Raw genomic sequence first — 129,150 nt, 5'->3', positions numbered from 1 at the left:
TTGCTATAGCCATCTACAGCAATCACATGAGTCACTCCAAACATGACCAGCTTTTCATTTTGGTCCATGTGTAATTTGTGTCCCATATACTCCACATTATATGGGATTGGGTTAAAGTTACGGGTACCCTATGCAAGCAAGAAAATATATTAATAACTTTGGTCAGCATTAGATGAAGTCTAGGTATTATTTGGCACACGTGAATGGCATACACAACCCTAAAATTAAAAAATTTAGGACTACTTAATAACATACTTGACGTCATTCTTCATGGTAAGGGGCATGGGCTGCTCTCAGAGCTCTTCCAATTAGGCATACCCCTGCATGTATCTCAACTGAGGACAGGTAACCTGTCACCATTTTACGGCCATAAGTAGATCAACTCTGTTAAAAAACACACACACGCGCGCACACACACGCACATGCACACGCACACGCACACACACACACACACATTTTCTCCACATGTTATGTTTGGCAAGTTGTCTCCGGATACTGATTTCAGAGCTTCCCCGCTGGACACCCATTTCTCGCAACTTTTCTGAGATCTCATGATATGTCACTCCATTCATAAACATGTCATTAATTAGAGACATGTATGGCTCGAGTGAGGCCATTAGAACATGGACTCCAGCGGTCTACGACTGGACCATATTTTTTTGGACCATAGACTGTACACAGTCAAATGATCTGGACTGTGAGACTTTTGGTGCTCAGACCGGTGTGTTGTTGCTCACCATGGATACCAAGCGACTATACATTGCGCATGCGCAAAGTGAGCAATAACGAGAAAAGGTAAATTAGATTTATTATTTCGTTTTAGTTTCCTTGTTTATTATATTTTCCGTTTTGAGCTGAAAATAGGAAAACAAACACCAGTTTTTCAATGTTTGGTGGATACAGAAAAACAGAAAAACTAAATATTGATTTGTTTTTTCGTTTGCCACATTAAATGGTAGATTCTGATGACACACAGGGTAATGCCATGGTTAAAGGCTGCATTGTGTCAACATAGCCTCCTGTAATGGAATCAGTACCTGAAGTGTGCCAAATGTTTTTGAAATGGAATCTGACTAGAATACCACTAAGTGTCACACCGCGGTGAGGGATGTCTTGTCATGGGTTTTTTGTCTTGTGAATTTCATGTTTTATTTTGAAAAGTAACTCTCCTCTCGTTTCAGGTCACTTGCCCTTCCTCTTGTGTCACCGGTCTGACGTCTCCCCTGATCCCTGATTGTTTCCACCTGTTCCCCATCAACCTCATGTGTCTTATAGTCTGCGTCTCCCTTTGTCCTGTGCCAGAGTGTCGTTTGTCCATGCGCCTCAAGCCCCTCGTCCACAGCCTTGTCCTGTTCCTACGATCACGTTTGTATTTTGATATATCTCTTGTTTCCTCTTTAGAAGAGTGATTTTCTTTTGTAAGTTTTTCCCTGTTTTATTTTATAGATAGTGTATTTTTTCATAGCCTTGTTTTTTCCTCCCTTTTGGAGTGATTTTGCTTTCATACAGTTTTTCTAGCCTAGTCGTATAGTGCAGTTTAAGTTTATAGCCTCTCTTTGTTTTCCTCATTTTGGAGCGTTTTTCGTTGTACATTTCTATAGTTATTCCTCCATAGAGTAGAGAAGATCAGTCTATTATTTTATCCTCCCTTTTGGAGTGAATTTTGTTTCAGTTTTGGTTTGTTTGCCTAGAGTCTAGTCATAGAAGATTTCATAGCCTATTGATTTGTCACCCTGTCTGAAGAGCAAAGAAGACGATCTTTCAAAATAAAAGCTTGTTTGTTCTTTGAATCTCTGCATCTGAGTCCTCCTTTAAGCCCAGGCCTGACACTAAGTGGCCTAAGGTACACTTAGTCCTGTCCTAACCTTACTAAAAACCTTTGTTCAATCTATGATGTATGCACATTAGCGGTCAAGGAGTTGCTGAATTAATTCAGTGACATCCCTGTGCATTGGATCATTGCTGTCATGATATTATCCTGTGTGTAATCCAGAAAAAAATTAGGCGATGACAAAGCATTTCTGGTTTATTACAATTTACAAACGCATGATTATGACGGTCAATGTTGCAGACACTGGAAATACATTCCCTGAAATCTTACCTATCCAGAAAGAACAAGCTCATAAATATCGACCAGATTGTTGTGAAGCTATTCTTGATTTATTTTGGAATTTTTGTCTAGAAGAGCAACTCACTTCAGCAACCTAGGGCTAAAGTGAATTTATTAAATATGAACCTTTTTATTTTCAGGTGTTGGGTCAGGTTTGGTCTTTAAATGTTGCATTACATTTAGTTTATTTTCAAGTAGGGCTTGAATGTTAAGGGCTTTGGGCTAGGCTTTGACTTAATTTTCAGGCCTGTGCAAAATCTTTATTTTTAACAACACTTTGGGTATCTTTGTCAGCTTTTTTGGTTATCATGGAAAGATTTGCATTTTTATTCAGTAATTGAATATGCCTCCACTGTTCATACGGTTCCAGATTGTAATAATGTAATATTTGTAATCCATTGTTATGTTGGGGTCAGAATGGAATCAAACCCTAGGAGCATAAAATGTTGTTAGTCTCGGGTCAACTTGCATAGCTGTTCAAAAACAATCAAATTGATTGATAATAAAGATTTAATGGTTCGTTTTTTATTAGGAAAAAGAAAAAGGAAGGAATACACCCAGGTAAGGTATCCAGCTCCAAAGGTAGGACTCATCAATTCATTCATTATTTTTAAGATGCTCAAAATTGGGTTAATTAACAGGAGTTTATCAATATATATTTACAGAACACTGAGTACAGTTAGTACATGGTATTATTCAGTCTCATCATCCTTTGCTGGGCAGTTTTGTATTTATTTCAATTATGGATTATTTTACTGTATGGCTAGATGCATTAATGCCTTTTTCTAATTAATGTATAATACCAAACAGGACCCCTACAATGTGTGCGACCAACCATTCTGCTCAGTTGCACATGTAACATAACTTAGTTTACTAGATAATCTATTAAATTACTATTTATTATTAAAGATTTCAATTGGCAATAACTGTTATGCACAAATTGAAAAGAAATTAGTCTATAGTGTAAGTTTAGTCTTGAATTGACTAAAACCAACACATGCAATTTAAAAGGAATAATAAAAGTTAAAATATTGGAAACCTATTGTAAGTCAGGTTTTTCTCTGGACTTTTTTGAGACAAAGGTGGCAAAGGCTTGAGAACATAAATGTTTAGCGTGGATATTGCACACAAGAGTATGTATTAAAAATTGCTCACCAGTTAACCCAGTCACTCATTAACTGGCGTATAAAAAGTAATGTCTATTGAGGTTTAATATCCAGTCCTACTGTATTTACTTCTGTAATATAAGATAATCAACCTTTCATTACAAACACACATTTGTTGGCCTAATGAATATGGCAATTCAACGTTTACCTTGATTTGGCAGAAATTCATGAATCATTCCCTCATTACTGCCACACTCAAAAGTGCAGTAAGGCTGTAGATATACTTGCTTTTCAACCACACGCCATCAAGGCCAGAAGTAGTGGCAACCGTCATGGTTTTGGTGACATTCCTGCTCTGGTGTCATCTCAACACTCGATTTTTCATGGTATGGTATTTCATGAGGAGGTGCCAGGCTGTTGTGGCTGTGTATGGTTCTTCCTAGCGCTACTGAGGCTCCTGTTTGTTAAATTAATAAATTGTTGAATTGCCAATATGTCTTGTTTCTTCAGACGTCAATCATCCAATCCACCAAATTAGAGTCAATAGCAGAATAAGCTGTTTGGCAGAGAAGATTTGGCATTTTTCATGGGCGCAACCCACATACTCAGCTCTGCTACTCATCCCACAAATGCATGTTCCTTACAAATGTGGCATCAGTTAAAGGGGAAATAAACAAGCTTTCCAACGGTATAAGATTTATTGCCAAGAAGCATTGTTACAACAAAGAAATAATCTACCAAACACAAATTTCCTTACTTTTTGTGCTATGTAACTTTGGTTTATAACATGGTATATGTTTCAAGAAAGTTTTAAGTTTAAACTAAATTTATAATGGCAATTGTTTCCACAATCTAAACAAGGCAGACCCCACAGACCCCCACAAGAACCAACAGGTCATATGGAAGACAAACAATTACATGGCTCTACACCCTGTAGACACTCCACCATCTAAGGAGGCCCAACTCGCAAGTCTGGTGGGGGATATCAGCATGGAGGTCGAGTGCTGGGGCTTGACTTACCCAAGGAGCCTGGTGAGGTACAAAGTGCACAGCATGCCTTGGCTTGAGACTGTGCTCCTCCAACTCCCCACTCAGACCCCTGCTGGATGAGTCACACAGATTACCTTCATCAGCTGTGTCGGTATGCAGATATGCAGGTGAAGACATTTACTATGAGCGACAACAGCAACTGGCCATGGACATGCCACTGCAACAGGTCTTGCTCCAGAAACGCCTTGTCTAAGGGCACGACCTGATTGAAAATATGATGGCTTTTCATTTTTGGAAGCTCCAACAGAGTATCCTCTACCGGGAGCCACTCCCTCCCCCAGACTGTGGAAGGCGGTGGAGATGGACTTGGTAAACCTGAATCCCCAGAGGCAGGCTTACAATGAAGATGTCAAGTCCTGCCCAAACCTGATCTTGACAGTGAGGCCGTTCAGTGGATTTTTGTAAGAAGAGGCGCAACATCCTGAAATCAAGCAAGTAGAGTGAAGAAATCATGTACTCAAAGACAATCAAACTGTTATTTGAAATAATGAATCTTCACCTTGTGTTCATCCTGTAACAGTGTGTATTTACTGTTTAACTTCTGCAGTGTTATAATTGTGTTCTATTGTAAAGTAGTTTTGATATTGATAGTGTTTGTTAGTATATTGTATTTGTGTGCTATAGTTGAGTATCTTTGATAGTGCTAAGCCAAGGAGGCTTGCATGACTCAGACCCTGAGCACAGTCTGAAGGGACTAGGCCCTAGATGAGAGGCCAGACTAAAGAGTCCCTTAGGGTTGGGCTGCAACTGTAGCCTTCCGATGTTTGTTTTTCTTTGGCTGAAGGTTTGGCTGTTTGTGATTTCCTGTGCTACATTCATTGTGGCAATGGGTTTCATTGATACTATACTGTATACTGTATGATAACTGTAATCATGGGCATTTTTACATTTTCATATTCTAACATAATCGTGGTGACAGGGTCTGGCTGTGAGGGGTTCGCCCCTTTCTAACACCCACCTCTCATTCCCCATTCCCTCTTCTCCTCCCTCCCCACCCTTTGACCCTACTTATCTTATGGGACCCGAGTCTCACCGGGTCGCTGGCAGGGTACCTGCTCCTCCTGCCTCGGTGGACATCTCCTGGGGATTGTTGTCCAACATTCTACATTTTTCAGATGCAGGGCATGGCGATGGGCCATAGATATGCACTGTTTTATGCAGATTTTTATATGAGCGAGTGGGAGAGAGAAATGTCCGCTAAAACGCACATTTTATGTTAGGGTTCCTGACAATATCATCGGAGCACGGCAGCATGGAGGGGAAGTGTTTCTAGAAATTATTAACATACTAAATAACTACCACCTGTCCATCAAAGTCAAACAGCATTTGGACCCGTTTTCTCAGTTTGTCAGTTTTCTAGATCCCGTAGTATTCTTTGATAAGGTTAACTACAACAACAATAGCAAAAGACGTGTACTGCTGATCTGCAGATACCCACGCTCTCCTACATGGTAGTTATTACCCAAAACACACCTTGAAAGGTATGGTCAAATCTCAAATTATCCAATTTTACAGAATTTCATCTCGCAAAACAGACAGAAAAAAGACACAATTTGATCTACATCCTCTTCCACAGCCTCAGACAGAGAGGTCAAAGAGTGACACTCTTCCATCTCTCTCTCCCACCGACTCATCTTACTGTCGTTGTCCTTCCTTTAAAGCTGCGAGCGGTGGCCCCTTGAAAGGTATGGCAGCGTGAATCCAGAATTATTAGTACTTTTAGTGACCACTTACTCCAAACAATATATGCATTTACACAGCCAATTAAAAAATAATTTTCAAAATATCATGGCCAATCATCATCAACAAGGTGGGTACAGAGTCATCTCTGCACTTAGAGAAAATGCACTGCTGAGAGCTCTGCAGATGCTCTGTGGAGAGCCTAAGGGTGAAAAGCTGGTCAGTCATTGGGCTTTTAAATTGAAGTTCCTATTTAACCCACAAAGGGGTGTAGATGCACAAATTATTGATAGATTCACCCTGCAAAGCAAGAACCTATTATATTGTATAGTTTCTCAGTGTTGCAGACTCCTGTATGTGGGGGAAACAACTAAAACTTTATTAACAAAAACTCAACAACAATACATATACAGTATCAGAGGAGGCAGGCTGAACACCCCATTGGTCCAGCATTTTCTGGATCCATCCCATCCAGCGTCTAGCCATCAAGGGTCTGCAGGCCTGTGCAACATGGACAGGGGGCCAACAAGAAGACCGGAGAGGTCGTGGGTGTGGGAGAAAAATCTATGGCCCAGAACATTCTGGCCCCACAGGATAAGATGTCGTACGAACCTTAGTGTAAGGTATGGATGAGGGCATAGTGACATCTGACCTTCGAGTTTATATCTCTCATGGTCTTTGCAAACTTAGCAGTTGGAAGCTGCTGTAGATATGTCTACAAAATGGATCTCTGATAAACCAAGGCTGTCGTTTACGTAAACTCATAGGATGGCCTTCGATCTATCTGCGGTAGTGGATTTACTGTCTTCTATGCATTTTCTTTCTGTTCCTCACTAACAACAAATGGGTGAAAAGTTACTGCAGAACTTCTCACCTCTGATTTAAACAGATAACCATGTATGGGAGGGTTGCTTCCTGAGCTTAGAGGATATAACCTGAAACTAGAGAAGGATTCAGGAGTCTTAACTTGACAATGCACTGTGCATACAGTTGTGCTGTTATTTTGTTCCTCCATGATCATGTTTGTATAAACTACTTCAACGTAAGTCATCGGTGTCTCTTGAGTTTTCTTCAGCTCTCCTGAATGGTAAAGCGAGCTGAAATTCCACAACAGTGGGTTAACAAATTTAAAACATAGGTCCCTTTAGGACTCTCTCTACTGCTTTAATGTCTATTATGGGGTCTGATGACCTATGGGTAAATTCATTTATTATTTATTTGCTGATGTATTTATTTATCTCTTGATTATTTACAGATGTTTCCATTTGAGTGTCATTTCCCTCCTTTTCTTGTGTGTGTATGCCTATATGCATGAACCATGGAAATGTAGATGTCCTTTAACATAAAATAAGAAGGATTTATGTGTGAGCTAATTGAATATTGTGTCTGATGCATGCTACAGCACTTATCTGGGCCACTGGTCCTTAGGGGCTATAGTTGACACCAACTGTTTGCTCCAGACTGTAGGGGTTGCCGTTGGCCCACTCGTGTTTGATTACTGCCTTGCAGGATGTGATTGTACAGCTACACTGATGTCTTCCTTGATTTCAATGTTATCAGATACATTTATCAGTCTGTACACAGTCTTCAGTTGTTGTTCATCATGACACCACAGTCTATTAAATTGCTACACATGTGATCTGTGATTTCTGTTAATGGCTCAACCTCCATTTTACATAAATTCTCACAAATCGGCTTCACATCAGTTTGCTGCTGTTTGTAAATCATCTGAGCGAACCCTCACACCCTACATTAATAAATGGAATACATTAACAGTCAAAGGCTAAGGAGAGAAATACAAGACACTAGTTTTCATTATTGAATTGTCAATTATTCATACTGTCTGGGCTTCACATGTGAATCCTCATATCCCACCTACCACAAGTTTTTTGTGTAGTTAAATACTTTTACAGGCCGATTTAAATTAGTCAAATGTTTATAAAGACAATTATATTTTATGTGCATTAATCTGCTGGACAACAAGTGGGAGGGAGATCGTCAGGACCTGTGCCCATGTTCAGAGTGCCTGTTTTCTGCTGTCCTCCATTGTCACACCTGTCTGGGAGCCCTGGTAGTCCCACCGGACAACCAGAGGGAAGGAGGGAGGCCACAATGAATTTACTGTTTAATCAGACCACAAAAAAGGCGAGAATTACCTAGCTGGTGTGCTATTTTCTAACTGTATGTTCAGTGGAAGTTGGGGGCTTAATGTTTGTGTTTTTCTCACCAGTAAACACACCGACCACATGGGCTGTCCCAGCTGCAGTGTCTCTGGGCTTCTCAGGAAGAGGGGGTCCAAATGATGTGTTTATCAGCAAGAAAAATGCAAATGTATTGTGGGCCACTGCCCTCCCTCCTTCCCCCTATTTGTCCAGTGGGACTACCAGGGCTCCTAGGGGGGTGTGGCACCGAAGGATAGCCAAGAACAGGCACTCGGCGGTGGGTGCAGGTCCCACCGATCTCTGTACCTCTTGTTGTCTGGCTGACTAACGTTACCAGGGCCACAGAAAAATCTTGGGTTGTGCTTGGGTTTTTTCTCATGATTGGTTTGTAAAAACAACCAGATAGAGGCAGAGCTGATGCAGCGGATTATGAGCCAGTTGCCCTGACACCACAGCCAGATAGCGGAGGTGGACTGCCCTGCTGCTACTCCACCATCCAGCCTTTCCTATCTATCTAATGAGCCCAGAGACACTGCAGTTGCAGTGAAGAGGAGCTCCAGAGGATGAGTGACCTCAAGAGGAGCAGCAGAAGACCGGGAGAAGGGCCTAAAAGATCTGTGTGTTTGTGAGCACAGCTCATAAACTGCCATTAACAGAGCAATGTATTAGTCAGACCTACAGTGTGAGTAAATAAAGCCATCATAAATAACTTCCAGGTCTCACAAATCGTCAAAACAAAATTTTCATTCCCTATTTTTGATCTGAGAATAAAATCAAAAGCACCAAAACCAAAGTTATTTGTTGTTTTGTATCACATTAATAAACAAATAATGAAATAATTAATCTTTTTTTCTGATTTTGGATTCTCAATTGAATATCAAATGAATGAATGATATGCAGACCAAGAACCCGTAAAGGAAAAGTAAAAATATCAAAACAAAACTAACTAACTAACTAACTGACTAAATAGATTAAAAAAAATGCAGCAGTGGTTGATTACATGTGGTTTAATAGTATGCTTTTTTAAAAGAATATATTTATTGGTTTTCGATTTGCAAATTATATCAGATTTAACAGCAAGTCCTTGTTGCATGAGACACAGCAAACATTTTTCACCCTGTTCTCCCTCCCAACACCTCATCCCTATCAACTAAATAAACAGAGAGAGAAAAAATTAAAAAATGATAATAAACTGTAAACAGTGTATATACATGTTTGTCCACCACAATGAAGATGAACAGATTTATTTGCCAAGAGAATGGCAAAAGAAACGAAACACAGGACGGAGGGCTCATCCCATCATGGTATCGATTTTGATCCTTCAAGGAGACTGTGGAAAGTTGCCCACTTGAGCCGGTGTTTGGAAAGTGTGAGTCTGATTTATTTTGTAGGACTCACATGTGGCACAGATGTTAATGGCCAGCAGTTGTAGAGGGGAGGGGGCACAGTTGCTGTCTCTATCGACTGCCCAGCCAGATATTATGGCAGTGTACAGAAGTTTGTGTCACCAGCAGTGACATCAGACACATTTATCCTGAACTATTTGATAAAAAACGTCAATTTGAGCAACACAGTGGTTTTGGTGTTTTGATGTCATCGACCATCGTTGTTTGCTACAAATTGCTACAAAGTCTCCATGAATTTAGCAGTAATATAGGCTATGGAAATATTCTGTTACATATTTTCAAAATAAGAGCTGCAAAGGTCTGGGCATCACTGGATATTCATTAGTAATTTAAAAAGGAGGCTTTTTAATACTGAGCAGGTAGAACCACAGCCAATAGGTGGGAATATAAAAGACTGAAAATCAGTTTACCATGAGCAAGGACAATAACAAAAAAATGCTCAAGTTGAAGTGATCAAAACTTAGGATTGTAAACTGATTACAGACTGGGTCATTGTATAATTCATTGTCATTTGATCTTCCCCATATTTCATTTTTTTGTCTATGAACTGGCTTGAAAATGACTGAACAGCGCCATCTATAGGCGGTATGCTACTTTTAAGGTGGACTGGAAAATTCCAATAAGAAGCAGAAATCTGACGCTAACTTCAGCGTCGTCTGTTGTAGTGTGGTGGAAATCTCTGCATGCGTCCTGCCAGTTTCATTAAGTCCTTTATTATATTAGCTTTTGGTCCCAGTGCGGCCCTGGTGATGATCCACTGACTTACAATCACTGCGTGATTCTGGTTATCCAGGTTGTCTTTCACACTGAACTGTTTAATGGGTTAATTTGCTGCACGCTTATCAGGTGCAACGCACAAAGAAGTCAATAACTTCTGGGTCACACAAATCGGACAAACTGAATATCAAAATCAAGTTCGGCCCAGACCAAGGCCCGTTTTTCATTTCCCCTTTTTTTAATCTGAGCATGAAATGGAAGTATGAAAAAACAAACCGTTATTTGTTTTTAGGTATCAGATGAATAAACGAAAAACGAAATAATTTTATAGTTTTTTCATTTTACGATTTTGGTTTCCCAACTGAATATTAAAAGAACGAATAAAACACGGATTAATTCCGTCCAACAGTCCAATTTAGTATTTTGGATGCTCATCTCATTTTTCTTTCTGAAGGAGGACAGTAAAGAACCAAGACACGTGACCCGGAAGAAAAAGTAAAAAATATCAAAATAAAAGCCCGGGTGATAGAATGGCCATTCTCTAGCAATATACAAGCAAATACCAGCGTTACTAATTAACTAAGTAAATAATTATGCAACAGTAGTTGATTACATGTGGTTTAATAGAATGCATTCATTCATGTACAGAGCAAGAGATGAATTCATTTTTTTGGTGCAGTACAATTCGACATATAATTTAACATACGTAATTACTGTGTGTGCAGCTGTTACTGTCAGCACTGATATTTAATTTTATTTCCACCTTTTAGGGTCGCTGCTTGAGTGAACACAGAGTAGGTGAAGCCGATGATTAACCTCTTCACCAGCAGATGGCAGTATGAGTGTGTTGTATGCCTGGCTTGTGTTTTTGTTGACTTTTAGCTCAAATACCAACAATTATCCAGGTTATTGATACAGATGTATATAATAAATTACATTAACATTTTGGCCTCTTTACTTAGTCTTTTTATATCATTCAGAACCACACATACTATAGGCCTACCTATATGGAAGAATGAGTATGTGTTGATCGTGTGTCAATAAATAACAGAGACATTTTGTTTGTTTGTCTTATCGGTCATTATTTAGTGAACCTTGGCTTCAATTACCTCTCAGTCATAGCACCACCTGTGCACCACCTGTCCGATCGACTGTAATACGGAATGGCCATTCTATCACCTGGGCGTTTATTTTGAATTACTATATATTTTTTACTTTTTCTTCCGGGTCACGTGTGTGGTTCCCGTCATGTCTTTAGAAGGATTGAGAAAATAAACACCCAATTGGATTGTTAGACGGACCTCGTCACTTCTGCTTTTTGTTCCAAACATCTTTACCTTATTCAAGGCAAAAAGAATAAGTAATAAAGAAATATTACCAAACGGACCGATGGTTTTGCTCTTCGTTTTTTGATTTGATTTTGATTCCCCCCACGATTATTTCGTTTTCAAATGACTAATGAATGTCCATGTCCATATAACATATATAACCGAATATTTCCATATATTACTGCTAAATTCACGGAGTCTTAGTTTTGCGAAATTTGTAGCGAACAACGATGATCGATGACAGCAAGACACCCAAAACGCTGTGTTGTTCAAATTGACGGTTTTTATCAAATAGTTCAAAGGATAAATGTGTCTGACGTCAGACGTCACTGCTGGTGACACAAACTTCTGTACACTGCCGTAATATCTGCATGGGCAGCAACTGTGCCCCCACCCCCTACAAAATAAATCAGTTATTTCACTCTGGTGCTTTGAATGACTGTGCTGGAAGGTCCTCAACGTTGCCTTTATTCTGAAAATCGGAAGTACTGTTCTTATGCATCCTGATAGGTTAGCTAACGTGCTAACGTGGGCTAGCCTGTTCTGAAGCAGGAGCGGAGCTGCGGGATCAGGCGGGACTGGCCGGGACTCGTTCTGAGGCGTGATTTGGGAAGATAACGCTGCATACCGGAAGCCTGAGGAACGTCTTCCTGGCTGAAAACAAAAACAGTGTTGAGAGAGCTAATAATACAGGACAGCTATAATTAAAGTACAACATGGACCCGACAGCTGCGGAGCGTCCGATAATGACCTGCCGCTGTCGAGTTTAGCTCTCCCCGGCCGCAGCTGAACCTTGACGGCGGCGGCACCTCAGGGCGCCGCAGGAATCTTTGTTCGCGTTTTTTCATGGGACACAACCGGGCATTCCCTCCGCGTTGTCGTTGTTGTAACGCCGTGACAGCACCCTCCTCGGCTGGTATCGATTGGCCACCGAGGTCCCTGCGTCTTATGGACTCCTAACAGTAGTTTTCTGGCTCTTCTGTCGCTCGGGTCTCCTCGGACAGACGCGGCAGTCATGTTTGCGGTGCGGATCGTCACCGCAGACTTCTATCTGGCAAGTCCCATTAAAGACCTGGACGTCTGCTACTCTGAATTCAGGGAGAGCGGCGTGAAGAAAGTACCGGTGGTGCGGATATTTGGAGCAACACCCGCAGGTCAGCCAACTCTTTTTGTTTATTGGTGTTCTTGTTCTAATGGTGGCTGTGCTGTCTCGCAGCGCTCCACGCGCATGTTCCGTGTTTGTGGCGGCTTGTTTGGACACGCGCGCACACCAACACGCACCGTCTGTATTGTCTAGAGGAAATCTAACGGGTCTTGTGTGTAAAATGAGCCAAGGAAGATGATTTGGGGTGTTGACATATTGTACCAACGCGGCGTGCTTTGCACACGGGCTGCCTGCAGCGGTGGGAGTCCTCTTCTGCTCCCCCTCCTCACGACTCCGCTTTGTTTTCGCTCTCCTGCTCCATCAAGGCATGGTGGTGGCGGACACCTCTGGCTCCAGGGCTCGACTTGTGCCTCTACCTGCCACATGTGGTATTCAGGGCCAGCATATATATATATATCTTAGCTGTTGTTTTATGTGTTTATAGCAACCTGTGGAGTGTGGGCAGTCGACAATGTAACACAGTGCGTCCTCTTTGAGCTTTGTTTCATTTTTTTCAGTGTGAAACAAGTAAAAGGACAGTTGCAGATGCAAGACTTTGTTCATCTCCTGAAATTAGGGGACTGCAGTGAGATTGGCGGTCTAGGAAGTGGTATATCAGAAACAGAGATTGAGGCGGATGGGGACAAATTTGTTCTGTAAAAGCATTCAGTTGTCTGTTCTTTGCTCTATAGAAGACAGTACAGTATAAAAGCAAGGAGTCATCATGACTACGATAATATGCATCATGTAAGAATTAGGGAGACAAAAACAGAATCCTATGTGGTGTGAAAATGTACAATGCATATTGCCATTATGAGCCTCGACATACATATAGACAGGCCTATACACTGCCTGCAGATTCCTGATGTAAAAATGATTTACATAGACGTTGTGTGCAAAGGAGGGGCTGAGATTTCGTTTAGATGTGGGTGATGCTGTTTGAATTGAGATTTGGCACTTCCCCTGCCCTGTAATAAATCTATTACAGCCGAGCACTCTGGGTACCTTAATCCCCACGCCGCGAAACAATAGAATCATTTTCCACCCAATGGCACAGCATTATCACCCCAGCCAAATCCTCTTGCAATTGCTGTGCCCTCTCGTCAACCTATTTTGACAGGTGAAAACACCATAGCAGTAGAGTTTAGATGTATATTTTTAGCTGGGTTAATGGGAGTCCAACTTGTCCCCTATGCTGAGGCAGTGCTCCCCCACAGAGTGACCAAGAGCAGCGTCCAACAGGACATACTTGAGTAGGGACTAAGGATATGGAGCAGTGAGATGGAGGACATTGGGCCGGGGTTAGGGTGTCAGGTTTAATTTGGTTCCGTCATAAAGCTGCACGTTCGCATGCGGTTGCACTGATGTGAGAGGGCTGAACACACACTGCAGCAGTGGCAGCCTGGGGAGCTTGTCAGTGAATGTATGCTGAGAAGCAATTCATCAACACTGATTCAAGCACAATAAAACCAGTGCACACAGCATTATTGTTATGCTCTACAGTTTGGAGATAAAGTGTACTATATACTGATATGGGATTAATCTGGACTGTATACTGTCCTGTATTTTGGTTATCACAATTTGGTAGATATTATAAATATATTGGTGCAGTTTTCTGAGCCTTACCCAATGAGTACAATGAAGTCATTTGGAGTCATTTTCAAGCAAGAATACAAAATAGTGCTTTTACTGTGTGAAATTTGACTATTTGATGCCTTTTCTTCTTATGTAGAAGCCCTTAAGCCCCTTGGGCTTTAGGAAATTGTGATGGGCACTGAATGGGATCCAGTGAATATTTGGTGTTTATGCTTGATTGATGAAGGATATGATAAATTGACGCACTTGAAGACACCGTAAAGACTACAGCCAACTGCCAACTAGGTTCTACGCTCTGCATCTGCGTGAGTAGGTTTTCCATACAACCAGGAGGCAGTAGTCTGTATTTGTCATTCAAAAGTGGAAACCAGGAGAGTCAGGACTGCGGTTAAACAAACCGCTGCTATGATAAAACAGCGTTTGCCTATCATTTAAACACCACCGTCACATACATAGCTGCTTCTAATCAAGAATTTGTCTGCTAATTTTGCAAATAGCATTGGTGAAGTGGAAGAGGCGAAAAACACGCTGAAACTGCACAAAATGGTTGAAATCGTGGATACTAGAGCAACAACATGCTCAGTTGGCTGAAAAGCCGGTGACATGGGCCGACTAGTGCCAAACGTGTGGGACACGCTGCAACAACTAGGGCCACAAACACTCACTGACAGCCCCCGTCATCTGGTTTGTCAGGGCACAGGTCTTCTCATGATTGTGGTTATTCTTAACACAGGTCATTGTGACTTTGCAGTTAGCTGGGTGGTTGGCCTTTGAGTTGATCCCAGTGCACTTAGCAACAATAGCTAATCCATTAGGCTATTTTCTATGTTTACTTTAGGTCCGACCTAGAGGATCACCTACACGGAATGCAGTCATTATTAATGGTATTAATTAAACTTTCCCTATTATGACGTGAAAATGTCTGCTGTGAAAAATGTTTGCAAGAAGACAGGGAGGAAACACTGTAATGAACTGATGCAGTTGTGATGATTGTTTGAACAATGCTTCGCTTTCCCTCCATTTTGTGGTAATGTTAAGCGACGTGTCTTGGCACACACTCATGTTTGAACACTGTCAAAATGCCTGCTCCTTTGATCCTGTCTGGCTAACATTCCTGAATATATGGTATTAAACAGATTCAATTGTTTCCTCATTATATGTGGTTTGAATCTGACTGTGCTTTGCTTCAGGTTGCAGTAATGATAAAGTAGTGTGTCTGTACTGTGTGTGTTGTGGTGTGTGCGCTCCATACATTTGCACAGTTTGACTCTCCTCTTGCTCAGGTTGTGGCAAACTGGAGTCACAGTCTGCTCTGCATTTCCAGAAATCAAATGACATCACCATCTGGAACACATTGAAGTGGAGAGGGATCTGTTTCTTTCTGTGGCTCACAAACAAGCCCCGCCTCCCCAAAAGGAGTTTCTTTTTTATGTTTCCTGTTGCCTTCATGGTGATTTTTTTATTGTCCGGCCTGAAGGGAGGAGTTCATGAACAGTTTTGCTTAATGTGTGTCTGCTTTTATCTCATCAGCATGTTTACCCTGGTGTAAGCGGTCAGCGGTTCATCCGCACCATGTGGCTGTGCCTACAGCCCAGGGCCTTGTATTCCCTGTCCTTCCCTGACCTAAGCCCTGCACACTCCCACCAATCAGTTCTGTGTAATTTGATGCCGCGCTTCCCATTTTTTTCCTCCCCTCTTTGTTAGCATTTGGCCAGTCTGACTGTGTTGCGTACATACTGTACATGCACTTATCATGGTCAGTATCACATTATGCTTATAACAATAAAACGACTTCACTGGCTTTCTTGTTGGTTGAATATTTCCCACAGCGAGCCTCTTCTCGCACTGCTAAGACTTGCTGTTGAGCAAACCTTTTGAGGTCTGACATCATTGATCTCCACCCTGGATGCCGACAAGCTGGGCCCAGATGCACTGACAGGCCCTGGGCCCCATGACAGCAGGGGAAAATGTTTTGGTTCCTCGCTTGGATATGTGCACTTGAGTGTTTATTGGGTGTGTGCAAGAGCAGAGAGGGAGGAAGTGCATGACCAATTGACCTGAATGAGGGGGGCCAAGCATGACGCTTGAGAGGAATAAAACCAAGGGCCTGTTCCTCCCCTCTGGCCCCTTCCCCCCAGGTTTTGCTCTCTCCAGGGGAACCCTTAATGCCATCTGAAGGAATTCCTCCTGGATCCATTAATAGGATAATAGGCAGATTCAAAAGGACTCTGGCTCATTAGGCAGAAGGTCATTGTCCCCTTAACTGTTTACTTTCCCCTCTCTCTGTCAATTACTCGGCTTCAATTATCATCCCCTAACTTGCACTCCATTGCTTCTAATTACTTTATAATCCAGTGAGACCCCTGTTTATTCATATGGTGTCACTGGATTTGATTTTCATTTTTTGTAGTCATGATTTACCATTTTGTTTCAGGGAGTGTCTGATTCATTCCAATATGTGTTAGCCTCCATGTGACAACTGTGCGTTTACCAGAGGGATGCACAGCTATGTTGGTTATAGAGGAGCGTCACAAACAGAAGCCCAACACTAATCCCCATTCTGTGATGTCTCTGCCCACAGACTGAGGCCTGTCTTCTTGTTCGGGCTTTTAAGATGTTAAATCAGAGGAGGGGATATTTTACAGGATTTTGGCTTTGGGGACTCTGCATTTATTGAACAAACCAGCCATCGAAGCTCAAAGGACACAGGTTGTTACTTCTTCCAGGAGGTCAGGACTATATGTACAGTGACAGGACCTGATCAGACGAGAATTTATAACAGCCACATTTCAGACTGAAATTTATTTATCGATCTGTCTGGTGGCCCGGGGATTTGGCCAGCGCCCACAATCACAGTATCCTTTGTTTGCTTGTGTAATAGGGATGCCCTGATCTGATACACTGCATCATTCTCAATGGTCTCCTTATAAAGCAGGTTGGGTTACAGTCATGACATTTCTTTGTCAGTGGCACCATAAAGTTTGGTGTTTTTGCGATCAGTTACATTCATTCAGTCATGGAGGGCTGCCAACTCAGCATTTAGTGCCACAGCAATCCCTGGCCTTATTTTACCTTACATAAGGTAATGATCCTGATGAGTTCCATGCAGTGAAGCAAACATATTTTACTTTTGGGAAAAAGGTACCTTTGGTATTGAATCTGTACTCTGTATTGTCAAGTATCTTGAGTCTTAAGTAGTCAATCAAGTAATTTGTTTCATGGAAGATGTGTTTTCATGCATTGTTTTTGTTATTGGGAACTGTCAGTAGCAAGAGGATTAAGGCTTACTGTCACAACAGGAAAGTACTTCTTTTTACAATACATTGTCTAGAAAAGCCCTAATTATAAAGCAGAAATTACACTTTACACGTCCCTGAGCAAGCATTGGTCTACTAGTGTCCATGAGACATACATTTTGTTATCAGAGGCTGTACAGATTGGCTCTGTGCCAATATCTGCCTACCTTCTTGTGTACCACTTGTTGAAACCCTGTGGACTGGTCCCCTACACTATAATATGCTACAGAATACGTCTGCGCATTTGTAGTATGTGACCTCCAAGTAAATACCACAAAGTAGAACTACTATACGTCCTTGGTGTTGGCTGCTGTCTGTGCAGCTTTGTTTTCAGTTGTATGTTTGGGAGTATATTCAGGCCCTTTTTATATGCTGTCTTTACTGGATGTTGTTAATCCGCCTTGGGACCTGCAAAAACACACAAAGTTGGAACGCAACAACATTTAACAGTGTTTTAATGGCTGCAGGTGGTAATTTCTCCTAATGCAGTGGAACTGTACATAATGTTCTTCATATATGAATCACGTATGACTGACAGCTTTAATATTGTCACCCACACTCCGACTTGGCCACCCAGTTTCTGAAATCATGAGTATTATTGGAGTAAATCCTGTATTATTCTCCTCTGTGACTTTGTCAGTTGACTCTAGAGGTGCCCCAGTCGGTTAGCAGCCATCGCATAGTGCTGCACAGCAGTTACTCACACCTGTCCCGTGCTGTTGTGCTTGGATCACTGGAACTGTTTCTGTCATGTCTCTGTTGTAGGGCCCTATCAACATCCAATGCATTTCCAGAGTGCTATCAGGTTTCAGAGAAGCTTGTCCAGACACAGTCCAGGCTGCCACAGTGAAGAGCTTTTTCAAGTAAACAGAGCCCTCCCCTTCCTCCTTTCACACAAGCCTGTGTGAACCATGTGTATAAATGTGGGAGGAGGCCTTGTCTTCCTCTAAATACCTTGATACTGAGGTGGCCTTTGTGGTGGATTACAGTCACAAAGGCTGAAAAGCTTGCAGCTAACCAGCAACATGTAGCAGAAGCCACTATACTGATTCATCCAAAGTCATTCAACCAGGAGATCAATGATCTGAAGATACAAAGGTGCTAAAATGAAACTGACATCTCTATTATTAGAACTCCTCCGGGAATTTACTGTAAATCAAATCTGGTGTGTTTTCAAAGGCTGTCGAACGGCCATTGAATGCAGCACTGCAAACAATCTGCACTAGGACACTGAAACCCAAGGTCTTTTCATTTAACAGCGCCGTCGTCAGATGAAGGCAATATGGCTAAGCTGCAGAAATACAACTTCAAGTTATCCATTTTAGTCCTATAGTTCTTCACAAGCTGTGTTCCCTTCTGAAGCAACTTGCATCAGATTGAACTAACCGGCCACAGCCAGCACTGCCTACCTGCTAGTTGGTGGTGATTTCCTTTTCTTTTGAAGGAGCTGTGAGTGTACAGCAGCTGCCTCGGTGTCCTTGCTGCTGCTGCGGCCCAGTCCATCTGATTGATGGCTATAATAGCTCCCTCCAGCTCTTCAGTGGGTATCTGAAGGCGTCACTGTTGAGGGCACAGGCCAGACACTGCAGCAATCTGCATCCCCAAAGCATTTCCTGTCACCCCGATTCACACCGAGTCAGGTGGGATGGGATGGGACTTTCACATCTGTAGCTGTTGGATGTCTCTCTCCACTACTGGAAACCTGTTCTTTAATGTGCAGACCTGCAGTGTTATTTTGGGGATTTTGTATCAATCCTCCACAGGGAGTTCAAAGCACCTGCAAAGCACCTCCTCTTTTATTTAGTGGCCTGTCCAGAGACACTACAGCAGTGGTTTGTACAGGTGGCATTGTGAAAATGTCCAACTGTCCAGTTACCGTCCTCTGTCCTTAGCTGTCCTTTCAGCAAACAAGTTCCTTAGGGAAGGAAACTAGAGAAACTTGGGGAAGGAAACTGTGCTCACCAAGCTGGCTTAAATGATATGTTATATATTCTGCTGTTTTATATTAGAGTGACACCTCCTAGTAACAGTGAGAGTGGCAATATGTGGGTTTGTTGCTGGATTTCCCTGCTCACTCTTTCTTACAATTAACCAGCAATATTGTCTGTTTGTCTATTTGTCCATTTTTCCATCTGTTCTGTCTGCTTCTTTCCTGTAAGACAAACCGTCAACTTCATTCAAGACATTCTTCAAGTGTTTTTTCAGTCAGTAGTCAAAATATCATTGATCGGAAGTACAGTGCCTGTCCATCCATTTTACCCTCCATTTCCTGTGCTACGGACCATGCAATGTCTGCTTACTGATGTCCACATGTTGGAACAAGCTTGTATATAAATCTAATTTTTAATGTAGTACCTGCCTGTGAGTATCACAAGCCATGAGGGCATTCAGGATGTGCCACAGTGAGCTCCCCCCGTGACAGAGATGGAACCTTGAAGTTGTTGTTTTCTGGTAGCTGCATGCTGGATGGCTTTGCCAATGAGGTACTGTGATTTAGTTCATCTCCATGGATGAGTGGGGGTTACGTGAAGTTTATTGTCTTTTGATACAAATGTATGGAGAAGCCACTGTTGATATGAAGTCTCTGCTAATGTCGGGGGCCTGCTGAGGGCTGCTGTTGACCGGAGGTTTATAAAGTCATCCATCCAGGTTCCTGTAATGTGGTTGTGCGTGGTCTGAGGAGAAAAGGCTGTGTTGGTGTGTGGTGTTGGGTCATTTCAGGTCCTCCGCTCAGTGTCGAGTTCTTCGTCTCTCCTCCTGCACCATTGTCCCTGCAGATAGAAAGAGGAGGGGCCTCACTTTGTCCACTGAGCTGGTGAGAGAGGGACACTTCCCACTCTTGTTCCCCCTGGGCCACTGGCACTGCTGCAGGAGAACTCTGCAGTGTTTCAAGGCAGATTAAGACCTTGTTTAAAGAGAATGGAAGAATTTGGCAGGCGGAAGAAAGCTTGAATCACTGCTGGAGGGGGAGAGTGCTTTGAACCTAACATGCTGTGCCATTCAGCATGGATGTTAATGAGGCCTGGATGTGTGTGTGCAGCTTGGAAGTACACACGTGCTCACACACACAAAAAAGACAAAGTGATTTAAGTTTTCATCTGTAGCAGTGGGTATATCTTAAATAAGGGGGGACTTACACAGTCATGTTAATACAGGAATGCTTCTGCACATGAGCTTTCTGATTAATGTTTTATTGTGCAACAGGATTGCATTCATAGGATTTAAAATAGGACTGCACCATATTGGAAAACTGACATGACAATATTTTTTTTGCAATATATGTTGCAATTTAATTTACAGGAAACTACCACAGACAGTGTGGTATTCATGTACAGATATACTATTAATCATAACTTTCATCATTTGGATACTATAAATGTCTCCTCCTCTGTAGTGAGTTTGCAAAGTCCACATCAACTATGTGCGAGTGGAAGTTTGAACAGTCACATCTTCATGTTAGTTGGCACCGACCAGTGTGAAGCTGCTGTGTCTCTTTTCTGCAGGCCACTGGTAATGTTTCTCTTAATTATGCCATCTTTACATTTTCTTAGCCTGCCTTCCGCTTTACAGCTAGCCAGCTAACGTTGTTTCAAGCTCCTGAGGCTGAACACGCCTATGTTGCAGACACATGTGGTGTGGAGACGGAGAACCTTTTAAACCCTGCATGGGAATGTCAGCGACAGTAAGAAACAGCAGTGACTACAGTAGGGTGCTAGTGAGCAACTCCTACCTTCCGGCAACTCTGAGGTGGTGGGTGTTGATTTTTAGTATCCTTAGGGCTCTGTGCAGACATCTCACTTCACAGATGTCACTGATGCTCTGTAGATGGTACCAGTGATGCTCTTGGCGGTTTTAATAACCTGCTGTAGAGCCTTCCTGTCCTAGTAAGGAACCTATAACTGTTCACCTGCTCCACCTCACCTCCACTGATGTGGACAGCGTTGTGTGCACATGCACGAGCACAAGCACGGGTGAGCAACGTGGCCTTGAAATATAATCAGGGATGGACTGGGAGTGAAATTCGCCCTGAGTCTTTGTTGAGGAGATCAAAGCAGGCATAAAAGGTTTTCAGCTCATCTGGCAGCGTGGCCTCACACTTGATGGGGGAACTCCTGCTTTTGTAGCCTGTGACATTTTTTATCTCCTGCCACATATCTTTACTGCTGTTGGTGTTGTGGTCCCTCTCCAGTCTCTGCAGATGTCTCCTCTTTGCCTCCTTGATGCCAGCTTTCAGTCTTGATCTGGTGGAAATGCCTCCTCCTCACCTGACCGAAAGCTTTTCTAGGAGTGCTCCGCCTTTTTTTTTGCAGCCGTCTCAAACAAGTTGAAAATCTCTCAACTTTTCAGAAAGGCACTGGCTGCTTTGTTTCATGCAAGAGCAATCATAATTTGATGGGTTCGGACTCGTCACCTGTTGCACATGGTAAACCATGGTAATCTAGAAAATGGAGGAGAAGCTTGTTTTGGCAGTGTCTGTCTATCTTAAGCTTTCGCAGATGTAAATTCTTATAACAGAGACAGAAAAGCCCATTGTGGGAGCAGATTGTACACTGAATGTGGCTGATGAGTGTTGTGCTTTTATCACCCTGAGTGAGCCTTAGGTGCACCTCATCCACGTTATTCTCCTGCGACCAGACATTTCCCAGAAGAAGGCTTGGTAGAGGAACAGCTCTTAGTCCAAGTTAGGTCATCTTAACTCTGATGCTGCCTCTCTTTCTTTTATTCCTGGTGCGATCACATCGCGTTTTGTGATGTTTTGTCTCACTGGTCTAGCTGGCCATGCAGCAGATGCCGCTGGTGGAAATCCTCTCGCAGTCCGCTTCATTCAGTCCAAACCCAACACTTCATGTCGATGAGTGCATCTCTAGCGGAAGCAAAGCGTGCTCCAGTAGAAGTGGGTATAGAGAAATATATCAAATATGTAGCGAGGATTAAAGGAGCCACTGGCCGCCGCATCTGCATGCACCACCGTCATCATAGCAACTTATTTAGCCATATCTATCCGTATCTTTGAAATTATATGTGAAAAATAGAGTTGACTTAACAATAAGCATCTTCATACTCTGATACAGTAGGTGGCGAACGACAACACGATTGCAATTTGCAATACATATTCTACAAGGGTTCATAGAGGACAGAAAAAGCTTCTAACACAATAAGTCATATTAGAGCTGGAATATTGAATCGTCTATCTTTGCTCACTACATCTTAGCCTTTCCTTACCTCGTGTGCATAAACGGCAAGCTAGGAACTTCTTATTAAAAGTACAAAAATGTGAAGTCATTAGTTATCTTATTGGTATTGGCCAGGAGAAGCAGGTAAACATTGGTTATTGGTATATAATGGTATTATCTCCAATAATGACCATGACATTCAGCATAATGTTGAGCTGTGTTGGATGGCAGTGATAGTCCTGTGACCCTCGCACATCAGGGGAGCGACTGGACTTCATAATGACCCTGCTGGTAAGAGCTTTCTATAAAGGGTGTACCAGGCTGAGTAACTGTCCGCCAAAGGTACATTTCCTGACTTTGACGTGCTTAGTGCTCCCAAACTCAATTAAGTGTGGACTTCAAAATCAAGTTTCCAAATACAGTGAGGACATGATTGTGGTGTATGTGTATGTTTGTAGTCTCTCCTAACTTCAGATTTTAGAGAATTTGTTGTTTTGTTTTATTTTTATGGTGCTGAACCCATAGTCATGGGTTTTCGCTGGGGAATGTTAATCACATCTCAAATCATAATGCCATACACCAAATATGCTTTGGTCTTCTGTAAGCTCTAGATTTTACTCGATCTCTCTGTTCACATTTAGCTTTGGAGTACATTCCTTTACCTCTGCAAAGCCCACATTTCCTTTTAGAAGGTGCACACCAACACCCATCAGTCCTTCTGCAGCTGTTTTTTAAAATGCGAGACTGCAGTGGGAACCAAAGGGTCTTTTTAATCAATTTTTAATTCCATAGCAGTGTACAGTCAGTTTGAGGGCAGGCTTATTAAAAAGGGGAGGAGGGAGGGATATTCTGGAAACCCAGCTCTAAAAATAGCACAGCAGTGTGTGTGCGTGCGTGTGAGACTGTTTCAATGCAACTGAGCTTGTGTCTGCGGTGAAAGCAGGCTGGTTGTTGTTGCTGCTGCTCATTAGCACACCAACTCTTTAGTGTTTCCCCTTGTCTCAGTGAAATGTTTTTACATTCGAGAGACAGTTACAGCTCTGATGTCTGAACTAAAACCTTTTCTACCTCGAGGAGTGTTGTCTGGACCTGCTCTGTTCCTTCTGCATCCGACTGTAATCTGCTCCTGTCACAGCAATATGTCTGCTGTAGTTTGGTGCTCCTTTGTGTCTTCATGGCTGTCTCTGTGTGAGATTGAGAGTGGAGGGTGGGAGAAGAGAGAGTGAGTGAGCATGGATGTGAGTCTTGCTCGCCCAATGCACCAGCCTAGCTGTCCGTACTTCTTGTGATGTGTGGCGGAGAGTGAGACACGCCGTGAATATCAAAATTTCATTGGAGCTGAGAAAAGGAGGGCAGGCAGAGCTCGGAAATCTCTCCTGTTGTCTGGCGAGAGATTGCCGCCCTGATCAGAGAGCGAGTCCAGGCACACAGTCTCACACACACTGCGTCCTCTTGCACCGTGGCAACCACTCAGCTCCAACCAGTTCCCCTCACGCTTATTATGAAATCTGTAGCCTGTGTCATGTCAGGATTTTTCACCAGATTTGTTCACATATGACTTTTATTTAAGATCTTTCTTTGTGCCAAATCACAAGATGTAATTTCCCGCCCTTCTGTTATTGCCTGTTTGTTGTTTTCCAATCGTCCTCTCTTCTGTCTTTTTCCTCCTCCTCAATGTGCTCCATATTAGATCTGCCAGTTCCATTGATCTGAATCTCCAGTGACTGAGGATCTGCTTAAAATGGAGACACACATTATTCAGTGTTTCCCGCAGAATGATCTTGTACCTGTGGCGAGGGTGTGGGTGGGATTGTGCTTTTACGAACAACGACATGGGTAGGCCTGCATTAAAAAGGTGAGGGCAGACCACTAGTTAATGATTGTCATTCACTTGGATAGAAGAAACAAATTTTACTCAAAAATACTAAAATGGATTGCCAAATATACTTAGCTGGCTGTAAATGTATCTGGGCAGACCACCCAAGTAACACTGTTATCACACTAATTTCTCTAGACTAGAGTTTTACATAATACATTAAGTGTCTTTGTCACTTGCCACATGTCATCTAACTAGCCTTGTACATTCACAATTTATGTATTTAGAGACTCTGGCTAGACAGTCAGTGAGTTTGGTTGAACAAGCTTGCTGGAAATGTGTCATTTGTATTTTTTCTGACAAACATGAGAATGTGGACGTCCCCGAAAACGTATTGTCTCCATCAGTCTCTGAAATGTGACTGTCGTTAATATGTAAAAATGACAGGGAGAGTCACATTCTCCGAACTAGGTCTTGGTGAAAAACAGTGAGCATGAGCAGCATCTGCACGTCAGGTATGAAAGCATCACACCTGTACAGAGACGTACCAGAACCTTTAACTGTGTGTGTGTGTGTGTGTGTGTGTGTGTGTGTGTGTGTGTGTGTGTGTGTGTGTGTGTGTGTGTGTGTGTGTGTGTGTGTGTCAGAATGTCCCTGCATAAATGTGCGTGAGTAGCTGCTGCAGGCACCCCGAGGATTTTCACGCTGCTGGTCACAGTCTATGTCTATGTCTCTGTACTCCCCAACAGGCCGTTGTAAGTCCTTGTAGAAACTGCCTGTTGAAAAACGGACAGCTGACCTCCAGTGGAGGATTATACATGGTGCGATAGCTATGAACAGGCACATAGCACACCTGGACCCTGGTCATGGGGTGGGCTGTCTGTTCTATGCACAGGAGGAATCCCTGGTTCATTTGTTCACCCAGTGTCCCGCTTAGCTGGTCTGCTGGGGCTGGTGGAGTCTTGGGTTTCAGGTTTTGAGGAACATTTTTCTTTAGAGTTGTTTATTTATGGTCCCAAATACCTGGTGAGGAAAAAGCATGTGTGTATTCTGGTGAACTTTGTGTTTGCGGTGGCTAAACTCGCTATCTGGATCTTCAGGAAGAACAAGGTGAAGGGTTCAGGATGCACTGAGGGTGAGGAGGTGATGAAGGGGCTAGTTGCTGCTCGTCTCAAAGTTGAACATGTTTATTATCGCACTGTTGATGATTTGGACTCTTTCTCAGCACTCTGGGCGGTGGAAGGAGTGCTGTGATCTGTTGGGGGGGGGGGGGGGTGCTGCTCTCTTTTTGATTGGTCAAATATTGTTTTGGTTTTATTTTGTTTGTTTGTTTGTTTGTTTTTTGTTCCGGTGATGCACACCTGATTTTGATTTATCTTTGAGAATAACTAAATAAAGTTATTTTTAAAGTCTGTCTCTCTCTCTCTGTCCGTCTGTCTCTCTCTCTCTCTGTCCATCTGTCTCTCTCTCTCTGTCTGTCTGTCTGTGTGTCTCTCTCTCTCTCTCTCTGTCCCCTCTCTCTGTCCCTCTCTCTCTCTCTGTGTCCCTCTCTCTCTGTCTCTCTCTCTCTCTGTCTGTCTCTCTGTGTCCCCCTCTCGCTTTGTCCCTCTCTCTCTCAATTTTTTTTTCAATTCAAAGGGGCTTTATTGGCAGGAAAGTTTTAACAACAATGTTGCCAAAGCATCTGTCCAAACACTCGGACAGAACACAACAAATAACAACATGAACACAAACACAACACCAATCTCTCTCTCTCTCTCTGCTGTTCTCATCATCCCCTCCTTGTCCTCCTGTCTTCCATATCCCTTTATTTTCCTCAAAATGCTCTTCCAGTTTCAAGGTTTTTTAACCTTCTCTCTCTGAATCACATCATGTCCTAGACTTGTCTCCATGCGAGAGCTGCCACATAGCACACAGAGACAGAGTGTTTACAATTGGAGCTGGTCCGGCCTTTGCCCCTCACCCTGTCGACTCTGCCTGCCCCTCCTCCCTGTCCTCCTCAACTCAAAGCTCCACACACCCTTTAAATCCCTTGCTGCCCTCCACACCCACCTCTCCCTCTTATCTGGTAGCCCCACACACTCGCATGCCTGAACATCAACATTAACATGGTGGTGGTCATTAGTGAGGGCAAATAGACAGGGGCTGCAAGTAAATTGGACAGGACCTTTTGTGGGGCTGAAGGTAGTCCAGGGTCTATTCAGTCCAGACTTAAGCCTTCCTGACTACAAGCACTATACTGGCCCCTGAATCCACCAAGAGGCCCCTACCTCGGTGTATTTCTTTCATGTTTCATCATTTCAAAAGGACAAATCACATTAATTAATTTCTCTTCTCATCATGAGAGAAACCTTTCCTCCTCTGGAGGAGTTCATGAGGTGTCAACAGATAAAATTGGCCCCTCTCAGGACCTGTAGTCAGTACTTTGCATTCAACCATCAGCCCTTTCTTGCCTGACATCTATTGGAATACCTAAACCTAGGTACAAAAAAAGAGGTTTTCATGTTTTCCCTTTGCATGTTCATGCAGTTTAATTGAATTAAGCTCTCACTCTGCTTCGTCCTTCCATGTTTCTTCCCCATTATACCTCACTACATCTGCCCCTAGTCTTCTCCCTTGTTGCGGTGTTCTCTCCCTTTGTCACTCCCTCCTCCTCCCCCATGTGACTCGCTGCAGGACTCACTGTGTGTGTGCATCCTCTCCTGGACCTGCCCACAGGCTGTGCTTGGCCTACATGGCCTAAGCTGATGCTCCCTGTATTCATGCGCAGTGCTCAGGCCAAGCAGACCTGCTTTTTGCCCTCCCCCTTTGCTCTTCTCCGAGGAGAAGTTCAGCTGAGGTTTTGTGGGAATAAAGTGTCCTAGTTCACAGGGTTCTTCCTGTAAACTCTCAGCCTGCTAATTACACTCTCACTGCATCGACTGCTCTTTTCAGCTCCCCTATCTCTCCCAGTGCTCTCTCGCTCTTTCTGCAGACCAAACTCTCGCTTTTTCTCTCTTCCTCTTCTCAGTTTGTGTCTTCTCACTCATGCCCTCTCTGTTTCTCCTTTTCTCTCCTTTATTGTCTGTTTCTGTCAACACTCTGGTAGAAGACATTTTTGTCTTTTCATCCAGACCTAGTGCTGGCTGTCTCTTTGCTCCGAGTCCAACTGTTTCCATCCACATGGTGCTCGGGTTGTAAGTGAATAAAAAAAAAATTGGCATAATAAAATGCAGGGCAAGAAAAGATTACATAACCAGAAACCTTTTATCTGACACATTATGGCATTTCATGTCTGCTTCCAATTTAATATGAATTCCCTGTTGTTTTGAGTGATTTTCTCCTCTTTGTTTTTCTGTCAGAACTGATGGATGACTACTGATACATTTTCTTATTAAGAACAACCTTAAAGGAATAGTTCACTCTAGAATGAAATTCAGTCATTATCAACTCACCCTCATGCTGATGATAAGTCCGGTGTAGTTTCTTATTCCTCAAAGTGCAGCTGGAGACCCGCGGGGTACCCTCCAGCAGCAAAAACCCATATAACGGGCGTCATAAAACTACACAAAAGCTGCTCGTCCGCTGCAATCCAAGTGTTCTGAAGTGGCGACATCCAGAGTTCGACGTCATTTAGTACATTTTTCTAGCCTAAACAGTCACTATACTATATTTGCCTGGAGGCACGCTCCCGTGTGCACACGAGTACATCCTGCTGTGAGTTTTTAAAGTTTCAAATCACTAGTGCAAGCAGATCCCTCTTGTGTTTGTGTTGTTGGACGTAAATACCGGTGTGTATCTATTGCGAGTCTCGTTGATCTTGTCTGGCGTGGCTTCCGTAGTGCAAGTGGCTGTGAGGGAGATTCGCATGCACGCGGGAGCGTGCCTCCAGGCAAATATATTGGAAGTGGATATATTGGCAAGAGTGGTGTGAGAAATGCAGCTTTATCTTACCAGTTTGTATATTCACAGTCTTGAGTCTTACACTTTCCCTTTTTGAATAACGAATATAGACTACTGCCACCTGGTGGCTGCTCGTTCTTCACTGCCAGGTCTGTTGCTGCTGACACTAAGGCTAACATTATGTGGTCTCTTAGCCAACAAGGCTAACTATATTTAATGGAAACAACACAACACTAGTTTGATTGATACTTCCTAGAGCACAATTTAAAAAATATATGATGGTGGAAAATAAATGGAAGTGGAGATAACTATTTTTGTAAATAAACATACAGTATATATTTATAAATATAAATACAAATAGGGTAGACAGAATTATAGAAATACCTGTGTAACCCATTACAATTGAACAATATTGTGAAATTTGTTTGAATGCTGAACTCCTCCTTCATTTCCAAGTCATGCTCAACACACAGCATTATCTCTTGGTGTGACACCAATTATGGTTTCAGATAAAGAAGGTTTTAAGGCTGGAGGTTTGAATCTTTCAACAGTCGTTAGTTCATTGCATCTAGTTATAGATACACTAACCTTCCATCCCCCACCAAGCATGAACACTTGTGTTCCTTTCTTTTAATAAATGTCTTTGATTATGCGTATTTTTACAATGTGCATAAAATGGGTGGATAGAAATGTAACCTGTCTCTAAATCTGGGAGGAGAGTCTGATGAATAACAGGAGGAATAGATAGACAAGTGGCTAAATAGGTGATACCCTGAGTGCCTCCTTCTCTTCAACTTAACCAGATATCAGATGCTCGGCTGTGGATGTTGCTCCCATGGAGGACTTGTTTATTAGAATACACAAGTGTTTCCTCAGAGTTTGGTTCACAGCCCACGGGATATCCCTGAATCACAAGGAAACAGTTTGTGTTCGTCTCTTTATCTCTCTCGCAGCCCTCTCCCTCTGTCTCTGCATTGACTAAGAGTGATTCATATCTTGTCTGCCCTTCCTTTGACTCCTGCTCAGGTGACTGGAGACAAAAAGGCTTTAATCTCTTTGACAGGATCAGATTTTTTCACCCCAGGAAAGTTGACTAAGCATGTATGCTCTTTCTCACAACTGACCTGCTTTTACTCATTTTGCTCTAAACCGTACAAGCCTGAGAGTTTCACATCTACAAGCCTGTACTGTTGGCTGCTGATCAGCTTTGCTGGCACAAGACTTTAGTGCCTTGCCCAAGGGCCCCTTGGCAGTCTTTGAGCAGTGGAAAGGCTTTTAGTCTGCAGGTGAATATTAAATTGAAGAATTCAAAGGTTATACTTTATACCTTAACACTCTTTGCATTGTGTCTTTGAGAGAATAGACCCTTTGAAAAAAAGGGAAGGAAGCGGAAACAAAGCCGTAATTTCAAACTAAAAAATCAAAATAAAGTTCTCTTGACATACATTTTTATGAACACGATGAATTCACAGCATAAGGAAATAAATGGAAGGGGACACACTGAAAGATGGGGCATTTCCAATGGTGCTTTTGGTTGTGTGAAGTTAAACCGTGTCAAGCTGACTTGCTTTTCCATCACCAGTTTAAACGCACCTTCGAGACCAAAACAAATTCCTTGTATGTGAAAACCTACTTGGCAATAAAACTCTTTCTGATTCTGATTCTGTAAACATGCTGACATGAGCTGAGCAGTGCCAGGGATGGACCCTCTTTGGAGTGGGGCCAAAGCACAGCCAGCTGCAAGCGGGCTGTGGTGATGTCTTGGGCCCACGACCAACCTGTAACAAGTGTGTTGCGATCACCAGACTCATGTCTGTGCAGGAGACCAGAGAGAAAGATGTTTTTTAAAAGTCCCTGTGGTTTCAGCTCTCAGTACTTTTGTAAATTATAACTAAATCTCTTAGGTTTCTCTCCTGTGTCCCTGCTTTTACTTTCACATATCTGCTGTAGTTTACTGTTTCATCGTGTTCACTCTCAGATGTTTCAGTAGTCGTGTTCAGTTACTGCTGGTGAAAAGCCAACATTTCCTAATTTTACTGCTTCATAATAAAAGTATATCAACTAGAATGGCACTCTGTAGAGCACATAGTGTACCATCTTCAAGGCCAAATCTACATTTAGATCTGCTTCAACTGGATTGTTATTAGGATGAAATTGTACTATTCCCTGAGAAAGTAAAAAACTTTTATCAGCGAATTAGCGTAGCTTTGTTAGTGGTGAGTCTTTGATAACACATCAAGACAAGGGCGTCATTAGTTAAAGACACGCGTCCAGCAGGTAGCCTGTCGAGCCCAGCCAGCACATGAAGAAGGAAAAGCTCAACTGCCCATTGTAAACATCCAGCGCCATTTCCATATAAATGTCCTGGTTCACCTTGACCCTCTCTCTTTACTGTAGTTCTGTGCTATTGTTTTACTGTGTCAGATACATATTAAGTCAGCACTGACATATCATTCTCAGCAGGTACCAAGCTCAGTTGGAGTGTCAATAGTAACTTCCATCCGATGGTAGCATGGACTCTACAGATGGGGCTGGGGTATGTGAACGGTAGCAGAAAAATATGAGCCGATGTTGCAATGAGTAGAGTTTGTCATGTGAGAAGAGGTGCAAACTTTCCTGCTCCTGAGTTCTGGACCTGCAGTCTTGTCTCGCTCTACAGCTTCCATCTGTTGTGATGTGTGATCTACAAGTGCTCTGACATCAGTCCACCTCCTTTGTTAGACAGCACTCTGCTACCCATGCAGGTCATGTCTTGCTCTCTGAACACACACACACTCCACGTTGTGATGAATTGATTGATGCAGTTTGATGCATGGAGAAGGGCTTTTTACTCTGATTTCCATTTGTCTGTCACTGGGTTCTGAGCCTCCCTCCAGTGTGCGAGCTAGACCCAGTGAGGTGGAGAACATCTGACTCACTCACACAGGATGAACAATAGCCTTGGTAACAGTTGATCTGGTGTGGACCAGTTGAGTTTGGACAATGTTCTTGTTGCCTGACACTCTCTGAAGACTCTCACAGATGACACGTTACTTGGTGAGACTGTACATGTTGCTCAAGTGTTTGTAGTTAATCTCTTTTAGATCCACAGTACTTTTCTTACATCTTCTCCAGCGGCACACCACCGTGTCTGTCTGACCAAAGATATTAACGATGACTTAATCTGCAATGTTTAAGCAAAATGTTTTGTTTTGAACTTATTTAAACGCTGTTTTACCTCCTCCACAAAATGGTGGCAGGCTTTAAAGTTTAAGTCGTCATGGTTTGATGTTGACACTGCTATTTTAAGACACTTGCTTTCAAATTCAGCAAAACAGTTTCAGAAATCATAGACGATGTCCATATTTATGAGAGTTTGGTGTCCTGTATTGTTTTTATTTCGGATATTTGGCCTTTATTTAACATTTGAGATGGATAGGAAAGATGGGGAAAGACAGAGAGAGATGACATTTACAAGAGGCCCAAGGCCAGCTCTGTACTCAGCCTCACAGGACATGGCTCAGGTCAGCTGCCAGGATGCCACGTTCACGGCCACATTTGTTCGTATGACTGGTAAAACAGCTGAGAAAAAGATGGATAAAAATTACAGAGAAAAGACAGACATCCACTGAAGAGGTTTCACCTTTACGAAGAGGTTCCAGACACATGAGTGTCCACCATCTTATTACAGCCTCTGTTTACTGTTTGAGAGGAAAAGAGCATATCATAAGTGTAAGTGGAATTCGCAAGTCTTGTCTGTTCTGATGGAACTGTCATGATGCTAAATGTTTTTCACAATCAAGTCTTTGAGTCATTTCCAGGAGAGCAGACATGTTTTTCTGCCATTATTCTGCTGCTTTTTGTGTCGCTCTAATCGCATCCCATGAGTGTCCATCGTGCTTTTGACTCATCCCCCACCCAGTCCAGATTTGTCTAAGCGTACTACATCCATCTGCACTCCGGTCTTGACTGACTGACTGATTGAATGACAGACAGGATTCTCAACAGATACGTCAGGAAATCCAGCCTGCACAATCACATCACAGGTTTGCCAACATCACTCTGCAGCCAACCTTGATTTTGGTGTTCGCATTTATCAAGACTGATATATTCTTGCTTTGTCTGCTTAACAAAATTCTAGCATAAAGTGCCTTCCAAGTCACCATCTGGTCAGCCTCATCCTGTCTGCTCAGACGACTGGCTCTTCTGTGCCGTCTGTCTCCTCGGCCAGGGAGACATTGGGGGGGATAGCTGGCAACAAGGTACATCCATGCCTGTCCTCCAGCAGGCTCAGCTTGAGCGACGGGGACATGTTGGCTACAAAGTGGTCATTAAGGAAAAAATGGGGAGCTGATTCTGCTCCCTGTCATGAAACTGGAACAGATGGACAATGGATTGGTTGCCATTCAGCTGCTTGCTGCCATCATAGGCCGTATCTCATACACAGGTGACTGGATTTGGATGAAACTCAGGGAAATGCTGCACATCACCACCTGGATCTTGCACTGTCAATATTACGCTTACTTGACTAAGGCTGGTTGTGCAGTTCCCAGTCATGTGTTTGGCCAGATGTGGATCGGTTTACTGCTGGTGTCCAGTTTGCATACTGTTCCCTTGTTTATGTCAAGACTGGGGACAAAAGTGTTTGAGAAAATGAATCTTAGCCTTCTGCAAATGTTCAGCTTAGTAAACAGGCCTTAAGCACTGTGCACTGGAGCACTGAAGAAGCCCTCCAGCTTGTGTAGGAATAACCAGGCTGGGACGTCATCTCTCCTCAGCCCCTGGCTCATTGCTCAGGCATCCAGCCAGGACAGGCCTGCATGTGCAGCAGGAGAAGCACCCACCTATTTGTCTAGTTAACTGAGCCCAGTCACAGTCTGACAGGGAGACTCACCCAGTTCATTTCAGGCTTGGACACCCTCCCAGCAGCTCCCCCTACTGCAGTGTGAATTTGGCAGAGGTTTTTTCATAGAGGCTTTGTTTAAGTTTTAGGTAATACCTCTGCATTCATGCACTTCCCTAATATGAGAATGGCCTTGCCAAATGACCAGGAACTGTGATGTGTCAAAGGTTCACCTTGACTGCAATAATCACTATCTACGCAGGTCACTGTGGCTGCCTCTTCTGACAATTTTACAAACTCTGTCTCATCCTCATGGAATTAAAAGCTCCAGAACTACTAAAGTGACTTTGAAGTAAGATTGTTTTAGCAACTGCTATTTCCTAAGAATGAACTTTAAATTGGACCTTTATGCCCAGTTCCTGAACTTTTAGTCCCAGGAATTACTTTTCAAACAAATAAAAAGTTCCTTCAGTCTTTCCACCGCAGTTTAAGACTGGCAGAGGTTAGGCAAATTAGTCCGCTGATGAATATGAATACACTTCTGTTTTTATATGGCATTTTTGTGTTTAATTTCATACTAACAACAGGCTAGTTATCTTTTGGTTCCTTTTAAAAGTAGATACTAAACTCAAAGACTGTTCTGTTCTATGGGTGGAAAACTAGTATTGTCCTCCTCTTCTTCTTTGTTGGTTTTACCAGCGGACTAAAAACCACATCGCCATCCACTGAATCCAAGTATATAACATCATACTATTAACTGATGGGTGTCTTGAGTGAGTGAGAAGGGATGCACAGCACCAAAAATAGAACATCAATATGTGGGGGCCAATGTTGATATTGTGGTGGACCGCCAAAAATAAATTAATGTTTGGGAAACACTGAAGTAAATTGCTGATGCCAGAGCTGATGCATGCTGCGTGATGCACGTGTGTGTGACAAGGCAGGTGGGGCTGGAGGGCAATCAATGATTAGGAAAACTGTTATTCAGATTTTATCTCTCTGAGCAGGTCTCAATTTACCTGGACAGGCCGCCCAAGTAGAGCCTATGTATGGGACACAATAAATGTAACAATGCATGTGTACTGTGCCTTAAGAACAACGGCATCTATGTTGATTTAGTTCAGGACTATTTAGGGCTATGTGGGCACTCACTGTTGGAGAGGAGATCCATAAAGATCCTGGTGTGTTGATACTGAGAGAAAATTGGTATTGAAACAGTTTCAAATATTCAAAATCAATGTGCATCCATATTTCGCTATTTTTGACTATGCTAGTGGAAACACGGCCCTTGAGAATCCTTCATTCACCTTCTCAGCATGTTCCAGAACAGCTGAAATAGTAGTTCATTTTGGCAACACGGCAGCTCTCCAACCACAGCTGGACTTCAACAGCCAGACTCCTCCACAAAGATGGAAGCACACAGTCCATGTGTGATGAGTTTATAAAGCAGAGAGCATAAAGTCCTCTCCTGCTCTCATTCATACACTGACTGCTCATCTGTATATTCATCCCCTCTCTCCTCTCCAGCACTTCATTTACGGAGCAGATTATGGGAGTGAATCCATTAGAAAGAGTGTGATTTATGGGGTTGCCACCCTCCTCTGTTCACTCCTCCTCTTATTGCAGCCATTCTGTTCTCAATTCAATTTTCAATTCAATTCAATTCAAAGCATGAAAGTTTTACAACAATGTTGCCAAAGCATCACAACACAACTTGTACAAACATTCGGACAGAACAAAACAAATAACAACACAAACGCAAACACAACACCAAGATTGATTCTTTGAAGATTGAAGATCTTTCAAGATTGTTCTCCCTCCCTATTTGGGAGCTATAACTATTTGTTCTACTCTTCTCACTGATGTAAAAGCGTATTCTACAAAGCATCTTAATACAAGAGCTGCACTCCAACATTTACTGATATCCATTTGTGAATGACCCCAACATCACTGAGGGACATAACCACACACACCGCCAGCAATTGACTCATTAGAACGGTGGCAGCAAACATGAAGGGTGGTGCCAACACTGCTACCCTGGCAGAGGAGGTATTGATTGGCTGGTCCATTCATGCAGATTAGTTATTTCTGCTCTGAACCGACTATTCATATATTTTCACAGAAACACACAAGCACTTCCAGTTTCATACACAAGCTTAAGGATTTTGCGTGGGTGGCGAGTGTTTGTGTTTGTCTGCGTAGGCATGTGTTTTCTAGACGCCAATATCTGAAAAAGAATTGTTCCTAGAAGAGCATATTGAGTTAAGGAGTGCATTTTCCATAAATGTAGCTGTGGTACAACAGTAGTCACTGGGAGGAGAAATAGTAAATTTAGATACATTCATACTGAGAATAATAGAAAGGAGTCTATAAATACTCAAAAAAAAACCTATAATAAAATCATGCTTTTGGCTCAATAATCGGATTCAAATTTCAAAAAAATATTGAATACTGCTAAGAAGTGTTTTTGTTTTTTTACATTCACTAGCATTAATGCACTGCACGTCCAATCTCTAATTAAAACAAGGTCATATATAGCTAATAAAATCTAACAGACATTATAACTGTCTTATGTTTAATTGGCTTTGTCATCATTTTTCATTTTTTCTCTGAAATTATACTTCTCATGCGTTGATATCTGCCCCTGCCACAGTAGGTTAAGCATGCAGGTCCTACAGTGATTGTCGGCATCCACAGATAAAAAAGTGTTTTCTAAACTGGTGCACAAAGCCAAACTACAATCCACTGTGGTCTCAGTCAGTCAGGCTGCTGTCTGATCACCAGCTGAAATGATTGACCACCGCAACATGATCTCTGGCTGCGTTTCTCCAAAAAATTGAGTTGGCTTCAACTTTTTCACTGCAGCTGGCTGCGTTTTTTTTCAGAACTCCCTGCGGTCAGAACCGCTGCAGCCAGAACACACTGCCCTCAGTAAAATGTATGTAGCCTCAGTGAGTTTCTCTCAATCCTGCCGTTTTTGTGTTTTCTTAGCTTCTTCAGTATAGCTAGCCTCCTCATCTCCTCTCTTCCTCATCTCCTCTCTTCCTCGTCTCCTCTCCTTCTCTCCACCTCTCTTCCTCTCCTCCTCTCCTTCTCTTCTCATCTCCTCTCCTTCTTTCCACCTCTCCTCCTCTCCCCCTCTCCTTCTCTCCTTCTCTCTCTCCCTCTCTCTCCCTCTCCTCTCCCCCTCTCCTTGTCTCCTCTCCTTCTCCAGTACCTCTACCTGTATGTGTGTGTGTGTCTGTGTGTGTCTGAGTGTGTGTGTTGTGTGACTCACTGCTCAGGCTCACCTTGATTAAAGTTCTTGAGGGTGAGTTTTTTCTCCACCATCATCATGGTTGTGAGTAGTGAACACACATTCTGTCACTGTGATGTTCCATCCCCAGGCAGTGGCAGTGCTCAGGCCGTTTTAATTAATACCAACACTGGTTTTATTAACATCTTCCACTCCTCCTCCTATGGAGGCTCTCTGTCTGATTACTGAGCGAGTCTGACGGCTCCCCCAAACGTCCACTCAGTCGTAGAACACACTGTGAGTGACGGACTGTGCTCTACTCAGTACAGGTAAGGATACAGTTTGAGCATGATGATAATTGGCACCACCAAATGCCACATTCTGAACAGGATTACTGCTCAGGATCTCAGAAAGACTGCTTTTACTGCCAGCTTTCAGGTGTGTGTGTCTGTGTGTATCTGCGTGCGTGCGTGCATATGTGTGCCCTTCCTGTCCAGCAGCACTAGGGTTCAGGAGGCAGGCAGGTCTCTGGGCATGGCGTGTGTGTGTGTGTGTGTGTGTGTGTGTGTGTGTGTGTGTGTGTGTGTGTGTGTGTGTGTGTGTGTGTGTGTGTGTGTGTGTGTGTGTGTGTGTGTGTGTGTGTGTGTGTGTCTGTGTGTGTGTGTGTGTGTGTGTGTGTGTGTGTGTGTGTCTGTGTGTCTGTGTGTGTCTGTGTGTGTCTGTGTGTCTCTGTGTGTGTGTGTGTGTCTGAACAGCAGAGTGTTCCTGGAAAATAATTTTTGTGCTTGGCGAACCTGCATTTAAAATAAAGGTCTAATCTTCACCCCTCTGTGCTCCTGCGGCCACTCGTGTATCCTGAGCTCGGAGGAGTAAAGCTCATAACAGGGACGAGGATTTGCTGCCTGAACAAAATCAACAAGTTCTGTAAATTGGCTCTGTATTTTTGCATATCTTCACAGCTCCTGAGCAGAGAGCAACCTTTGTGTCCTTCAGCAGCATCACACACAGATTTTGACATTTGACTGTTCTCCCCTAAAAAGCAGCACTCTCTAATACCCCTCACCCACCTGGCACAAAATGCCTACTACGGGTACAATTCGCTTTCACTCCTGCCTCAGATGACTCTGCAGGAGTCACAGGTGTTTATTGGAAACACAACACAAAGGTGGACATGCTAATTTTCACCACTTTTCCAGCCCGGTGCTATGATGTGCCTTGTTTACCTGTGTTAAAGTAACCTGTTTACACGCACACATTTTGGTGTAAAAATGGTATAACTTGAAGTCTTCAACTATGGCTGGTTATCAGGCAGGCTGGCTGACAGCAGACAGACTTCACTGCCAAGGAAAGTTAGCAGCATGACTCATAACTGCTGACTGTCTGCTCTGATCCTAGGAAACATGCCTTGTCAGAGCAGTGTCACCTCTGTGACTTCACCCACACAGGTGTTTGCACCAATGCTGATTAGACTCCAGTTTATGCTACAAACCGTATCTTTTATTATGCTTACTATGTAGTAGTGTTATGTGTGGATGGTGATATCATTCTACTAAGAATGGTTGCTTCTCCTATTGATATGTGTAGATTGCCTCTAGTAATAGTAGCATGGCTAACTGTTGGCTGACTTACTGACTCAGCCGGGGTGACCCTGCTGTGCAGATCACCAGCCCCTCCCTGTCATTCACAAATCCTCAAACAGGACAGAAGCACACTCACCTGTCACCTCAGTGAAAACAAGCTCCCCAGACAAAGCATTAGTTGATTAATCTATAGTCAGGTGACAGGAAATTAAAATCAACAATCAATTTGTCAAAATGCTAAAGATTATCCGGTTGTAGCTTCTTCAATCTGAGGATCTGCTCTTCCAACTAAACAACTGATGAATCGAACAAATAACTCACACGAGTTCAGTGATAAATCTGCAGGATGTTGCAGGGTGTGAGGTGGCTTTACCAGACCGCTGTGTCTGAAATGTGATCTGGTCAAGTGTATGCAATGTTCATTCACTATGAACCCTCAGAAAAATACATGCACCTGATTGGCTGGTGCTTTGGGTTTCTGTGTGATTCATTGTACTTTCTGGTGCACTAAAGAGATAATCTAATGTATGTTTGGAGGAATTTACTCAACATACCATCATGCAGATCATATTGTCAGTTTCAGAAAGCTCTTGGCTAATTGGCCAGTCTTTGGTTTGACTACATGACAGTGATGAGCCATCCGACTGCAGCAGCAGATGTTCTCTGCACTGCCTCTTCAATCACACCCAAACATGTACACCCTCTGTCTTTATCACTCTCATACTGTCTGCCTTGTATTCCTTTGTCTTTTCACCCCTCCTTCTTTTCTTTCTCATACACACACACACACACACACACACACACACACACACACTCATTATCATTTTCCCTCACTTTAGTTGACTCTCTTGCTTTCTTAAATTCACACTTTCTCCCTCCTTCTCTCTGTCTGTGGCCTGACCAGCTGGGTGGAAAGAATCACTTGTTTATCTCTCCTGCTGCCTTTCAGGGGCTTTTGCTTTGCTGTTGCCTAGCAACTGCAGCCGAAGCTGTGTGTGTGTGTGTGTGTGTGTGTGTGTGTGTGTGTGTGTGTGTGTGTGTGTGTGTGTGTGTGTGTGTGTGTGTGTGTGTGTGTGTGTGTGTGTGTGTGTGTGTGTGTGTGTGTGCTTGTGCTTGTGCTTGTGTGTGTGTGTGTGTGTGTGTGTGTGTATGAGAAAGAAAAGAAGGAGGGAGGGAGAGAGAGAAATAGACTCTGTGTTGACACGGCAGGATGAGGACAGGCAGACGCGTGCCATCCTCACCTCCTATGTGGCTGCCACCCTTGGCGTGGCTCACAGTGGAGCTACACACACCTTGGCCACACTAATACACACTCAAGACTCGACAGCGACCTACTGGTGCCACTGTCTCTCCTCATCTCACTGGCTGCAGTACCATAATAAAACAGCCATTATTAGCTTCAAATATGGATGCATTCACATTTGTATTATACTAGAGCTGCACAATTTATCCAAATATAATCGAAATTGCAATATGACCACGTGCAATATCCAAATAAAAAGCGGCTGCAGTTTTCTGATGAAAGTTAAATGTGCGACCAAACAGCATCATAGTGAAGTCCTATACAGCTGTGGAGATGTCCTGGTCTACAAGTCATGTTCTCCACATGTAACAAAACATGTTCGTTTGGTATAGATCCCAACACGTCACATCATCAGTTTTTTGTCATTTTTTCAGCGAAAATGAAAATTATGATGCAAAAATAATCCCTCCCATTAATTGTGAATCATATTGCAATCATAATATCTGTCAAAATAATGATAATATCATTATCCCTAAATTATAATCATTTTACCTGTTTGAAACTGAAGAAAGATTAGTTGTGAAATGTTACATTTAAGATTGCAAGAGTTGCAAAGTTGACAGACAACAATCAAGTTTTTTGAAAGTCAAACCTTTTTGGCTTTGTGGGGGTCTGAAGAAAAGAGTGTGTGATTAGTTTATGAAAGCATAATAACCACTAAAAACAGGCACTGAAGTATTTCAAACCTCTGTGCCCATTAAGAAGATCGGGACACAGCCTACCTTCTGATGTGTGCAGGTTGCTTGGATCACCATAGCAACAACAAGGATGGGTTTCCAAGCTTGATGGCTCATTCTGCTCAGAATGACCAGACTCACCTTAAAATGTCATCATATATTGAAAATACTTATAATTTTTACTTTCTATAAATTTCATGTTGCTTTTTTGTCCAAACGCAATCCAAAATCCAAAGAACCAATTCATAATGATGGAGTAAAATGGAAAATCCTCACATTTGATTAATCTGTGATAGAACCTCTCTCGGTCACTGGATTACTGTGGACTGAGATTGTGCGCTAGATTTAAATGACGGTTTTTCCTAAGTTTAATATTTCATAGCGCTGCCCTCAACGAACATGGCATTCAGATGAACAATATTTTTTATTCCAAGGATGGAAACCCATATGTTAATTTCCTGTTTTGTGTCATGGTGGTGGTGTGTTTCTCTCACACACAAACCACAGGTTGTCTGTGTGTGTGTGTGTGTGTGTGTGTGTGTGTGTGTGTGTTTGTGTGTGTGTGTGTGTGTGTGTGTGTGTGTGTGTGTGTGTGTGTGTGTCTGTGTGTCTGTGTGTCTGTGTGTGCGTGTGTGCTACGCGTGTCCTTCCTCTCCTGCAGCCCTGTTATCGTCACTGAGTGTTGTGGAGGCAGGCATGTCTCTGGGTATGTGCAGGCAAGTCCAGCTCATGCTCAACACTGCCTCCTCCTGTCTGTCTGTCTGTCTGTCTGTCTGCCAGTCTGTCTGCCAGTCTGTCAGCCTGTCTGTCAGTCACTGGTGCAGGAGAGTCAGAAGTGACCTCAGCCCCCTCAGCCTTTGTTAACTTCATGTTGACCCGACTGTTCTTATCTCTTATGTAGCCTGATTAAACACAGTACAGCATCCTGCAGCAGTGTGCAGATAAAAGCCTGGGAAGCCAGAAAGAGAGCGAAGTGCAGTGTGGTGTCTGCAGCACAGTTCACCTCAGATGACTCTCAGCAGTCTGTCTGGGAGTAATGATGTCACTACGTCCCTTGTTATGAATACTGTATCTCCCTTTCTCTGCACAGGCTGACCTCACTTCACATCACTGAAGACCTCAATCCTCTCCACTCTGCCCACAATCCCCAGCGACGCTCCTCCTCTCTTTCTCTTTAGTTATTTAGCTAATGGCCTGCTTTAACGCTGTGCGTGTCTGATATGAATAAGGGAATTACAGACTTGTTGTCGCACTCATCCATCTGTGTTGCCTTGCAGTGATTGGTCCAAAAGTGTCGGGGAGGGGGGAAAACAGTTTATTGGACCCTCAGCACACTCCATCCATCTCAATTGCACCGTGTCAGTAGCTTTAAGAATCTCTGTAGAAGAAGTCACAGCTAAGGCTCCTGGCTCAGCTCGTGGGTGTTCAACAAGAACTTTGTCCCAGCTTGCTGGGAAATTAGAACAGTGGGTTCATTCATTGTGCCCTGTAGTACTGGCAATACTGACAGGTATTTAGATTTGGTAGCACCCGAAGAAATTAAATCACATTTTTGCTGCATTGTTGGCAGGTAGTATGATAAACATCTGGATTGAGAGTTCTTTGTTGAAGTCTCTTTCTTTTCACAGTAGCTGCTCTGTTTCAGTGCAGATGGAGTGCAGTGGTGAAAATGAATATGAATATTTCCACAGGCTGTAAATGGGTAGAGTTGGCAGTTTTTTGTTTTTTTGCTTGTTTATTTTTAACCTTTTTTTGGTTCTAAACCCAAAAGCACAAGTTCATATGTTCCAAGTACAGAAAACTGGCATTGAATATTTGGTCAGTACCGGCTTCTGTTACTGTTGACCAGTGATGTCAGAAGTAGAGATATCATGGAGTTGATTGCCTATTTTAGCAGGCCTGTGTTAAAAAACCTGCATATGCTGGGCTTAGTGTGAAGGTGGTAAGAGTGACAAAAATCACTGTGTTGTGTTGGCTCATTCACTGTGTAGGAATATGATGAGATTTTACAGCTTGTGGCACCTTAAATTCTTACAGAGCTGCAATGATTTATTGATTAGTTGTTTGCTACGAAGTAACCACCAATTATTTTGATATTCAATGGATCTGTTATTTATTTTTGTAATCTGTTTCCAGCTTCCTAAATGTGAATATTTCCTGGTTTCTTTCTTACTCTATGACAGTAAACTGACTTTCTTTGCGTTGTTGACTAAATGAGATATTTGAGGACATCATCTTGGGCTTTGGGAAACACTGATCAACATGTTTTGACATTTTACAGACAAACAACTAATCGATCAATTGTGTAAATAATTGACAGATTAATCAGCTATATATATATATATATATATATATATATATATATATACACAAATGTAGCGTGGAGGGACAATGGTGTCAAGTTGCATGACAGTGAGATGTGTTTGTTGTAATAGTTACAAACTCACATCACATCTGAGATCACACTCACTGAGGACGATATTAGATAATGTGTGATGTGGCCTGATATCAATGGAAGGTAGTAGTACCTCACTGGATATTTAATTCATTTTATTTTCAGTTTTGTTTGTCTAAGTGACTGAATCAAACCTGAACTGATGATTTGATACATTTTTTCAAATGTTGTTTTTCCTCCCTTGTGTTGTCAAATTAATACAACATATTTTTGCCTTGAAAGGTTTTAGCCACAGTGAGACATATTGTAGTTACAGAAAAAAATATAGGCCTGATGTTCAATGGATTTGTTGTTGTTGTGTTGCAGGCCAGAAAACATGTCTCCACCTCCACGGCGTGTTCCCCTACATCTATGTACCATACGATGGCTACAGCCAGCAGCCAGAGCGCTACCTGCGCCAGGTGGCCTTCAGCATCGACAGGGCTCTCAACGTCGCCATGGGAAACCCCGCCTCCAGCGCCCAGCACATCTTCAAAGTGGTGCTGGTCTCTGGCATGTGAGTGACTCATGATTTCCGAGCTGACGACATTTGCACCAAACAGTGTGAAACATGACTGTTACAGTATTTGCCCTTTAAATATCCTAAAATAACAGTGAGGGAAACCCTCAAAATAAATGATTCAGATTTAAATTGATTATGCTGTTGTATTCCATATGGTCTTTCTCTTGTTTGACAGGCCTTTCTATGGCTACCACGCTAAGGAGAAGCACTTTATGAAGATCTATCTGTACAATCCTCACATGGTCAAAAGGTAAGGTTACTGCAGATCGATGCACTTTAATGTGAGTAGGACTCATCCCGAGCTCCAGTTGTTTGATGTTACTGAAGGCCAGACTGTGTGCGAATGACTCCACCAACTCACTAAACTGAAATCGATTGCTGTGTTTTCAGTTGTACAAATTGATTGGAAGAGTGTGTGTTTGTGTGCATGGACGCACACAGGAAGACTGTGAATTATTTGCTGGAGCGATCAGCGTTAGTGGTGAAGATGTGAGTCACGCAGAGAGAGAGAGAGAGACAGCAAGAGGCTTGAGGAGAGGGCCATATATAACAGTGGGATCAGAGAGAGATACAGTTCAGTACAGACTGAGGAAGAGAAAGAACAAGGGACCACGGTAAAGAAAATATCTGATTGAGAGAAATCAAGAGAGATTCAGGTTACGAGGGAGAAAATACAGCTGCAGAGGGTGAAGAAGACACTGTGGAAGTTTAGAAGGAGGAAGAAGAGGAGAGTTTGACTGGCAGGTCTGGCTGCCCTGCATCCCTCCTCAGCCTCTGGTCTCTGATCAGTCAGTCAATCAGTCAGCACAGTGCCCTCACCTTTAAAGACTCCAGGACAGAGCTTAAACATTCTAACAGTGAACCACTCCCAATTCATCTTTAACTGCCGAGCAGGCTCTGTAAATCAAGGACTTCTGTGGATGGTTCTAGAAAACAGGGTGTCTCTTTTCCTGTGTGGACAGATTTAAACGAAATGATGGTCTTTATGTATTTTAAAGAGGCACTCAATGCATTTTAAATGTCAAAGTGAATTTGACATTTAATGACAGTTGTATAATGTCTTTTAATGGCCTTTTTACATAGAGCATCACAAATAAACAGCACAAAAACATTTAGCTGTCAAGTCTGAGAAAATGACTGATGTGACTATCTTCAGACCATCTTGGAAACTTCACATCCAGTAAAACTTGTCTCTGTAGTTGGTCAGTGTTTACCAGGTGTTGTTGTTGAGTTGTTGAGTGAACAGACCAGACTAGTTCCATTCAAATGAATGAGCAGGCTGTGTTCTTTCAAGCTCCAGTTCAGTCCTAGGGCATGATTGGATTCAATATTGATTTCACTTGTATCTCTCTCTACCTAAGGAACCGGGCATCACAGACAAATATTTCCTTAAAATTCTCATGTTAGCAAGCATGCAGGCAATAATAAGATGTTGACTTCTTTATGAGCCTCCCACCCTGAAACAATACATAGATATTATAAACAACATATACAGTATGTAAGGCGACAGCTGTCATTAGATTTCATACAGAAAGAAAAGGGAGAAGTGTACTGGTCTAAATGGGTCACATACCGGGCTGACGAAGAGGCTGACAGCTGAAACTATGATAAATGTAATTATGAAAGTGATTACGTGTATATCTTCTAATGTAAATGTGTGTGAACTCCTGCTCATGTTTATAAAACAGAAACATGTAGTATTAAAGAAAAAAGAAAAAACTCAAGTAGGTCTGAACGCAGCATCAGACTCAGCTGTCTCAGTCCAGTTCTGCTACTTCTGCCAGAACACTTGGCAGCATCCTCCAGCGCACTGCCCCATCAAATTCATGCAAACACCCCTGTCTGGTACATTACTTCTCACATGGTAACACGATTGCTGTATTTCTAAAGCTTGACTTGAAAAATCAGAAAGAATGAGAGATAAAATCACAGTATTATTAGTAGTATTATCAGCAGTGTTTTGGCGTCTGATAAACGATTCAAAGTCAGATTACTTAAATTGGACTTCCCTGATCTTACTCCATCGTTTTACCCTCACCTGAAACAGCACCATCGCACGCCAGTGCATTTTTTAATGCAGAGCGGTGTTCGGTCTGAATGCCTGCTCATGCCTCATTCATACAGAGACAGTGGACAGTAAATATGCATTTTTCTCTTCCCCCTGGTTGTAGGGTGTGTGAGCTGTTACAAAGCGGAGCAGTGATGAACAAGAGTTACCAGCCCCACGAGGCCCACATCCCCTTCCTGCTGCAGCTCTTCATAGACTACAATCTGTATGGCATGAACCTGCTTAACTTGACGGCTGTCAAGTTCCGCCGGTGTCACAACAAAGGTAAAGAGGTCATTTTGCTCTTCTTCTCTTATTGCAGATGTTTTGGGACACACAGCTGCCTTTCAGTCTAACAGCAAATCTTATTTTCTTGCTTTATCTTTGTGTTTTTAGGATTTTTCTTGTAGCTAATCCTTCACCGTCACCTTATCCTGATTTTAGTGTTTAATTACGTGCGGACACCAGTAACACAAAAAGATAAATAGTTAAGAATTTTTCCCTAATCCCTTACAGTCCTGGCAGAAGTTTACCTCCACTTGTAAAGAACATGTAAAACATGTCAGGTGTCAGTTCCAGTGATTTCTACAGCTCTCCTGTTTCTGTGATGAAATGAGTGGAACACATGTTACCTTGTCACAAATTGGTTCAGTAATGAATTTATTATAGGTCTTCTGAAAATGTGACCAAATCTGCTGGATCAAAAATATACATACAGTAATTCTGATATTTGGTTCAATGTCTCTCGGCCATTTTCAGCTCAGTTAGCTGCTTCTGATCGCCGTCCACAACATTCTGGTCGTCCTCTGGATGAATTTTTAACCGCTCCTCTTAACAGAATCAGTGAAGTTCAACTAAACTTGTTGTCGTCCTGTCACAGACTTGTTTCTTCAGCACAGTCCACATGTTCTGATGAGGTTCAAGTCAGGACTTTGGAAAGGCCACCTTCTCTCCTCCAAACATATTGCTGGTGGCATGGCAATGTAAAACACACCTGACTGTGGACACTGACACCTGTTTTCCAGCAGCTTCTAATTCATTGCAGTCTTGCTTTTTGATGGTTTTTGGTTGAATCTTGACCATCCTGACCATCCAAACAGTTGATCTTGGGACCTGTAACTGCTTTGAAATGGCTCCAAGTGACTTTCCTGACTTGTTCAAATCAATAATCTACTCTTTCAGATCAATGCTGAGCTCTGTAGACTTCCCCATTGTAGTGTTTGTGGCCGAGTCTAATGGCTGAATCAAACAGCCCTATTAAAATGGTCATCAGCTGTTATCAATCAGATTCATTCAGAAGAAGTTAAGATGCTACAAAGAAAATATGATTCACACAACTTTCTATATTGACCTAAATTGATTGTTCTAGTTACTGTATGTATATTTCTGATCCAGCAGATTTGGTCGCATTGTCAGAAGAGCTACGATAAATTCACTACTGAACCAAACTTCATGAATGTTTTTGTGACAGAGTAGTTTGTGTTCCAGAAACATGAGAGCTGTAAAAATCACTGGAACTGAAGACTGACATGATGAACATGTTCTTTACACGTGTTCTTTTGACCACAACTGTTTATTTGGTGCAGTTCTTGGGTTGCACATGTCCAGGTTCACCCTTGTGCTATTCAACAAGTGGCCAACTTCTGCCACAGGACACACTGCTGTCTCTGCTGGACAGTGTGGGCATGTCCAGGTTTCCTTCTGCTGACTGCATTGTTCCCCCTGGCTCAGCGGGGAAGGCTGCCATGCCCCATGTCATATTGAATTAGTCCTGATCTCCCCTCAGCCTCAGGATGCCTTTGTTGTTGTTTGAATGCTCTCTCTGTTTTCATTTCTAATGTTGCCCTCTCGCTTCTTTTCACAAGCTTTGTCTTGTGGTCTTTGCTCTTTTTGTTCCCTTTCTCCTCCCCTCTGTATTTCTCTCTACATTTTATTTTATGCAGTTTTTTACCTTTCTGGTTACCTTGTCTCTCTCCGGTCTGTTTTAGCCATTCTGTTCTTTTCATTGCTGCTCGCTGAGGAGGCAAAAAATAAGATCTAGTGGAAGCACCCTGCTACCTGAAAATCACACAGGAAGCTTCTATAGAACCAGGAGATAGAAAACAAGCTGAATCAGTAGGTGTGAGAATGGAACAAGAACAGGCAGATATTGGGTGTCAGTAGCAGCACTTTGCAGTCTCCAGGCTCCCTCTTTTTCTTGTACTGCCTGAGCCCCTTGGAGCAGAGTCCTTTGGAGTTGTGTCAGCCCTGCAGAGTTGTGATGCAGTGACTCACACGCAGAACTGCGTCTTCTCCAGAAAACTAACACTGTGATGCTTAATGCTGATGCACTGCACACGTCACTGTGAAATGTAAACAAAATACTTGGAGAACTTGTCAGGTTGATGTTGCCGAAACAACATTAGTAATTCATTTGAGGTCTTGTTTCTGGCAATTTAAAATTTCAGACCACTATACACTTTTATTTACCACAGTTTTAGCCTCCACCAACTCCACTTGTGCAAAGAATAGCACTCAGTTGAGCACATACATCCTCCGAGGCCCAACAGTCCCCTTTAATTCAATCAGACCTAATCCAATATCAAGCTGTATCCTAGCCCTGTATCACTCTAAACTTTAAACCACCCATAGCTGCTTAACCATTATTAAAGCTAACCAGATCTGTAACAGCTAAACACGAGGACAACAAAACAATGCAGACAGAATCATAATCTCTATTGTGTTGTAGAAGAATAATAGATTTTGTTACGATCTGTTTTAGATTGTACTCACTCATAAACCACTTTTACTCCAAAATTAGTGTGTACACGTGTGTTTGAAAAACCTGTGTAAACCTGCTAACAATCAGCAGTTAACTCCATTGACCTTGTCAGTGGAAGTTTGCATTTCTGTTTTTTTCTTCCCCTTGTGTTCATCATCACGAACATGCCGAAAAAAACAGGAAATAGTAGAAACAGCAGATCCATTAAGTAAGTTTTGTTTACCAGTGTGGAAGGGATATGTATACCAGCCACCTAAATAAAAAAAAAAAAAATCATCAGGATCCATGCATTATTCCATGAGACATTCATGAAAATGTTGAAAAACGCACCAAATAAACATTTAAAAAACGTTCCTGAATCGGTCCCTTTATCTGGACCTGCACCAAGATTTAATGAGGTCTGTTCTGTGCCAAAAACCCTTCCTCCATCCAGGTTTGGTGGAAGTCTGTTCGGTAGTTTTAGTGAAATCCTGACCAGAACAACAAATAACCAACACACAAGTGAAAAGATCACCTCCCTGTCGGAGATAATGCGAAACACACCATTGTTCAGTTCAACACACCCAGGGTTTTTTTTGCTGCACCAGCCTTATGGTGGCTAATGTTAGCTCATATTACCAACTATACATAGATATTGTTTCTGACATGTTATGACTCTCCTCTACTTGTGTGAGTGTTGCACTAAATAAACAATATCAATACAATGTATTTAAACAGTTACAAAGTACTAATATGGCAAAGTGAATAAAACCAGCCATAAAAACTAAACACAGAACACAAAGAGAGTACAACAGAATGTCCTAAAGCAAATACAAATGCAAAAAGTAATTTAAAAAAGGGGTTTTTTTCAGAGGTGATTGAGAAGAAGAGCCTCCACAGTCAGGTTCATTCCAAATTATAGGAGCTCAAACTGACCCAAAAGGCTCTGTACCCTTTGTGTATTCATTTAGTCTTTGGAATAACCAGAAATGATGCATCTGACTGAGCACATCTCAGATAAACATTTCACTGGTTTTCTGACAAAAGTAAACTTCAGAAACTTCTGTCTCTTCCTGTTCCAGTCACTCAGTCAGGATACCTTAAAGCTACTGAGAGAATCAGTATCCATTATCTCCCATGAGCTACAGCAGAGCCACAAACAGGCCTTTAAAATCTGTGTGTTCATATGTTACAAGTGTGTATTGACTGTTGAGAAGTGGGGACACAGGGTTAAACCCAACAGTCACCGGGCCTCACAGTGGGACTGGGAGACTAAGGTTTTCCCCCTCAGATCTCGGGTGAACCTGACCTGGATAAGCCAACCTTTACTTTCTCCTGATGGAGACTAAACCCCTGACCGCCAACTCTGTTTGATCACAGCTAAGTCTTTATCTCACACCCCTGCCTCTGAGCATCATTGTTGGTCAGGCTCTCTCCAAACTCACAGAGAGCATCCCACCCAGGGGACCCGCCTCTACATGTGAGGGCATTAATGATTCCGGACAGGAAATCCACACTTGATTTTAATAAAGTTCTTTTTTTTAAATCTTCACACTTGACTCTCTGCTGACAAAAGAAGGGCTCCCATGTTTGATCCACCTCTACACTGACCCAATCAATGGAAAAAGGGGATCCAATGCCCCGTATAACAAAGAAAGTGAAATACCCCATTAATGGCTACACCTGTTTACATTTTCTTCACTCCTCAAGCTCAAAGCTGAAAGCCTGAAGTCCTTAATCTGGGATCAAGAGCAAGAATGATAAAGGGGCTGGGCTTGTTGAATGGGCCAGCTTGAGATGAATAGAGGCCTTGATGTATTTTAAAGTCCACCACGCCGCTTGAAAACTCATCTCCAAAACAGTTCGTGTCACAACTACAAGTGGAACATATCCAAGAAATGCCCTGTGAGACCAAACAGTTGTCATTTTATGTATCTATACAAGAATCATTTTCTACATTGTTTCAAGGATTATCCTCATGTTGTTACTTTATAAGCATCATTGATAATAGCATTATAACAAAAGTTAATTGCAATGTTGCTAAAAAAAAAAAGAGGCCCAACTGGACAGGAATCATGAAGAGTCCGACCATTAGACGGCTTACTGAGCTACTTGCTAATGGTAGCTAGTTGCTACAGCAAAGTAAAGTGAGCCAATTTTACCCATTTCTTACAAATTACACCTTTTTAAAGTCGTTTAGATGAGGGGTTCAAGGTTTTTCAGGACCCCTTGGCTGATAGAGATACAGAGTTGATACCACCTGCTCCATTGTGCCATGTATAAATAGATCAGCAGCAGTTGTAGCATGGCTAATGTTAGGAGTGTTAGCCTCATCCTCTCCATCTTCTCTGATGGTTTCTGATGTGGAGGGTGATAAGTTTTGAAACAATCCATTGTATCTCACAAGAATGATCATACACCTGGGACAGTAAGACAGATAGCTGGACAATATTTTTCAGTAACACGTAGTTTGCTGTTATGGATTGGTGCCACACAGTGATTTATTGTACGGTTAGCTCAGTTCACTCACAATTGCACAATAAATCATTGGTAGACTATCATCAATGGTGTGTAAATTAAATGTTTTTTTACTCATTAATCTTTGCTAATAGTGTGTTGGTTTCATGTCATATGTTTTTTCAGACACATTTTTGAGAATATAAAATACTATCAAACAATAATTTGGCTGCCCCCCTGCAGCGACTCTGACGACCCCCTAGGGGTCACGGACACCTTGTTGAAGATCCAGGGATAGATAATCTGGCTGACCTATTGGCTTGTGTACAACCTGTCTGATCAGCTTGTTGTGTTTCCAGCCCTGCTGAACTTCACTGTAGCTATGTTTATTATGCCATGCTCCCAGCTGTGTGACCAGAAGTATTCCTTAATGGCAGTTTGGACAAGCAAACAACGCTGAAACTGTAGTGGCTTGTTCATCATAGGAGGACATCAGTACCTTCTAAACAGCTGAGTGTGAAAGTTAATTGTGATCATTGAAATCTTAAGGTTCATTTTTTCACACTTTCTCCTGAAATTAATATAAATAAATAATGACTCTCATTTCTGGGATGGCATTCATTGCAAATGATAAAATAATGAAACATGTGCTTAATACCTCCCACTGTGAACAGCAAGGGATGATGGGGCTTTTTTTCTGCCCAACTGTAGTCCAGGTCATGGCAATTCTAACCTCTCACCTAAGAGGCTTCTTCTCATTGATGAGAGGTGAAACGTCTTCAAGAAACTGAAACAAGTCCAGTTGCAAACGGTTTAGTACTTAGAAGTCCCAACAAAGTAAAGGGAGATTGTCTTTGGGCTGGCTGACAGCTTCTTTCAGAACTCACAGTACAGTGTGTGTGTGTGTCTGTGTGTCTGTGTGTTCCCCAGAAGATGCAGCAGCGGCCCCAGACAGGCAGACTCCCAGCATCAGCCCCTTGAAGAGCCCCTGCACCTCTAAGCTGAACGACAGCACCCTTGGGGGCACATTTACTCGCTGGGAGGAGAAAGCTATACCCTGGTGAGTCCCACTGCACAGCCTCTCTCACCCCAAGTGAATGTCCCACAGTAAATGCTTAATGCAATCAGTCTCTTTGTCGAGTGGAAGAGGTCAGGAAAGATTTACAGATTTTTATTTGAATTTACAATCCATTTTGAATCCATAAATATTTTTGTCAACACATGACTAGTAACCTGTGGTTTTAAATGCCTTATTATTTGTTTTTTATTTTCCATTGTGGAAGATATCTGGTTTTTCCTTTTCTCACCAATCCTCCTTATTAATCAACATCATTCCCATCTTTTCTGAAGCAATTTTTTAAAAATGTTTCTTAATTTTTGCAATAATGCAGTTCTAAAATAAAATAATATTGCCTGACAAAAAGCAAAAGTCAAACTTTCTGTCATCTTGATACAAGAAAAATACATTTCTAGCCAGTAGTACAACAGAATTTACTGTAGGACAAGAAGGCTACTGCTTTGACTATTAATACTTAATGCTTCTTCTTCAAGAGTTAACTATTCTTCTTGTGTGCCTGCAGCTCCCTCATCCTGGATGAGGTGGAGAAACAGAGCACCTGTGAGCTAGAGGTCGATGCTGTGGCAGTAGACATCCTCAACCGCCTGGAAATTGAAAGTAAGAAAACACTCAGGACAACATCCCCACCTGCTGCACCCCTCCACCGGTCTGGGCCAGTATTGTAGCCCACTCTGACTCTGTTATAGGAAAAAGACCAGATAGAAAGGTGAAAGGTCGTCTGCTGAATCATCGGTGCTTAAGGTGTAGAACACAGCTGTTCTGTGCACCTCCACCCATCAAATCCATTAGCAGCCCCGAAGATCAACTATGTGGAGCTGAGCTAACACCTTCTGTCACAGGGGAGCAGAGAGAGAAAGAGATTAACTGAGATGAGGGAATCCAGGATAGAGAGATGTTTCACTGACCCATAATGTAGATGGCATGATCTGACAAAGCCCTGCACAGAACATAAGGAACTTTTGCTCTGTTTGCTTAAACCTTAGGATTTAGACTCCATTATAATAACAAAGAGTTTCTACATCCAGAGTTGTTAAAGCAAGCCCATCCTTGTCCCTGGATCAGAGTAGGAAGAGCAGTCTATCTGAACCATGCTCTTAAACAAACTGTGTTGTTGAAACAATTCACCAAAAAAATAAAAGTTTGGTAGTCTACTCGCACCACGCTGATGGAGTGAGTAGACTACCAAACTTCAAACTACAAAACATTTCTGGAGCTTCACAGCAAAACAGCGTTACAGCATTCTCCTTAACGACTGAAGTAGCTGGAGACTCGTTTTAAAATGTAAAACAACAGTCGGAAACTCTGAGATCCCAAATTGATTTGTGTGAATATTGGCTTTTCAAAATCAATTTGGGATTTTAGGGCTTCCAGAAACTTGCACAGGACCAGCTGTATGGAGCCAGTTGTTTTTATACATCTCAACACATCTCCAGCCTCTTCAGGTGTTTAGCTTGATGTTTTGTTGTTCAGCTTGAGAATGTTGTGAAACTCCAGAAATATGACACAGGGGTGAGTAGATAATGACTGAATTTTATTTTTGGGTGAACTGTTCCTGTAGTCATTAGTACTGGACTGGACTTTTTTGTCTTTTTTTCCCTACAGTTGAAGCCAGTCACAGACCAGACACAATAGTGCTGTTTACTGCTGACACACATGGTTTCTTGGTATTAAAGTTTCTCCAGTGGGTAAATCTGGGTAAATAAACTGGTGTTTGAAGCCACTAGTGTGCAGAGTCCTTCAAAGGAACTGTGGAGTACACATGTCCCTGTCAGGCCTCAGGTTGCCCCAGTTCAGCCAGTTCTGCTGAATGTTTTGTTGTGTGTTAGAGACTGTACTTGTATGGAGGCTGTAAGTGTGCAGTGGGTCTTGATGATTTAGATCCTGCTGGATGCAGAAGCATAAACCACAGCTAGCATCTGTCTTAGTGAAGAAAGGAAAGGAGAGGCCACTCCAGGGCAGGCAGTGCTTGTGTTCTGACTCATACTTTTCCATCTGCTCTACAACAGTGTATAAAAAGTGCACTGTTGAAAATATGACTACAGTATGTATGGGTTGAATTGTATGGCTTAAGTCTGGTGTCACTTTGACTTGTCAGTTCTGCTTGAAAAAAAACAAACTGAAAAAGTCTTTGTCGTAGGTTTAAAAGCTCCTCAGTGAGACAATAATAAAGCATGGTGGAATTTTGAGCTGACATGTTGCTGTGACTCTCTGCTGTGTCCAGATCAGATTGGCAGGAACCCGGGCCTGCAGGCCATCTGGGACGATGAGAAGCAGAGGAGGAGAGAGAAGAACCAGGCGTCCCTGATAGAAACCCCTGAGTCACAAGGTGAGAGGATCCACAATGGAAAATCTGTCTTCATGTCTTTCCTTGCACTTTGCTGAATGCTGTGTGACAAGAATTCAGTCCATGTTGTGATGTCAGTCTGTCAACTGATTTCATACTTACTGATTTTCAAGGGCTGCTGGCAGAAATGTTGTCCATAAATTGTAAAGGAACCAGCGACCAACACATACTATTCTCTTTGTGTCCGTGGATGAGCGTGTACAGACACTACTTTTACACCAAAAATAGTGTGTATGTGCAGGTTTTTCAAAGATGGGAAAACCTGCGGAAAATAGCCATTTGACTCCTTTCCGGTCAACGAATTTGGCTGTGGATCCATTTTGTCATCATAACCACGCTGGAAAAACAGGCAACAGTATAAAGCAGCAGATCATCTTCATCACCTTTGTACTCACCTTTGTACTCACTCATAGATACTAGCCTTTTTTTCCATCAAGATCCATGTATTAATCCCTGAGAAATTAACTGAAGTGTGGACAAATACCCTATTTTACAATGTTAATGAAAGTGGGAAAAAATTCTTGGATCCACACCAAAAGTTAATGAGGTCTGTTCTGGGCCGAGGCGCATCCTCCATCCAGGTTTTGAAGAAATATGTCTCTAGTTTTTGTGTCATCTGCTGACAAACCAACTGACCAACCGACAAACAGACGGGGGCAGAAACATCACCTCCTCGGTGCAGGTGATAGACACATTGTGTTTTTAGCTGAGCTGATGATAGAAGTTGTTGAGGAGTGAGACATCTCACTTCCTTCTCCTCTCTGTTGAGAGATGCACATGAGCAGAATGATCGGGCAGCTGACACTGCTCAGTTATTAGTGACACAGAAGCCACTAACAACGGTTACTTTTCAAATGTCTTGATCGCTACTTGAACAGAGACGGAGCCTAAACTTCAACACATTTCATTTCATCAGGGAAAGGGGAAGAACTTAGTGTGTCCACCCGGAAACATTCATAGCAGCCAATCAGAGCTGGAGCTGATGAATACCTGTGACTGTGATTTGTGCTGCAGAGTTTACCATTGTTCATTTGCATAAACTACCAACATTGTACTGATAAAAGCTTCCCATTAATTCTCTGGGTAGAATAATTGCTGAATACGGTATACAGTTCCATTTCTATGCCGATGACACACAACTATACATTCCACTGCAGCCTAATGACCCCTCTCAAATACTGAATCTGGAAACATGTGTAAATCAAATCAAGATCTGGATGAGCCACAACTTTCTCATGCTCAATACTACTAAGTCTGATCTGATGGTAATCAAGCCAAATAATTATAAATACTTATCCCAGGGTCTTGGTCTCAATATTGACAGTTGTTTTATCTCTGAAAGCACTCTCATCAGAAACCTCTGTGTTATTTTTGATCCAACCCTGACTTTTCAGTCCCACATCAAAGAAATCACCAAAACAGCTTTCTTTCACCTGCGGAATATTGCCAAAATCCGCCCTTCTCTATCCCTGCGTAGCGCCGAGGTGGTTCTCCATGTCTTTGTGTCCTCCCGTTTAGATTACTGTAATGTCCTTGTTTCCGGCCTCCCCATCTGCACTACCAGGAGTCTCCAGCTTGTACAAAACTCAGCTGCTAGACTTTTAATGAAAACAGGTACATTTTGCCACATAACTCCGGTCCTGGCATCCTAACATTGGCTGCCCATTCAAGCTAGAGCGGATTTTAAGGTTCTTCTTTTAACCTATAAGGCCTTGAATGGACTTGCACCACTGTATTTAACAGAACTACTCACTCCCTACACTCCGTCACGTCCTCTTCGTTCTCTTGGTTCAAACCTCCTGGTCATCCAATATATCAGTAAAAAGTCAGCTGGTGGCAGGGCCTTTTCCTACCGTGTTCCTCTCTTATGGAATGGCCTTCCACAAGACATCAGAGACGCTACATCCACTGCGATTTTTAAGTCTCGTCTTAAAACACACCTTTTTACCCAATACTTTGGTTAACACTAACTAATTTTATCACTCTCCTCTGGTGTTTTACTATTGTTTTATTTTACTATTGTTTTATTTATTTTTATTGTCTGTTATTATTGTTCTTGTTTTTACTGTAAAGTGTATTGAGACCATGTACCATGGTGATTTTGCACTTTAAATAATAAATTGATTGATTGATTAATACAATTTAAATAAACACAAGCCTTGAAATTGAAAATGCTGGATGCTTTATGTGAGCTGGCCTCATTTCAGTGGTGCCAGCCTTTCTGCTCTCTGTGTTTTGAGGCAATATAAATTCTTGTGTGGCTAACTGTATTGTTTCATTGTGTACAGCTCCTTGTTAGCTAGTTGTGACATCTGTCTTAGTTTTGTTGCTGAGCCCTGAGTTTTCCATGACTTACACAAGTCGGAGTATCATCAGTCTTAGAGCTTTCACATTGGTAGGCCTACTTTTAATTGCACAGGGCTGCCAGGTCTGAAGAGTGTAGAGAGAGAAATATGATTCAGTTGTTTGGTGTCTAGAACACCAGGCCAGTCTCATTTTATTCTTATAATTTAAGCAATAAAGCAAATTATGCCGCTGCTACTAGCATACTGAATTGCAGATGTTTTAATTGTAGCAAAGAACTTGAGGTCTGTCAGTCACAGGACACTGTTAGAACAGACAGTTTCCAGAACCGATGTACGCATTATTGAAATGATCTGTCTGATGTTTTGCAGATCGCGGGTCTGTCACTTCAACAGAGAGTGAGAAAATCTTCATGAAGAGATTCAAGGAGATTCTGAAGGAGAACGAGTTTGACGTGTAAGTTCCTCATCCTACCTCTACTCTTTTGTCCTGGTGACAATTGGGACGGGACTGATGTCTCAGGACAAATTTGATCTGAAAATTCATTTCTTGGTGAGGCAGAAAGCCAGTGAAGAAAAAGCTGGGACTCGAGAAGGAAAAGTGTTTGAAAACAAGACACACATACTTCCAGTCACATTAGTCAGACAAGTTTCCCACAGTGTCAGACCACATCCAGCACAAGTTTCTCTCATTTTTGTTTTTTTGTAACTTTAATGTAGCTGTCCTCAGTTTCCCTGTGCCTCTCGGCATCATGTCAGTGTCTTTGTCTCCTCCGTCCTCTCAGGAAAGTGAGGGAGGGCAGGTTGAAGACATGGGAAGGAGGGATGGAGAAAGTGAGATCAGAACAGAGGGAGCAAGGGAGGTGGAGACAGAAAACGAGAGTGTGCTATGGAAAAATGAGGAAGGAGAGAGCGTCCCCACCCCCCTGCACTCCCACAGTGTACAGGCAGCAAGTATTTCCTGTTATAAATAAGAGTACAGTTGGCTCGGCAGCCGTGCATGCCTCTGCATCAGATCCAGATGGCTTCTATTCACTAACCTCTGATATCAGACAGTAACAGAGGAGCGAGCTGCAGTGTGGGCTTTCATCGAAGAGTGATGGAACACACACACACACACACACACACACACACACACACACACACACACACACACACACACACACACACACACCCCCTTACTGCCTGGCTGTGTCAGTCACTCTCTCTGTTAATACTCACACACAGTCTGTCACTTGCTTTCTGTTGGCTTTCCCTTCCTCTTTTATGCAGCACTACTGTTGTTGCTGCATTCTCAAGGACTCACTTAGCACTGCCGGCTTTGTGAGAATTGTCTAATTTCTTTTTATTCATTTATTTTCTCATCTTGCATGCTTTCTGTCTTTCCCTCTGTCTCAGCCTTTGCACTCTAAAAGTCTTTTGTTTCATGACATTCTTGGCGTACTGCAGTAGGGGGTGCTAGTAGTGTGGCATGCTGTTTGAGCATCCATGATCACACAACTTGCCCACCTTTCTTTTGCTTCTTTTTTTTTTTAAATCAATACTTTGTAATCGTATGATGGACGCTATAGTTTCAAACTGAAACTTTTAGATTAAAAAGTTTGGTTTTTGCTTGGTTTTGTCACAGCGAAAATAAAAGCTCCACTCCAGAGACTGTATATATAAAATATTTCAAAGTGATCTGCTCGACAAAAGCCCAAAATGACCATTGTTTTGCTCTGTAGATGCATTTTTAATGAACAACAGCAGTACGTGCTAAACTTTCTGAACCCATAGCATTTTATTGCGACTAGCCTGCTTTATAATAAAAGACAGTGGTCATGGGAGGCCAGGCAGGACTATCAGCAACCCTGAGTGCTGCACATCGTTAGCGTCATTGCTAATTGTATTCAACTACCTCATGTCTTACTCACATTTAAGAAAACACCAATCATTATCACAACTAACCTAAACGACCAACATATTTATGTTAGTACTCAACGCTGTTAAACATGTTAGTAATGAGAAATTTGATCTGCACTTTCTCTGCCATTCTTGTGCAACTAGCTCGCTAATGGCTTTATCATAAACACATGGCCCTGTGGAAGATGCACTCGTGCACAGGCAGAGGGTTCACATGCAGGCAGGTACATAGGTAGAAGGACAGGCAAACCGTCCAATCATTTCATACGGACTGAATGAGATGATTGGATGGTCCCAGTAGACGCCTGTGACAGCCACAGAAAATTATTTTTTCCTTTTCTTTTATCTGTAAGAGATTTTCTACGAATGTAACACATTGCTTCTAGAATAACATACCAACCCTAGCTTTAATGCAACGGTATCCCCACTATAGCTCCGTGTTTCATTCAACTGAGTGTTTCATTTGTAATTATAAATGGAACAGGACAGTAGAAGAGTATCTTTGCTCTCTGTTTCATCTTCTTTGCATTCTTCCTTCCTTAGTCACATCATTCAAACTCTCTCAGCAAAACAAAGTCAGTTAGGCAGCGAGGGGGGCGTGGCTACGTAGTGAAATGTGTTAATCGCTGCAGTAATCTCCCGACGCCTGCCAGGCTCCCTCCCTCGTCGCCTCTAAAGTCGTTAGCTACCAGACTAATTAAGAGACAGCCAGACAGTGGCACGTGCAGTCGTGCACGCTGACTCTCTGGAGGCCTTTCCTCACACGGCCCAGCAGAACAAAGTCTCTGAATGACAATGAGGCTGCAGTAAAATCTCTCTTGCTGTCATCCTAGCCTCAGAGAGCAGCAACATGCCAGCTGATTAAAAAGTCCAAACACAGTGATCTCATATATTCAGCCATGTTCTCATCATTCATCACCTCTGAAAATTATTCATCTTTTACCAGCCACACTACCTGCTGGGACACCTTCAGCCCATTCATCATTTAAAGGAGAAGCGTCACCATGTAGCTGTGACGTCTCATTAAATGCAGCGTAGCGTTTGTCCTGTCTGTTTTTGGTTTATCCTGTGCCAGCGCTGTTCCTGTGTGGACCGCCTCCACAGGAGTGTTTACTTTATTCCTCTGGGCTGCTGCTGAGCTTAGACATGGTGTTATGCAGCTTCACCTGTCTGTCCACACAGACAACCCTGCTGTCTGCAGCCTGTTTCATCAAAACGTGTTTTTAAGCCTCAAATGACCTGCTGAAAGTTTACCATGCAGTCACTGGAGTAACAGGGTTTTGAATCAGTAGCTTGAGGGCATGTGAGGGCATTTCATATTCAGCTTCTCCTGCTCATTGCAGGATTAAAACCAGCAACCTCTCAAGCATAAGGCTCTAATCTTCAAGTGTCTCTGCAGTTTAATCAGATCTGTTAAAGGTTTGATAAGTTCAGTAGTAGCACCTGTTCCTGTGAAATTTGTTCCATTTGCAAGCAGCAGCCGTCTGCGTGGTCTACATTTCAATATTTCAGAGTCACTAAGTGGTGAGTTGCTAGGCGATGCAGTAGGGCAGCATGGGTAAGGGAGCATGATAGGCAGCTTGTAGCTGAGAGCGATCTGCAGGGAGACAAAGCCCAAGTTGGCTGCCTGCCCGTTTTCCATTCATATTCCCTCTCCAACACACAGACCACTAGGCTGCACACCCTCTCGGCTCTCTCTCTCTCTCTCTCTCTCTCTCTCTCTCTCACACACTCACTCACACACACACACACACACACACACACACACACACACACACACACACACACACACACACACACACACACACACAAACCAAGCAGAGAAGAGACACTCTCCACACATCCAGCCACCCACAGACTCACACAGCCATCACACACTAACACACCACCTCCATGTACACACACAGAGAGTAAACAGAGCACTTCCCTGATTAAGACCTACAGCACAGAGATGCTAATAAAACATGACTGCATGAGGGCAGATAGCAGAAGGTCCTCTGCTCTGTGATTCAGGTAAGAGCCAAGCTGACAGCACTGCTCATGTTCACACTCGTCTAAAATGGCAAAATGACTCCATCGTTCCCTTGCACATGTAATAGGAGCACTCAGGCAGGCATTCAGGCATTATTGTGATGTAACCAGTTTTTTACCAATGAATTACACTTTATGTTTTCAGTGTTGCAATTAATAGTAATGATCGACCCTCCAGGAGTGCTCCAAGGATGTATGAAGAAAACCAAATTACAGTTATTAATTGTCTCTCTCTGCCCAGGACCCAAAGTGTGTCTGTTGGCAACAGGGAGGACCAAGAAGATTTTCCTAGTGAACATACCCTCCATTCTGACCCCCTGACCCCTGAGGGACTGCCGTGTACCCCCTCTAATGCTGTGGAGGTGCACAGGGACTCGCGGCCAGGTGAGGAAACCCTAATACTGGGGGATGCACAGTCCTAAAGTCAAGTCTATTTTATGAAATAGAGCCCAAAATATGAACTAGCTATAAAATGTGTAGAAGCCATAACACCCTCTATCCTCAGAACCTGACTTGGATAGCAAAAAACTTGAGGTCCTCTTGAAAAGACACTTGAAATAAAGGCCGACACCCAGGAAGAACAAATCATCATCAGCACATTAAATGTACTGTAGATGTTCACACTTCATTCAAGGCGATGGAAGTTGAAAAAGGCAGACATCACAGTCTCACCTCAGGGTCCATATGGGGCTTTTCGATACACATGTGCTGGCTCTGCTTGACTCGGTTTGACTCGGCCTGTCAGCCCAGCGTGGCAGAGATTTGCGTTTCCATGACAACAGGGCTACCTGCTTAAACGTGTGTCTGTAACTGATGACGTGCTGAGTGGTGGTCAACAGAGCGGCTGTTAATCATGCAGCGTAGTGCCGTAAATGCAGCTTTAACGAAGAATGGCTGCCAAAATAGCTCCACTTATTCGATGATTAACATTTGATTTCACGTATAGATTCTTCACAATATAAATTTCCCATTATTTAAAAGCTTTTATTATGAAGCAGCTACACCAGGAAATGTTGGGTTTTCACCAGCAGTAACTTAACACAACTCCTGAAACAGCTGAGAACACGATGAAACAGTAAAATACAGCAGAGGTCTGAAAGTACAAACAGGGACGCAGTTAGTTTTAAAGGACTGAGAGCAGAGGTCACAAAGACCTTTAAAGATGTCTTTCTCTCTCTGTCCTGCACAGACATGAGTCTGGCAATTGCGACACATGCTTGTGCTTGGGAGAATATGGGGGTCTTTGAGGGTGGGCCACTGTTGCAAGAAGTCACTGCAGTCTGCCTGAAGGCAGGGCGGGTGCCGATTTGCCCTACTCCAGAGAAGGTTCATACCGGGTGCAGCTCGGCACAACTGGGCATGCTAAAACGGTTAATGGAAGAGTAAATCAGTGCAACAAGGACTGACTTGGTGCCAGTAGAAAAGCTCTATTAGCAGCTATTCTGGAGCGTTTTGACTGTGTCAGACAGTACTAAATGGACGTTGAGGTGAGTTCGTTTTGTCGGTTTGATTCTATAATATTGCATCAGATTTGACCCACTGATAGCATCTTTAGTAGTGTCGTATACGATCCGGCCATTGCTTACATTATATTAATCATATACTGTATATGCAATTGATTTGGTTTACTGAAAGACTATCTGAGTCTTTCTCATTACTGAATAAGACATTTTTGCCTTAATAGCAAAGTAATCATTACATTCCGCCAAGGAGGTGATGTGTTCTCCTATGTCTGTTGGATGGTTGGCTTGTCATCAGGATTACACCAAAACTACTGAATGGATTTCTACCAAACTTGGATGGAGGATGGGTCTTGGCCCAGAATAGATCACATTAACTTTTGGTGCAGATCCAAAAAAAAAGGGAATGATCCAGGATTTATTCTCACTCTCTTAAACTTTGTGAGATAGGGCATTTATCCATATTTTCCATTTTTTATGTAATACTACATAATGAAAACGAGACAGCAGTATGATAGAATAATTAATGTTAATAATTGTTGACCTTGTCATCGAAGTGCATTTGTTTCCTATGACTTTATGTGGCCCTGCCTCTCTGACCATGTGTTGGACAGTAGAGGTAGCTGGTGAACGTGGCATTTGTTTTCTCCCTCCCTATCGCTCCTACTGTGTCCGGGTTCAAAGTGGGACAGGAGTGTGTCGGTCTGATGGTGTTCACAGTCTGACGACTAAACAGATCCTTCACTCATCAAATAAAAGTCAAATGTCCCACACTTCAACCCACAAAGCAACAATACAGGACCAAACAACAGTAATGTGGTAACTGGTAGTGTCTTTGGCAACTTATATGTGGAAAAAAAATTGCAGCAGTTATACATGGAAAAGTGTCTGTCATCCTGTCTGTCATCCTGTCTGTCACCCTGTCTGTCCTACCGACTCTGACACATTTCTGCCCAGCTCCCGCAGTTGACTCGCGATGATTATGTGATGTGATTCAGAGCGAAAGACTTTAACTCACCATGTCTTTATCTCCTTCCACTATTGTGTTGTTGTAGTTACTGTCTCTGGAAACTTGTATAGAAAAATATCACCACACCGGTCAGCTCTCCCTCCGAGAAATAAGCATCCCTCCTCGTGAGGGTCCGCTGTTTACTGACGGCGATTATGTAATTATGTCATTTAGAGGGAAAAAAACATAACTTTGTCACTTTCCAGGATGCATTGTGGGCCAGGATCTCAATCACAACACATTGTAACTGCATTCATATGATTATAAACAGTCAGCGGGTACATGTTTAGATTTATAGGTGGAATCCTAACGTTATGATGTCCACCGTCACACCTCATGCTGTATGAAATTATACATTGGAACGGCTTTATGCCGGCGCTGCTTGGTTCAGTGTGAACAAACCAACAAAGGCAGTGTAAAGGCTAGCCTTCGTTGCGCCGATAATGCTAAATCTGTGTGTGAAAAGGGCTAATCTCTCTGCTGAGGCTCCCGCAGGAGCACAGAGGCTACATTGGTGTCTGTGTGTTGATGGACCTCTCTTTTCAGATTATGCAAATGTGTGATGTTTCAGTGCTGCTAACAGTGCTTTTCTCTGCAGACACTGTGAGGAACAGCGGTAATATCTCAGAGGAGGCCATCGTTGATGAGGAGGCCATCTTGAGTCTCCTGGAGAACAGTCAGACCTTCCTCCCGCTCTCCCAGACATCCAGCCACTCGCCCCTGTTAGGTATGGTCGCCACGTTAACCATACCTACATACACAGCTGCAGTCTGCTCACTTTCTTCTCCTTTTAGTGTCTCAAACATACATTTATTTGAAATAAATTCCTGGTTACGAGCTGGGGACAAGTGGTGACTGTGCCATGAGCCTGTAAATAAGCAGGGCGGGAATACCAAGCAAATAGCCTTGTGATTAAAGGAGCACTCTGTCGTTTTGGGGAAGACATTTTAATCAGAGGAGAAAGATCTTCATTTGCTGATTTTTTTTCTGCCTAAACAAACTAAATAATCAAACTCTCTTTGTTTTCATGATTTAATAAACTGAATAAACAAACTGACCTTAAAGGACAACACAATTTATACTATGTTACTTTGTTTATATGTGGCGGGCCCTGCCACATTTCTAGCTTCAAACAGTGTTCTGAGACCTTATTTTCCTGTTCTGAGAACAGCTTGTTTATACCTTATTATTATTATTATTATTATTATTATTATTATTATTATTGTAAATATAAAAATTCTGAGTTTGAATTTCTTCTCTGAAACGACACAGTGCCCCTTTAAGCCAGGTTGTAGCTTTGACTAAATCAGTTAATTTGGGACCTCTTAAAGTTGTTGCTTGCAGCTTACTGGTGTAATGTCTTTTAAAATGTTGCAGACAGCAGCCAGGACCGTGCCATCATTGATTTACTGGCAGGCCTGGAGGACGATGGTTTCTGCAGAACCCCAGTTAGGCAGAATTCCCAGTCCCAGTCACTTCCTGGTGCTAGGAGCTACCACTGCAACAGTGATGAGGAGGAGGCGGGGCCAGAGTTGGACAAGGAAGAGGCTGAGCTCAGCATGATGATGTCACAGCGATGGGACAACGAGCCTGCTGAGAACTCCTCCTCAACAAGGCAAGTTTGTCTCTGTTATGTGTGAGTGTTCTGCCCTGTGCAGAGGTATCTCATCAGAAACACTTGACTTTAAAAGGTAATTGAATACACAAATGGGTGTATACAGTATGCAGACCAGGGCTGGGTAACAAACCTCAGTCCTTTCTTTGGACCAACAAAAATATATTTATGGCACTAAGTATTTATAGCCAGCACTTTATGTTTGCTCAGGTATTGGATGGTGGCTTGTGCTTACACATTTGAAAGATTTGGTTTATTTTGTTAAATGTACATTTTAAAAAAAAAAATCTTAAAGTACTGTATTGACAAAAAGATAATTTGTTTCTTTCTGCATATGTATAGTTTTGGCACTGAGATCAAAAACATTTTGAAGGTTTCCAGCATTATCTACCATTACAACTTACAAAGACAGAACAATGTCAGACCAGGCAGACACAGGAAGAGTTTATTAATCTTGTTTGATGCTTTACCTCACACTTGATGCTTGAATTATAATTTCTGTGCGACTTAAACCTTTGACTTCTATCCCCAGATTATATCACAAACAAGGAACCTTTAAGTGGTTTTGTCTATTGACAATTCCAGACCAAGATTTATCAAACAAGATGGTCCTCAAACATAGAAGTCTTGGATACTTCATGCAATATTTGTACCTTTTTTCCCTTTCAAATTCAGAAGAGCGGCAGTCTTCTGGGAAGATGCAAATAATGAGGTCTGTTTTGCAGTCAAGGTCTGAATTAATCCTATTATAGCACGGTCTCAGTCAAGACTACAGTCAGCCACAACGTGTCAAAAACTCCTCCACTCCTGCAGATATCAAAACATTTAGAACTCACTGTTTATGACAGATCTTTTGACAGAAGCCATATGGGAGATCTGATGATGGGACTACTTATACTTAAAGACAGCAGACCAGATTTTCTGACGTGCCATGAATACATCTGATTGTCCAACTGCCAGCTTGTTGCAGAGCAATGCTCTTTTTTAAGTACAAGCATGAGCCAATAGACTCTAAGCAGTCAGATGAAGGTCATCCACATTGAGCTGTGCCTGTGCCTATGTTTAATCAGTGTCATCCCCATGTGTACAGGCCTGGTGTGAAGGAGCCAGAGGACGGCCTCAGTGACGAGCAGCAGGAGTCCTCTGACGAAGACATGGAGTGGAGTGGGAACAATTCTCTGTTCGCCAACCTGTCTATCCCCCAACTTGATGGGGCCGCAGATGAGAGCAGCGGTGAGTCATCTCTGTGCTGAGACATCCTGAGACAGCACTTAAATGTCTCTGATGCTTGCTTTACATCCCCTACACATGTTCCAGATCAGACAGCAGCTGCACAGCAACAGTTTTGGTTTATGCTAGCTTTTAGCTATATGATCTAATTTCATCATGAGGGAGCTGTGATTTAATGTAGTGCAAGACTCTGGAATTGTAACTGATTCCCTGGCGGTTCAAGATACTATCAATGAACTTCTAATAAACTTAGCTTACAATTTGCTGTGAAGGCAGAGATGTACATGGTCAATGTTCAAAGCTGATTCCACTGCTCAGCTGATATATCAGGGGCAGCCATGGCTCGGTGTGCAGGGACTTGGCTTGGGGACCGGAGGGTTGCCGTTTCAAAAACCCCTTTGACCAGTATATACAGAGTTTGGACTGGTAGCTGGAGAGGTGCCCGCTCTCCCCCTGAGCACCACCAAGGTGCCCTTGAGCAAGGCACCGTACCCGTACCTGCTCACGGTGCCCAATACGGGGCAGCCCCCTCACTCCATTAGTGCATGAGTGTGTATTTCATGCCTGTGTATGCAAAGAAAATGAGGGGAGGAAAATCTTTTCTTCTTCTTTTTCTTCTTCTAAGAATCAGCTATTCTTCTTTTCTTCTTCTTCTTTTCTTCTTATTCTTGTTATTCTTCTTCTTTTATTCTTTTTCTTCTTTTAAGAATCGGCTATTCTTCTTTTATTCATCTTCTTTTAAGAATCAGCTATTCTTCTTTTATTCATCTTCTTCTTCTTTTTTCTTCTCTTCTTCTTCTCCTTGAGCCTATGAGGAGTTTCTTTTAGCCTTAAGATAATTTGTGAATATGGCCCCAGGTCAGGTTTTCTATTAATTACTAATAAACTGAAGTGTTTTAAAAAGATCGTGTTTAATCTTGATTTGGAGAGAAACTAATTTGAAGTGTAAAAAGTATTGTACAGATTTTAATTCATATTGTGCTGCTGTAGCTCTAATTAAGATGCCTTCTCTTCTTTTGTATACCTAGATTCGTCCTTAACGGACAGTGGCTCCAGGACTCAGTCTTCTGTCATCGTCACAGAAAAGATACTGGGGAAAAGGAATCCCTTCTCCGTGGAGCCACCTTCCTCAGCTAAGACCCTTTTGGAGTGCAAGCACTCTGAGCACGGACCACTTCATGTGCTGGACACGGAGCAACCACTTGACAAGCACTTTCAATCCAAAAGCAGCCAGGACAGCAGTAGTGAATGTTCAACAGGGTTCAAGGTTAATAAAGAAATCCCCTACATCCCACCAGTCAAACACCCCATTCCCTGCAAGATAGCTAATCACCCTGAGGTGTCGCCCATCTGTGTCGACAAAGAGGACATACGACCCCTGTACACCTATGAAAAGAAAACCTCCATAGCTTTGGATAAGACAGATCTGGAAAGTTTTCGATTTGGAAACAGAAAGGTCACCAAAAACAGAAAGAAGTACGGCAGCATAAAGAATGTAGAAACAAACTGTCTGTCCATTCTTCAGAACCACAGGACCTTCTCTCTCTGCTACTCAGAGCTGAGAAACTGCTCAGCCAAGACAGAGCTGGAACTGAGCCAGAAGGACAGTAAAAGCCCAATCCTGAGGAACATCTCCTCATCCCCATCCCCCTTGGAGGAGGATGAGTTTCTTGATCCTCAGGAGGAAGAAATGGGCCAGGACAGTGAGGAGGGAGATGTTGGTGAACTCAAAATCAGGTACGAGGACTATCAGGAAAACAAGACAGAGAGGACCATAGTGGCCCAGCAGGAAGCACACTACAAGTTCTTCCCAAGTGTCATCCTCTCCAACTGCCTCAGTAGGAAGAAAACTGGGAGCAAAAAGCTGGCTGAGCCCTGCAGCGAGCTAGAACAGACCCAGCCACGCAGATCAAGGCTAAAAGTGAATAAAAAAAGGTTGGGAATGGTAGGACATAGGAACAAATTAAACATAGTTGAAAGCTCTACCTCTGACAGCCAGGTCAGTATTGGCCTCAACTCAGTCACACTTGCTTGTCCAGTGACTGCAGACCCAGAGATGCCAGTTTTGGAGGAAAACCCAGTTAAGGAGGCTGAGCCAATTAAAGATGGGCCACTCGTAGAGGGAGAGCCAAAGGAGACAAAAGAGGAGGAGCCTGAAAGTGAGGAGATGTCTGTAAATGAACAGACAAAACCACCTTCAGAGCCCCCTACCACCACTGTTTCTAGTTTTTCTGAAGAAGCTAAAGAAGAAGAAGCAGAGGATAGGTTAAGCCCATTGCAACATTTGCCAGCGAAAGTCACCTGTACTAAACCTTCAGCACTGCCTGGTAGTAAATACACCCTGAGGGCCAAACGCAAGATGATCTACGACAGCGAGGATGGAGAACACTCAGGTGCTACCCGTTATAAAAACCCAGCCTCAGTCAGAGACCGACTCAAAGACACAAATGTCTCCAGTGGACAGGATGTAAAATACCAGAAACGGCGCAAGAAGGAACCCCCTATTATCATCAAATATATTATTATCAACAGGTTCAAAGGACAGAAAAACATGCTGGTAAAGATGTCCAAATTGAATGCAGAGGAGCAGTTGGTGATGCTAACGCCAGAAAAGCTAGAGCAATACAATAAACTGGCCCCTCTCAAGGATTTCTGGCCCAAGGTGCCAGAATCCACTGCTGTAAAGTTTCCCATCACTGAGCCAAAGGCCAAAAAACAGCCCAAAAGAAAGGCAAAGGTCAACTCCACAAATAAGAAAACAGTCTGCAACTCCTCCAAACCTAGGGTCAGACACTATGAAAAGGTCAAAAGGCTAAAAGGCAGCCAGAGAGCCCCAGTTGTACCATCGCTGTTGCCCCCTCGGCCATGTTACTGTGAGCTAGCAGATGACCATGGCATTGAGTATACTGATGTCATGGTAGAGTTAGGTTACCTGTCTGATAGATCCCCGAGCCCTACAGACTTAACCCCCCCACGCTGTTGGTCCCCAAGTGACCCTTTTATGGACAGCAGGAGTTCAGAACAGCTGATAAATCCACTCAGTGATCCATGTCTTAGTTCTGCTTTTGACAAGCCACGCACAGTGTCTTCAACCAAAGGAGCTCAGAGTAAGTGTCAAACTGCCAAATCTAAGAAATGTAATGACACTAAAAGAAAAGTAAGTAAGTCTGCTACTAAGCCTCTGGAGGAAGAGGAACCCAAAAAAGCAAAATCGAAACAAAGTTGTGGTGCTCGTCCAAGGCAGAGGAAGAAGGCTAAAGATATAGATGAAGGTAAACCCAACAATTCCACGGCCACCACAAGACCAAGAAAGTCTCGTAAAAAGCAGGCCGAGGAACCCAAAAGCCATGACTCATGTAAAGACGGCTCCCAACTCCTTTTCACAGGGGATGAACTGCCTCCTTCTGAGAGTTCCTCTCAGGAGGTCCCTCCATTTCAGCAGCCAGTGTGCACAATTAGCTGTGGCCAGGGCAGTTCTCAGACTGCCTCTGTTTCTGACTTTGTAGCTCGGTCTATAGAACCAAAGGTTGAGGACTGTGAGACTTCCATCATGGAGGTCAACCAAAGCTTTTCAGCAGCTGCTCTGCTGAAGCACCAAGGCTGCCAGACCACTGTGGTAAAGGTAGAGGCTTCACAGGAGTGCACGGCACCTCCACCTCCTCTGGCTGTAAAACCATTTCTGGAAGACAATAAAGAGGCCCAACTAGCAGCAGCCTCCCAACACTCAGGCCCTAAGAATGGGGAGATCCCCACTCTCTCTGAGACCCCCTCTGGCTTGGCTGTCCTCAAGCAGCTTCTCCAGAAGAAGCAGCAGGGACAGGCCCTTCCTTTACAAGTGGTCGGTACGAGCAGCCATTCCACTGCTATAGCTCAGGCTACAGCACTACTAGATCCCACAGCTAAACCAGCTAAATCCAGAAGGGCTCCCTCCACCACTCCTCGGAAACCCAGAGCCCCAAAGTCTACGACTCCCAAGGATAAAAAGCCCAGGGTCAGGAAAGGCAAAGCAAGCAACACTCAGCCAAATGTATCGGTGAAGCAGGAGGGCAACATGTCAGATGACTGCCCCATCTTCTTGTCAGACCCAGGCATGGACAGCTGCAACTTCATAGAGGACAGCTTGTCACCAGAGCTCCCACACAACTATAACTTTGACATAAATGCCATTGACCAGACAGAATTCTCCAGCCCATACAGCAGCAGTCAGTTTGTCCTGACTGATAAAAATTTACCGGTTAAGTTCCTGAGTGATGTCAACCAGGAAGCTGTATCTGCTCAAGCGCTGGGCTTTGAGAAGAAAATTGATAGGCTATTTTGTTCTGGAGAGGAGCTACAAAGAGGCTCTGACTGGCACAAAGCAAGGCCTGCTAGCCCTGACCTCTTTGACAGGTCTGAGAACGGGGAGTCTATATTTCTCGACTCTGAGAAACTCAAGAGTAGAGAGTGGGACTTCTCTTTAGGTAAAGCCCATACACTTAGCCCCTTTCAAGACTTTCACTGTGAGAGAAAAGAGCTGCTATTTTCCATCTTCGAACCTGTCCTACCATTGCCCTTAAGTTCTGCGTCATTCGTTGACCATGATGGCTCGCCAACAGGAGAGCTTTTGGATGGCATTGATGGACTATCATCCACCACACCCAGTAGCTCCCCACGCTCCATCAGCTCTCTATCACAGGTCAGAGCAAGCCAGCTGCTTCGGGGGGCAGGAGGTGGAGCCCACATTCTCAAGCCCCTCATGTCCCCTCCAAGCCGGGAGGAGATCCTCAGCACTCTTCTGGACCTGGAGATGTCAGAGGCCACCTTCCAGGAGCCCTTCTGCAGCAACCCCTCTGATGCACCAGGAAAACCAATGTAAGACTTCATGTACCAGCAGCACAAGTATAAGTAATAATTACTTTTAAACCGTGTGTTCATGCTTTCCACAAGACATGGAGGCTAACTAATACATCAGCATGGCTGATATTATCGCTCAGTTTTTTCACACAGATATATTGTCACATATATTAGAGCAAATAAGTAAGTTGTTACTTAAAGATACTCTGGAGTTTATGACCACTAGCGTGTGTGTATGCTGCAGAGAAATGAAGCATTGTCCAAACAAAAGCAGTAAAGACAACTGCAAGCTAGGAAGCATGGATGTAAACGATGCAAATTCAAAATATTTCAGAAATCTGTCTTGTAAATGTTTATGTTTTTTATCTTTGTTAGACTTCAAGGATACACACAGTGTGCCTAAGTGAGAAACAATGAATGTCCACTAGAGAGCGCTGATACATTTATATTTTAACTGTAAAATGTCATGCACAGTAGATATCTGGTCTTAACTAACCGAATTTATGGGATTTGTGGGAAGTCGATTAATCACACTCATCTGTCTTTTGTGTAGGGAGGTCGGTGGCCGTAAGTTAATGGTGGGTACCAGACTGGCAAAGGAGCTAGCAGAGTTCAGTGGGGAACTGTCTTTGGAGGGCCTTCATTTCTGGAAGACAGCCTTCTCAGCCATGACACATCCTGCCACCACTATAACCTCATCTTCCCAAGCCCAGGGAGCTGAGGTCTCAGAGGGAAATAAAGAGCAGGCCGAGCTTGACCCATCCTCAGCCAGTGACAAGAAGGTCATCCTTCTGCCCTGCAAAAACCCACCAAGCCGAGAGCGTGTGCAGCTGTGGCTGGAAGCCAGAAAACAGTATGAGAGTTTACAAAAAGGGAGAAGAGACACAGGGTTGCTGAAGAAAGGGGTTGGGCCGGATGTGGTGGGTAACCCAGAGATAACTGAGCAGCCCGCTGCTTTCCATTGTCCAGCTGTGAAGGTTGAGCTGTGCGAGAGACTCGGCAGTATCAGGACCCAAAGGAAAAAGAAACGCAACCTGTCCCTAATCATATCTCCCATGCAGAGTACAGGCTCTCAATGCAAATCTACAGAGGTGAGTCCAGTTTCAGATGAAGGTGGTGGGGATTTTGAGCAGGAGGGCGGAGAAAAAGATGATGATGATGATGATGATGATAAAGCCACCTCTCCAGAGTCCCCAGAGCTGCCTCCCTGGCAGCAGTCTTGTCAGGCCAGCCCCTCGGGGCCAGACCGGCTCAGCGAAAGCAGGCTGAGTGAAAACTCTCCAGAACCACTGTCATCACGGCTCTCTAACTCTCTGGAGAGATTAGGGGAGAATCTTAGTCCCTCACTTCTCCATTTTAGTAACAAGAAAGAGGGGAGGACTAGTCCCATCCTCCTTCACAGTACCCCCTATTTAAGGAGGCGGCGGAGAAGCAAGGAAGATCTGGAGCCAGTGTGCAGCACTCCTATATCTGAGGGTACGACACCAGCAGTTTCATTCTGCCTGTAATCTGTAATATGTATTATCAGCTACTAACAGCTGTACAGTTGAGGAGTTTCAGGATTAAGAATTTATCATAGCTGACCAATTCTATGAAATATTTCTAACTTGTGTACAGTAAATCATCTGCACGCTGTCCTACTATTAATATAAATTGTTACTTAACTCGTCCCTGCTCCTCCTGTTCTTGTTCCTCCTGCAGAGGACCCTGTTTCTCAAAGACTCCAGCAGCGGAGGAGAAGCCAAGCAGACCCACTGAGAAGAGTGTTACTGACCACACAGATGAAGGTCAGTCCACAGGGGTTGTTTTTTTTTCAACCGCTTTCCACATCAAAGACCATCCTGGTTAGGGAAACAGCTTTAGAACAGCAGTGCAGAGCTGTGCATTGATAGTGTTGTATGTACTTCATATTATTCCTCCAGCTTGTTGATCAGAATAGTCAGCCTCTCTTCCACTTTATTGATTAGAATTGAGCTTTGAATGTTTTTGCTGTTCATTCATTGTGCCTGTGTACTCTGTCTTTTGATGTTTCTCATGTGCTCTTTGTCTTCCACAGAACCAGTTTGCTGCTTTGAATGTGCCAAAGAAAGACACCTCTCAGATTGAAGGGCCCAGTATAGCCAACTCTTACGGCTTCAAAATCAGCATGCAGAACCTGCAGGATGCCAAAGCTCTGCATGAGGTGAGTTGCAGCATTTCTCCTGTCTGTTTTTGCACTTAAGGAAGGACGACAGCTTATAACAGTCCAATATTTAATATTGGAGTTGCATAGCATTTTATTAGGTATTCTTATTGAGTCAGAGTCCGCAGAACAGCTAGCAAGGAAGTATGTATGTCAAATAACTCAGCACTCAGCAGAGACTCTGGTTCCCTCTCTTCTTTTTCCCTCTCTCCTCTCTGTAACATTACATTCATGAAGTAAACTACATTTCGCCTCCAGCTCCAGTCAGCAGTCAACATTACAGAACTTAAAAGGGTCGCTGCTGCAGTCAAATTGATCAACGGGAGTGAAGTTAAATCTATGTTTTAATCCCAAAAGTTAAGAAGGAATTTCTGAGCTCTCCTCCCGTCGATACATGGCTCCAGATCAAAGCTGAATCCGATGTGACTGGTATGGTTGTCCCCATACAAAATTCAGCAAAGCCCCTTTGCTGAAAGTTTCAACAGGTGTGAACATGCAAATGATGCATTCTTCGTCATTCGTGCCAGTCGTGCCGCGCAGCTCGAATAGACCTGAATGAGCATCTGTTCTATATCCATGCCCGTCTTCACATTGACTTTGGATGTAATCTTTAAAAAAAAGCGAAGCTTTCTATGGAAACACACCATTAGAGTATTGCTCAATCTAATTAGGTTCAGAATGTAATATTTGCAAGTCCCTGAAGTTATAATTAATGAACTGTTTAATTGTTTGAAAATAGAGCTCAAAGAAATGCTGATCCATCTCATGCACATAGTCATCATTGTCCAATTAAGAAATCAGTGTGGTATAGAAGTTCTCATGCCATGACAAAAACAATCATTGTGAAGGGGTGCCATGGTTTAAACATTTTGGGAACTAGAGTTTAGAGACTCTGATGGTCTGCCCACTCACACTGGCAGAGTGGCTATTCAGCCAAACTTGGAATGAATGCATCAGTAAAATTGCAATCATTAGCAAGGAGTGAAATATTCAAGGCCATGGGACCCTGGCAACATTACTGCAACTAACAAATAATCATATTAAAGAGAACTGCAGGAAAATTAAATATAGTTCTGATTTTGTAGAAAGCACCCCGATGTGCTAAAAATGAGCTTTCAGCCTTCTTTGCTTTCTTAGTAAACAGACACCATTGCCACAAGTCCAACGATGACGCCTTCAGACACATTATTGTTTTTTTCTGCCCCTCAGGTCCAGTACCTAACACTGATGGGCATGGATCTCCATGCAAGAACCAGACGTGACCTCGAGCCTGACCCCGAGTTTGACCCCATATGTGCCTTATTCTACTGCCTCAGTTCTGATGCTCCCTTGCCAGAAGTAGACAGTACCCAGCTGACGGGTGCCATTGTGGTGGACAAAGACCATCAAAGTTGTGACAGAGGTAAAAAGTAATTTCATCATCGCCCCTCTGACAGGAGAATATTTGTTAGTATGTAACATTATACAGCAAAGTGTTTGTAGGCAGCATTGATCAGAAATGAATCTGTTGAAATGCCCTCAGCAGGTGTCAGAGGAACAGCGCCCCTGCTGGTCAGGTCGGGCGTCTCTGGGCTGCAGGTGACATATGCCACTGATGAGAAGGTGCTGTTTCAGGAGCTGATCACCATCATGAGGAGGTGCGTGTGTAGCCAAGCAGGTGTTAGCACTGCTCTGTTTGAATGAACAGTAAGCAAGTGGGTGTCCATTACTTTGCTTACAGCAAATATGCAACAGTGGTGGTGAAGCATTACTCAAGTCCAAGTCTGATTGGATGAAAGCTTGTGATAAAATGACCCCACTTCTCACTTGATTTATTACCTCACTGAACAGTTTCCTAAACCATAAACCATAGACCATAAACCTAATGAGTTTATGGTCATAATCAACAGTTTTAAGTCTTCTTCACACAGCATGTTGCTCATTTCATGAATTATGGTCCCATTTAGAGTAAAATGAACAATAAAACAGGGTATGCTTTAGGCTGCTGCTACTGTGTGACTGACAAATAGCTACCACAGCATGTCCTCAGGTTCTCAGTCAGGTCCAGTCAGGACATCCTCCCCAGCTTCACACTGCCTAACTCAAGGCTTCCAAACTGTAGTTGCTGGCTCCTACCACGAGTTATTCTAAATCCTATAGTCAAGAGCTTTTCTGAAGCAGAATTTTGAGTTGAATGTACTTATACTTGAATGTACTGATCTCTACACTTGAAAAACAAAAAAAAACACAATGGCCACAACTTGACAGACAACAATATGATTTTCGAAACAATATTTTTGTATGGAATGCTAACCTGAAAATAAACTCATGGTCTAACATGTCCTGGTGTTCTGTCAGGTTTGACCCGGACATCCTGGTCGGGTATGAGGTGCAGATGCATTCCTGGGGCTACCTCCTCCAGCGGGCTGCAGTGCTTGGAGTGGACCTGTGTCAGCAGATGTCACGAGTGCCAGGTAGGCTGACTGTCACCACAGCTGGGCAGCCTGCTCCTCTAACACTGTAGGCAGGTTTAGAAATTCATATGGCCAAGTGTAAGTACAACAAATACAGCACCTAACTTACCTGTTTATATCTAGTAGTTTTCTGTGAGAAGAAGTTGTTTGCTGAGTTTCCATTAAAGTACAGCTAAAAACAGCAGAGATCAATCTGCCATGTTCCACATAGTAAAGCACAGCTGAAGTTAAGATGTCACTTTTTAAGAGAGGCTGTGCCATACCAGGCCAAACCCGTATATTGACACCGCCACTTATTAAAGTGGTAGCTACATATAGCACATATGTAGGATTTAGCAAAAGTAATTACCAGTCAGTAATGGAATCTGACAGTCTGAGTTCGGCTGCTGAAAGTCGGACTGGAGGTGTGTGAGTGTGCTTTGATTTTCTTCTGTGGAAAGTGTTTGTTTTTCAGCAGTCTGTATTCCATTGTGAAGGAAATCATTAAATCCAGGTCGAGAGAAAGTAACTGTGTGTGTGTGTGTGTGTGTGTGTGTGTGTGTGTGTGTGTACGTGTGCATGCACACTGTAGGCATTGTAAGTACAAACATGTGTGGCCCAGTTTCCTGTGTTTATACATGTGCACGAAAGCGCAGATGTCTTGAAACAGCACAGCGTTTGTGTAAATCTGTGTGTGTGTTTGTGTGTGTGTGTGTGTGTGTGTGTGTGTGTGTGTGTGTGTGTGTGTGTGTGTGTGTGTGTCTGTGTGTGTGTGTGTCTGTGTGTGTGTGTGTGTGTGTGCGTGCGCGTTTGTGTGTGCGGTGTGCGTTTGTGTGTGTGGTGTGTGTGTGTGGTGTGTGTGTGTGTGTGTGTGTGTGTGTGGTAGCTGAATGCAGAGCCTCTGGCGGCTCCCCTCCTCCTCTGTAATTGGCTGTCTGTCTGGCTCTGTGCGTGTCCTCAGGTGACTCCAAAGAGAACCGCTTCGCCGCAGACAGGGATGAGTATGGAGCCGACACCATGACTGAGATCAACATCATCGGACGCATCACCCTCAACCTGTGGAGGGTGATGAAGACTGAGGCAGGTGTCCCAGCATGACCCCCCAACCCCCAAAAGTCATAGTTAGTTAAAATAGTCATTTTAATAACTAATAAAATCTTTGCATTGCAGATAAACTAAAATTATTTTTAACTTGTTTCACATTCCCTCTTCCTCCACGTATCCATTGAGGTTTTTGGTTGTAGGTTGGCATTCTCTACTGCTGCCTGTGTGCTGCCAGCTGTTTCTTCAGCTTTAGGCTGTGAGCTCAGTTGCTTTTTGATGAAACATGCTATTTTTTTCTCCCAGAACACACATTGAATCCCTTGGTCACAGGCTCCCAGGAGTGGCCAGTAGTTAAATACTTGCCAAATGTTGTTGGATGATTAAAGAGAATCCCAGTTTCAGGGACATTTAAAGAACCTTCTTTGGCATTTTCTCATAAAAAACTGCCCTGCTGGGGGCTTGGACCCCTTAAAGGGTCATAACAATGAATTAAGGGATATAAAAAAAACATATATTTCTGTTGCACAAAACTATGTTTATTTTTTTGAAACTTGTTTGAAACTGTTGCTTATTTCTTGTGAAATACTGGATACTGTCACAGTCCAAAACAGAAAAACCACTGAACTGCACAACTCATGTCCACACAAAGCCATAACCTGTGATTGGCAATCATGAGTAGATATTTCATTTTCAGTGGTCACAAGCCAAAAACATGACTGTTATAACAGATTGAGTGTTATATTTGAGACAGTCAGGGTGTTGTACAAATTGAAATTGTGTAAAAGTCATGGAGGAGCCTCCTCAAGGAAATGGTCTAACACATTTTTCCATTTTTACCTCCAGGTGACGTTGAACAACTACACTTTTGAGAACGTGGCCTTCCATGTGCTCCACCAGCGCTTCCCCGCGTACAGCCCCCGCACGCTGTCCGACTGGTATGACCACAACACCAACCTCTACAGGTTTGTGCCAAGACCAAACACACATCATCACTATCAAGAAATGTGCACACAGAATATTTTATGTTGTTTCTTCTTGTTTTGTTTTTTGGACATAAAAGCTACACAGCAAATTCTCTGTCTATTTTTATTTGAATCAGCTGGATCTGTGGCTTGGCCAGTACTTGGAATCTGTTTTCCCTCTATGAATAAAAACAGATGTGAATGAACACTAAAGCAATTTCCTTTGGAGCAAATATTAAAGAAGCACTTCAGTGCTGTGAAGATGGTCCTGTATCTTTTTAAATCAATTGTTGCTACATGAGCAGAGAAAACAGAGAAAAGGGACTATGGTGCTCCTTTTGATCAAAACCGTAGAAAACCTACAACAACCAGAATGCACTGCTCCGCTCTGGACCAATAAATGCTCTGCTGATGGTGACGTACTGCGAGCTGGGCGTAGCTTGGTTCTGGCTCGTCATCAGTAACGCACAGCATGTTTTCCATGTGGACGGTCACTAAAGTGAGTCTGTGAGAACATTTGAGGAGAGAAACAGACCATGGACAGGATGCTGCTTCACATCTGTGATCTGGAGCTTCTTCAGCCTCTGTTTTCACTCTACAGGAACATTATGGAGGAACAGGAACAGTCTCCATCGCAGCTCAACAGTCACTCACATATGTTACTGACAACGTCTGAGGCAGAAACAGGCAGTGTACTGACAGAATCTGGGTCCATAGTTTATCAGTACCGACAAGTTCAGACAGTTTGATGAGAGTTTGGTGAGATGGCCTCACTCAGTCCGAGAGAGGGAGTGGTGGCTCTCTCTCTCTCTCTCTCTGTCTCTCTCTCTCTCTCTGGGGCTCTGGGTGAAGGCAGAATGGAGAGAAGGTCACTATTGTTCAGTTGCATACACTATCAATATTGTATTGATAGTTACAATGCTGATTGAAAATCTTCAGAGTTCCCCTTTGATGCAAACATACATTAATAAAGTCACTGGATCAGCAGAGGTCTGAGGGCCTGCAACTCTTTTTACGTTTTCATATTGTGTGTGTGTGTGTGTGTTTGTGTGTGTGTGTGTGTGTGTGTGTTAGGTGGAAGATGGTGGACCACTATGTGAGCCGTGTGCGCGGCACCATGCAGCTTCTCCAGCAGCATGACATTATTGGCAGAACCAGCGAGCTGGCCAGAGTTTTTGGGATTCAGTTCTTTCACGTTCTGACCCGAGGATCACAGGTACCAACACAAACAGGCGATTCCTTAACTTTTCACCTAGCGCCATCATCAGATCAACATTTTTTGTTTTGTAGGCTATCTTAAAATCATTCCCGCCTGTGGCCATCAAACTGTTCAATTCCTGAGTGTCAGACACAAAGTTTTCAACTTTGGCATAATTGCTCTGTATATAGAATATATATATATATATATATATATATATATATATATATATATAACTTGAACTTTGAATGGGAGCAGCTGTAATGTAAACAATTTCCCCTCAGGGATATAGTATTTCTGATTAGCTAACCTGATAGAGTCCTTACCACAGTGTCTGAGTTCATATCCCAGCATGTTGCTGTGCAGAGCTTTTTGTAGCTCAAGCTTTTCATTTTATACCATGAAGCTTTACTGTTTTGACCCATTCACATTAAAAAGTTGATAAAATAAATAATTACCTTGAATGGGACTCAGTAGATTTCATACCCACCAAAATATGCATGATTCTTTTCACCTAGATGCATGCATTAATCCCTGAGAAAATAATGAAAATGTTGGAAAATGTTGAAAAATGTCCTATATCACAGTGTTAAAGAAAGTGAGAAAAATTCCCGGATCCATTTCTTTATCCGGATCCACACCAAAAGTTAATGAGGTCTCTTCTGGCCGGAGACGCATCCTTCATCTTAGATTGGTAGAAATCTGTTCAGTGGTTTTTGTGTAATCCTGTTGACAAACCAACCAACGTCAGTCGAACACAGGCGAAAACATAACCTCCTTGGCTCATGTTCTTCCTTTTTGTCCCGACAGTACCGCGTTGAGTCCATGATGCTACGAGTGGCCAAGCCGTTGAACTACATTCCTGTGACACCCAGCATTCAGCAGCGAGCCCAGCAGAGGGCGCCGCAGTGCCTTCCTCTGGTGATGGAGCCTGAGTCGCGCTTCTACAGTAACTCAGTGATTGTACTGGACTTTCAGTCACTCTACCCCTCCATTGTCATCGCATACAACTACTGCTACTCCACCTGCCTCGGACACGTGGACAGCCAGGGAACGTAAGGACATGACAGGCCCACACACCTACAGCGTGTACTCCAGCTTGCCTAGCTTGCGTGCCTGCCAGGAAAGTGTCCTTCTAGCACTGCCTTCTTCCCCTCATTATTTTTAATGAAACAGACACGCAGAGAGCTCTGCATGTTGTTCACAGCTCAGACCAGTCAGCCCGGCAAGTTAGAATACAGTTTACAGTTTTTTTCACTGGGATTACTGTAGTTGCATAGCAACAGCAGGAGCCATGAACACTACTTTTCAATGTGCATATGTTTACCACTCCAAGGTAAAAGAAAAAAAGAGTAGTGGCTTCATGCTCTTCATTCTCAGCAGAGTAGAGAGAGGAAATTAGCCGGGGATGGGTGGAAATTTCAGAATATCCCAAACGACTGCAGTCCCTCAGATTCACTACAGGTTTCTTTTCCAGTACTTGTGTTTAATTTATTACCACTTTATATAATAAAGTAACTTTACAGTTATGAATTATCTTTTTAATGGGCAGCCACAAAAAATCCAACCTTATGAATGCTGAAACATTTGTTTCTAAATTCTCCAAATCCATGATTTCAATACGTTTTTGATTTAAACATTTTTTTAGCACTGCCCTGAAGGTATTTTACACCAGCTTGACTTTATCCTGTTGCTGCTCTTTGCAGGTTAGGGTAAGACAAGTTCAAATAATATTAACCAAAATAAAGATTCCAGAGTTCAACAAAAATACAAGCCTTCAATGACTCAACAACAACAAAAGATAGAAATTCAAAAGTTTGTTTTTCTTCCTTTGGACAAGCGCAGATCAGCACATCTGGGAGGAGGGTATCACCAATACCAAAGGCAGTATTAGAATTTGATGAATGAGACTGAAAGCTTATTATGATCAGTATTTAATTTAGAATTAAATTGTGAAGGTCCTAATCAGTTGGGCCAAACAGGACATGTGACCCTTTAAAATAAAGCAGGATCTACTTGTGACCACTCGTCACAGGCTGCAGATATCTACCAAAGAGGGATTTCCCCTCTAATCCTGTCCCATTGTTTCCTTGGAATAGTAAAATAGTAAAATAGATGGTTAAGAAAAAAATATTTGTTTTGATGTAGACCAATGTTTTATCTTTTCTGTCCAAGTAATCTTGTTGTGACCCCTCAGAGGAGTCCCAGCCCCGCGGTGGGGAATCACAAGACTAAAGAAATCAGTTGATGAGTTGAAACAATAAGGAGATTAATCAATTTATAATACATGTGCCTGATTATATTTGACTAATTTTTCTATCAAAGATGATGAGAATGTCTTTCTTGAATGACGTTGACACGTGTGTCCCTGGTCAGGCCTGATGAGTTCAAGTTTGGCTGCACCTCCCTGCGAGTTCCTCCAGAGCTCCTCTACCAGCTCCGCAATGACATCACCGTGTCACCCAACGGCATCGCCTTCGTCAAGGTAAAGCACCCTCTGATGAGATCTCACCTAGCGCTTAACGTTGTCCTGGAGTCTTCCAGCAGTGCAGCTTTATTAAGGTTCATCAGCTGTATGTCTGTAGAACACCCACTTCATGCTCTACTTCCCTCCATTCATTCTTTTCATTCATTCACGCATTGCTCCACACTCCCTGGCTCCAGTCCCACAGGCTTGTTACATAACACACACACACACACAAACACACACACGTGTGGTCAGTGTACAGTGAACAATGATGTGTAATGAGGTTTTTAGAAGGCACAGATGGAAGTAAGATTTGGTAACAACTGGCCTGATGTTGCTGGAGCTGGATGATAGTTTTATTTGAGGACAACTCTTATCTGTACTACATACTCCTTGTATACAATATGTATTATATGTTTAATGTGACAGTGCACTGTTCTGCAGGAAATGATGAAATCATTGTCACACTGGACATCAATCTTACTTGTTCTCTGTTGTCTTTTTATAGAACTGCTGCGTTTGCTTAGCTGTATCCTCACTCGTACACTCGCTTAGACCTTTGTTGTTTGTGTGCAGTCCTCAGTGCGTAAAGGGGTCCTGCCCAGCATGCTGGAGGAAATCCTCAACACGCGGATCATGGTGAAGCAGTCGATGAAGAGCTACAAGCAGGACAAGGCCCTGATGAGGCTGCTGGACGCCCGACAGCTCGGACTTAAGCTCATTGCCAACGTCACCTTTGGCTACGCCGCCGCCAACTACTCTGGACGCATGCCCAGTGTGGAGGTAAGCTCATCAAAGGTTATAATCAGCCGCCACACTAGCCACCGCACGAGACTATGAGGTGGAGGAAGGCCCACACAGTCCCCAGTCCAACAAGTTCTACCATTCATGGACTTAGAATATTCAGCAGAAAAACAGAGAGACAGACAAAGCAGATTTGTGTTTGTTAAGTTTTCAAGTTCCAAGTGTCACCATATTTAAAGCCATCTGTGGCTCTTTGGGAGAAGTGGAATGGATACAACACCACATATTTTCATGGGGAATATTTCATTTGTAGAATTCATGCAAATCTCAAATGATCTGGATCGTGTTTTCCTGGGGAGATAAATGTTCATTTAATCTATGTTCTGCAGACATTTCTCCAATATTTCTCAAAACTTGTATGTCAGTGTTTGTTCATTAACATCTCACCTGTGGTTTCCAGGTTGGCGACAGCATCGTTCACAAAGCCAGAGAGACCCTGGAGAGAGCCATCAAGCTGGTCAATGACACTAAGAAATGGGGAGCGCGTGTTGTGTACGGGGACACCGACAGGTAAGCACTTATTAACACTTTTCTCAGTGTCCCAACTTTGAATCCAGAGTCACAACATTCAGAGCCTGTTCAACACAGGAATGTTGCACCGTATTCTGCCATACCATCCTGTAGTATAACACAGTATCATCACTGATATCTCGAATAGATTTGATTCCAACAAGGTCCCAATTTGATTCAATCTCCTATTCAATTCAGTATCAATTCAGTTGAGAATCAAGGGACTGTAGATGTAAATTAGCTCTAAGCTAACTCTGGTACATGCAAATGGCAACATTTATGTTTAATATTGTACACGGTCCCTCTACAAATAAAGATTAATTAAATTAAATTAATATTTCAGTTACAATACCAGTTTTCTGGGACATGTACTGCATTTTCTGTCATCAAACTGGTCTCAGTTGGTCTCCGAGTTTGTGTTCAGTCCTGACACCTGCCATGTTCACATAGAGCCTGTTACAGTTAGCTGCTGTTAGCTGTGACTTCAGCGACAAGTAGAGCCTTCTGTTTATCGGGACAGTGATTGAAAAGATGAGACAGCAGGATGGGACACTGTCCTGCTTCCTTTGCTTCTTTGACACCGACATACTATCTAAATCCACACACTGGGCTGGCATAATGCTGCTGTTGCCTGGTTCAGTGTAAACTGGTCTTGGCTGGGGCATTATTGCAGGATCTCTATGTAAAAAGGATGACTGTTCCATCATAAAGGTCTTATCCAAAGTTTAAAGCAACAACTGACACATTGATGACTCCTGTTCGCCATCTCTTACCCTGTGTGAAGAGTGCTAGCAGCTCTGTTGATGTGTCATTATATTGTGATGATGAGAGCCTTACTGCCTCCTCATGGAGCACATATTTCAATTTGACAACAGGCTCAAAGGCACTCATTAATTCTCTGTATCAGAAGGGCTAAAAGCTTCTGTATTTGGAGCAGTGATTTTGAGTGTTTTGGTCTGGTAGTTTATCAATAAGAACTGTGAAGTTTTAAACTGCAGGAATCAATTAATTACTCAATAATTAATTAATCAATACATGACACCAGCAGGAAAACCAAAAAGATCTGTGTTTGTATGTATGAAGTGTCTCGCATTGAAATCAGTCCAGAAATTAACATATTCTGCTGCAGCTAACACACTTGTATGTGTCAACACAGCCAGGTTGCTGCTGCAGTGCTGCTACTGCCAGCCATATATTTCTGCATGGACTTGGCCTTTGTGATAATTATGAATAAAGTTTTTTATTTTCCTTTCGCTTCACTGAAAAGAGAGAGAGAGAGAGCAGGAGAGAGCGAAAAGACCGTTAAAACTTCCCTCCACCTGTCTGTGTAATATCCTACAGATACAGATGTGAAAACTATAGTGAAACGCTGCTATGATGTTGACATGGCTGTCCATAGATTATTCTCAGCTCTAATTTGCAGAGAACCAGGCATTTGTCACATAAAAAAACGAGACTCTCTGGACAAAGTGCTGCTGCAGCCTTGCATGAGCTGCTGACTGTGTGTCTGCTCTAACCTGTTTACATAGACAATGAAATGAAAAGCAAGACGTGCCTACACAGGATGCATTCAGGCACAGCACGGCTGATTCCAGAATGGGATTCTGACATGTTTGATGAACACAGACCCTCTCAGCTGAGGTTTTTGTTTCTTGTAGGTTTGTTGCCTTGCTTTTGAAGACCAACAGTAAAGCGATGGCAGTAGGTGAGGTGCAGAGAGATGTGGCAGCACATGGTCAGCGTGTATCTGTGTGTGTGTTGCAGCATGTTTGTTCTGCTGAAGGGAGCCACCAAAGAGCAGGCGTTCAAGATCGGCAATGAGATCGCGGAGGCAGTGACTGCAACCAACCCCAAGCCAGTCAAGCTCAAGTTTGAGAAGGTAGTGCACGCACACACACACACTTTGATTTGGATTTAGGTAGCTTCATATGCACATTTAGACACACTTAGAGGTGATCATTGATTTGTATGTGTGTTTGTGCTCCTAGGTGTACCTGCCCTGCGTGCTTCAGACAAAGAAGCGCTACGTGGGCTACATGTACGAGAGCCTTGACCAAAAGGAGCCTGTGTTTGACGCCAAAGGGATCGAGACGGTGCGCCGCGATGGCTGCCCTGCTGTTTCCAAGGTAACAGGCAAACCAACCCACTTCCTCCCTTCCCCGTTTTACTGTGCTGTACACCAATCACAGCAACGCCATCTCTGTTCCCTCTGTCGTTCACTCAGACTGTTCACATGTGTCAGTCAGGAGAAGGGCTGCTTTAATGTCTAGACACTGAGATGTCCAGTGTTCATTCTGCCATTTCAGCTGAGTCACCAAGTCATATTTAAATATCATGGACTCAAACCGCTGGTTTTGTTATATTTCATGGAAATTCTGTATTATCTAAACCATTTTGTCTCTCTGTAGTACTGTATTCTTTCTTCATTCTCTCATGTTTGTGTCCTCTCATCTGTCATGTGATTAACTTCAGATCCTGGAGCGTTCCATTAAGCTGCTGTTTGAGACTCGGGACATCAGCCAGGTGAAGCAGTTCGTGCAGCGGCAGTGTGTGAAGGTTCTGGACGGCCGGGCCAGCATGCAGGACCTCACCTTCGCCAAGGAGTACCGGGGCAGTGGCTCGTACCGGCCCGGAGCCTGTGTGCCTGCCTTGGAGCTCACCAGGTGTGTGTGCGTGCCGCATGTGTCAACACATTGTCAGTGGGCATTGGCAGAATAGCCACATGAAGAGAAACACCACATAAGACGGAGGAAGACAGAGGAAGTCCTTAGTTTCACCTGGATGAATATGTTTGCCTGTTGACTGTGTATGTATGTATGTGTGTGTGTGTGTGTGTGTGTGTGTGTGTTTTGGTGAGCGGCAGAGTGAGAAAGAGCATGCTGTCAACAGTTACAGTAGTCAGTGTGAATCCAATTACTCCTTCCCAACAGTACTCATTGTCTGGCTGCACTAGCCTGCATGTACAGTACAGGAGTCTGTTGCTAGGCAACCCATCTCTTAATGGGAGAAAAAAAAAATATTTCAGAGAAAAACATTCAGCCTCATTCATGAGCACTGTTACAGTTGATGTGGTGTGTTTATCAGGTTGGTTGGTTCTTGGTTTTGCTAAATTGACACACTGAATTGTGTTTGAAGTGAATTTATTGATATTTACAGTAGAAGAGCTGCATTAGAGCACAGGTCCAACAAACAGCTCTGAGGTCCCACAGTTCTGATCTGGTTCATCAGGTTCTTTGTGCTTTCTTTGGTCTCAGGCGTATGATGGCGTACGACCGTCGCCTGGAGCCACGAGTGGGTGAGCGGGTCCCCTACGTGATTGTGTACGGGATCCCCGGCGTGCCCCTCATCCAGCTGGTGCGTCGGCCCATGGAGGTGCTGCAGGACCCCGGTCTCCGTCTCAATGCCACCTACTACATCACCAAGCAGATCCTGCCGCCACTGGCCCGAATGTTCCAACTGATTGGAGTGGATGTGTTCAACTGGTACCAGGAGCTGCCCAGGGTGAGACAGTTTACATTTCATGTCAGAAAATGTGCAGCCATTAAGATTGTAATCTTACCTCTGCAATGTAGAAGCAATGCAGATATGAGATAATGATTGAAGTGTTATATAACCCACATGAAAATCATCAGTGTAAAAGAAAAGCAAGAGGAGCGTAATAAAGACACATGATAAAATCTGAATGTGAATGGGCTTGAGTTTGGAGAATTAATTACAAATTAACAACCAACTTTATTTGATTGACAAGTGACTGATGAGCAGACTGTGTAACACAACAGAAAGACAGACTGGTCTGTTGCTTCCCTTCCTATCAAAATAAAACCAGGCTTTGAGAAGACACTCAGTGTTGTCGGTGGAGAGAGAACAAAGGATGAAGAGAAACGCTCTCTCTGCTTCCTGCTGAGGATCGAATGAGACTCATCAAACTGCAGCGCTGCTGCCTCAGTCTTTGTGTCCACACTCAAGTCAGCTTCTACTCTGACAGAGCACTCATGCCACCTGCTGGTAGAGCTGAAGCACAGTTGATCAAAATGATCAATGTGTGTATGATTGAATCCAACTTTTAGTCATAAAGCTTTTCTAGATAATCCTGATGATGCTATTGGACAATAACATTTCATTCAAACATTTGAAGATGCTTCATGTAGAATTCCTGTCTCTCTGCTCAGATCCAGAAGGCGTCCTGCTCCTCTGCGGTGGGTGGAGAGGAAGTGGGGAGGAAAGGAACCATTTCCCAGTACTTCACCACGCTTCATTGCCCTGTGTGTGACGAGCTGACCCAGCTGGGCGTGTGCTCACGGTGCCGCGCTGAGCCCCAGCAAGTCGCAGTTACACTCTACCAGGACATGAGACAGTGGGAGAGACAGCAGGACCAGCTGCTGAAGGTGAGAGACAGTGGTGAGGAGGAGGACGAGTGGACAAAAAAGCTCAAAATTATTACCTTAAGAGGACATCTCCTTGTCCCTTCTGTAAAAATCCAGAATCTGTGAATGTACAAATATATTTTATTTCAAAAGTTCTGGACTAGGGCTGAATTGATTTTAAATCCAAATCGTGATTTGAAACAACGCGATTAGCAAATCGCAGAGGCTGCAATTAATTTTGCTGTGGGATGCGCGTCTGACCCACGTTTTAACACGTGTCAATGGTTTTACAAATTCATGCCATCTTCCTGGTGTGAGTCATGCTCACCAATCAGACGTGGCAGAAGGCAACTGCGTATACACCTAGCAACAACAAAAGCTTTGGATTTGTGGTGCGGAAAAAGCAACCTTGGACGATTTAGTAACAAAGAAAGGCCGAACTTCTGTGATATGGAATCTTCTTATTGGAATTTTTAATTTATTTTTCATTATTACTTTTTAAAACTTGATTGCAGAATGTGCAATATGTAGATGCTGCTCCTGAGCTGCCTGACGCATTACAGTGTCAAATTATTGTTTACAGAAATTATTCTCTTGTTGGAATTTCTTTATTTGTATTATAATTACTTTATAATTATTTATATAATATATAATTGTGGGTTTGATTGTTATATGTTCCACGGCAATTGAAAAAAAATAATAAACACTTATTGGCAGCAGTTCCTATCTTTAAATTCTCGTCTTTTCATTAGAATATGATATAACAACACAGTAAATATTGAACTGAAGCTTGACTTAAAAATCACAAATTGAATCGTAATCGCAATGTCGGTCAGAAAAATCGCAATTAGATTTTTTTTCCCAATTCGTTCCATCCTCAGTGTTAATGACCTCCAAGTTTCCACATCACACTTATAAGTTGCATGAATTTAGGGCTACACAATTGATTTAAATATGATCAAAATAGCAACATGGCCAAGTGCAATATTCAAATCACAGAAGCTGCAGTTTTTTGATAAAGGTAAAAATAAAGATTTTAATAGTTTTTTCCAGGAAAATTAAAATTGTGATGCAAGAAATTTCCCATATTCGCACTAATCATGGATCATATTGCAATCGTTTTATCAGTCATCGCAATATGTTATTTTTTCCCCCCCAATATTGTGCAGCCTTACACGATTGGCTTTCAATGTTAGCTGTGATGTCATAAAATCATCAAGTACATCCAGATGTTCTGTGAGGTGAGCGCAGACAGATGTTCCTCCATTAGCAGATAGATGTGAGCACACATCTGTACATACATCAAATGACAATAAGCAAAATACATTATTAAGTGGAATGGGGGTTAAAGTGTTGAATTTAATTTAATTCGATTTAACAAAGAACTGTGTTCCAGTCATGTACTGTATGTTACGGCAGACAGATGGATTTACACATAACTGGCTTCTGGGCCATTTCATGTCAACTCACCCAAAATCCAGAACTTTTCCCTGTTCGTTTCATGGATGTTCTCGAAAAAATGATGAAACTTCTATTAAATTCATGGGACCTTGTAAAATCCTATAGCTAAATTTGTCCTGAACATCCCAGAAACCCTAAGGAAGCTTGGCAATGTATTCATTTAAATAGTTGTTGCTGAATGGTTACAGTAATCAAATTAAAAACTTTTTCATCATTTTCTCCACTAGTTTTCACCTTTTTGGAACCAAACTTGGATTCTGTGTAGTATTAATGTAGTTCTGTCACATCTAGAAGTTATTTGGTCCTGCATAAAAAAAACACAGATCTTGTTAAATATAGCTTCAGAGCTGAAAAACACACTTTTGGGGGTTATTTTGACTGTAGGATTATTTTTATTTCCTTGAAACTTGAAACTTCCTTGAAGATATTTGTACTGTGTTGACTTCAAGGTTATCTATCTGTCTGGGACCTATTGAGCCTGTTTTTCATTGGGTTCTGGACATGACTTGGTTTGTTGCATATAGGTGATGTCATCTTGTTCTGTGCATCTGGACAAAAAATGTATCGTAGTTCCTCAGCTCAATACACATACAGTACATGCAATGAATATCAACACTTTCACATACTAAAATTAAAATAATCCTCCTTGGGAAAATCTACAGTCCAAATAACCCTCAAAGTGTGTTCCTCAGCTCTGAAGCTTTATTTAACAAAATCTGTGGCACTGAATTTTCAGCCAAATAAGCGATTGGTGAGGTTCAGACTACGCATACACAGAATCACTTAAATGATGAAACTGACCAAACTTAAAAAATGTATTACTAAAAAAGTATTTGGAGTACAGCTGTAGGAGTTCAACAGGTTATTAGAAGTTTCAACATCTTTTTCTTTTCAAGAAAAACAATTTTTTGAGGAAAAGCGTATCTGAAGCCTTTTTAAACATAGGCCAAGTATACTGTGCACCAGGTCCCAAAATTATTTGATCCTTAAAATCACCTACTAATATCAAGATTGGGAGAGTGGCTTTTAAATGTAGTGGAACAGTATACAGAATCAAGCGAGGTTGGACTCACTCATCTCTTTAAGGTTAAAGGCCTTCTTGGACGGCTTGGAGCAGTGTATGTGTTCTTTGAACTGTTTATATTATGTATTATATGTGTATTACATATTTTATATCTATTAATAGATCTACAGTTAATTAAATATTCAGTAACTCTTTTTGTTAATACCATGTTTTAAAGACGATCCCAGTAAAACCTTGCCATTAAAATCCAAATAAATGATCATCTTGAATTATTGCACAGCCCTGTATGCAAGAATTTACAGTAAAAATGTACATTTTGCAAATACTACCTGTAAAACTTTTGCCTGCTACTTTTCTCCTAACTATAATGTGGAGACTCGAGGAGTTAAATTGAGGAGTTTCTCAGGGAGAACTCAGAAAGAAGCTTCCCGATATGAAGCCATGCTGGTCAGAGCTTCTCCTCCCGTCTGTCAGGGCCCACAGAGTGAGATAACTGAAAGCATAGTGTTTATCCACAGTCACTGGCTGTCCATGTTTGGGAATCATTTCCTCATTCTTGCATCAATGATTGTTTCCTTGTTCATACCAACCCTTAGCCCAGTGTCCATTAGTAGTTTTTATAGTCAGAGATAAAGCACTGTTACAACAGGTTAAAGATTAACCCTGTCAGCTCTTCTATACAATGAAGAAATAGTGTCTGATGTAGCACAGCCTCCTGAGTGTAATATTCCTGTGTTCACCCAGCTCATGTGTGAATTTATTTTTTTCCAGATCTGTAGGAACTGTAGTGGCTGTGCAGAGCGGCACGTGCCCTGTGTGTCCCTGGACTGTCCCGTCCTCTACAAGCTTTCCCGGGTCAACAGACAGCTCTCCAAGGCCCCCTACCTCCGACAGCTGCTGGAGCAGTTCTGATTGGCTCCTGAACACAGGAGCTCACCACTGATTTGGTGCTAATCGCTCCCCTCTAGTGTTTCATTGTCCATTCAGTTGTAATAGTTTAAATGGTGCTTTGACTGAACCCTGATGGGTTTTCATTGTCTTGTAACTGTTATTTGTTAAGTATTTCTCTGCGTGTGCAGACTGTCTGGTTTGAGCCTCCTGTAGGAAGCGCCCCCCTCCTCCATCCCAGGACTTGTGTTTGTCTTCATGCTTGTTTACTGCCATCTCCCATTAGCTGCTATGGACCGAGTGAGGTTGATGTCACTGGTGACACAGCGACAGACGGCCTGTGATGGAACTGAGAGCAGTCCAATCAAGGATGACTTGTCGTATTTTGTATGCGCTGTGGCAGTTTGAAGTCATTGGATTTTAAGGAGCTTCCTTTCAAAATCTCAAGACAAACTACATTCAAACCACCAACCGACTTCTTCATTTTTATATCGACTACAGTCTTTTGTAAATAGCTCCTGTATAGCTCCATCTATATTCTCACTGTGCATAAGCATAAAAAAAAAAACGAGAGCTCCGGCCATGAATGCAATCAAATCTGTTTTCAGCATTATGTTAAAGGTTGACATTTTTCATGTTCCATTTAACATTGATTGTATTGATGTCCATTTTTGGCAGATTTGACACCTCGTACTCTTATCTACAGAGTGTGGGAACTGGAAACCATTTCAAAAAAATCTGGGACTGTTGCAATACTGTATTTTCATAATTTATGTCATGAACAGTCTGTTTTCTTGTGCATATAGTTTTGTGTACGTGTCCAATTTTCAGTTAAAGAAATTCTCATCGAACCACGTTGAGATCCAAACTTCAGTTCTCCATACAGCTGTACCCAGGACCTGTGTATTTGTACATATGTAAAAATAATAATAAAGGAGGTGTTTTTTTGTTTGTTTTTAATGGACATTGCTGTGGGTGGAGGTTTGAGATTGATATAATAAAAAGTCAATGTATGAAAATGCCTTCTGTGTATGTTTTCAGTTTCGACAAAACAAAATGAATCACAGAGGGAAAACACATGATTTAGAGAACCACAAGCCATATGACACATTACAATACATGACTTCTAAAACTTCTTTACAAAAGTGCAACAACAACAAAAAACTTCATCATCACACATTTCCTGCTGTTGATAAAATCACTGCAATAGTGCAAAATTAAATTACGTTTTAAACATCAGTTTTTGGCAGCAGGGTGATGTGATGAAGAGGAGGCCGACTGTCCCTGTTTCAAATCATCCGCTCTGCTTATTTGTCATCAAGCAAGGCACTGAACTCGACCAGCCCTGGGACTTCTGCTCTCCAGCCGGACCTTTGACGTTACTGTTGAGGGAAGCAAGCCAATGCAGTCTCCTTGTAGAGACTCAACAATGTATTATATAACTCATAACACATCTGTTATAAACCGTTCACAATCTGGTCCTTTGTCATTCAGGAGCGGTCCGAAAGCTTCAAAATATTCTGATGAGTCTGTGCAAAACCCAAACCTTGAGTCAAAGTACTATATGGGTATTTCTGAGCTGCACAGTTTTCGGTCAGTAGTCAGGGTTGCATTCAGTGCTGCACAGTAAATATCACAACTGTTCATAAAGACTGGAGTTATCAGGTTCTGGACAACAAATGAGCACAGACATGTAGAGGCATGGCTCCTCCAGTGTTAAGTGAAAGATCAGCAGCACTGAGGAGTAAAAGGAGGAACTCTCAGTCTCTCTTCTCTCTGTCCAGAGAGAGCAGCAGTTTGCGTCTGGGTGAGTCTCCTACCAGGGAGATGGTATCTGAGAAAGAGGCTCCACCTGCAGGCTGCAACACCTGGTTGTTGGATGCCGCAGAGCTGCCTGTCAGACCAGTGATGTCCGGAGGAGAGGAAGCCTTGTTGGGTGAACTGATGAGACTTGCTGTGTCATCCATTTCAATAACCTCAAAGTCAGCATCGTTCCACTGATCAGCCTCGTTGTCCTGCTCCTCCTCCTCTTCTTCATTGGCTCCGGAGTCCAGCAGTGCCTGACGATATTCGCTGTCATCTGCGTCGGAACGGCCCCTGGCACGGGGTTTCCTGCTCTGGCTGCTCGGGGCCGAGGCCAGCTTGTACATGACTGGGAAGAGGATGGATGTGAAGGTGGCAGTGATGAGCGACAGGTACATGAGCAGGGGGTGATCTTTGAACTTCCCCAGCAGGAAGCCTACAAGAGCAGGCAGCACCATTTCACCCAGCGCTGCACCCACTACAAAGGTTGCCGCCGTGTGGCCTGTCACTGTGGTGTACTGCTCCACCCAGGAGATGCCACTGGGGAAGGTGGTGGCCATAGATGCCCCGTACAAACCAGTGCATACCCACAGGGCTACCTTCTCCTTGCTGAAGAGGCAGAGGAGCAGGGAGGACACAGTGGAGCCCACCAGGCTGAGCAGTATCATAGTGCCCGGGTACATACAGGCAGCAAAGAAGATGGCCAAGCCCCTACAGGCAGCAAACGTCCCCCAGAACAACGAGTTGAGCCCAGCTGCCTGGGACTGTGGCATCAGGGCATAGTCCTTGGCAAAGGTGAAGATGAAGGAGCCGTATGCAACCTCGGCACCGACGTAGGCAAAGAAGAAGAAGAACAGCAGAGCAACAAGAGCCATGTGATGTTTGGCCACGAGGGGCTTTCCTGACGACGCGCGGGCTTTGTCACGTGAAATGCTGCTGCAAGAGTAAAGGATGAAGAAGAGGAAGGAGATGAGAAAGACAAAAGAGCCGATCACAATGTAGGCCCACATGGATTTAAGTGTGCTGCTCTTGTTGTGGATATCGTGGATGATTGTGTGAACATCAGGGGCTTTGGCGATTGGCTCTGTGGTGACAGGAGGTGTGGAGTCGGGCGATATGATTCCTGCACTGCTGTTCCCGTCAGGCCCAAACAGCAGCTTGGCTATGATTGGAGATGCAAAGGCCCCGGCTGCAAAGCTGAAGTGCAGAGCTTGCATGTGAGGGCCTGCCTGCTCGCCCCATGTGTTGAGTATGAGGACATTACCACCTAATGTAAAGGAAAAAAAAAACTGATTACTATATACTTATTATAGATTAAACCATCATTTACATTTATCAAGGTATCACTGTGTGAGCTACATCATGTTGATGTCCTGCAGTGACCCTACATTCCCTGATCCTGTGATGTTTCATGGGGTAGTGGCTGAAATCTCTCCCTATGAAATGGGACAACACTTCAAGACCCTCATATGTCATCAGTTGACGTCGATGTTGTTTAAGTCAACAGAAATGACTGGGACGCTCGCAATTCATCCACAGCTTCACACTATCAATTGAGCCATCAAAAAAAATGAAAATAACACAGCTTCATTCAGCCCCAACACTCACCCTACCCCTCTATCCTAACTAGAATCCGGACACCCTACCCCTAGACGTGAACGTGCAAAACAGGGGTAGGACTAAATAGGGCTGCTCAATTAGGGAAAAAATCATAATCACGATTATTTTGGTCAATATTGAAATCACAATTATTTAAACGATTATTTTTGAGTTTGGAAACATGATGCATTTATTCAGCATTTCTCTCAAAAAAATACACAAAATGTTCAAATCGAAAATAATGTACAAATATGTGTCCAACTGTTCTGCAATTTCTATAAAACATTTAATGAATAAAATAAATATACTTAGAAAATCAAATAAGACAAACGATAGGGTGCATATCTTTAGTTAAAAAGTATCCAATGGCAGCTGTTATTTTCTTGTGCCTGTCCGAATTTGACGGATAAGGAGTCGCATTATACAGTGTGTCTGAGATCGATGTCTGACGCGCAGTATTGGTGAACCGAACCAGTAAGAACGGATAAGCCGGCGGCGCGGAGCGGGGGGGTGTCAATCTGATGGTGTTCACTGTCTGATAACTAAAAAGATCCTTCACTCAACAAAATATAGAGAAATGTCCCACAAAGCAACGTTACATGACCAAACAACAGTAACGTAGTAACTGGTCGTGTCTTTGGCAACTTATATGAGGAAAAAAATACCGCAGTTATACGTGAAGTGTCTGGCAGCCTGTCGGTCCTACCGACTCTTCGTCACATTTCTGCCCGAAAAACAGCGTCTGTCCCCAGCAAAAAACTTAGCCCTCCCAACTGAGACTTAGTGAACTTTCCCCCAGAAAACAGCATCCCTCCCCGCGAGTGACAGAGTCAGACAGCGTCCTGTTGACTGATGGTGATTATGTAATTATGTAATTTAGGGAAAAACGTAACTTGAGTGAGTGCCAGTCAGCAGGGCCGTGTTGAATGCTTTGGACGAAGGACTGAATTGCGCATGCGCGTCTCTTTCAGAATATCTCTAGGCTTACTGTACAACGAAAAATGCCAAATAAATCGTTTCAATTCGATTATATTAGTTTGGAGATCGTTTGACCCAAAAATCGAAATCACGATCAAAATTCGATTAATTGCACAGTCCTAGGACTAAATGTTGGAGTGCCTCCAAACGAGCTTTTTTCCTGATGATCATAAAGAGAGCTCATTGCACAAAGAATGCAAGATGCTCTCATGTCATGGAACTTGTCAGAAACTTGTCAAGTGTGACGATCACCACAGATGACGTGACTATTATAATCAAAGCTGTGAGCCTGAATGAGTGGACGAGGCTGCGGTGTTTTGGCAATTGGCTGCACCTTGCGATTGGTGAGTAATTCTGTAGGTTTGCCCCCCCAATGGGAAAATAATAATCATTTTTACTAGCAACAATGGTAAACATAACTAAGACAGCAATTCATAATTTGTCACATGCAATCAAAAACTATATTAGTATTTCATGTTTGTTTCATGCAGTTATAAACTGTGTGAGAGTATTTCATGATTTGACAACTAGGCAGCCCTACCATGGCATTACTTACTTTCATCTGTTAAAAGCTTAAGAGTGCAGCTGCCTGGTTCAAAATAAAAAGTTTGCTAAATGTGAACGACTACTTGAGTCATCACACTAGTGTCATTTTACACATCAAAGGGTTGAATTGAACATTTATACGGTGATTTAGAGTACATTTTAAAATATTGAGAATATGTATGTCCGAATATCCGGATATAGCCTAAAAATCGCAATGTCATTTACAGGCCATATCGCCCAGCTGTTGTGTCACTACATAGTATGTGCAAATGAACAATGTTGAACTTCTCTTCATTTTGCCTGCTCCCAGAGCAAACTGCTTTCTGCGGTAAAAATCCTGCAAATAAGACGATGTGATCTGACAGATGAGGGCAACACATCGCTGTTCTGCATTTTGTCTGCGTGCCTTCATGGACACAAAGAGTACTGTCGGATCGAGTGAGGGCCGTCACACCAAACTCTGATCAAACTGTCTAAACAGTGCAGTGCTAATAAACTATTAAAACTATAAAAATAAACATTCTGTTACCACACTGCCTATTTCTGCCTAAAATGATTTCAGGGTAGAGCGGAGCAGTGCATTCTGGTTGTTGTAGGTTTTCCACCTTTGAGAAAAAAGGAACACCACAACACCGTTTCTCTGTTTTCTCTGCTCATGCGGCACCAATTTCAAAAATATTAGTGTCTTTCTTTTGCAGAGACAGACCAGTTTTATGCCATCTTCCAGGAATTAAAAAACTTGTTCCAGTGGTATTGTCTTACCTGTGTCCAGAACACCCATTGACATCCCGATGCTGGACATGAGCCCGGTGAGCAGCAGAGCCTGCTTACAGAAAGGGATAGCACACATTCCAAATGCTGTGACCAGCATAGAAAACCCTGCAAGACAGGATAATCAGAGAGAACATGCTCTTATTTTAGTGGAAGAGGTGATAAAAATCAGAGGAAACTGTCATGTAAAGCTAGTGGATGTGCAGGCCGAAGACACAGGTCACAGGCTGGTTGCCATAGGTTACAAGACATAGAAACGAGACAAGAACAGATACATCCTTCATGTTGTCATCTTCAACTTGAAATGGAGCCAGTAATTTTTTTAACTGAGACATCCCTACACACAACTTCTCCAACAACTTCATGTGGTGAGGAGTTACCGAGCAGCAGATGGGGGTTCATGCAGTCGAATAGAATGCCTCCTAAGAGGGAACCACCGATGTAGCCCCCAGAGCGGCCCACGAAGATGTAAGAAATGTTGCTGATGTTCTTCTTCACATTCACAGCCAGGTCCTCAAATGTGGGGCCAAGAACAGAGATACTCATCCCCTAGAAAGACAGGAGAGCAGCATGTAAATTGAACCCTGCAAACTGTCATATATCTTTGTAAAATCTTGATCATTTTCAGTGTTTGCTGCATGGCATGAGTTAATTATAAATAACATGTTGTAATCTACTGCTGCTCTCACTCATTCACCCGTCAACCTTTTTCAATTGTGACAACAAAATCATGCTAAATGCAGCATGCTTCCTGGTCAATTAGGGCTAATGTGGTCAGAGAAATTAACATCTCTGCTTTCTCTTAACACTTTGTATAATCATTAAATATACACAACTAAACTCTGGACGACTGACAATGAAATGTGACTGCTGAAAATGGTAACGTTTGTTTGTAAATCTGTTATGCCAAGACAGTACAAAGACAATGTGTTGTACTAGGGTGAAACAGTGTATTTAACAACCATCCCACTGTTTCTTACTTGTCTTTATATCCATATTTTGTAACTCAGTGAAAGTGAACAAGGGTGTTGCTGAAATAACAAGCCTGTGCGTATTTGAATTCCCTCAGTGTAAATGGAAGTATGGATGATTTCAGTAATCTGATGCGGATAACATTGTTGAAGAGCAAGTTTTACAACTATGTAAATCCTGTCTCTGCAGGATACTGAAGCACTCTCTTCTCTGCACATTACAAACAGTCTGGTGTTGACTGACAGCTTTACAGACCAGCTCATTTCTAAACGTGTCACTGGCCTGCTTTTGCTTTAGTGTGTCCTGGAGAGACATGTAATCACATACACGTAATCCACATGGCAGAATTCTGAAGAATGCAAATCAAACTGTAAACGTTCATTTGAAGGACTTTAGAAGTTAAAATCATGTTCACTAAAGATAAACCTTGAGTGTGAACAGGTGTTTGTCCTGCTACCTGCTGACATCATAACCTCCTAACTTACTATCAAGCTATTTTAAGAGCAGGCCTGAGGAAGCTCACAGATACATTGGTTCTGTATGAACAACATTACCAAGCCCAGGAAGGATGCACAGAGCGCGAGGGTGACCATCCAGCGGCCGCACGCTCCATACCCGCCCCTGGCTCCGCTGACCACTTCCACGTCGCATCCCGCTCTCGTCGTCCTCTTGGCCGCCTTCAGGGCACTTTTCAGCCCTCTCCCGGTGTCCTTCCTCTTGTCAAACAGGGTGTCTTCTTCCTGGTCGTCGTTGTCGTCGTCGTCGTCCTCCATGCTGGCGAAACGAACGTGCTTCTTTTTAACGACGGTGTCTCGTGCGGCGGAAGAAGACATACCTGTCCGTGTCTTACTACGACTGCAGGTGGAGGTGGACCTGAAGCTGTCACAGAGCTGGTGGAGGTGGACCTGAAGCTGTCACAGAGCTGGTGGGGTGGACCTGAAGCTGACACGGTGCTGTTGACCAACGACTGACAGCTGAGAGCGGTCCGATTAGCTTGTTGGCGCTTCCGGTGTGTCCGGTGTGTTTCTCCGGTCTAAATCGTTCAAATGAAGTCGGTGGTGTTTGAAGCAGCTGGTGGAGGAGAGGATGACAGCGGGGCACCGCTGCTGCAGCCGCCGAGTCCCTCCATACACCTCCAGTCAATGTATGGCTGCTGGACGTTTGCAGAGATCGTCTATTGACGAGGAAGTTCACTCTGTTTCTAAAAGTGACCCACTTTACGGAAAGAATATGGCATAATATCTCTTCTGCTCATTATTAATGAATCAGCCATGCACAAACACAAAAGGCTTTATTTGTCTTTGTTTGTTGGACTATATTTTCTCCGTCTTCGAGCTCCAGTGGTTACGGCTTTTGTTGATCATACCCTGTCTCTCAGTAGCATAAAGTTAGTCACCTGACATGTATTTCTTTCCCCTTCGACAGCTCTTAACCATCAGCTCTACCTCTGACCTCATGACATAAAAACTCACTCACTCACCAAACAGGCGACCTGGCTCTATTAGTGAATATCACTAATTTCAGTTGGGCATAATTTGAACTAATGTCACTGAACCTGGCAAAATTAAAGTTAAGTATAGTAGTACCTGAGCCTAAGCCACAAAGCTTTTCCATTAACCTCAGTCGTCACGCTACCACACAGCCAGTTTAAATGGCAGCTGACACTCTTAGTATCCTGAACTCAGAGCTGAGTAAGACCTCTTGGCTTCTTTTTCCTCTCTCAGTCAGCTGACAGGGCTACAGGAAGTAGTAGCCAGCAGGTTAACATTGATTGGAAGGCGGCCTCTAGTGTTAGGAGAACAGTGGTGCAGAAGGGTTGTTACCATGTCACAGTACAAGGAGCTGGAGGTAGGGCCACCAAAGATGTCACTGTGACTGTGCGCCATCACTGGTTATTGGAAGGTCTGCATCAAGACAGCCTCAATCCTAATTTTACTAAAAAATATAACATTTTACAGATTTTATTTCCTTATTAACAAGTGGGACTCGATTGAAACCACGTTTACCATCAAATTTACTGTACTTACCGTTTCTGGAAACTTGCTTGGCAAAGCTTCCTTTACACCATCTGTTAAAGCTGGGCAGGTTAGGGTCAGGTTTTTTCCCCAAGCATGCCAGAACTATGATTTTTTAATATGTTGTATCCACTCCCAAACAGTGCATCTTCGTCTGGACCCTCTAGCACATAGCATCACTGCATGCGAAGCATGGCATGTCCCATGAGTAATGAATTGGAAGAAAGAATATCAGCAATGTTCCCACTTTGACAGAAAGGCCAGAGAGGCCCTCGGCGTCAGGTTTGAGGGGTCCCCAACCTGCCAGTAAGCCGTTACCTTTTCCAACCAAAATCCAACACCACGGTGAGGCCCTATCTATTATGATGGCATTTCAAATGCAGGATGACACGCTCAACAGCAAAAGAATAGGTAGCTAGACAGAAAAAGAAATAAAAATGGCAAAGCAGAAATTGGCAATGTACTGTAAGTATACAAAGCAATAGAATTAAGAAAAACTATTAAAATATTGACTCTTTGTGTGGAGATACTAGTGCTTGTATGTTGTCTTCATTGTCAAGTAGTACACAGTGCCAGGGTTCTTGGGAGCCAGTGGGAGCTGAGCTGTGGGGGTCATTAATACATTACTGACAACCATTATTTTAACCAAAAATAATTCGTTTTTTAGTGGTATTTGTATTTTATATATTAATGATATAAATAGGTTGAAAAAAACATATTTCCCAGAGGAACTTCTGTATGTCACTAGTCATGGCAATAGCCCAGACTCCCTTTTAAATAGTGTGATTTTAAGAGTTGTTGCATGAGGAGAAACTTATCAAACTTTGTGAAACAGCAACAACAATTTCTAAATCATTGGTGCCTTCTTATAAATATAGCATTATATACATTAGGATGTTTCTTGTCTTGTAAAAAGTGTCAGTTTGTCGTGGCATCGCTGTAAAAGCCTATCTGTTTTACATGTCTAAAATGCATCTTACTTCCCAGCAGCTGTTTGATCAAACTGTTTCAACTTATTTAAACATTTACACCAAATTTATTAAAGAATATTACATATTGACGATAAACGTGAAATTAAACAAATCCAGTAAACAGTAATTGATATAGGCTACTGCTTTGGAGAACAAAGTCAGTGGAGAAAGTCAACAGACTCCCTTGAAAGAAAAAAAAAACACTCAATTTTTGAGTCAGGAAAAACTGTATACACTTTGTAAAATGCTGTATACAACATATTGTTCAAGATTTGGGCCTACTTGTTCATCCCTCAAACATTATACATTAACATATTTATTTACTTTGTATATAAAAGTATCCCTTTGTTCCAGTGATGGAAGGTGTATATTTGCATAGAGAGCGGGGAAGTTAGATCCAGTCACAAGTGGTCCCTCAAGACGCATGTCGAGGAGAATTTAATGCCAGCTGTGAATTGGCGAGCTTGAAGCTGTCCACTTATGATTGGGTCACTCAGGACAGATGGTATCAGCAAATGCTGACAACCGCTCGCTCTCTCTCTCTCTCTCTCTCTCTCTCTCTCAGAATGCACTTGCTTGGCCGATAATATAGTACTGTAAACCCCTGATGCTGCCCTCTGTCATGTTTTTTTTTTCTTAATGTCTGGCTATGTGAACTCTGTATTTTATGCTGTTAACACTGCAAGTCTGGTATTTGGGGAAAGGGGGGATGGGCTGGGGATGGGAGTGATTTACTGTCCTGTTTTTTGTTTTGTTGGACCTGTGTTAAGTTGTAAACTGTAAATTGTAAAAACAAAATAAAAAGACCTTGATAAAAATAAAAAGTAACTTTATTAGACATCAGGATGGCAACTCCCCTCTTATGGTTAGATTTGTATGATGAGAAAAATATTTTTGTAAAACCCATCCTTCCTAATTTTTCATGTTCTTTATCATTTAGATGTGTTTCTTGTAGATATGCAATATGTCCTTTTTCATTTTGGAGAGTATCTTACTGCATTTTCTTGTATTGAGTATACCATTGACATTGAAGGAAACTATCTTAAGCTGTTCCTGTGTCATCAGTTCTGTAAAGAGATTTGAGGTGCCCAAACCATCCTGCAACAAATATACTCTCTGGTAAAGAAGTAACAACAGTAAAAAGAACTAATATAACTATCAACATTCAACAAAGACTTAAATTGCCGAATTTTAGCTTCAATATTGTCATCAAACATCTTAGTGTATGTGAGCCTCAGTGCTCACTGGGGAGGGCAGGAAGGAGGAGACAGAGGCCGACGGTGCAAGTGTACCGGCTTTTATTGCCCAGGAGGTCAAACAAAACAATTAATAACAAACAAACAGCCGTCTCTCTCGGCCGAGGGCTTCCGCGTCTTGTCGTCGCTGTGCGGCTCTGCTTCGGTCCTCCCACAGGACCCAGCCTACTGCAAGAGACCAGAACCAGGTTACAAGCATGCTTATATAGCTGACTGATTACCTGATTCTGTCCAGCTGTCTGAGCACCGGCTGAGCCACTCCTCCCTCTCCTCCAGCAGCCGGCGCCTCAACCACACCCCACTGCCACATACCCTCACCGCCCGACTTAGGCCGGGATCCCGCCGGCCGCAAGCCCACTCCCCCCCCCCTCCGCCGAGCGGGAGAGGAAGTCAGCCACAACCATGCGGTTACCCGGCCTATGGATCACCTTGAACCTGAAAGGCTGCAAAGCCAGATACCAGCGAGTGATCCGCGCGTTGGCATCTTTCATGAGGTGGAGCCACTGGAGCGGGGCATGGTCCGACCAGAGGGTGAATGGGCGCCCCAGGAGGTAGTAGCGGAGGGCACCGACCGCCCACCGTATGGCGAGGCACTCCTTTTCCACCGTACTGTAGTTCACCTCCCGCTGAGCCAGCTTCCGGCTAATGTACAGTACGGGGCGGTCGACCCCCTCCACCTCCTGGGACAAAACGGCCCCCAGCCCACTGTTCGAGGCGTCGGTCTGCAGGATGAAAGGGAGAGAAAAGTTAGGAGTGTACAAGAGTGGCTCCCCACAGAGGGCTTGTTTTACCCTCTCAAACGCCAGCTGGCACGGCTCCGTCCACTGGACCGGATCCGAGGCACTCTTACGGGTCAGGTCGGTTAGGGGGCTGGTCAGCTCCGAGAAGGCCGGAATAAACCTCCTATAGTAACCAGCCAGCCCAGAAACCTCCTGACCTCTTTTTTCGTCCTGGGTAGTGGGCAGGCCGCAATCGCTGCGGTCTTTTGTACCTGTGGCCGCACCTGCCCGCCGCCCAGGTGGTACCCCAAATACCGTACCTCCCTCCGTCCCACCGCACACTTCTTCGGATTGGCCGTGAGCCCCGCCTGCCTCAGAGACTCGAGCACTGCCCCCACCTGCTGCACATGCTGCCCCCAGGTCTCACTATGAATGATCACATCATCCAAGTAGGCAGCAGCATATGCAGAGTGAGGCCGCAGCACCCGGTCCATGAGGCGCTGGAAAGTGGCTGGGGCCCCGAACAATCCGAACGGAAGTGTGACGAACTGGTACAAACCGTACGGAGTGGAGAAGGCCGTTTTTTCCTTGGACTCTAGCGACAGGGGAATCTGCCAGTAGCCCTTGGTCAAATCCAATGTCGTATAAAAGCGAGCCGTGCCCAGCCGATCCAGGAGTTCGTCGACCCGGGGCATTGGATAGGCATCGAATTTGGACACCTCGTTGACCCTGCGATAGTCCACACAGAACCGTACTGACCCATCGGACTTGCGAACCAGCACGATGGGGCAACACCAGTCACTGTTGGACTCTTCTATTACTCCCATCTCCAACATGGCCTGAAGCTCCGCCTGAACAATTTTCCTCTTGTGTTCGGGCAGCCGATAGGGTCGTGACCGGACTGTCACACCCAGGGGTGTTTCTATGTGGTGGTGTATGAGGCAGGTGCGTCCTGGCAGGGGAGAGAACACGTCAGCAAAACGCTGCTGCAACGAGGCCACATCTGCTCTCTGGCTCGGTGAGAGATGGTCACCAAAGGGGACCGGCACTGGCTGGTTTGAATTAGCCACCTCCGGTCCCAACTCATCTCTCTCGATCACCGTGGTTGCCAGAGAAACAGGCGTCACCTCCCTCCAGGCTTTAAGGAGGTTGAGGTGGTAAATTTGTGTGGCCCCACCCCTGTCAGAACGCACCACCTCATAGTCAACATCCCCCACTCGCCGTGTGACCACAAAGGGCCCTTGCCACTTGGCGAGTAATTTGGAGCTCGAGGAGGGGAGTAATACAAGCACTTTATCTCCCGGTGCAAACTGTCTGAGTTTAGCCCCTCTGTTGTACAGCCGTTGTTGACGCTCCTGGGCCTGGAGCAAATGCTCACGTGACAACTTACCCAGTGCATGGAGCTTTGCTCGCAGGTCCAGGACGTGCTGTACCTCGTTTTTGCTGGTGCTCGGACCCGTCTCCCAGCTTTCCTTAACCAGGTCCAAGACACCCCGGGGTCTTCTGCCGAACAGGAGTTCAAAGGGGGAAAATCCCGTGGAGGCCTGGGGAACCTCCCGCACTGCAAACAACAGAGGGTCCAACCATTTATCCCAATTACGGCTATCCTCGTGCACGAACTTACGAATCATGTTCTTTAGTGTCTTGTTGAACCGCTCCACCAGGCCGTCGGTCTGGGGGTGGTATACACTAGTCCGGATTGAATGGACGCCCAACAACTCGTACAGTTCGCGTAGTGTCCGTGACATAAACGACGTGCCCTGATCAGTCAGGATCTCTTTCGGGATCCCGACTCAGGAGATTACCTGAAACAGTGCCTGTGCCACGCTCCTTGCGGAGATGGTGCGCAGGGGCACTGCCTCGGGATAGCGCGTTGCATAGTCCACTAGGACTAACACAAAGCGATATCCCCGTGCGCTCCGGTCTAATGGCCCGATGAGGTCCATGGCGATTCTATCAAACGGGACCTCAATCAGTGGTAAGGGGCGCAGCGGCGCTTTTGGGGTGGCCGGCGGGTTGACCAGCTGACATTCGCGGCAGGACGCACACCACCGACTTACATCCGCCCGAATGCCCGGCCAGTAAAATCAGGCCATGATCCGGCTCAGTGTTTTATCATAGCCGAGGTGACCTGCCATGGGGTTGTGATGAGCCGCCTGGAAAATTGTTTCCCAACGGCTTTGGGGCACCAACAACTGGGTGAGCTCTTCTCCGGTCCGAGCGTCACGCGTCGCTCTGTATAACCTGTCCCTAATGACGACAAAATAGGGGTGAGTGGGTGCTGTGCCAGGGTGCACCTGGCAACCATCAATTCTCATCACTTGGTCAAAGGCGTGACGGAGGGTCTCATCCCGAGACTGCTCGAGTGGAAAATCCTCCATGGAGGCGATCTGGGGGGCCCCCGGAGCCAGCTGGGCTGGCCCCGGTGGCCCCGTGCCCCCCCCCGGCAGCGTCAGGACGAGGCACCCCCGTCTCCCCACTGAGCACAGCACACCACTCACATTTCCCTGACATACGTGACTGCACCCTCATAGTTTCCCCCGCTAAGCTAGCGAACCCCGGCCAATTCGTGCCCAAGATTAGAGGGTGCAGGAGGCGAGTGCTAACTCCAGCCCTGACCTTATGCTTTTTCCCTCTAAAACAAATTTCCAGAGTCACCACCGGATAATCGTGAATATCCCCATGCACACACCTCACCTTCACCCACGATGCCTCTAGCAACGCCCCTGGTCGAACCAAGCGCTGGTGGATCATGGTCTGTTCACAACCAGAGTCCAGCAGAGCTTGGTGTGTACCCCCCTGCATACATACCGGTATACGATACGTCCCTTCCGGACCGGGGGAGGGGGCCGGTGGTCCCGCAACCCGAACCACTTGCCCCACCTCCATGAGCGGGCACTCCGCCCGGAGATGGCCGGGCTGCCCGCACCGCCAGCACCCCTGCCCTGGCATCTGAGGAGCCCCCCGGGGCGCCGGTCGCTCAGACGCGTAGGCCGGGCCCTGCGGAACAGGAGACAGAGAGCGGTTAGAGTCCCGGAGCGGAGCATGCTCCGGGGAGGTGTGTGTGTATGTGTGTGCGTGTGGGGCGGCTGCCGCCGGGAATCTCCTCCTCGGGGCCGGGGTGGGACGGCCCGCCGGGATCGTCGCTGGCCTCGCCTCCTCCTTCATGCTCCGCCGGGGCAGGGAGAGGTGGTCCTCCGCGAGGACGATCGCGGCCGCGATGTCGGGGGGTCGGTGGCACTGGACCCAGTTGGAGGTGGAGGAGGGCAGCCCGGCGACGAACTGCTCCAGTGCCACCTGGCCGACGATGTCCTCCGCGGAGTTCGTCGCCGGCTGGAGCCAGCGTGTCGCGGTGTCGAGGAGCCGCTGCGCGTAGGCAAAGGGGCGGCCGGCCTCCTCAAAAGAGAGCCCCCTGAACCGCCGCCGGTGTCCCTCGGGTGTACTGCCTAGACGGTCCAGGATGGCCCTCTTCAGCAGCGCGAAGTTAACCCGGGAGGCCGCCGGCAGGCTGTGCGCGGCCAGCTGCGCTACCCCGGTGAGTAGAGGAAGAAGCCGGACCGCCCACTCCCCCTCCGGCCACCCACACGCCTCCGCCGTGCCCTCGAAGATGTCCAGGTACGCCTCCGGATCATCTTCAGCGGTCATCCGTTGGAGGGCAAACGGCGGAGGCCGGCCCCGGCCGGGCTCCGTAGCCGCGTCCGGAGGGCCCAGGGTGACCGGGCGCTGCAGCAGCTCCCGCAGGAGAGCACGATCGTCCCGCTGGGCCGCCGCAATATCCACGAGGGCCTGAGATTGCTGCTGCTGAAGCGCGGTGGTGCTCTCCTGCATCGTGGCGAGGTGCTGGAGAGCCAGCGACAACGGCGTCTGTGCGTCCATGTCCGGTCCCTGTTCAGGCGCCAGATGTGAGCCTCAGTGCTCACTGGGGAGGGCAGGAAGGAGGAGACAGAGGCCGACGGTGCAAGTGTACCGGCTTTTATTGCCCAGGAGGTCAAACAAAACAATTAATAACAAACAAACAGCCGTCTCTCTCGGCCGAGGGCTTCCGCGTCTTGTCGTCACTGTGCGGCTCTGCTTCGGTCCTCCCACAGGACCCAGCCTACTGCAAGAGACCAGAACCAGGTTACAAGCATGCTTATATAGCTGACTGATTACCTGATTCTGTCCAGCTGTCTGAGCACCGGCTGAGCCACTCCTCCCTCTCCTCCAGCAGCCGGCGCCTCAACCACACCCCACTGCCACAGTGTACTTTATTTAATTTCGTATTTTTCCGATCTTTTGCTTAAAATTGCATTTTGTTTAAAGTCATCAAAATCTTATCAGAGATTAGTGTGTTACTTCACAGATGGGCTTTTGATTTCATCTTTTCATTTCCCTTTTTTTTTTATTGGGGGGACTCTTCTGTAGACCTGGAGTTTCTCTCTGATGGCAACTCTCCTGGCTACCCCTCTCCCTCGCTCTGAACTGCCATCTGTCAGTGTGCCATGCTTGTTGGTTCAGCCACTCAGCTGGGTCCTACGGTGGTGGTATAGCCTTGACCGGGAAGCCTCTGTCTTCCCTGTCTTTAGTAGCCTCGCTGATCGGGGTAGGGGGTCTGAAATCAGATTTTTTTCTCCCTCAGCACTCGTTTCATTTCGTTATATTCCTTTCATTTTCTTACCACACCGGGTAATCATGGTCGAAATAAAGCCTCTGGCCATTCAGCAGGATCTCCTTTTCCCATGCTTTACGGAGGACTTCTTCTTTTGTTTTATACTGGTGGAATTTGACCATGGTCTACCTGTTGCTGTCGGCTTCGGAGCAAGTTCCCTGTTCGCCCTTTCGACATGCAGATCGGAGGTTGGGGAGATATCCAGTTTGTCTCTGAGTATATTCTCCACAAAAGCTGTCATCGAGCTTCCTTCTTCGTTTTCTGGCACATTGTACATTCTGATATTCTCTCTTCTTGCTCTTCCCTCCAGGTCAACTAACTCATCATCTCGTCATCGTGCTGAGTTTGAACTTTTAGCATCTTTTTCATCACTTGCTCCATTGTTTGTGGTCTTCTTTATGTGGTCTTCTGCTTCTTCGATTATCTGGTTTGTCTTGTTGAGCTCATCCTTTATATCCTCCAACTGCCGGACTGCTGGTTTTCTTTTCGGAAATCTTGAATCTCTTGTAAAATCTTCTCCATGTTTACTTTTGCTCTTTCGTTGCATTTCTGCTTTCCACCATCTTTCCCATCAGCGTGGGGATATGCTTCGTCATTCTCACTCAATTCTGCATCATTTTTCTTGCTTTTTTCTCTCGTTTCCATAGCTATCCTGCTATCTGACGGTTTTTAATGCTGTGTGGGGTTTATTCTTTGATTAGCAGGGTATTTAAAATTTCTGTCAGAGGAGACCACTTTCTAGGCTGCCATCTCTGCTGTAGGCGGAACCAGAAGCCCGGTTATGCTGCTTTCATCCTCAGAGTCAAGTGCATCCCGAACAGCAAGATGTTCAACCTGCAGCAGTACATCTGGAAGCAGCAGACTACTGGGTCCTGTGCACCACCTCTGCAGCCTCCACTACATCATCTGTCTCCATGCCACCATCTATCACTATAGGTTAGTAGAGAAATATGCAACCTCATGTAACTCCTCTACTCACAGAGCCTCCCTGCACTCAGGTCCTGCCAGCGCTTCACCTGCGCTATTCCTATACTGTTTCTGCTTCAAAAGTCTTTTAGCTCCATGCTGCTTAATCAAAAGTCCGTCAATGGCAGCTCTCATTGGTGCTGTCCACCGGCTGTGGTCCAGAACTTGAACAAGGCCTCCTGTCTTATTGGGTCCAGTGCGGCAGGCCCGAGGAGAGGAGGATACAGGCAGCGATGCTACCCCTGAAGGCATAAAAAAAAAAAAAATCAAGCAAATGCTTATTATGTTGTTTTTTGACAAATTTCAGAAGACTCATATTATGATACTGCAGTAATATGTTTGGCACAGTTCTGTTGAACACAGTGATCATTAAAACCAAATTTTACTTTTGCAGTTGCAACAAAATTCTTTGTGTGGCATATGTGACTAGTTAAATAAAAGGTAATACAACATTTAAAGTTCAATTTGTTGAATTTCTCTTTTTTTATAGGATTTATATTTTACATTCACTTGTTCAGTAATTATTGTTTATTGACAATATATTAATATAACCATCATGATATTAATTGCAGTGTCCATGCCTGTGTTTAACTGTTAGGTCTGTATGAAGGATGGTAGGTGGGTAATTTGAATGACCTGTGTCTATTAAAGACTGCGTCTCTGCTTTCACTGTGGCAGATGCTGGTATCAAGGGTGGCTGGGACTGGGCTTCAGAGCACTGCTGGGAAGACAGGACCGGCACTGGATCCACCTGGACAGTTCCACTGGTCTCCTGAAATATAGCATCAAATGTAGTGATTTAGTCACTCAGTCTGTTGGTCAGTCAGTAATCAACAATAAGTGATTTATCTGTATTACCTGAGCGTGTCCACGACAGCAGCAGGGCAGTGGCACACTTCATCCTGGGAAGAGGACTGTGACTGTGTCTCCTTGTCCTTGTCCCAGTTTAAAAGAACAGGATGGCAGCCTGGCTCCAAATACTCCAGTACAAATCTCTACCCTGTGTCCCCATTTGAAATCTGCAGGGCTGTGTATTTGGCCTTTCCTGACACCTTTAAAGAGTATTTGTTCAATGCCAAAATGAACAGAGGGTCAAACACTGCTGGCAGCTCCACATCAGGCTGCTTCAAGTCCACCAGTCTTTGGAAGTTCCAGCGGACCACTCCAGTCATGGCCTGGGTCTTAAAAGCTTGCAGGACACCCGGTTGCCTGTCACCCACTGGGCTTGGTGAAAATGAAATCCCTCCTGCTGAGAGGTGCCTCTTACAGGGATCCAGATAGGTACAGCTGCGCCCTCACCCTCGGTGTAGTTGAGCTGCAAGGTGCAACCATATCGGTAGAGGATTCCTTCCCCCACCTCAGGGTCGCTCAGGCAGCCTCTCAAGATGTGGGTGCGCTGAATCCTCCACACCTTGCAGAGGAGTACGTCATTGGTGTCCTTTGCCAGGTAGAAGTGATGTAGGACATCTTCAACTCTCGGCAGCAGTTCTCTGGGCGGTGGTACCTTTATCCTGCAGTGCTCTCTTATGTGCTGCTTGGTGGGATTAGCAGGAGATATCCGACAGTAGGTGTATGCGTCCTTGAGCTTCTGGAGATTACTCTGGTCCACAATAACAAGGCCGCAGAGAGGAACTGGCAGAAAGAGCTGAACAGAGGATGGTGTTCCGAGACACACTCCCTGCTAAAGCGCCGCATGCAATTAAACAGGTCTAACTTGACGGTTATGACTTTATTAAACTTGCTCCTTGAGGCACAGGTGTTTTCCAGGTTTCCAGAAGTGGCCTCTGTCAAGATGGCCAAGATGTGGTCCTCCAGCAGTCCCACAGGAGGTGATCCTGAGCCCTAGGATCCAGGACCTTGAAGGCAGCACAGCAGTCCCCAAACATTCTAAAGAAATTTTGTTACAGCTGGACAATTTCTGACAATATTTTTGTACAACATTAATAACAATTAATGATAATATTGATAGTAAAACATAATTTGCTATATTTTTACTATCTATTTATATTGTTTGTTATTTATATGGACTTCTCACAAAAAAAATCAGATTACAGAATGAAAATCTGCGCAAATGAAATAAGAAAGCTGACACAAAGACCATATAAAAACTATGTGATGTACAACAAATCTAGTGCAGTTTTTAAGTGGCATTTGTTCTTTATACCTATCAACCCACTGGTAGCCTGCCTTCTCCACTACTGCAGTGTAGCGCTTAGCCAGACCCTCATACATAGGCTGGAGTGAGCGGTCACACTCCGACTGCAGCACCACTCAGCTTAGGATCATTCAATTCTCATTCATTATAGCATAGGAAGACATTGTGCCGGACGACAGCACAACCTTCCTAGCTACTTTGCGGGTATGATCCGACCTGAGTGCCTGTCCAAAGGTCCCCTGGAGCAGCAGGGTGAGGAGCTCCTTCTGCCTCTGGTATTCATGGCCAAGGCAGTTGACGAGGTAGTGAGAAGACACAGACACTCCACACCAGCCGTCAGCATCTGAGTAGCTGCCAAATGGAGCAGGAGTGTCTGTCTGTCTGAGCAGCTCAGTGATGGTGCTCTGGCCATAAACCCCTGCCTCAGCATCCCTGATGTTCTGGACACTCAGCAGGTAGGCCAGGTGAGCTCTCTCGTACTTCAGATGAAGCACCTCTGTCAGCTGCTTGGCCATGTCCCCTGGTGATTTGCCACTGTGCCTCAGCTCATCCATCACCGATTTGCAGATGGCCTTTTTGTGCGTCAGGAAGGCTGGCACAATGTTGCTGAGGCGCTTTGGTAGCTTCTCCAACCATTGGGGCTTGTCGGCATGCCAGTACCTCTTACAGGCCTTGCACGTGAGATGTGATGCTAATATGTAGTACTGACCGCTGGTGCCGATGATGACTCTGGGCCTCCCGACGCCTGAAGAAGCTCCCAGAGGGATGGGACAACCATGAAGGCAGGGCAGGATGTAATTGTTCTTCATCCTCTCCATGATTGTATACTCCGGCTTCCAAATGAAAAAAGGATGAAGTTGAAAGAACTTGACTGATGGCATCTCTGTGATGGAGTCAATGAGCTGAGGCTGAGGTGGGTAACGCCACAGGGCCAGCATGTTCATGGGGTGACATACTGGACGTGACCCTGGCCACACACCCAATGCCTCCATTTCAGTCTTCATCCATATTTTTTGTTGGAGGGAGCAGTTCCACTGTGCAACATCCTGATCGTAGGCTGGGACAGAGGCTGCAGGATGCCTGATGTGAGGTGCTGGACATGGAAGAGCTGTGAAAGACAAACAATAAAACACGACAGTACATACACAATAAGAGTAAAGGAAAGAGGGCTCTATATCAATGACTGATATGGTTAACACAGTGTGACAGAAATTCATACCTTTATCAAGGATGGTCTTTCTATGTGCCTCCACAGGGGCAATAATCTGTGATAAGGAATCTAGGATGGTAAAATACAAACAAGAAAGGTAAGTGTTGGTGCATTTGCTTGAGATGTTCTTTCTCAGAGCATTTAAGAAAAACAAACATTTACCTTCAGGAGGAGGTGGAGCAGCTATGAGCCCAGACTCTGAAGAACGGCGGGAGACTGGTTTTCTGTGTTCTTTAAAAAATAGTTGCAACAGAAACAGACAGCCCATTACATAACATTACTTAACACATGAATACTATAAAAAACAGAGAAAATGTGATTTTCATCTCTTAAAATTACACTGATATTTATGTGAGTTATACTGAAAGTATAAAAGCAATACTTATGTGAAAGTGTCATACTTTGTCCCAACACGTTGGGCTCCTGCTCTTCGATCCCGAGCTGTGGAGCTATGGCAAGCAGCTGAGGAGGGACTGGCAGCAGGGCCTTCGCTGTGGCTGGGAGATTAAAAGAAGATAATATTAAGAAACATTATACAACATTACATTCACAATGGTTCAAATTAAGAAGTAGAAATATAACAACCTTATACAGAAGAAACACTATAGCCATGAGGCTCTCCAGGTCCAGAGACAGGAATAGCTGCTGGCTTCTTCCTGTGTGCTGTAAAAACAATCTGTCATTTTCCTCACACACTGAAGTTTGTTTATGCTTTACAATCTGTCTTTACCTGTTTTCTCTGGAGCTAACTGCTAGCATAGACCGAATATTTTCATCAAATTGTGAATGACTATGGAAATTAGGGGTGTGCAGAGCAGCCGATATTTGTATCTGTATTTGTATTTGTTGAGGGGGGAAAAGTATTTGTATTTGTATTTGTAGTTGTATTCGCGTAAAATTCAAAATAGGCGGAAACATTTTATTTTTTTTGAGTTACACTTCTAATTTTCGTTATAGTGTAAGTATTCTTTAATTGTCCATTATAATAATTATGGATATGCAATATTGGTTGATGTTTTTCCATAAATCCAGCAATGAACATGTAACAAGGAATGTCATTGAAAAGAAAATAACATAACAGCCATTACCTCATCCATGGTTAAACCAACAACTAATAAAATATCATTGTGAACATTATGAACCCCACCACCACCCGTCCTTGTTGGAGGACGTTGAACAGACAGAATAAAAACAAATAATACTTAAAAGAACTGTTCTTTCTAATGCACAGAGCTCCAAGAACTAAACTTGATCTGTAAATAATATGACATAGTAGCCTATAGCTAACGGTCATATGCTTCTGGCCTCTACCTGGTCTTTTTACTAAACTTAACCAACTCCTTTCTTCATTGCCTAAAACCCAACCAAAGCACCGAGCAAAGAAATTTTTTTCTCCCCCGGTCTGCTGTCAGCAGGGTCGCCGGCTGCAGCAGCCTCGCGCCCGTGAAGTGGGCTCAAGCCGCGTTCAGCCGCGCTCGAGCGGAGCGGGGGAGAGAAACAATGTGTATTTCTTTTACTCTGTGGAAGATCTCCCAACGGAGTGAGGGACAAAGCAAGTGGGACAGATCTGCCCAGTCCCTGAGCAGCGCGCGTTTCACAGACAAGCCACAACGCAGAGTGTAAACAACGTCACCTGGTTCAGCAGCACCATGGACAGCTGCGGGGGCGGGGGGGTCGGAACAGCAGCGTTTTGACGCCCCCACCCCCACTTCCTGAACGTCACTCACTCACTCATCCGGGCATGTACTGCGGTCTCATGAGGAAACGTAGCTTTTTGATATGATGTTTTTCTTGTTCCCGAATACAAATATTTTTTAAAGTATTTGTTCGAAATAAGTATTTGTAAAAAACACGTTATTTGTGCCTTTCCGAATACCGTATTCTGGTTCGGCTCCACCCCTAATGGAAATACACAATTATTTTTTAATTCTAAAACAGGTAAAGCTCAGGAACAACATCAATACTTAGTAAGAATACAACCTGAAATTCAAAGATGTGGCTTGTTGGCCTATACCTTAGCAAGGTGGTCTTAGACACCAATATTTTTCCACATGCCAAATCCTTGAATGACAGCAAATAGAAAGCATGCAAAAACCAAACAGCTTACCATCATCATCGACATGTCAATTCCTTAGGTTAGTGGGAGAGCAAAAGAACACACACATCAGAACAAGCCAGAACATGGCCAAAATAACAAACTAGTTGAAAGAAAATAGTAATTGCAGGTGAACTCTGGTGAAAACCGAATCCTCCGTCACCACTGATGCAGAAACCTGTTGGTGGGGGCACAGCTGTGGCTCTGGGTACTGCTGCTGGTGCTCATCTGAGGGGTCCTGCCGCAGGTGGCCTGATGGACCCTTCCTGACGGACACCCTCATCCTTCCTGGGAAGAAGCTAGTTGACCTCTTCATATTTTCTGTGCACAACCAAACACAATGGTTATTATACAGTAATAATTCAAAATGTAATCTCACTGTTATATCATCAGTTACTCATGTTAATTCGGCCAGACAGAGAGACAGATATATCAAAATGTCTTAGTGTAACACCTTTAAAACAAATATTCTGTGTGCAATTACATTAAACCTGTTTTATATGAAGGCATTAAAATAAACATATAGTATATTGTTGTATGCTGTAGTATTTCCCCATTCAATACATAAACTCTGAACACACAGCTTTAGCAAAATGAATGAATGAATGAATGAATGAATTAATACACTTAACGTTGGATAATGACAGCACAAAAACAAGTAGGATTTTGATGATAGAAAGATTAGTTTAATAAAAGACAGAAGAATCTTATGTTTCATAATTCGACAACCGGGGAAAATGCCTTAGAAGAATAAACTGACACGTAGTACTGTATGTATGTATGTATGTCCGCAATGGGCTGCTCAAGATGCGGCAACCTCCGATAACTCTCTCAAAAGTCAAAACGGAGTCTCCTTACTTTTATCATTCGAAAGAGGGAAACAGCGCCACCACTTTCCCACTTGTGGCCAAAAATATATTGCATCCGTAGTGATAACAACTACCATTGAGAATGAATGGGAAAAGTTAAGGGAATTAAAGGTCCCCGGTTCGAAACCGGGCGGAAACACACTTGTTTGCTTATTATTGGTGAGTGTGAAAATCAAACTGTTGTCAGCCAAACCATCAGACAACCCCACAATGTGTAGCACTGGGAACACGTTAGTAGAGTCCTGGTTCTTCCTGTTATCAGGGAGGCTAATCATTTGGGCACAAGGACATACCTCATGCTGCCGTTTTACAGTTTTGGTCAATCATCAGTAGCTGGTAGAAAGCAAAAGTCTCCCCGTCGGGGAATCGAACCCCGGTCTTCCGCGTGACAGGCGGAGATACTGTCCACTATACTAACGAGGACCGACTCATCCTGCGCTTTGCCTTGTGAGCCGGCTGCATGGGCCGTTTGAGCGGTTACAGAGAATACGCCGAGACTTACTGGGAAGCGTTTCCGCTGAAGGACAGTGACGCATTTTTGCTAATGTTCAGCTGACGATCGGCTACCAATTGAGGTCCTGTTGGAGCGGGAAGCGAAAGGACAGCACAGCAGAACAGCAGTAGAACTCATCCTGGTCATTGGCCTGGCGCAAGTCGTTAACGGCTTGGTGGGCTTGAGGTTTGTAGTTGGTGATCTGTCTGAAGGAAGCAGACTCGTTAGTGCGGAGCTGCTGTTGACGACTCTCAGAGTACAGTCGTTTACGCCTCTCCAGAAGAAAGCAGCGTCGTTAGTGCGCCGCTGCTGTTGAAGACTCCCAAAGAACAGTCGTTTCACCGCCCTTCTAGGCAGGCACGAAGATCCTCCACAGCCTCACTGTTCCACTTCTTTGGTATCCTCAGCACAAGCCTAGAGAGCTTCAATTTGGGCTCGCATGCAGCGATGAGGTGGACCATGCCGCGGGAAGGGTGGCCCTGCGCTGCGCAGGGGATGGCGTGATATGCACCATCCGTTGCAGTGTAACAACGATCCAAAGTATTCTCCTCTGTGGTCGGGCATTTGAGAAACTGTTCGTAGATGGGGAGTTTATGGATTCCATTGGCTTTCTTCGGAAAGGTTTGCAATTAGAGCTATTGATGGTTATGAAATGTTCATGAAACCTACCCTTGACATTTAAAAATGTTTTCTGGCATTGGCAACGTTTGCTATTCGGTATCGAGGTGCTTTCCGCTGCACGTGTGCAAATGCACCAGGCTTTGCGCCGTTTCCGTAGTGTAGTGGTCATCACGTTCACCTAACACGCGAAAGGTCCCCGGTTCGAAACCGGGCGGAAACAGCTTTCTCTCTTCATGCTTGCACTGAACTGTTTAGTCAAATCATCAGTAAAACAGACGAAATGAAATTGGACAAAACACACACGCAAAAAGAAAACAATGCTGCTACCGTATACCACTGCGCACTTAATACGTTCTACTTGACAGGGAAGACAACATACAGGCACTAGCATCTCCACTCAAAGGAGTCAATGTTTTCATAGATTTTCCTACTTCTATTGCTTTCGAACTTACAGTACTGAAGTCTTCAGGCTCTTTTATCGCCGCTGAATGTTTCGTCCCGCAAACCTTGCGATTCGGTGAGGAGGTGCATGAACGCGTGCACCTGCAGGGAGAGAACCCCTGCAAGTTTCCGTAGTGTAGTGGTTATCACGTTCGCCTCACACGCGAAAGGTCCCCGGTTCGAAACCGGGCGGAAACACACTTGTTTGCTTATTATTGGTGAGTGTGAAAATCAAACTGTTGTCAGCCAAACCATCAGACAACCCCACAATGTGTAGCACTGGGAACACGTTAGTAGAGTCCTGGTTCTTCCTGTTATCAGGGAGGCTAATCATTTGGGCACAAGGACATACCTCATGCTGCCGTTTTACAGTTTTGGTCAATCATCAGTAGCTGGTAGAAAGCAAAAGTCTCCCCGTCGGGGAATCGAACCCCGGTCTTCCGCGTGACAGGCGGAGATACTGTCCACTATACTAACGAGGACCGACTCATCCTGCGCTTTGCCTTGTGAGCCGGCTGCATGGGCCGTTTCAGCGGTTACAGAGAATACGCCGAGACTTACTGGGAAGCGTTTCCGCTGAAGGACAGTGACGCATTTTTGCTAATGTTCAGCTGACGATCGGCTACCAATTGAGGTCCTGTTGGAGCGGGAAGCGAAAGGACAGCACAGCAGAACAGCAGTAGAACTCATCCTGGTCATTGGCCTGGCGCAAGTCGTTAACGGCTTGGTGGGCTTGAGGTTTGTAGTTGGTGATCTGTCTGAAGGAAGCAGACTCGTTAGTGCGGAGCTGCTGTTGACGACTCTCAGAGTACAGTCGTTTACGCCTCTCCAGAAGAAAGCAGCGTCGTTAGTGCGCCGCTGCTGTTGAAGACTCCCAAAGAACAGTCGTTTCACCGCCCTTCTAGGCAGGCACGAAGATCCTCCACAGCCTCACTGTTCCACTTCTTTGGTATCCTCAGCACAAGCCTAGAGAGCTTCAATTTGGGCTCGCATGCAGCGATGAGGTGGACCATGCCGCGGGAAGGGTGGCCCTGCGCTGCGCAGGGGATGGCGTGATATGCACCATCCGTTGCAGTGTAACAACGATCCAAAGTATTCTCCTCTGTGGTCGGGCATTTGAGAAACTGTCCGTAGATGGGGAGTTTATGGATTCCATTGGCTTTCTTCGGAAAGGTTTGCAATTTGAGCTATTGATGGTTATGAAATGTTCATGAAACCTACCCTTGACATTTAAAAATGTTTTCTGGCATTGGCAACGTTTGCTATTCGGTATCGAGGTGCTTTCCGCTGCACGTGTGCAAATGCACCAGGCTTTGCGCCGTTTCCGTAGTGTAGTGGTCATCACGTTCGCCTAACACGCGACAGGTCCCCGCTTCGAAACCGGGCGGAAACAGCTTTCTCTCTTCATGCTTGCACTGAACTGTTTAGTCAAATTATCAGTAAAACAGACGAAATGAAATTGGACAAAACACACACGCAAAAAGAAAACAATGCTGCTACCGTATACCACTGCGCACTTAATACGTTCTACTTGACAGGGAAGACAACATACAGGCACTAGCATCTCCACTCAAAGGAGTCAATGTTTTCATAGATTTTCCTACTTCTATTGCTTTCGAACTTACAGTACTGAAGTCTTCAGGCTCTTTTATCGCCGCTGAATGTTTCGTCCCGCAAACCTTGCGATTCGGTGAGGAGGTGCATGAACGCGTGCACCTGCAGGGAGAGAACCCCTGCAAGTTTCCGTAGTGTAGTGGTTATCACGTTCGCCTCACACGCGAAAGGTCCCCGGTTCGAAACCGGGCGGAAACACACTTGTTTGCTTATTATTGGTGAGTGTGAAAATCAAACTGTTGTCAGCCAAACCATCAGACAACCCCACAATGTGTAGCACTGGGAACACGTTAGTAGAGTCCTGGTTCTTCCTGTTATCAGGGAGGCTAACCATTTGGGCACAAGGACATACCTCATGCTGCCGTTTTACAGTTTTGGTCAATCATCAGTAGCTGGTAGAAAGCAAAAGTCTCCCCGGTCTTCCGCGTGACAGGCGGAGATACTGTCCACTATACTAACTAGGACCGACTCATCCTGCGCTTTGCCTTGTGAGCCGGCTGCATGGGCCGTTTCAGCGGTTACAGAGAATACGCCGAGACTTACTGGGAAGCGTTTCCGCTGAAGGACAGTGACGCATTTTTGCTAATGTTCAGCTGACGATCGGCTACCAATTGAGGTCCTGTTGGAGCGGGAAGCGAAAGGACAGCACAGCAGAACAGCAGTAGAACTCATCCTGGTCATTGGCCTGGCGCAAGTCGTTAACGGCTTGGTGGGCTTGAGGTTTGTAGTTGGTGATCTGTCTGAAGGAAGCAGACTCGTTAGTGCGGAGCTGCTGTTGACGACTCTCAGAGTACAGTCGTTTACGCCTCTCCAGAAGAAAGCAGCGTCGTTAGTGCGCCGCTGCTGTTGAAGACTCCCAAAGAACAGTCGTTTCACCGCCCTTCTAGGCAGGCACGAAGATCCTCCACAGCCTCACTGTTCCACTTCTTTGGTATCCTCAGCACAAGCCTAGAGAGCTTCAATTTGGGCTCGCATGCAGCGATGAGGTGGACCATGCCGCGGGAAGGGTGGCCCTGCGCTGCGCAGGGGATGGCGTGATATGCACCATCCGTTGCAGTGTAACAACGATCCAAAGTATTCTCCTCTGTGGTCGGGCATTTGAGAAACTGTCCGTAGATGGGGAGTTTATGGATTCCATTGGCTTTCTTCGGAAAGGTTTGCAATTTGAGCTATTGATGGTTATGAAATGTTCATGAAACCTACCCTTGACATTTAAAAATGTTTTCTGGCATTGGCAACGTTTGCTATTCGGTATCGAGGTGCTTTCCGCTGCACGTGTGCAAATGCACCAGGCTTTGCGCCGTTTCCGTAGTGTAGTGGTCATCACGTTCGCCTAACACGCGACAGGTCCCCACTTCGAAACCGGGCGAAAACAGCTTTCTCTCTTCATGCTTGCACTGAACTGTTTAGTCAAATTATCAGTAAAACAGACGAAATGAAATTGGACAAAACACACACGCAAAAAGAAAACAATGCTGCTACCGTATACCACTGCGCACTTAATACGTTCTACTTGACAGGGAAGACAACATACAGGCACTAGCATCTCCACTCAAAGGAGTCAATGTTTTCATAGATTTTCCTACTTCTATTGCTTTCGAACTTACAGTACTGAAGTCTTCAGGCTCTTTTATCGCCGCTGAATGTTTCGTCCCGCAAACCTTGCGATTCGGTGAGGAGGTGCATGAACGCGTGCACCTGCAGGGAGAGAACCCCTGCAAGTTTCCGTAGTGTAGTGGTTATCACGTTCGCCTCACACGCGAAAGGTCCCCGGTTCGAAACCGGGCGGAAACACACTTGTTTGCTTATAATGGGTGAGTGTGAAAATCAAACTGTTGTCAGCCAAACCATCAGACAACCCCACAATGTGTAGCACTGGGAACACGTTAGTAGAGTCCTGGTTCTTCCTGTTATCAGGGAGGCTAACCATTTGGGCACAAGGACATACCTCATGCTGCCGTTTTACAGTTTTGGTCAATCATCAGTAGCTGGTAGAAAGCAAAAGTCTCCCCGTCGGGGAATCGAACCCCGGTCTTCCGCGTGACAGGCGGAGATACTGTCCACTATACTAACTAGGACCGACTCATCCTGCGCTTTGCCTTGTGAGCCGGCTGCATGGGCCGTTTCAGCGGTTACAGAGAATACGCCGAGACTTACTGGGAAGCGTTTCCGCTGAAGGACAGTGACGCATTTTTGCTAATGTTCAGCTGACGATCGGCTACCAATTGAGGTCCTGTTGGAGCGGGAAGCGAAAGGACAGCACAGCAGAACAGCAGTAGAACTCATCCTGGTCATTGGCCTGGCGCAAGTCGTTAACGGCTTGGTGGGCTTGAGGTTTGTAGTTGGTGATCTGTCTGAAGGAAGCAGACTCGTTAGTGCGGAGCTGCTGTTGACGACTCTCAGAGTACAGTCGTTTACGCCTCTCCAGAAGAAAGCAGCGTCGTTAGTGCGCCGCTGCTGTTGAAGACTCCCAAAGAACAGTCGTTTCACCGTCCTTCTAGGCAGGCACGAAGATCCTCCACAGCCTCACTGTTCCACTTCTTTGGTATCCTCAGCACAAGCCTAGAGAGCTTCAATTTGGGCTCGCATGCAGCGATGAGGTGGACCATGCCGCGGGAAGGGTGGCCCTGCGCTGCGCAGGGGATGGCGTGATATGCACCATCCGTTGCAGTGTAACAACGATCCAAAGTATTCTCCTCTGTGGTCGGGCATTTGAGAAACTGTTCGTAGATGGGGAGTTTATGGATTCCATTGGCTTTCTTCGGAAAGGTTTGCAATTAGAGCTATTGATGGTTATGAAATGTTCATGAAACCTACCCTTGACATTTAAAAATGTTTTCTGGCATTGGCAACGTTTGCTATTCGGTATCGAGGTGCTTTCCGCTGCACGTGTGCAAATGCACCAGGCTTTGCGCCGTTTCCGTAGTGTAGTGGTCATCACGTTCGCCTAACACGCGACAGGTCCCCGCTTCGAAACCGGGCGGAAACAGCTTTCTCTCTTCATGCTTGCACTGAACTGTTTAGTCAAATTATCAGTAAAACAGACGAAATGAAATTGGACAAAACACACACGCAAAAAGAAAACAATGCTGCTACCGTATACCACTGCGCACTTAATACGTTCTACTTGACAGGGAAGACAACATACAGGCACTAGCATCTCCACTCAAAGGAGTCAATGTTTTCATAGATTTTCCTACTTCTATTGCTTTCGAACTTACAGTACTGAAGTCTTCAGGCTCTTTTATCGCCGCTGAATGTTTCGTCCCGCAAACCTTGCGATTCGGTGAGGAGGTGCATGAACGCGTGCACCTGCAGGGAGAGAACCCCTGCAAGTTTCCGTAGTGTAGTGGTTATCACGTTCGCCTCACACGCGAAAGGTCCCCGGTTCGAAACCGGGCGGAAACACACTTGTTTGCTTATTATTGGTGAGTGTGAAAATCAAACTGTTGTCAGCCAAACCATCAGACAACCCCACAATGTGTAGCACTGGGAACACGTTAGTAGAGTCCTGGTTCTTCCTGTTATCAGGGAGGCTAACCATTTGGGCACAAGGACATACCTCATGCTGCCGTTTTACAGTTTTGGTCAATCATCAGTAGCTGGTAGAAAGCAAAAGTCTCCCCGGTCTTCCGCGTGACAGGCGGAGATACTGTCCACTATACTAACTAGGACCGACTCATCCTGCGCTTTGCCTTGTGAGCCGGCTGCATGGGCCGTTTCAGCGGTTACAGAGAATACGCCGAGACTTACTGGGAAGCGTTTCCGCTGAAGGACAGTGACGCATTTTTGCTAATGTTCAGCTGACGATCGGCTACCAATTGAGGTCCTGTTGGAGCGGGAAGCGAAAGGACAGCACAGCAGAACAGCAGTAGAACTCATCCTGGTCATTGGCCTGGCGCAAGTCGTTAACGGCTTGGTGGGCTTGAGGTTTGTAGTTGGTGATCTGTCTGAAGGAAGCAGACTCGTTAGTGCGGAGCTGCTGTTGACGACTCTCAGAGTACAGTCGTTTACGCCTCTCCAGAAGAAAGCAGCGTCGTTAGTGCGCCGCTGCTGTTGAAGACTCCCAAAGAACAGTCGTTTCACCGCCCTTCTAGGCAGGCACGAAGATCCTCCACAGCCTCACTGTTCCACTTCTTTGGTATCCTCAGCACAAGCCTAGAGAGCTTCAATTTGGGCTCGCATGCAGCGATGAGGTGGACCATGCCGCGGGAAGGGTGGCCCTGCGCTGCGCAGGGGATGGCGTGATATGCACCATCCGTTGCAGTGTAACAACGATCCAAAGTATTCTCCTCTGTGGTCGGGCATTTGAGAAACTGTCTGTAGATGGGGAGTTTATGGGTTCCATTGGCTTTCTTCGGAAAGGTTTGCAATTAGAGCTATTGATGGTTATGAAATGTTCATGAAACCTACCCTTGACATTTAAAAATGTTTTCTGGCATTGGCAACGTTTGCTATTCGGTATCGAGGTGCTTTCCGCTGCACGTGTGCAAATGCACCAGGCTTTGCGCCGTTTCCGTAGTGTAGTGGTCATCACGTTCGCCTAACACGCGAAAGGTCCCCGGTTCGAAACCGGGCGGAAACAGCTTTCTCTCTTCATGCTTGCACTGAACTGTTTAGTCAAATTATCAGTAAAACAGACGAAATGAAATTGGACAAAACACACACGCAAAAAGAAAACAATGCTGCTACCGTATACCACTGCGCACTTAATACGTTCTACTTGACAGGGAAGACAACATACAGGCACTAGCATCTCCACTCAAAGGAGTCAATGTTTTCATAGATTTTCCTACTTCTATTGCTTTCGAACTTACAGTACTGAAGTCTTCAGGCTCTTTTATCGCCGCTGAATGTTTCGTCCCGCAAACCTTGCGATTCGGTGAGGAGGTGCATGAACGCGTGCACCTGCAGGGAGAGAACCCCTGCAAGTTTCCGTAGTGTAGTGGTTATCACGTTCGCCTCACACGCGAAAGGTCCCCGGTTCGAAACCGGGCGGAAACACACTTGTTTGCTTATTATTGGTGAGTGTGAAAATCAAACTGTTGTCAGCCAAACCATCAGACAATCCCACAATGTGTAGCACTGGGAACACGTTAGTAGAGTCCTGGTTCTTCCTGTTATCAGGGAGGCTAATCATTTGGGCACAAGGACATACCTCATGCTGCCGTTTTACAGTTTTGGTCAATCATCAGTAGCTGGTAGAAAGCAAAAGTCTCCCCGTCGGGGAATCAAACCCCGGTCTTCCGCGTGACAGGCGGAGATACTGTCCACTATACTAACGAGGACCGACTCATCCTGCGCTTTGCCATGTGAGCCGGCTGCATGGGCCGTTTCAGCGGTTACAGAGAATACGCCGAGACTTACTGGGAAGCGTTTCCGCTGAAGGACAGTGACGCATTTTTGCTAATGTTCAGCTGACGATCGGCTACCAATTGAGGTCCTGTTGGAGCGGCAAGCGAAAGGACAGCACAGCAGAACAGCAGTAGAACTCATCCTGGTCATTGGCCTGGTGCAAGTCGTTAACGGCTTGGTGGGCTTGAGGTTTGTAGTTGGTGATCTGTCTGAAGGAAGCAGACTCGTTAGTGCGGAGCTGCTGTTGACGACTCTCAGAGTACAGTCGTTTACGCCTCTCCAGAAGAAAGCAGCGTCGTTAGTGCGCCGCTGCTGTTGAAGACTCCCAAAGAACAGTCGTTTCACCGCCCTTCTAGGCAGGCACGAAGATCCTCCACAGCCTCACTGTTCCACTTCTTTGGTATCCTCAGCACAAGCCTAGAGAGCTTCAATTTGGGCTCGCATGCAGCGATGAGGTGGACCATGCCGCGGGAAGGGTGGCCCTGCGCTGCGCAGGGGATGGCGTGATATGCACCATCCGTTGCAGTGTAACAACGATCCAAAGTATTCTCCTCTGTGGTCGGGCATTTGAGAAACTGTCTGTAGATGGGGAGTTTATGGGTTCCATTGGCTTTCTTCGGAAAGGTTTGCAATTAGAGCTATTGATGGTTATGAAATGTTCATGAAACCTACCCTTGACATTTAAAAATGTTTTCTGGCATTGGCAACGTTTGCTATTCGGTATCGAGGTGCTTTCCGCTGCACGTGTGCAAATGCACCAGGCTTTGCGCCGTTTCCGTAGTGTAGTGGTCATCACGTTCGCCTAACACGCGAAAGGTCCCCGGTTCGAAACCGGGCGGAAACAGCTTTCTCTCTTCATGCTTGCACTGAACTGTTTAGTCAAATTATCAGTAAAACAGACGAAATGAAATTGGACAAAACACACACGCAAAAAGAAAACAATGCTGCTACCGTATACCACTGCGCACTTAATACGTTCTACTTGACAGGGAAGACAACATACAGGCACTAGCATCTCCACTCAAAGGAGTCAATGTTTTCATAGATTTTCCTACTTCTATTGCTTTCGAACTTACAGTACTGAAGTCTTCAGGCTCTTTTATCGCCGCTGAATGTTTCGTCCCGCAAACCTTGCGATTCGGTGAGGAGGTGCATGAACGCGTGCACCTGCAGGGAGAGAACCCCTGCAAGTTTCCGTAGTGTAGTGGTTATCACGTTCGCCTCACACGCGAAAGGTCCCCGGTTCGAAACCGGGCGGAAACACACTTGTTTGCTTATTATTGGTGAGTGTGAAAATCAAACTGTTGTCAGCCAAACCATCAGACAATCCCACAATGTGTAGCACTGGGAACACGTTAGTAGAGTCCTGGTTCTTCCTGTTATCAGGGAGGCTAATCATTTGGGCACAAGGACATACCTCATGCTGCCGTTTTACAGTTTTGGTCAATCATCAGTAGCTGGTAGAAAGCAAAAGTCTCCCCGTCGGGGAATCGAACCCCGGTCTTCCGCGTGACAGGCGGAGATACTGTCCACTATACTAACGAGGACCGACTCATCCTGCGCTTTGCCATGTGAGCCGGCTGCATGGGCCGTTTCAGCGGTTACAGAGAATACGCCGAGACTTACTGGGAAGCGTTTCCGCTGAAGGACAGTGACGCATTTTTGCTAATGTTCAGCTGACGATCGGCTACCAATTGAGGTCCTGTTGGAGCGGCAAGCGAAAGGACAGCACAGCAGAACAGCAGTAGAACTCATCCTGGTCATTGGCCTGGTGCAAGTCGTTAACGGCTTGGTGGGCTTGAGGTTTGTAGTTGGTGATCTGTCTGAAGGAAGCAGACTCGTTAGTGCGGAGCTGCTGTTGACGACTCTCAGAGTACAGTCGTTTACGCCTCTCCAGAAGAAAGCAGCGTCGTTAGTGCGCCGCTGCTGTTGAAGACTCCCAAAGAACAGTCGTTTCACCGTCCTTCTAGGCAGGCACGAAGATCCTCCACAGCCTCACTGTTCCACTTCTTTGGTATCCTCAGCACAAGCCTAGAGAGCTTCAATTTGGGCTCGCATGCAGCGATGAGGTGGACCATGCCGCGGGAAGGGTGGCCCTGCGCTGCGCAGGGGATGGCGTGATATGCACCATCCGTTGCAGTGTAACAACGATCCAAAGTATTCTCCTCTGTGGTCGGGCATTTGAGAAACTGTTCGTAGATGGGGAGTTTATGGATTCCATTGGCTTTCTTCGGAAAGGTTTGCAATTAGAGCTATTGATGGTTATGAAATGTTCATGAAACCTACCCTTGACATTTAAAAATGTTTTCTGGCATTGGCAACGTTTGCTATTCGGTATCGAGGTGCTTTCCGCTGCACGTGTGCAAATGCACCAGGCTTTGCGCCGTTTCCGTAGTGTAGTGGTCATCACGTTCGCCTAACACGCGACAGGTCCCCGCTTCGAAACCGGGCGGAAACAGCTTTCTCTCTTCATGCTTGCACTGAACTGTTTAGTCAAATTATCAGTAAAACAGACGAAATGAAATTGGACAAAACACACACGCAAAAAGAAAACAATGCTGCTACCGTATACCACTGCGCACTTAATACGTTCTACTTGACAGGGAAGACAACATACAGGCACTAGCATCTCCACTCAAAGGAGTCAATGTTTTCATAGATTTTCCTACTTCTATTGCTTTCGAACTTACAGTACTGAAGTCTTCAGGCTCTTTTATCGCCGCTGAATGTTTCGTCCCGCAAACCTTGCGATTCGGTGAGGAGGTGCATGAACGCGTGCACCTGCAGGGAGAGAACCCCTGCAAGTTTCCGTAGTGTAGTGGTTATCACGTTCGCCTCACACGCGAAAGGTCCCCGGTTCGAAACCGGGCGGAAACACACTTGTTTGCTTATTATTGGTGAGTGTGAAAATCAAACTGTTGTCAGCCAAACCATCAGACAACCCCACAATGTGTAGCACTGGGAACACGTTAGTAGAGTCCTGGTTCTTCCTGTTATCAGGGAGGCTAACCATTTGGGCACAAGGACATACCTCATGCTGCCGTTTTACAGTTTTGGTCAATCATCAGTAGCTGGTAGAAAGCAAAAGTCTCCCCGGTCTTCCGCGTGACAGGCGGAGATACTGTCCACTATACTAACTAGGACCGACTCATCCTGCGCTTTGCCTTGTGAGCCGGCTGCATGGGCCGTTTCAGCGGTTACAGAGAATACGCCGAGACTTACTGGGAAGCGTTTCCGCTGAAGGACAGTGACGCATTTTTGCTAATGTTCAGCTGACGATCGGCTACCAATTGAGGTCCTGTTGGAGCGGGAAGCGAAAGGACAGCACAGCAGAACAGCAGTAGAACTCATCCTGGTCATTGGCCTGGCGCAAGTCGTTAACGGCTTGGTGGGCTTGAGGTTTGTAGTTGGTGATCTGTCTGAAGGAAGCAGACTCGTTAGTGCGGAGCTGCTGTTGACGACTCTCAGAGTACAGTCGTTTACGCCTCTCCAGAAGAAAGCAGCGTCGTTAGTGCGCCGCTGCTGTTGAAGACTCCCAAAGAACAGTCGTTTCACCGCCCTTCTAGGCAGGCACGAAGATCCTCCACAGCCTCACTGTTCCACTTCTTTGGTATCCTCAGCACAAGCCTAGAGAGCTTCAATTTGGGCTCGCATGCAGCGATGAGGTGGACCATGCCGCGGGAAGGGTGGCCCTGCGCTGCGCAGGGGATGGCGTGATATGCACCATCCGTTGCAGTGTAACAACGATCCAAAGTATTCTCCTCTGTGGTCGGGCATTTGAGAAACTGTTCGTAGATGGGGAGTTTATGGATTCCATTGGCTTTCTTCGGAAAGGTTTGCAATTAGAGCTATTGATGGTTATGAAATGTTCATGAAACCTACCCTTGACATTTAAAAATGTTTTCTGGCATTGGCAACGTTTGCTATTCGGTATCGAGGTGCTTTCCGCTGCACGTGTGCAAATGCACCAGGCTTTGCGCCGTTTCCGTAGTGTAGTGGTCATCACGTTCGCCTAACACGCGACAGGTCCCCGCTTCGAAACCGGGCGGAAACAGCTTTCTCTCTTCATGCTTGCACTGAACTGTTTAGTCAAATTATCAGTAAAACAGACGAAATGAAATTGGACAAAACACACACGCAAAAAGAAAACAATGCTGCTACCGTATACCACTGCGCACTTAATACGTTCTACTTGACAGGGAAGACAACATACAGGCACTAGCATCTCCACTCAAAGGAGTCAATGTTTTCATAGATTTTCCTACTTCTATTGCTTTCGAACTTACAGTACTGAAGTCTTCAGGCTCTTTTATCGCCGCTGAATGTTTCGTCCCGCAAACCTTGCGATTCGGTGAGGAGGTGCATGAACGCGTGCACCTGCAGGGAGAGAACCCCTGCAAGTTTCCGTAGTGTAGTGGTTATCACGTTCGCCTCACACGCGAAAGGTCCCCGGTTCGAAACCGGGCGGAAACACACTTGTTTGCTTATTATTGGTGAGTGTGAAAATCAAACTGTTGTCAGCCAAACCATCAGACAACCCCACAATGTGTAGCACTGGGAACACGTTAGTAGAGTCCTGGTTCTTCCTGTTATCAGGGAGGCTAACCATTTGGGCACAAGGACATACCTCATGCTGCCGTTTTACAGTTTTGGTCAATCATCAGTAGCTGGTAGAAAGCAAAAGTCTCCCCGGTCTTCCGCGTGACAGGCGGAGATACTGTCCACTATACTAACTAGGACCGACTCATCCTGCGCTTTGCCTTGTGAGCCGGCTGCATGGGCCGTTTCAGCGGTTACAGAGAATACGCCGAGACTTACTGGGAAGCGTTTCCGCTGAAGGACAGTGACGCATTTTTGCTAATGTTCAGCTGACGATCGGCTACCAATTGAGGTCCTGTTGGAGCGGGAAGCGAAAGGACAGCACAGCAGAACAGCAGTAGAACTCATCCTGGTCATTGGCCTGGCGCAAGTCGTTAACGGCTTGGTGGGCTTGAGGTTTGTAGTTGGTGATCTGTCTGAAGGAAGCAGACTCGTTAGTGCGGAGCTGCTGTTGACGACTCTCAGAGTACAGTCGTTTACGCCTCTCCAGAAGAAAGCAGCGTCGTTAGTGCGCCGCTGCTGTTGAAGACTCCCAAAGAACAGTCGTTTCACCGCCCTTCTAGGCAGGCACGAAGATCCTCCACAGCCTCACTGTTCCACTTCTTTGGTATCCTCAGCACAAGCCTAGAGAGCTTCAATTTGGGCTCGCATGCAGCGATGAGGTGGACCATGCCGCGGGAAGGGTGGCCCTGCGCTGCGCAGGGGATGGCGTGATATGCACCATCCGTTGCAGTGTAACAACGATCCAAAGTATTCTCCTCTGTGGTCGGGCATTTGAGAAACTGTCTGTAGATGGGGAGTTTATGGGTTCCATTGGCTTTCTTCGGAAAGGTTTGCAATTAGAGCTATTGATGGTTATGAAATGTTCATGAAACCTACCCTTGACATTTAAAAATGTTTTCTGGCATTGGCAACGTTTGCTATTCGGTATCGAGGTGCTTTCCGCTGCACGTGTGCAAATGCACCAGGCTTTGCGCCGTTTCCGTAGTGTAGTGGTCATCACGTTCGCCTAACACGCGAAAGGTCCCCGGTTCGAAACCGGGCGGAAACAGCTTTCTCTCTTCATGCTTGCACTGAACTGTTTAGTCAAATTATCAGTAAAACAGACGAAATGAAATTGGACAAAACACACACGCAAAAAGAAAACAATGCTGCTACCGTATACCACTGCGCACTTAATACGTTCTACTTGACAGGGAAGACAACATACAGGCACTAGCATCTCCACTCAAAGGAGTCAATGTTTTCATAGATTTTCCTACTTCTATTGCTTTCGAACTTACAGTACTGAAGTCTTCAGGCTCTTTTATCGCCGCTGAATGTTTCGTCCCGCAAACCTTGCGATTCGGTGAGGAGGTGCATGAACGCGTGCACCTGCAGGGAGAGAACCCCTGCAAGTTTCCGTAGTGTAGTGGTTATCACGTTCGCCTCACACGCGAAAGGTCCCCGGTTCGAAACCGGGCGGAAACACACTTGTTTGCTTATTATTGGTGAGTGTGAAAATCAAACTGTTGTCAGCCAAACCATCAGACAATCCCACAATGTGTAGCACTGGGAACACGTTAGTAGAGTCCTGGTTCTTCCTGTTATCAGGGAGGCTAATCATTTGGGCACAAGGACATACCTCATGCTGCCGTTTTACAGTTTTGGTCAATCATCAGTAGCTGGTAGAAAGCAAAAGTCTCCCCGTCGGGGAATCGAACCCCGGTCTTCCGCGTGACAGGCGGAGATACTGTCCACTATACTAACGAGGACCGACTCATCCTGCGCTTTGCCATGTGAGCCGGCTGCATGGGCCGTTTCAGCGGTTACAGAGAATACGCCGAGACTTACTGGGAAGCGTTTCCGCTGAAGGACAGTGACGCATTTTTGCTAATGTTCAGCTGACGATCGGCTACCAATTGAGGTCCTGTTGGAGCGGCAAGCGAAAGGACAGCACAGCAGAACAGCAGTAGAACTCATCCTGGTCATTGGCCTGGTGCAAGTCGTTAACGGCTTGGTGGGCTTGAGGTTTGTAGTTGGTGATCTGTCTGAAGGAAGCAGACTCGTTAGTGCGGAGCTGCTGTTGACGACTCTCAGAGTACAGTCGTTTACGCCTCTCCAGAAGAAAGCAGCGTCGTTAGTGCGCCGCTGCTGTTGAAGACTCCCAAAGAACAGTCGTTTCACCGCCCTTCTAGGCAGGCACGAAGATCCTCCACAGCCTCACTGTTCCACTTCTTTGGTATCCTCAGCACAAGCCTAGAGAGCTTCAATTTGGGCTCGCATGCAGCGATGAGGTGGACCATGCCGCGGGAAGGGTGGCCCTGCGCTGCGCAGGGGATGGCGTGATATGCACCATCCGTTGCAGTGTAACAACGATCCAAAGTATTCTCCTCTGTGGTCGGGCATTTGAGAAACTGTCTGTAGATGGGGAGTTTATGGGTTCCATTGGCTTTCTTCGGAAAGGTTTGCAATTAGAGCTATTGATGGTTATGAAATGTTCATGAAACCTACCCTTGACATTTAAAAATGTTTTCTGGCATTGGCAACGTTTGCTATTCGGTATCGAGGTGCTTTCCGCTGCACGTGTGCAAATGCACCAGGCTTTGCGCCGTTTCCGTAGTGTAGTGGTCATCACGTTCGCCTAACACGCGAAAGGTCCCCGGTTCGAAACCGGGCGGAAACAGCTTTCTCTCTTCATGCTTGCACTGAACTGTTTAGTCAAATTATCAGTAAAACAGACGAAATGAAATTGGACAAAACACACACGCAAAAAGAAAACAATGCTGCTACCGTATACCACTGCGCACTTAATACGTTCTACTTGACAGGGAAGACAACATACAGGCACTAGCATCTCCACTCAAAGGAGTCAATGTTTTCATAGATTTTCCTACTTCTATTGCTTTCGAACTTACAGTACTGAAGTCTTCAGGCTCTTTTATCGCCGCTGAATGTTTCGTCCCGCAAACCTTGCGATTCGGTGAGGAGGTGCATGAACGCGTGCACCTGCAGGGAGAGAACCCCTGCAAGTTTCCGTAGTGTAGTG

At 44.4% G+C, this 129,150-nt stretch overlaps 2 protein-coding genes across 5 annotated transcripts; one reads left to right on the top strand and one right to left on the bottom strand.

The window, feature by feature from the left end:
• Positions 1-12,116: 12,116 nt before the first annotated feature.
• Positions 12,117-90,101, top strand: rev3l (REV3 like, DNA directed polymerase zeta catalytic subunit). Of its 4 annotated transcripts, none has more exons than XM_084377388.1 (32): positions 12,117-12,713; positions 42,846-43,035; positions 43,217-43,291; positions 45,213-45,373; positions 51,219-51,345; positions 51,866-51,960; positions 53,585-53,689; positions 56,383-56,467; positions 60,185-60,327; positions 63,011-63,139; positions 63,790-64,027; positions 65,118-65,260; positions 66,286-70,108; positions 70,644-71,566; positions 71,792-71,877; positions 72,147-72,272; positions 73,482-73,674; positions 73,798-73,909; positions 74,610-74,725; positions 75,666-75,784; positions 76,592-76,710; positions 77,785-77,926; positions 78,719-78,963; positions 80,285-80,393; positions 80,952-81,158; positions 81,580-81,689; positions 83,454-83,568; positions 83,678-83,815; positions 84,162-84,352; positions 84,944-85,190; positions 85,859-86,074; positions 89,310-90,101. In XM_084377388.1, the coding sequence occupies exons 1-32, from the start codon at positions 12,575-12,577 to the stop codon at positions 89,448-89,450; spliced, it is 9,108 nt and encodes a 3,035-aa protein (XP_084233514.1). In that variant the 5' UTR covers positions 12,117-12,574; the 3' UTR covers positions 89,451-90,101. The 4 variants fall into 4 exon arrangements, with proteins under 4 accessions (XP_084233514.1, XP_084233513.1, XP_084233512.1 ...); XM_084377387.1 differs by having other exon boundaries at positions 73,795-73,909; XM_084377386.1 differs by having other exon boundaries at positions 51,216-51,345.
• A 264-nt stretch (positions 90,102-90,365) lies between these two features.
• mfsd4b (major facilitator superfamily domain containing 4B) lies at positions 90,366-97,375 on the bottom strand. The gene is made up of 5 exons (XM_084377390.1): positions 97,001-97,375; positions 96,650-96,968; positions 95,504-95,672; positions 95,115-95,231; positions 90,366-92,496 (listed from the first exon to the last, which is right to left on the bottom strand). The coding sequence occupies exons 2-5, from the start codon at positions 96,926-96,928 to the stop codon at positions 91,187-91,189; spliced, it is 1,875 nt and encodes a 624-aa protein (XP_084233516.1). The 5' UTR covers positions 96,929-96,968; positions 97,001-97,375; the 3' UTR covers positions 90,366-91,186.
• Between the last annotated feature and the right edge of the window lie 31,775 nt (positions 97,376-129,150).

The sequence above is a fragment of the Pagrus pagrus genome, assembly GCF_965226575.1.
Source record: "Pagrus pagrus genome assembly, chromosome: 16".
NCBI lineage: Eukaryota > Metazoa > Chordata > Actinopteri > Spariformes > Sparidae > Pagrus > Pagrus pagrus.
This window is presented reverse-complemented; position numbering and strand designations above follow the sequence as displayed.

Excerpts from the sequence above, each read along its gene's own strand:
- rev3l (XM_084377385.1), top strand. The coding sequence starts at position 12,575 with ATGTTTGCGGTGCGGATCGTCACCGCAGACTTCTATCTGGCAAGTCCC. Across the intron at positions 53,690-56,382 it reads AGAAACCCCTGAGTCACAAG|ATCGCGGGTCTGTCACTTCA; the intron begins GTGAGAGGATCC and ends GATGTTTTGCAG. Across the intron at positions 81,159-81,579 it reads GACGCATGCCCAGTGTGGAG|GTTGGCGACAGCATCGTTCA; the intron begins GTAAGCTCATCA and ends TGTGGTTTCCAG.
- mfsd4b (XM_084377390.1), bottom strand. The coding sequence starts at position 96,928 with ATGTCTTCTTCCGCCGCACGAGACACCGTCGTTAAAAAGAAGCACGTT. Across the intron at positions 95,673-96,649 it reads GTGCATCCTTCCTGGGCTTG|GGGATGAGTATCTCTGTTCT; the intron begins GTAATGTTGTTC and ends CTGTCTTTCTAG. Across the intron at positions 95,232-95,503 it reads GAACCCCCATCTGCTGCTCG|GGTTTTCTATGCTGGTCACA; the intron begins GTAACTCCTCAC and ends CCTGTCTTGCAG.